Source organism: Schistocerca americana, chromosome 2 (genome assembly GCF_021461395.2).
Source record: "Schistocerca americana isolate TAMUIC-IGC-003095 chromosome 2, iqSchAmer2.1, whole genome shotgun sequence".
Taxonomy (NCBI): Eukaryota; Metazoa; Arthropoda; class Insecta; order Orthoptera; family Acrididae; genus Schistocerca; species Schistocerca americana.
Window position 1 is genome coordinate 839,117,727 of NC_060120.1, and position 144,179 is coordinate 839,261,905.

The 144,179-nt window shown below is 41.9% G+C and overlaps 1 protein-coding gene across 1 annotated transcript; it reads left to right on the forward strand.

The window, feature by feature from the left end:
• The first annotated feature begins 26,495 nt into the window (after nt 1–26,495).
• LOC124594471 (glutamate receptor 2-like) lies at nt 26,496–121,490 on the forward strand. Its single transcript, XM_047132847.1, has 8 exons — nt 26,496–26,621; nt 45,349–45,648; nt 48,990–49,051; nt 56,880–57,050; nt 60,116–60,339; nt 85,083–85,309; nt 102,889–103,142; nt 121,259–121,490. Exons 1-8 carry the CDS (start codon nt 26,496–26,498, stop codon nt 121,488–121,490), a joined length of 1,596 nt encoding a protein of 531 aa, XP_046988803.1.
• Nucleotides 121,491–144,179: the final 22,689 nt, after the last annotated feature.

The window sequence follows — 144,179 nt, forward strand, 5'->3', positions numbered from 1 at the left end:
AGTGGACTGGCCTGCACAAAGTCCTGACATGAATCCTATAGAACTACTTTGGAATGTTTTGGAACGCTGACTTCGTGCCAGGCCTCACCGACCGACATCGATACCTCTCTTCAGTGCAGCAGTCCGTGAAGAATGAGCTGCCATTCCCCAAGAAACCTTTCAGCACCTAATTGAATGTATGCCTGCGAGAGTGGAAGCTATTATCAAGGCTAAGAGTGGACTAACACCATATTGAATTCCAGCGTTTCCGATGGAGGGCGCCACGAACCTGTCATTTTCGGCCACCTGTCCGGATACTTTTGATCACATAGTGTAGGTCGTGAGGAGTCTGTCACTTGTGACGTGCTGGGCTGGGGCTCGTCAATAACCTCAACAGTCCTAACGCTATGAGTGGATCCCAGGGCACGTTGGTATTCGCGAAAGCGTGGCAGCCGATATAGCGCCCGAGGCAGTCTCTCTTCCTCGGCCCGCTGTTTACATGGTTCCCTTTGCTGATCTACAGAGCGTTATGTCGTCGTGTTTTTCTTTTATCGCACACGCATTGGCCTACACTTCCCGATAATAAATTACGGGACGTAAAACCTCTTGCCTGTGTCTGGACCTCTTCCTCCCGGCCTCGTCGTCGAGAGGAGGTAATTTCAACTAGACTCCGGATAAGGCACTGTCTTTTTAGCCCTTGACATCTTTTTAGTGCTGATCCTCCTCCGCTTTGTCCCCTTTGGACGGTCAGACACCTTTTACTTCAGTGCCTCTATTTTAATCCGCTACGTGCCCGTTTACAGTTGTCGCCTGATATATCTTACCTTTAAGCAGATGACACGCGCTCAGCCGGTCGCATCCTTGAGTCTAACAGTGTCAGTGAGATGTCTTCGGTCGTTTGAAGCTCTTTTTTGGGGGTACAACCTCCCCCCCCCCCCCCCCCCCCCTCACTTCAATAAAAGTTTTGTAAAATTTTCTTCCGTTTTTAGTTTGCCTCCTTCTTGAGTTTCACTCCCGTTGCTGCTGATTTAACATTCAGTTTTTTTACCCTTCCCTAAGCCACAGAATGGGAGCTAATGACCGTAGCAGTTTTGCGTTCTCAAACCATAACAAAAAAAAAAAAACAAAAAAAAAAAAAATAAATTGGTGCTGCATGTGCGGCGGCATCTCGTTTTGTGGCGGTATCCACTGTTGCTATTGGTTAGGAGGTGGCATTGGTATTACATCGACATTATTTACAAGATGATTTCTATACCGTAGTGGATTCGACTGCCAGTTTACTGGACCTACTCTTTGTCCGGGGTCATTCATTTCACGTATGTTTTTAGGTTGGAATTGGGCAGTATAACCATCTTCATTCGGTCTTCTTCTGTTAATATTACCATTTCCACTGCGAAACTGATTACTGTTCGATCGGTAGTTAAGATTGTTGTTATCGTTAGGGTGGTTTACATGTCCGTTTGGTTGATTACTGTTATTCTACATATAGTAATCACTACTTCTCTTTTGATCGTTCTTATGTGGATTGTTGTCATTCTGGTTTTTGCTTTCGGTGTAGTTGTTTTGACCACAGTTGACTGCTTCGCTCTGTTTCGCATCCTCTTGGATAAGATCGAGCGAGTCATCTGTGTCAGTAAACAATTTCAGGCCCGTTTCAGGTCTGCGGTAGCGATCGATAATCTACCTTTTAAAATTCTTAAGACGTCGCGCGAAAACATGGATTCATCCCAGTATTACGTTTTGTTCGAGTACGTTTCAAAGTACTTGCGCAGGTTTCTTGCGTTGGGTTGTACGGATCAGGGTTATAAACTCGTTTTCTTAAGCGTTATTGTGCAAACTTCGAACAGAACTGACCCAAGAATGCCTTCTCAAATTCGAAAAATGTTTGTCAGCGTTCAGCGATGTCCATCGCCCACTGCGCTTCGTCGTCGGTTATAAATTAGATCACGAACAGGATCTTTTGTCTTTCAGTCCATAACATAGGCAGTACATTCCGGAAACTCTTAATAAATATCACGGAACGCACAGTTCTCTTCTCTTCCGAGAAGGTTTGGAACTGGCGGTGTGTTATTAATGAGTCCTCATGTTTTATGTGCGCCAATGTTGGCAGCTCCAGTGCTCGTCACGACAACAATGAGTTTTCGCTAAACGGACTGTACCTAACATAGTGATTCAAATTCTCGCAACGCGTAGCCTTTGTTGGACTATTTCGATGCAGATAAATCGTATGTGGGGTCTCAGTACTTTGTCGATACCTATTGTCATTGTTCTCAAGCTCTGTCCCAGGCATAGGCTGCGGTACTTCATGCCCATTAGAGATGGGCAAACTGAAACACGTAACTGTTTCGAAACAAATGAAATAGTACTATGTAATGTTTCGATTCGCTGTTTCGAAACAGTGGAACAGTTTGTGTTTTGTAATCTAATAAACACATTTTATCATCTTGAATGCCTGCTGTATAAGTATGTCCATATAAACACAAATGAGGTGCGAGAGCGCTATTCATGTCGCAGAAAGTATGAAACTATCACTTAGGCGTCTTGGCAGTTTCGTATTTACTGCAGCAAATGCGCTGCTTTCGTGTCGTGTGACTTTCATACTTTTCAATTGGCTGAGGACAGCCATAGCTGAAGACAGAAGAACCACAACGAATGGAACTGGAGGTGGGAGCAAAGTGCAGAACCAACGGATATGGTACTGGGATTCCCACATTCCGTTAGTATGTGTAATATACCCGTCCTGCTAATTTCCATGCACACAAAGGGAATCATTGTGGATAACAGGCACAGTGACTGTAGAGTCACAAATAACGCCAACTAATTCGAATATATAACAAAATATAACAGAAAAAAATTTTGTCTTTCAAGGTGTTTCGAATCGTTACTATAAGTTCACCAAGCTTCCCAGCCCTTCCCGTTCACCGTTACACTATCAGTGATATGTCAAACAGATTGCTTGCAATTATACCTACATCAAATTTATGTATATGTCTAATAACGGTCACTCTACGCCTTTTTTTATTCAAAATGTTGTAGGCTTACTTGCGTTTCTTAATATGATTACTATACATGAACAGAGAAGCGTATGTTATTAAAAAAAGTGTAATTTAACTGAATGATTTTCACATATTTATTATTTTGAATGTGAATAGTATGCGTTGTTTTATTGTTTGGTTAGTGTTTATACAGCAGATGTTACGCCATTTCGAAATAGGACAGTCAGCTAGAAACGAAACTTTATTTTCGGATATCTTAAGCTTCATGCTATTGCTTGTCAAAAAGATTTCGACACTCTTGAAAGTGTTTCGTGAAGCGGTATGTTGTGTTTCAGTACCTGTGCCAAGTCCGAATCTCGTCCGACACAGAGCGGAATTAAACATCACTGTTTCGAGACAATTAGTCTGTTCCAAGCACACATGGACTGAAACAGCCTTATTTTGAAACAACGATACGGTTTCTGTGTCTGGCTCGAGATCGAATCTGGTCGGGTTATCCGAGACAGCGGCGGAATGAAACACCACTGTTTCGAAACAGTGAACCATAGCCGTTCCGAAACACTGAAACAGTTCCACGTATCGATACACTGTATCGAAACATAGAAACAGTGGCCAAGTGTAATGCCCATCCTGTGTCAACCGTGTACTATATTCATTTTCCTCTCAACTCGCTGCAGTATTCATACGCTACAGAGTCGCGGCCACTTCGGTTTCAGTTTTTTTAAATCTAAGTTGATAGACAAATTGCCTACAGCCGTTGTAATCTTTTTAACCTGTTCTTCAAGGGCTTGATGGGCTTTCACTTTGCTAGGCAAATATTAGTTTTGCGTAACAACTTCTTCGACCTGGGCGCACGTTTTATTGATTCATTTTTAATATGGTCAACGATTCGCTTATCTCGCGCATCGAGTTAATTTCAGTGAATTTACGTAGCTAACATAAAAGATAACCGTTATGCGGGAACCACAAGAATTTCATGAAAACTGCTATTAATCTTTGCATGTAAATTAAAATGACATTGAAGTTAAGTAATATAATTAAAATGTAAACCTCAAGTTACTTCCGCGTCTCTGTGCCGTTTAATATTGGCAATATTCAAATAAAACGTCGTGGCCGTGGAAGTGGCCGACAACGATCATAGCTCGCGCTGACTTGCGTGTTCTGATACTATAAAAAAATGAGTTATTAGTTTCCTAACATGTAGGGACGCTAGAGATACATAAATAAAGGTTTTAAGAGCAAATGAGCAAATAAACAAACACATATATTTAACCAAAATGCAGCATAAGTACACTTCCAATGTCTCTCACGTCTATTCTCATCCAAGAAGACGAGAGTAAGTAATTACATAAAATCATTCGACTGTTTCACAGTTATTAATATATTTAACATAGAACAAAGAATAATGTACATAATAAATCGACACTGTTTTTAAATGCAGTTACGTTGAATGATAAACGTTTTTCTGTACATTTTTACGTGAGCCTTTCAAGAATCATAAAAGTCTTAATTCATTTTACCTTTCGTGATTCCATACGAATAAATATTGTTCTCCCCAGGGCAACCTATTCATTTTCGCTTGTAGGACAAAACTTGCTCAAACAAGTCTCAACTTGCTTACTCGAAGTCATGATTAGGCCTTCTAATGTGTTTGCATATATATTTATGGAATTTCCGAACATATCATATTTGCCGAGTCAAGATGAAAGCACATGTGCAGTAGTGGCAATCACCATATTAACTGGCCATCGCCCCACCCTCCACTATATGCAGGGAATGGTGTTCAGTTATTCGTGGAAGAATCTGTGTGAATGAAATTTCAATCTATTCTGTTCCTCTCTGTCATTTCCCCACTTCATTGCCCCACACGATAGAATCAACCATGCATTTGGTGTAATAGTAGTCACCCAATACACATATAAATGGTCAGCCAGTGGTGCTACAATGCAGTTTTAAGAACCAGCTGCTGAAACCCCCAGAATGTGATACCCTGAGTGGGTGAGACTCCTGGTGGCCGACACACCCATTCTTTTCACCTCCAAGAGCTGTCACCCTAGTGGATTGCACCTACTGCGCATACACACTGTCAGCTTCTAGTGTTAAAATTCTGTTTTTTGTTCCAGTAATAGTCATCCACTGTCACGTTATGGCACAAAAATTGTCAGGTTATGGCACATACACTGCCAAGTTACGTCACATACATTGTCAGCTCCTGGTTTTACAATACTGTTTCACTTCTGAATGCCTATTTGATTGACTCAACTATCGCTGCCTGCTTAGCATTATATTTTCCACTACGTGACACCATAAATTAGCATTATCAGCAGATTACGACAAACGTTTTGTATTACAAGAGACAGTTAATACTACAGCACGAGATTTATCGTAATGTTGAGCATTATCAGCAGAAACTGACAAACATTTTGTACTGCAAGGTATAAAGGCAATGCCCCAGCTGTAATGTTTGACTGACTTTGTAAGTGGGTAATTAACAGCTTAGCAACCATTGTTTCTTACCTGTATTAATGTGTATTACTACTGTTCAGTTTGATATTCAGGAAAAAATGTTTCAAACGCTCTTGTTACTAGTATGATGTGTCAACAAAAGAACTTGCTGATGGTAGGCATTCAGATCATACTGCTATGCTAAATGCATTCCAAGCAAGAGAAGACATTTGTCCAAATGGTGAACTAGTTGAACTGCTTTATGTTAGCATAAGGTCTTGTCAGTAGTAGCATCGTGAGAACTACATTTTTTATGTTGGTGATTCTTATCAACAAGAGCACTTTAAGCTAGAAGTTGGATCAACAGTAATGGCGGAGTATGTTTTGCAATGTTACAGAACCAATTTTTATGTGTTTCGATCAATGAATCATTCAAATAGCAAACTATAATTTACGCCCATGGTCACAATCAGTGAGCCACGTGTATTTTGATTATACAGTCAATTCGTACATGGAAATATTTAATTTTAGGATCGATTGTGCTTGAAAAATATCGTATGAAAAGTTAACTTCGGCCGTCAGCAAGTGCTGCTTATCCCATAAGTTTTATCAGCAATGCCAGTACATAAAACATGTGTACTTTTTAAAAACTCTTATGGAATAATTAAATAATGGCAGTAGAGGCATGTGTGTTTTATGCTTGGAGAGTTACCCATTTTGACAAACAGTTTTACTTTCGTGAAAAGTTCGACTTTTCATTTACAATGAGAGGTCTGTGATTATACTTGCATATTATGATAAACAACTTGAGTGCGTGTGTTTCTGTCTTTGTACTCGAATTTGTTGCTTATTTCGATAAATAATGTAGTTATGGTGAAGAGATTGTGTTTTTGAGATATCGACCTATTATCCATACCTTCTCCTATAATTTTCTTTGGCTATGATTCATGTGTTTCGTCAGTTTGTTTGTCTTCAGCTATCTTGTGTGTTTTCACACGCATTTTCGAGCATTCCAATCAGGTTTTTTTTTAGTATGATTCAGTAACTGATTGCGTGTCTTACATGTCTGATATTAGCTTATGACTGTATGATGTTTTACTGTCCTTTTGCGTATACTGGATTTTGACTAGATAATTCTGTTGTTATTATTCTTTTCTCCATTACGGCCGGCATCTGCAAAAGAAATGGTATTCAGTTTTTCCATAAATAAGCACACACAAGATGTTGCTCGTTTGCGTGATTGCTTATTAATTTTTACGCTTAAACCGTTGGTGATGCGCAGGGTTTGCGGAGAGCCTTCATTTCCTACTATGCCCATTTAGATAATTACTGATAATTTACGTAATTTTAGTAATGGATTTGCAGTGAGGTTCAGTGGGAAAATATCACCTCAGTCAGTTCTTCTTCCAACTCATGAACTTGGATAGCGAGAACCTTAATTTACAAATCAGCGGCGGGAATGGCTACATTTGTCGCCGTGGTGCGGCTGCTGGCGACATTGGCGCTTTTCGAGAGCAGTGATAGCCTTTCACTTCGCAGTGACACAGTGGCTGAGACTGTGCTTTCGCTCCACGAGCGGCTCCACTTCAGCTGTGTCTATATTGTACGCTCTCAGCAGGAAACAGGTAACGCTATGTCATAATAGAAAAACAGCCGATATTTCCTTAAAACCAGAGTAATATCGTTTCATGTATATAGAACCTTCTATCCTTTAATTAATATACTACTGCCCATTACTATTTCTCAATGTACAGTTCGAGTTTCAAAACGCTGTACAAAGAGAACCACTGCTCAGAATGACTTCAAATTTGAACAGCATATTACTGACGCTGGCGGATACGTCACCGAACAAGAAAATTTAAGGAAAATTTGACGAAGAGATGGCACTATAAGCGTCAGAATATGCACACAAACAGACGAGCGGCGCACGTCTGTTGCTCAGGTTGCGTCCGAGACACGCCCAACATGAAGGGTCGCGCGCTCCTGGTAAAGCTGTTTCACAAGAACGGTGACTGTGCGCCAGTAGTCCTGCAGAAGTTCCAGACAGTCACGGGTATGAAAAAAGTCATTGCTCCGATGTCTGCTACGGGACTGGAGAGAATGAATACAAAATTCGAAAAGGCAGGTTCTTTTGAATTGCAGTGTGACAGAGGGAGGAAAGCAGTTGACCCGACGTCTGTCGAAGCTGTGGTCACAGCATTGCAGGAGTGGTCGAGCGGTGGTGTGCAATGGTGCAGTGCACGGGGAATTTCCTAATGTTGGACATGAGTGCGAGCACCCTGAAGAAAATCCTACGAAACATCGTGCATTGCTGCCAACACAAAATCACCTATATTCAGGAGTTGCTTACTGCTGACTTACCACCAATACAAACATTCGTTCTAGAATTTCTTTCTCGCGTGGAAATGGGCAATGAATGGCTATGGAACATTCTGTGGACAGGCGAAGCCCATTTCCATCTCCAAGGACGTGTCAGTACACAGACTTGCAGAATATAGGCAACGGGTAATCAGCACGCGCATCAGCCGGTACCTCTTTATTCTGCAAAGCTGACTTTGTGGTCCTGTTTGATGACATCGTTTATCGTAGTGTGGTAGTTTTTCGAGGAGCTGAGTCGTGTGCATCCTGTTACCTGTACCGTCACTGCTAAATGCAATGAGAGTCTTTTGCGCACCAGAGTCATTCCAATCCGTCAATAACGTGGACGTATGGGTAAGATTATTTTTATCCAAGATGGCGTTCTTCCGCACATTGCACAGCCAGTGAAGCGGATGCTGCAGAGGCGTTTCGGAAATGTTAGGGTTATCAGTCGTCATATCCTTACAGCCTGGCCATCCAGATCAAATGGTTCAAATCGCTCTGAGCAGTATGGGACCTAACTTCTGAGGTCATGAGTCCCCTAGAACTTAGAACTACTTAAACCTAACTAGCCTAAGGACATCACACATATCCTGTGACCGTAGCGGTCATGCGGTTCCAGACTGTAGCGCCTAGAACCGCTCGGCCATTCCGGCCGGCGCCGTCCAGATCACCTGATCCTAATCCGCGTGGCTTCTGGCTGTTGGATTATCTGCAGATGTGTTAAGTGTTCCAATTACGGATGTAGCTGAATGTAAAGCACACATTGCGCAACGCATTCTGAAAGTTATCCCCGAGACACTCCGACCTGTTGGGGAACATGCTCTTTTTCTATTTCAGCTTGTGGCAGAAAACGCTGGAGAGCACATTGAATACGTCTTGCACCAGTCTCACGGCAGTTAGAGACCTTTGTACACTACTGGCCATTAAAATTGCTACACTACGAAGATGATGTGCTACAGACGTGAAATTTAACCGTCAGTAAGAAGATGCTGTAATATGCAAATGATTAGCTTTTCAGAGCATTCACACAAGGCTGGCGCCGGTGGCGACACCTACAACGTGCTGACATGAGGAAAGTTTCCAACCGATTTCTCACACACAAACAGCAGTTGACCGGCGTTACCTGGAGAAACGTTGTTGTGATGCCTCGTGTACGGAGGAGAAATTCGTACCATCGCGTTTCCGACTTTGATAAAGGTCGGATTGTAGCCTATCGCGGTTGCGGTTCATCGTATCGCGACACTGCTGCTCGCGTTGGTCGAGATCCAATGACTGTTAGCAGAATATGGAATCGGTGGGTTCAGAAGGATAATACGGAACGCCGTGCTGGATCCCAACGGCCTCGTATCACTAGCAGTCGAGATGACAGGCATCTTATCCGCATGGTTGTAACGGATCGTGCAGCCACGTCTCGATCCCTGAGTCAAAAGAAGGGGGAAGTTTGCAAGACAACAACCATCTGCACGAACAATTCGACGACGGTTGAAGCAGCATGGAGTATCAGCTCGGAGACCATGGCTGCGATTACCCTTGATGCTGCATCACAGACAGGAGCGCCTGCGATGGTGTACTCAACGACGAACCTGGATGCACGAATGGCAAAACGTCATTTTTTCGGATGAATCCAGGTTCTGTATACAGCATCATGATGTTCGCATCCGTGTTTGGCGACATCGCGGTGAACGCACATTGGAAGCGTATATTCGTCATCGCCATACTGGCGTATCACCCGGCGTGATGGTATGGGGTGCCATTGGTTACACTTCTCGGTCACCTCTTGATCGCATTGACGGCACTTTGACCAGTGGACGTTACATTTAAGATGTGTTACGACCCGTGGCTCTACCCTTCATTCGATCCATGCGAAACCATACATTTCAGCAGGATAATGCACGAGCGCATGTTGCAGGTCCTGTACGGGCCTTTCTGGATACAGAAAATGTTCCACTGCTACCCTGGCCAGCACATTCTCCAGATCTCTCACCAATTGCAAACGTCTGGTCAATGGTGGTCGAGCAACTGGCTCGTCACAATATGCCAGTCACTACTCTTGATGAACAGTGGTATCATGTTGAAGCTGCATGGGCAGCTGTACCTGTACACGCCATCCAAGCTCTGTTTGACTCAATGCCCTGGCATATCAAGGCCGTTATTACTGCCAGAGTTGTTTGTTCTGGGTACTGATTTCTCATGATCTACGCACCCAAATTGCGTGAAAATGTAATCACATGTCAGTTGTAGTATAATATATTTGCCCAATGAATACCCGTTTATCATCTGCATTTCTTCCTGACGTAGCAATTTTAATGGCCAGTAGCGTATTTTAGCTTTTTTAGCTGTTTTTGGGCTCAGGACAGTTAAAAACAATTTTTCATATCCGATGTGGTACGACCGTCTGCGGTGAACAGATTCACCTAACTAACAGTACCACAACTGTTCACTGCCAAATATGTGCAGTCGTGCACCTGAATAGTTCAGATGGTGTAATGTGCAACTCAAACCACAGCCATCGTATTGAAACTCATCTGTAATTTGTAGTCGACCCCATTTACGTTAAGACGCAAAAGGCACCATCCATTGGTAAAATTTTCGTTAAAGTGTTTTCTTCCATGACGTTTCCCCCAAAGTCAATAATATACTGTTGAAATTTGACGTCATCCTGAGCAGCGGTTTTTTTCTACAGCTTTTTGAAACTGGAACTTTGATTATCGAAGCTCTGTATTTCATCTTCATTGAAATGTCCGGTTGAGATGATCATAACAGTTTTGTCATCAGAGATGGACTGCTCACTCGTTAATTGACATTGTTAGTCAGAAAATACGAAGTCATGTTATATCAGAGAGAGAAACTCAAAACATTTGTCTCTGAGCGGAAGGATATAGGGGAAACGTAGTTCGAATTTGGAAAAATATTTGATCATTCAATGGATAGATACACTGAAGTGCCAAAGAAAATAGTATGGACATGAGTATTCAAAAACAGATATATTTAAACAGGCAGAATACGGTGCTGCGGTCGGCAAGCCTGTATAAGACAACAAGTGTCTGGCGGAGTTGTTAGATCGGTTGCTACTGCTACAGTGGCAGGTTATCAAGATTTAAGTGAGATTGAACGTGGTGTTATAGTCGGCGCACGAGCGATGGGACACAGAATCTCCGATTTAGCGACGAAGTGGGGATTTACCCTTACTACCATTTCACGCGTGTAACATGAATATCAGGAATCCGTTAAAACATCAAATATCCGACATCGCTACGGCCGGAAAAAGATCCTCAAAGAACGGGACCAACGACAACTGAAGAGAATCGTTCAGCGTGACAGAAGTGCAACCCTTCCGCAAATTGCTGCAGATTTCAATGCTGGGTCATCAACAAGTGTCAGCGTGCGAATAATTCAACGAAACATCAACGATATGGTCTTTCAGAGCCGAAGGCCCACTCGTGTGCCCTTGGTGACCGCACGACACAGGCTTTACGCCTCGCTTGGGCCCGTCTACACCGACACTGTACTGTTGATAACTGGTAACATGTTGCCTGGTCGGACGAGTCTCGTTTCAAATTGTATCGAGCGGATGGACGCGTACGGGTATGGAGAGAACCTCATGAATCCATGGACCTTGCTTGCCAGCAAGGGACTATTCGAGCTGGTGGAGGCTCTCCAATGGTGTGGGGCGGGTGCACTTGGAGTGATATGGGACCCTCGACATGTCTAGATACGACTCTGACAGGTGACACTTATGTAAGCATCGTGTCTGATCACCTACATTCATTGATGTCCATTGCGTATTCCGACGGACATGGGCAATTCCAGCAGGACATTGCGACACCACACAGGTCCAGAATTGGCTCCGGGAACACTATTCTGAGTTTAAACGCCTCCGCTGCCCACCAAACTCCCCAGAATTGAACATTATTGATCATATCTGAGATGCCTCGCAACGTGGTGTTCAGAAGAGATCTCCACCCCCTGGTAATCTTACGGATTTATGGACAGCCCTGCAGGATTCATTGCGTCAGTTCCCTTCAGCACTACTTCAGACATTGATCGAGTCCATGTTACGTCATGTGTCACGGCTCGCGGGGGCCCTACACGATATTAGGCAGGTGTACCAGTTTGTTTTGCTCTTCAGTACCTGTACATAGTAGAACAGTTCTGCATTTACATATTTACCCTGCCACCACTGTGAAGAGCAAGGCAGAGGGTTCTTAGCGTGGTTCCACATCAGGGTTTGTTCCTGTTCCAAGTATGTATGGAGAGTGGGAAGAATGATTGCTGAAGTTCCTCTGTAAGTGCTGTAATAATTTTTGTTCTCAAGAATCTTCACTTACTATTGGCCCTTGAAACACTTTAAGTAGGTTTTTGCAGAACGATGTGTGCTTACCTTCAAAAGTCTGGCAGTCTTGGTTTTTCAACTTTTCCGTGAAGTGTCAGATAAAACTATGAAGATTTGTGTCGCCCTTCTTTGCATTATTTCAGTATCCCCTGTTAGTCATATGCGGTCTGGGTCCCAAATACTTGAGCAATATGCTTAACTTGGCCGCACAAGTGGTTTCTAAGACTGACTGGATTTTCGCAGTATCCTACTTATGAACCGAAATCTGCTACCTGGCTTATCTGCTGTTGAGCCTATCAGATCATTCCATTTCATAGCCCTACAAATCGTCATACCCAGATATTTCAAGACTGATTATAATTGTGAATTTTCAGCGGTTTTATCACAAGGGCACAACTTTACTTTTCTGTACCTTTAGAACAAATTTCTAAACATTGCACCACTTTGATATCTTTTAGGACCTGACTCGATATTGCGCGTCCTTTTTATTTTAGATAACGCCTCATCTGCAAAAAATCTGAGGTTTCTATTAATATTGTTTGCTAGGTCATTAACTGATACTGTCATAAAAAAGCTAACACCCTGAAGGACTGTTCAGTGGCATCAGGTATAATATTTGTATACAGATTGGGTGTAGTGTCAGTAATTCATACGTCACGGTCAACAGCGATCAGATGGCGTGTGGCAGGCCAGTCAGTGCACCCTCTGTTTTGACTCTGCAGGCAGTAAGTGTACTGAGTTTCCAACATTCATTCTAGGCTACAACCATCATCGACTGCATACATACAGCTTCAGCCATTCGAATAGGGTCACGTTGAGGGCCTGCAGGGAGCTGGGTGGACGTATCGATGGATTCCCTGAACATGTTGGGCACAATGCATCAGTGATGTGTCCTTGCTATCAACGGTGGTCTGTGGAACATTGCCACTCCTGCAGATCAGATTCTGAACTTTCACATAGTACAGACACACGTCAATATCGACGTAATGTGCGAGCAGCGGTAGCCGACCAAACAACAAAAATGGTTCAAATGGCTCTGAGCACTATGGGACTTAACTTCTGAGGTCCTCAGTCCCCTAGAACTTAGAATTACTACCGGTCGCGCGGTTCCAGACTGTAGCGCCTAGAACCTCTCGGCCAACACGGTCGGCGACCGAACATCATCCAGGGACGAAATCTGGGCATAAGCTGAGCCTTGTGTGTAATCAGTAGGCCCCGGATTTTAATTACCTAAAAACAGTGAAATATGCAAGCATTTATGACCTAAAACTTACATAAATATGATCTTAAAAAATAAAATACGACTTAAAAGAAGTTTGTTTATTTAATTTTTTATTCACGATAAAGTAATACAAAATTCACTTCTAAAAATATTGTAAGTATAGTTCTTTCTTTCTGTAGGGTTTGTGGCTATTTTGCACCTATTTTTTGAATGTCTGAATGGTTTATTTTCTAAACACAAAGTACAGTGAAAAGGTCATCTATCGAAACAGTAAAACAATGTTTTTATTACTACATAGTATTTAAAGCGTTTCACATTATTAAATACCACATGTCAATCTTCAGTATTTGCAAAGTTACACTGGATCACAAGGTGCACTTTCAGGTTTTCCATTGTCAAAGATCTACGGTTGTCGCTGAGGATAGTTTTATACCTGGAAAAACTGCTTTCCACTTCACAAGACGTCACTGGAGCGTATTTGAAGGCAGTCACTGCACAACAATATTTTATGTTCGCGAAACGACTGTTGTGGTACACCGATTTTCTGCTACAGTCTTGAGAAATAAAGCTGTGTACTAATTTATCTGCTTATCTTTCATAATAGCACGTTAAATATTGTCAAGTGAACAACATATTCATTTTCTTATTCGTGTGTCCCGTAAGATACGAGAAAAACAGTATATGCATTTTTGGCAAAAGTTGACGGAAATATGACCTATTATATTAAAAGTTAGCCGCAATATGACCTATTACTAAAATTTGTTGAAATACACTACTGGCCATTAAAGTTGCTACACCAAGAAGAAATGCAGATGACAAACGGGTATTCATTGGACAAGTATAATATACTACAACTGACATGTGATTACATTTTCACGCAATTTGCGTGAGTAGATCCTGAGAAATCAGTACCCAGAACAACCACCTCTAGCCAAATAACGGCCTTGATACGCCTGGGCATTGAGTCAAACAGAGCTTGGATGGCGTGTACATGCTTCAACACGATACCACAGTTCATCAAGAGTAATGACTAGCGTATTGTGACGAGCCATTGCTCGGCCACCATTGACCAGACGTTTGCAATTGGTGAGAGATCTGGAGAATGTGCAGGCCAGGGCAGCAGTCGAACATTTTCTGTATCCAGAAAGGCCCGTACAGGATCTGCAACATGCGGTCGTGCATTATCCTTCTGAAATGTAGGGTTTCGCATGGATCGAATGAAGGGTAGAGCCACGGGTCGTCACACATCTCAAATGTAACGTCCACTGTTCAAAGTGCCGTCAATGCGAACAAGATGTGACCGAGACGTGTAACCAATGGCACCCTATACCATCACGCCGGGTGATACGCCAGTATGGCAATGACGAATACACACTTCCAATGGGCGTTCACCGCGATGTCGCCAAACAAGGATGCGAACATCATGATGTTGTCAATAGAATCTGGATTCATCAGAAAAAATGACATTCATGCACCCAGGTTCGTCGTTGAGTACACCATCGCAGGCGCTCCTGTCTGTGATGCAGCGCCAAGGGTAACCGCAGACATGGTCTCCGAGCTGATAGTCCATGCTGCTGCAAACGGCGTCGAACTGTTCGTGCAGATGGTTGTTGTCTTGAAAACATCCCCAACTGTTGACTCAGTGATCGAGACGTGGCTGCACGATCCGTTACAGCCATGCGGATAAGATGCCTGTCATCTCGACTGCTAGCGATATGAGGCCGTTGGGATCCAGCACGGCGTTCCGTATTACCCTCCTGAACCCACAGTTTCCATATTCTGCTAACAGTCATTGGATCTCGACCAACGCGAGCAGCAGTGTCGCGATACGATAAACCGCAATCGCGATAGGCTACAATCCGACCTTTATCAAAGTCGGAAACGTGATGGTACGCATTTCTCCTCCTTACACGAGGCATCACAACAACGTTTCACCAGGCAACGCCGGTCAACTGCTGTTTGTGTATGAGAAATCGGTTGGAAACTTTCCTCATGTCAGCACGTTGTAGGTGCCGCCACCGGCGCCAACCTTGTGTGAATGCTCTGAAAAGCTAATCATTTATATATCACAGCATCTTCTTCCTGTCGGTTAAATTTCGCGTCTGTAGCACGTCAGCTTCGTGGTGTAGCAATTTTAATGGCCAGTAGTGTATGACTTTATATGCAAAATCAAAATACATTTTTCGACACTAAAATGCCTAGATTTGTGTGTAAATTGTTCTAAAATTCACCCTATAGTTCAGAAAAAAATATGACTTGTCATTAAAATCCGGGCCCTAGTCATCAGCGTTCGCTGAGAACCGTCTGCTTGGAGCACGATTAAGATAATCTTTTCCGCTGGCCAGGCTACCATCGACCTCATAAAACCACAAAACAGCTACTCTGATGTCATGAAAGAGTTGACTGGAGAATGGAATGGCGCCCCGTTGTTTTCAGTGATGAAAGTACACGTACACGTATATGGCGTAGATGTGGTGAGTTGCCTATTCAGAGTGTATTAGCCCAAGACACAAATTTAACGTTACTTCACAGTGTAAGGGGCCGCCAGTTACAGTTCGTAGTCGTATTTGTTTCTGCCCGCTACATTGCACAGGCTATAATCCCCGTCCTCTGCCGCTTCTTCGACAAGAAGCTGATTTACTTTTTTGTTGGACAATTCACGTACACATACTGCTGCTATAATGCAACGTGCTCTTTGAGGTGTACAACAACAACCTTCGCCAGGAAGATTACCAGGCCTCTCACCAGTTGAACATGAACGGGACAAGATGTAGCGGGAACTTACTCGTTCTCCAGCGGCTGCAAGAACCACTGCCGAATTGTAACAAATGGCTCAAGTATTGGGACAAGGGGGGCAGCATTCCATCTTGGCCGCCATCTTGGATGACGTAATCGCCGCCATCTTGGATAACGGTACTTTGGAATGGTGTCCCCCTTGTCCCAATACTGGCTCAATATGCTTGGCACAGTCTATCACAGGATGCCATTCGGCACCGTTATGATCGTTTGCATGGGAGAATACATACTGAGCACTGAAGCTACTGTTTGGGAACCCTTTACTTTGACATGTGTGTTTCATTCGGTCTGAATTTGTTATATACTCCTGTAATGATGGACTACATGTCAACCTCATTTGTCTTTAAAATGACCTTCTCATTGAGGCTGTTGCATTTTTTTCCCCGGTAGTGTACAGTATGAACAACATCTACATCTACATAGATGCCAAGCAAGCTGCCGTATGGTGCATGGCGGAGACTGCCCCGTACCACTACTTGTCATTTCCTTTCATGTTCCACTCGCAAACAGAGCGAGGGATAAACGACTGTCTATTTGCCTCCGTATGATCCCTAATTTCTCATATCTGATCTTCGTGTTCCTTGCGCGCAATGTATGTCGGTGGCAGTAGAATCGTTCGGCAGTCAGCTTCAAATGCCGGTCTCTAAATTTTCTCAATAGTGTTTCTCCAAAAGCAACATGGGTCCCAACACAGTGTCCTGAGGCAAACCAGAAGTTATTTCTATATCCATCCATGACTCCCGACACAAGACAACATGTTGCGTCCTCCCTATCAAGAAACTCTCAGTCAAGTCACAAAATTCGCTTGCTACCCCGTACTATGGTACTTTCTATAGAAAACGTATGCATGTTACTGAGTAAAACGCCTTTCGGACGTCAAGAAATGGTGTATATACCCGACTCCCTCGATTTATGGCTTTCAGCATGCCAAGTAAGAAAAGCGCTAGTTGCGTTTCACATTACTGATGTCTTCGGAATCCATGTTGGCTGATATGGAAGAGGTAATTTTGTTTAAGACACCTCATTATTTTTGGGCTTAGAATATGTTTTAAGACTCTACAACAGACAGAAATAAATGAGATTAGATGCTAGTTTTGTGGACCAACTCTGATATCCATCTTGTAGATGCTTTTTATTCGAGTCACCTGGGTACGATTTTTTGTTCAGGGTATCTACGACATATTGCGGTTAAAACAGGAGCTAACTCGGTTACAAATCCTGTGTAGAATCAGTCAGGTATCCCATCAGGTCCTGTAGCATTGTTTGCTTTCAGTGGTAAAAGTGTCCTCTTCTTCCTCTGCATCTTTTGGAAGCAGTGAAACCTTGCAGCCATATTTTCCTCCTCCTACTTTATTGTGTTTATTGTGCTGCTGGAGCAGCTAGCTATTCGTGGAACCCTCTCAAACACAGCTGTTAATGAGACTTTTGTTTCCTCGTTTTTAGTTTCTAATCAAAATTTAGTGACATTGCATACAATTCTACTTTCCTGATTATGAACTTCCCTGCATCTACGGTGCACAAAGACTGCAGTACCGTGCTATGTAGCAAACAGATAGCAGAGAGAACAGTCCAAGTGTACAGGTCAGTAGGCGGCGGTCAGCTGAGGCGGCCGCCGCTTTGGAACAGCAGGATGGACTCGCCCAACTCTCACGTCGAGAACGCGTTTCTGCACATGGGTCACCTTTATTTGCACAACTTCTACGAGACGTTGGCTGTACGACCCTGTACAGCTGAGTGAGCAATGCGTCTGTCCTCTAGTGTGTTACTAGTGTCATGGCATTGAAATCCTGCTTGGCATTGAGTATGAACTCCTAAACTGAGCTATTTTGTATCCTCATGGCGGTCATCTCTCTTCTTCTGTTTTAGTAAAATCATTTTTTATAAGAGCAGATATAATAAAACGTGATAATTAAATCGAGACCTTACGCTATCGATAGGCTTAGTGCCCCTGCTGACTACACCCATTACTCGCGGCAGACAATCTGACCGAGTCCCCGTAAGAGTTCGGACAATGCATGTGCATCTGCACGGAAGAAGAAGGTCATGGCCGGTTAGCCTGAACTATATATGGAGATGGTATCTGTTCTTTCGGACATGTCATGCGGTGATAAATATGGCAAGAAGGGGTGGTTATACAGTAATTAAAATAATCAAGTTTACTATAATAATTCATTCTGCTAGAGATCATTTTACAAAAGTACATAAGATAAGTCTTCCAACCCCAAAATACCTTTCATTTGCGAACAAATTGCTAAGAAAGAAGAATATTTTTTATTTTGAGGTCCATGTTCCTTCTCACGCTCTCATTTTGAATGCTGATGGTTCACATTACTTGCGCGTTATTGTCTGGTTTTTGCTTTGCGCTTTGCAAATGTTTTCTGTTAGAAGAACACCTCTCGCGTGTCAACAGACAGTGACCAAAACCATTTCCAGCGATGAAATCACTCTTTACCCTTTATTTGGTGTGGGGCGAGCGTTATCTACTTCGTCTCCTGTTTTAGCTTTTGGCTCGAAGTGATGGATGGATATGCATGTAATCCCCAGTAACAAATCGGCGTACAAGCTCATTTATAAGTGATCACTATAGCAAAATCTACTAATACCAGTATTGCTGACCCCTGTTTTGACCACAGCCGAGATAGATTCTTCCTACACGTCGGCCAGGGGCCTGAAAATGGCGTAGTAAAACGCTGAAACTGGTTGCCAAATAAAATTAGGTTGAAAACTTGACGGCTGAAAGGTTTTTAATTTGACATGCTGTATCGAACAGCAGAGAACCGCAACCATCTCTCAAAAGGTGGAGATATAAAGTCATTTGTAAACTTTTAAAAGGGTTCAAATATTGCTAATGAATTCGTTATCGCATGTTTTTTCGCAAAACGGAACAATCTTGCACAAAGCTTTTGATCATTAAATATTCAAGTAAAATGAACTGCACTGTTGTTCTGGCATGCCAATGGCACCAGCTATTTAATACACATTTAATCACTGGTCGTGAAAAACTGCGTTGTGTATTCTCTCCATGTTTTCGTCTCTGGTATTTCTGAGACGTTAGCCTCATGGAGGATCTTCGAGAGTAGTACCGTCGTGTTCAAATTCAGCTACCCATTCCGTAGCTGTTGAATGTGAAAAACTGTTCGTTCAAACTTTTTGAATTTTAGGTTGTGAGAAAGATGCTAAAGCACTGTATTTCATTTTATTCACGTAAACAGAGCTCGTAGTACAACAGCATGGTCAAAACCATTTCACAATACTATATACGTGACATGTGACAAAACAATAAAGAGTCAATGATACAGTACCGTGTGCGTGTGACAGCCCGAAATTTTCGATTTGTCCTCGTAACTGTATATTGATGAGAATTTTCTCTCCATAATGTGTCAATAACCACTATTCAGAGTGATTCGTTCGTGGAAATGTTTAATACGCTGGTTAGATAGAACATACGCTTCCCTATGACTGGAAATGCGATCCAGTAGCGATGATGAAGTTGCAGGAATCGTCACTAGGCAGTTTTATTCGCAGCTGAAACACTTCTGCAGCAAATGTGTGAAGTACACTGGGTCCACTCTACGATAACTCGCCCAATAGCGGGAATAATCATAAAAGAGGTTGGAAACTACAAGTATCTTAAACACTCCCGTTAACGCCTTTTTCTTGTATACTCAGTGCAGGATGAACCTCTTGTCTCAAGGGTTTCTTTTTCAGAACTGAATAATTTTGAGTTTTAAGTGGCTAGAAGATAGACAAAATGTTATACGATAGTGTCGTCGCCAGAACTTTAATTCCCTTACGAACAATTTTATATTACATACATCAATTTTTGCGTTGGTCATGTTAAAAAAAAGTGAGATGTTGTGGGGTATCAAGTGAAATTTATGACTGAATTGACGATTTCTTGGTAGGGAGACCCAAAATAACGTGTTGGATGGATAGTAATCGTTAATAGTAACATCCAATTTTTTGCAGCTGAATGTAGCTGTCTGTAACAATATACTATCTGAAACAGGCAGCGCAAATATTCATTCAGATCTGGATAACATTTGAAAGTGGAGAAGTTATTGATAACTACCTTTAAATGTCCCGAACTGTAATATTTCGCACCTCACAAAACGCAGAAACATATTATCTCAGAACTACTATATCGATGAGTCAGAACTGAAATGAGTCAACTTGCACAAACATTTGGGTATAACAATTTGTAGAGATAAGGCGTGGGATGACTACAAAGGCTCAACCAGAAGTAACTGAGGGATCTAGAATATACTACAGCTTCTTATGTATAGCTTCTGTAAGGACCGCGAACACAGAGTAAGATTGATTACATTGTTCAAAGGTTTCATTGACGTTAGCCGCATATGGGCATTGAAATGTGTACGTGGTAACAGGTGGAAATTTGTGTCAGACCTGGACTGTAACCCAGATTTCCCGCTTAACACAACCGGTTGCCTTAATCACTTCGGCTATCCGAAAACGTTCCCTCCCCCCTCTCCCCGCCACAAGTTCAAAATTCCCAGCCTTTTACACACTACTGCCGTACGTTAGATTTCCGAAAGAACACGCATCACATATAAGCGAGCTCGGATAATCGGCAAATCAGGGTTCCAGTCTCCACGTGTTACCATTGAGACACTTCAATGCCCAAACGCGGCTAACGTCAATGAAACCTTCGAACAGTGTGTTTATATTGCTGCTGGATCAAACAAGGTTTCTGCTCTTACGGACATGTCCGAAAGAACTGTCACCACATACACTGATCAGGCAAAACATTATGACCACTGCCCACCACGAGGCACGTAACGCAGTAAGGAAAGAATGTAAGCGGAAGAGAGACGGAATGTATCGCTACCGCCCAGGTCCAGACACCATCCGAAGTATACTTACGGTATCCTCAACGAATGTGACGAAAAGAGTGTAAGAACAACTTAACGCCTAACCTTATTGATATTTATGCACGGCAAGAGCGTGAATAGAGCACATATGTGGCAGAGCGGACACAAGAAAGAACGATGATACTGTGGGGGACGGACTCTACACTTTCGTAAAATAGTTCTCTGAGTTCTGATTATTTAACAGCACATGACTCACAGCCTTATTAATACAGGATTGCGTGAGACGCGTTTGTAATCTGTTAAAAGTGAAGTCTACGTGGAGCGCTCATAGAGACAAAAACGTAAACGTAATCTCAGGGATTATATTTCGTGTTATCACATTAAAATATTGCTGCAGGATATCTTTACCATAGGAAAATTTCATGAGAAGGAACCTTTGAATTAAAGAAATTTTTCCTTCGTTTAAACTGAATAATCTTTGTTTTGCCGAGAACGGCCGATGTCTGTACTGAAATGAATGTTCTTAGTTTTTACTCGTATATATCACTTCACAGTGTCTTGAAAGGAGGATATAAGATGAACGTCAACAAAAGCAAAACGAGGATAAAGGAATGTAGTCGAATTCAGTCGGGTGATGCTGAGGCAATTTGATTAGGAAATGAGACGCTTAAAGTAGTAAAGGAGTTTTGCTATTTGGGGAGCAAAATAACTGATGATGGTCGAAGTACAGAGGATATAAAATGTGGACTGGCAATGGCAAGGAAAGCGTTTCTGAAGAAGAGAAATTTGTTAACATCGAGTATAGATTTAAGTGTCAGGAAGTCGTTTCTGAAAGTATTTGTATGGAGTGTAGCCTTGTATGGAAGTTAAACATGGACGATAAATAGTTTATACAAGAAGAGAATAGAAGCTTTCGAAATGTGATGTTACAGAAGAATGCTGAAGATTAGATGGGTAGATCACATAACTAATGAGGAGGTATTGAATAGAATTGGAGAGAAGAGGAGTTTGCGGCACAACTTGACTAGAAGAAGGGGTCGGTTGGTAGGGCATATTCTGAGATATCAAGGGATCACCAATTTAGTATTGGAGGGCAGCGTGTAGGGTACAAATCGTAGAGGGAGAGCAAGAGATGAATACACTAAACAGATTCAGAAGGATGTAGGTTGCAGCAGGTACTGGGAGATGAAGAAGCTTTCACATGATAGAGTAGCATCAAACCAGTCTCTGGACTGAAGAGCACAACAACAACAACATATCACTTCACAATGGTTGGTAATTTACATTTATTTTGTTAGAAATAACATTTTCCTTTTTTACAAGGTTTCAAGTATTTCTACTGTGGGCATTGCTCTATCTTCCGCCCTTACACCGCTTGACGAGTGAGAACAGCTTGATAAGATTGAATCATCCCGGTAAACATTAGCTTTTTCCTTTATTTAGGTTACAGGTGACGGGAAAAAACCGGGTTAAAAAAACCTTCCCGGAGTCTTCAAACTGCTCACTCTCCCGCTACTCACAAGTATTGATTGAGAAATATGTTATCATTTGATTACCTTGATCTGACGATCATTTTTACAATAAATAGTTTTACAATTTTAAATCATTTTGCCGCCGGAGTGGCCGAGCGGCTCTAGGCACTACAGTCTGGAACCGCGCGACCGCTACGGTCGCAGGTTCGAATCCTGCCTCGGGCATGGATGTGTGTGATGTCCTTAGGTTAGTTAGGTTTAAGTAGTTCTAACTTCTAGGGGACTGATGACCTCAGAAGTTAAGTCCCATAGTGCTCAGAGCCATTTGAACCATTTTAAATCATTTTATCGAGCATACAATATGAAAATATGCAAATCATACTTAATTTGACTCAGTTCGTTCACTTTTCAAAGCGCTTCAACTATCAATATACGTCCACTTTACATATGTAACATAATTTTTAGGAGATACATATAGCACAAAAACTGTTTTTAGGAGATACATACAGCACAAAAATTTTTTCATTCATGTCTCTCGCAGTGAATACTGCAGAATATATCAATAATTTGTGGTTATGGATTTTAACGTATTTTATAACAAATTAGGCCATGTCCTTGCCGCAGTGGATACACCGGTTCCCGTGAGATCACCGCAGTTAAGGGCTGTCGGGCGTGGTCGGCACTTGGATGGGTGACCATCTAGGCCGCCATGCTATGTTGCCATTTTTCGGGGTGCATTCAGCCTCGTGATGCCAATTGAGGAGCTACTCGACGGAATAGTAGAGCCTTCGGTCAAGAATACCATCATAACGACCGGGATAGCGGTGTGGTGACCCCACGCCCCTCCTATCCGCATCCTCCACTGAAGATGACACGGCGGTCGGATGGTCCCGGTAGGCCACTCGTGGCCTGACGACGGAGTGCTTTTTTTAATGACGAATTATCACGACGCTCATCATCGGTTGACATTGTTGTTCGATGCCGCTGGAATGATGGGCAGACGATTGGGTACACTGAGTTCACTTCCGTGGGATCCGAGGTGGTAGTCGAAGGCATTATGACAGCAGTGGACTATGTGAACATTATTGCGGACCATCGGCATCTCTTCATGCTTCAAGCCTCCCCCTGCGGCGAGGAATTTTCAGCAGGATAACTGTCTGTGTTGGAAGGCCAGAATTGTGCTACAGTGGTTTGAGAGACATTATAGTGAACTCATATAGATGTTTTGGCCAAGAAGTGTGCCTGATCTGTACCTACCGGAACATGTATCCGGCGCCAGCTGCTTGCCTGTAAACCGTCATCCCGCAATTTTCGGGAGCTGCTTGACGCCTGTGTGTAGACACCTGATGTCATCTAGTTCTGGAATCCGTCAAGTACTTACAGAAGCCATTTCAAGCAGAATTTCTGTTGTACTGTGTTTGAAAAGTCGAATAACACGGTACTAAACAGTTGGTCATAATGGTTTGTCTCATCGGCCAATACAAAATGGAAGATTAATTGCGGTGTGCACAGAGTTAATTCAGCAGTAATTATTCCTACACTCCATACGTCATACACGGGAGGAATCTCTTATGTTCACTTTACAGTGGTTTACAGAATGTAGGTGTAGATGTAGATGGTGTCGTGGTACTAAATTGCGTCCAATTTCGTATAAAATCAAGTAATACAGGGAAGTTTCTTAAGAGTGGTAAAATGTACCTACCCGAAGACGTGTGATGGTAACATTGGAGAGAATTCGAGAGGAACTAGGAAATAGGTGTATTTTAGTTTTATAATGAAGCTTGGAAATAGAACGGAATGTCTAAGTTCCCGAATAGAGTAAAAGAAAGTACTCGTGAATACTGGATGGCATTCTTATTCAGCCATTATAATTTCATTCTAATTACTTCTTACACAATACGTTAGTTCGCCTCAAGGATTATTTAGCTGATCGAGTGACACAACTCCATCGTAAAATTCACACTTTCACGGACGACCGGCACTATTAAACATAGTAAAACATTCCAGGCTACTGTGTGGTTGTCCGACAGATTCTGTAGCCCTCCTGCCTCGATGCGGTAATGAAACCCTCGATCTTCAATTATCTGAATATGGTTGCAAACGACTCTCAGCATGATGTAACAAGTACTAAGTAGGAAATCGAAGAAGGTATCCATCCGATATTGCTTTTCGTAAAGAAGTAAATTTTTGGGGACCACAAACTGAAAACCTGTCAAATGCGCTTAACATGACACACGACATGTGTACCTCATGCTTCGACTCTCAAGTGTTGCAAGAGAGGAGATGAGTAATTCGTATTGCGCTTATCGATCATAACAGAAGAAAAACGATGACCATTACAATAGTGTGCGCTATTCGGAAGTTAACTGGCTGTCAACCCCCATGCTCATCAAAGTTACTTTAAATATGTGTAGTCACGTCTCCTTTAGCAAAGCCACAGTCGATTGCTCGCCCAGCATTGAGTCCTACTTGTTCACAGACACCACATGACAGCTGACAGGCTGCTGCACTCAGCCTCAGTAAAAGAAGCTACTAATCAAAATACATGTAGTCAACATGGCGATGTTAATTCTAAGTCAGAAAGCCATTCGTATCACTAAATTAAGTTTTTTCATGTTTCAAAATAATTTATGATATTCAGATTACTAGCACAGTGTTAGTTACCCCATTTGTTTTCTGACAATCACTTCGTGTGAATGTACTTGAATAGACAATTAAGATTTTTAATGCTCTCCAGAAATGCTACGGAAATCAAGAATTCTATCAAAATTCCTCAGACAAATGGCAACATATCATCAGACGGGAATTATGCAGAATACATTCCAAAAAGAATTTATTCACAACTGTCCAGGAGTGCCGCTACTCATTGTGCCAAACAAAGATTTGCTCTCCAAGGCCTCTAACCTGACGGTAAGTGAAAAATCTCAAAAAAATTCTTGACCGATTTACTACAAATTTTTAGCCGATACTCTAATTAACATTCCGACGGGTACAGATGATGTACCAGATGGTTGTAATTGAACTTTTCCTATTTAACACTTTATAACACGGAAACAAATTACCGTACGAGGACCAAACTTGGCAGCATTAATGTCAAGAACATGGAGAAGAGAAATAATGTAGAATCAACTCAAGTGAAACAATTTTAATTTGCTGCTACGGTACACCATACCATTACATACCGGTACTGCTACAATAGAGGCTCAATATGGCGTCCATCACTGTCCAGTAGAGCTTGAAAGCGAAGGATTGCATTCTGCACAGCAGAACGAAGCATGTCCGTAGATATACTGGCTGCCTCTCTTGATACGCTGCACTTCAGAGGAGCACATGTGTGAATGCGCTCCTAGTAAACTCTGTCCTTCAGGTAGCCCCACAACGTGAAATCACAGGGAGTGAGTCAGATGGTCGTGCCTGCCAAGCATTTGGAAACGATCGGCTGATATTTCGATCGTTTCCAAATGTGTTTCGGAGAAGCAAGTGAACTTCACGAGCGATGTGCGGTGAGGCCCCATATAGCATGAAAACTGTTCAGTTCAATGCGTCTCTCTCCTGTAGGGCGGGTATGACATGCTGGCGAAGCATATCGCAATAACGCTGGCCAGTCACATTGCACGTCTTTCGTCCTTGAGCGCCAACCTGTTCAAAAAAGAATGGGCCAGTCATGAAAGCAGCCGTGATGCCATATCATTGTGACACATTCACCATACAGAGGAACTTCATATACGGTGACTGGAGGTGAAGATCCCCACACTCGGAAATTCTTGTGTTCACCTCACCTGTCAGAGAAAAATGAGCTATGTCTGTTCATAGGATGGTCCAGGGCCAGCCCTCGTCAACTTCAATCCTTGCCAGTGCAAGCTGCTGTACGATATGGATCTTGTAAGGATACCATCTGAAAATGATTCGAAGCACCTTCCGTTCAGTGGACCACGGGATGGTCAACTGTCGTGACGCAGCATGCACACTGCCCGACGATCGAGAATTGTGACAGCGTTGTCTGCCATAGCAACAGCGATTTCATCAACCACCAGTGGTGCAACCTGGCTATGAATCACGATGACTGATCACGGCACATTGTGGCCACAGTTGGAACTGGACGGTGGCGGTGTGACGCATGGAAATCATGCACCCCTTACTCTGGATATTAATGATATTAATGCTACCAAGTTTGGTACTCGTACGGTAATCGAGAAATTTTAATTACAACCACCCGGTATTTCCTTGAACAGATTTTGTGTTGAAATCGACTGCGAGGAAGCAAATGTGCTGTGTTGTACTATGAAAATGTGTGATTTCGGTTTCTTCCTCTACAATATCTGGGCACTGATACCACTGGACAAATTGTTTCTCCCACAAGCATTCTTTCTTATTTACACTTTTAAATAAAAATTGTATACACAACACTGTGTCATTTTTTTCCTTCCTCGCTTTCGGTTTCTGCAGAAAGTAAGAAAGTTGTATTTATGGTTTACCGGTTTATGACTACAATGCTACTGCGGTATGTGAATTGTCTGAAACTTCGTAATCCTATTCGTTTGTAGATTAACTTGTATGAAGTTACTATCTTAACAGATCCACCAGCTTGAGAGATCTCTCTCATACCCTGTGTACCGATTTAACCATTCATTATAAATGACAACAGGGACAGAGAAAGGGGGGAGGGAGACAAGATGGACGGGGAGAAGGTAGAGAAGGAGATGGAGAGAGGTGTGTTGGGACGAGAGATAGGGAGGTAGGGTCGAGGAAGTGGATAGAGTGGGGGGGGGGAGGAGGGAGGAGGAGGAGATGGGTAAAGAGAGGGGAGGAAGAGAAGGTGTAAGAGACTAGAGGAAGAAGGAGATTAGCATGTATATCCAATTCTCATATATAATTAGCAACTGTGAATGATTACTGGGTTTGCTAATGTTTTTATATGTTCTTGCAAAGTTTTGATGGCAGAATGACGAGCAGATTAATGTATTCTCAAACTATTGGTGTGAAATGTCGTAACAATATCTGCTTCTATAAATATTTACACTTCGATAGTGATTTTCCTTTCCTTTCCGTCTGTTACGCTAACTGCGTAAGTTCGTATAACTTAACTAGCTAATTAGCTTTATTGATATTGGTTATGAAGAGAAACTTAATCTCTGTGTTGTGTAAACATAATCATTGTACAGATTAAACCTTCTTTTGTTGGTCCGTGTCTGCGTAAAATAATATGGGATATTAAATGTAATTATTTGCCACTCACAGAAGGACACAACTGAACAGGCAGAAGACATAGAAGTTGAGTACACTGATAATACAACAGACTACATCACATCTGGAAAAAGAAGCGAGTGGTACACACAAACACATACTAAGAAAGTAATACATAGAACTGGAAACACAATGAAGCAAGGGGTAAGAACAGCAGACAGTACCAAACAAGAACATGAAAAAGAATAATGACAGACAACAGAACTCCAGACAAACTCATTAGAACAAGTGCGTACCAACTCCCATGCACCTTCTGTCGGTTCCAATAAGCACACTTAATAAATGAAAACCGCCAGGCCACAAATATCGAAAGTGATCTACACATTGTAGGCCATCCACACTTTTTGGGTAATGATCTGAGTATCTGAAAATATGTCTTCAAAATAATATGTACCCCTCTCTACATAAACTTTTGACCCAGGAAGTAGTTTATATACAAGTAGCAATCTGGCTACAATTCATAAACGTATTCAAGAGTAGGGTATGCTTACTTTGCGAAACGGAAAGAATTAGAGCATAAATGAATACCTGAACACAATTCAAGAGTAGTGTTACTTCTAGCATTTTCCTGATCTGACTTGGAGAAATGGTTCAAATGGCTCTGAGCACTATGGGACTCCATTTCTGAGGTCATCAGTCCTCTAGAACTTAGAACTACTTAAACCTAACTAACCTAAGGACATCACATACATCCATACCCGAGGCAGGATTCGAACCTGCGACCGTAGCGGCCGCGCGGTTCCGAACTGCAGCGTGGAGGCTGGGGCAGGGAGAGGGAGGGATAGTAGGGTAGGGGTGGCAGACAGTGACGTGCTATTGGGGAGCATGCACGGACGAGATGGAAAGAGGGGAGGGCAGTTATGTGCAGTCAGGCGGTTACACGGAGGGCAGGAGAGAGATGGGGAGGAGGGGGTAGCGGAAAAGGAGAGAAGTAAGAAGACTGAGTGCGATGGAGGAATGAGGACTGTGTAGCACTGGAATGGGAACAGGGAAGGGGATGGATGACTGAGGACAAAGACTAATGAAGGTTGAGGCCAGGAGGTTTGCAGGAACGTAGGATATATTGCAGAGAATGTTACCACCTGCGCAATTCAGAAAAGCTGGTGTTGGTGGGAAGGATCCATATGGCACAGGCTGTGAAGCAGTCATTGGAATGAAGAATATCATGTTTGACAGCGTGCTCAGCAACAGGGTGGTCCACTTCTTTCTTGATCACAGTTTTTTGGTGGCCATTAATGTGGACAGAGAACCTGTTGGTTGTCATGCCCACATAGAATACAGCACAGTGGTTGCAGCTTAGCTTGTAGATAACATGGCTGGTTGCACAGGTAGCCCCCTGCCTTTGATGGGATAGATGATGTTTGTGAAAGGACTGGAGTAGATGGTGGTTGGGGGACGTATAGGAGAGGTCTTGCATTTAGGTCTATTACAGGCATATGAGCCATAAGGTAAGGTGTTGGGAGCAGGGTTCGTGTAGGGATCGACGAATATATTGCGTAGGTTCGGTGGACAATGGAATACCACTGTGGGAGTGGTGGGAAGGATAGTGGGCATGACGTTTCTCAATTCAGGACATGACGAGAGGTAGTCGAAACCTTGGTAGAGAGGGTAATTCAGCTGCTCCAGTCCTGGGTGGTACTGAGTTATGAGGGGAATGCTCCTCTGTGGCCGGATGGTGGGACTTTGTGAAGTGGTGGGAGACTGGAAAGACAAGGCACGGGATATTTGTTTTTGTGCAAGGACAGTTTCGGTTTCTGAAGGCATGTCTTTACTCGACTAGCCAAAGGCTGTGATACCTTATATGCTAGAGAATATCTTTGCGACAAGCTTACAGTTCTGAATTAGTGGAAGAATGAATACCGTTTGAGCCGTAATGGACCATAATTCCTTTTGTACAAAGCTCTGTTAATTAGTTGGAATTCTCCCTTTGTCCTTCTTCAAGGCTTCTATGGCTTTCAGAAGTGCTGGATCTTCTCTCTGCCCAGAATTTAATGTAGCTGAAGTTTCGCCCACGCTGCTGTGTTCCACTAAAGGATTCCTTGAAAGACAGTTGCCATCCTTGAGTTTGTGTCTGCTTTTGTGTACCTCTGTGATGTCATACTCCCGAGGCCTCAGTGCTCATCTCGCCAGTCGATTCAATGATTCCTTCAAATTAGTCAGCCAGCATACAGGTTGGTGTTTTGCCACAACGGTGAGAGGTTTCCCAAATAAGTATGGTTACAACTTGTTGCAGAATAGTTCATCTCGGATTTTGATACTATTCTAGGAGTGTAAGCTACACCTTTCCAATACCTTCCTAAATTTGCAGTAGGACTGCACCTATCTCATAACCACTAGGCTCAGCGTTTTGTTCTTTCTCAGCATTCTCGTCATACAATGCTAGGACTGGTGAAGATTTAGCAAAATTCGTGCCTTGGTAGGGTATTCCTTTATGAATCGCCAGTATTAAGAGCATATTCTTAGAACATGTCGTCCATCACGAATGTGCCGAGAAATTCGAAAATCTGCGACCATTTTTATTTTCTCTATATTGGGGCGGACTACATAACCCAATTTCTTGGGCAAAAAATGCAGCTTTTAGGATTCAGGCCTAAATGTTCTTCAAATGTCTTCGAAAAACGACAGTTTCATTTAGATAGCAAAACATGTCGTCCGTTTAAAGTATCGAAGCAAGTTGCCCTTCCTACGTCCAGAGGTCACTGGAACAGTACATATTCCACAAAGAATAATTTTAAACTCATAGACGTTAACAGGAGTTATGAAGGCAGACTTTTTCCTGTAAGCCACGTCCACCTCGATTTGCGAGTAGACTTTATGCATGTTCACAGCTGAGAAGCACTTTTCTTCTTTCGAGCACTCTAGGCGGTCATGAATGTGCAATAATGGGAAGACATCTTTCTTCGTGATTTTTTTCTGTCATCGCTGGGCGAGGCCATGTGCCATCCTTCTTCTTCACAAGAATTTTACAAGAGGACCAAGGACTCTTAGGCTAGTCAACGGCATGCCAGCTAGCCACGTTTGAGCGCCTCCACAACAGAATGTGGCAGAATGGGGACAGACGCACGGTGGTCAACCTGAGTGATAAGCAGCTCGACGAGACCACCTTAAAACTTCGCAGTGTCTCCCAGAAAGGTGCCTGTCGCACCCATCATCAGTGCAGTTGAACAAGCAGCCAGTACCCTACCTTCCAGTGTGGCTGAAGAGAGCCATAGACAGACCTGCAGGCCACTCACCAAGACCAAGCCACCCAAATCCAACACCTGAGGCGACGAAATGGTGGGGCTCAGGCAACTCCAGGAGGATGACACCATTGTGGTGATGCCAGCAGACAAGAAGAAAACGGAGTATGACAGAAAGATGCAACAGCTACTGGAGGATCCTGCATACAAAGGAATAGGAAGCGACCCAACAGACAAAATGGACTAGAAGATCAGGGCTTTGCTGAAGGAGATGGGCCTGCCTGAACAAGTCATCAAGAAGCTGTATCCCAAAACTCCAGTACCACTCAGACTGTATGGACTCCCCAAAGTTCATAAGAATGAGGTTCCTCTTCGACCTATTGTCAGCAGTATTGGCACAGCCTTATACCCTATTGCAAAATACCTGAAAAAGTTGCTGACATCACATGTGGACAGATGTTCACACCACATTCAGAACTCGGAGGACTTCCCACAACAACTGAGGAACTACACATAGTTTCGACGTGGGGTCTCTGTTCATATGAGTGCCATTGAACGACTAACTCGATCCTAGCGGAGATAAGTTTGATGGGGCTCTCCTCGACTTATTCAGGCATATACTAACCTCAATATGGATCCTATCTGGAGGTCAATTTACGATCAAGCGGAGGGGGTGACGATGGGCATCCCTCTATCACTGGTGGTGGCCAACCTATTTATGGAAAGATTTGAAGAGGAGGCACATCGGCCACATATCAAGCCAAGTGCCTTTTCAGGCATGAGGGTGGTACCTTTGTCATCTGGTCCTTTGGTAAGGAGAAGCTAGATGATTTTCTGGACCATCTGAATTCACGCCACCCGAAAATAAAATTCACGATGGTACTGGAGCAAAGAAGAACGGAATGCCCAACACTCTAGTCGACAGGGCGCATACTTCATCACGACCCGACAGTTTGGCGACGGAAATAGAACACTTATAAACGGTGTTCAGCAAAAATGGGTTTTCATCTAGAGACATCCAATAGGCACTTCGATCTGCCAGTCAGCCACAGGATCCAGAAGAAGAACCAGAAGAGGCGCAGAAGATAGCAACCATATGCTGGACCGATCTCTACTAATATCAGCAGAATTCTCATGAAACATGACATCAAGAGCATATTTTGCCCACCCAATAAAATTGGGACAACGCTGGAGAATGTAAAGGGTGACCTGGGGTAACGCAAGACAGGTATTTACAACATCCCGTGCCAGTGTGGGACGTCATACATCGGCCAGATCACCAGAAGCTTGAACATAAGGTGTAAAGACCACAGACTCAGACAGGTAACAAAATCAGCCATAGAGGGACACTGTATAGAACTTGGTCACTCGATGAACTACAATGACTTCAAGATTATCACACAGACCCCAAGGTACTGGGACAGTGTCATAAAAGACTCCATCGACATAAAGGTCACTGATAATCTCATCAACCGTGACAGTGGGTACCAGCTCAGTGCTGCCTGAGATCCGGCATTTGAGCTTCTGAAAACTCAACGTGGGACACTTTGAGATTTCAGAAATCCAGATCAAGAAAACAGCCATGAGACAGAGCACCAGACATTACATGTCGGATTTGAAACACCTCATATGATGACCGCAGCCCCAGAGGACGGCGAGCCTAGTGTGAAGTATGTTACAACAAGGGAATTCAAGAGTCAAAACTTCCAAAACGAAACGCAAGATTCATAACATGTGGTATCTGTGTAGAACAAATAGGAGGTGCGTACGTCCGGAGGTCTCGTACTTCGCTGTTGTAGACAGACGTTACACCTCGACTCGGACACAAATCTGAATACAGGAAACAGGCACGTAAATGACCGGACGGACAGCTCATAATTTTGTGAAAAAGAAATGGGGAGATTTGAACACGGGTGTCCGCCTTCGTAGTCCAACACCGTGACCTCACAACCACGACACCGTTGCTATTCAAATTCGCTCGACGTTGATCATCTTCAGCTTGGACCGGTCACTGTATCTGTTTTGCTTCTTCGAATGGTTCGAATGGCTCTGAGTACTAAGGGGCTTAACTTCTGAGGTCATCAGTCCCCTAGAACTTAGAACTACTTAAACCTAACTAACCTACGGACATCACACATCCATGCCCGAGGCTGGATTCAAACCTGCAACCGTAGCGGTCGTGCTGTTTTTGCTTCTTCTTTCACAGTGTAGTACACCTAAAAGCCTGAGCTGACCCATGATGTAATGCCTACCAAAAAACAACACTATGCATCACAACTTGGAAATAAATCCAATTCAGACAAAACTTGATTTAACATTTTACTCTTATTTTGATGTACTCGTTACACCTGCAAAGTGTGAACAGTTACTTTTTAATCACCCTGTATTCTATCTATACCTACATTTACATCTACATACGTACTCCGCGTGGAGTATGGTACCCCTTACCACAACTTGTCGTGTTCTTTTCTGTCCCACTCGCAGAGAGAGCGAGAGAAAAACGACTGTCTATACGCCTCCTTATGAGCCCTAATTTCTCGTATCGTATCTTCGTGGTCCCTATGCGATATGTATGTTGGCGGCAGTAGGATCGTTCTGCAGTCAGTTTCAAATGCCGGTTCTCTAAACTTCCTCAGTAGTGTTCTTCTAAATGAATGTCTTCTTCCCTCCAGGGTTTCCCACTTGAGTTCTTGAAGCATATCCGTAACACTTGCATGCTTATCCAACCTAACGGTAGCAAATGGAGCAGCTCGTCTCTGAATTGCTTCAGTGTCTTCTTTCAATCCGAGCTGGTGCGGATCCCAAACACTAGAGCAGTACTCAAGAACAGGTCGCATCAGCGTCCTATATGCGGTCTCCTGTACAGATGAACCCCACTGTCCCAAATTTCTCCCAATAAACCGAAGTCGACCGTTCATCTACCCTACCACAATCCTCACATGCTCGTTCCATTTCATATCGCTTTGCAACGTTAAGCCCAGATATTTAAAGGACGTGAATGTGTCAAACAGAGCACTACTAATGCTGTATATTTTTCTACATTAAGAGCCAGCTGCGTTCATCCCACCAACTAGAAATTTTGTCTAGGTCATCTTGTATCAACCTCCAGTCACTTATATTCGACATCTTCCTGTACAGTACAGCACCATCACCAAACAACGGCAGGCTGCTGCCCACCCTGTCTGCCATATCATTTATGTATACAGAAAATAGCAACGGTCCTACCACACTTCACTGGGGCACTATAATGTCACCCCCGTCTCCGATGAATATTCGCTGTCGAGGACAACATATGGGTTGTATTACTTAAGGAGTCTTCGAGCCACCCTCATATCTGGGTGCTTATTCCGTATGCACGTACCTTCGTTAATAGTCTGCAGTGGGGTACAGTGCCGAATGCTTTTCGCAAATCTAGAAATACGGAATCTACATGTTGCCCTTCATCCATAGTTCGCAGTATATCATGTGAGAAGAGAGCAAACTGGGTTCCGGAAGAGCGATGCTTTCTAAAGCCGTGCTGATTCGTAGACATGAGCTGTCAAGGAAATTTATTATATTCGAACTCAGAATATTCTCTAGAATTCTGCAGCAAACCGATATTAAGGATATTGGTCTGTAATTTTGCGGGTCCATTCTGTTACCCTTCTTATATACAGGAGTCATCTGCGCTTTTTTCCAGTCGCTTGGCACTTTGCGCTGGTAGAAGGATTCGCGATAAATGCAAACTCAGGGACCAATGACTCTTTGTAAAACCCAACTGGGATTCCTCTCGCAGAATGGGTGTTAAATCTTGCGTCCTCGCCTCGTGTTTCTCCTGCGTATTACATAGCTTTACAAACGCTGGTTTTATTCTAGCGGCGGTAGTCAAACTAATTATGACCCGCTCCTCTCGCGCCACACACCATCTTCAAACCGTCATTCGCCCGGAAATCCCTTATGCAGTGGCCATTCATTTTACCAACCACCCCTTTGACAGTTGCAGTATACTTCGTGGTTGGTACAACCCACTATTGATAGTGGCTCAGTTCTCGTCTGCACCAATCTGTCAGCTCCAACACGGCACCTCCTAGGGAACCATACCAGCCTCTCTATGGGCACACACCAGACCCCCTATCTGTCAAACCTGCGAGGGTTAACCGCGTCTATATACAAATAAAACCTGTTACGGGCTGACACTAAAATTAACTGTTCTTAATGAAAAAAAAAATACTTTTGCTATTTCGGTCCCCTAAGACCACAAACTTTTCCACAGATTACTCAATTTTTTGAATTATCTGGTCATCATCCTCTACTGAACGAACTACAGCTTCGACACATTCAGTCACATCAGTTGATACAAATGGCTGCAATAAGTGGTGTCACGTCCATGTCAGAACAATAGTGAATGTGCCGCTCATTGTGTCATGCAGTCCGTCAACTCGTCATCACCGTACATATGATGCCAACATCCTAAACAACATATTACTGTCTACACAGCAAGAAAAAAAAGTTCGGGTGGAAATATTTCACCGAATATATCTATTTGCGAAAGCGTTGAAATTAATATCATTTTTCATAGAGTGTTGTTCTGCTAGAAATATTGTAACGTACAAGAAGGTGTAGGTAGATGAATGAGGAGCACTAACTTCACTTAACGAAGGTTTATTCAGCACTTGCACATACAAGAGCGCCGAGCGAACTGCATCCGGCCAGAACACGTACGGTATACATACAGATACAGAACATTCTAGTACAATGATTCTTGCCATTTGTGGATACTTCTAGAATGTACTCGAACCTAATATAGAAATTCAAATTTTCCAGTTCAGGTGAGTTTTGAACTCACGACTCTCCATGCAACAAACTAGCATCATAACCACTACACTACGGCGGCTGTGTTACCCGGCTTCTTCTGTGACATTGCTCCCTCCTTAAGCGAACAGCGTCTCTGTGTTACGTCCTCGTGATCCGAGAACGAGTCATCGGTCCTGCATACTCCGACTTCCGATGGCTGATGTTCGCCCTGGCGGTGATCTTCTTAGAACTTCCCTTGCCACTACGTTCTTCGTCACCTTATAATGAATTCTACTCTGCTTTTGTAAATGATGAAAGTCTGTGTGAATGCAGCTTGCCGCTAACTTGGTGTAATGTTTTGTCTGTACAGAAGTGTATCTGTCGCCTTTATCGCTCTTTCCCTCTCACACATAAATCGGTACAATAAAGTCAGGGCTTCGTGTTTTCTAGTTAGGCTGATCCGTGAAAAGACAGAGAAACAATTATGCTAATGGAGGATTCTCTCTCTCTCTCTCTCTCTCTCTGTCATTTATCTGTGTACAGTTTAAATATATTATTTACGTGAAATCAGCCTAGTAGAATCTCTGGTGGAGCCTTTCGTCTTAATATTCAGCGGCTGGCTTGCTAGAAAAGATCTTTACATTTGTTATTATTATTAAGCGCTGCATTCAGTTGGGAAAATCGATCGTTTGAACAATTCGTTCAGTTTACGACAGATCTAAAATTTCAGATGTGGACGAAGCCTTTTTGGACGATTTCAAAAAACTCAGAGATTGCAGGCTCTCTTCATCACAGCTGAAACTTCCCAATTAATTACAGGGCCCAGACAATCATCAATGGTTCAGACAGAGAACTCATTCGTCATTCACTCTAGAATAAAATGGTCACAAACCTTATTTCTGAGGAAAATTGTATATTGAATCCATTTCCGTACATGTTCCGTTTTCTGTTGGTTCCAAGTCTCATGTAATTTTCTTTGACAGGTTTTTCTTTCTCTTTATCTATCACGCTAGCGGCACAAACTTTCCTAGCTCGCTTTAGCGCGAAGAAGAGTAAATAAATCTCCTTTAGCAATCCGACAATCTTCCAACCGATACTTCCGAAGCTGTTCCTCTCTCTCTCTATAATAACCATGGAGCATACATTTCTGTACCTCTGTTGTTCCAAAGAATAAACGTACTAGAAAAATACCTTGGCGTCGACGAGCTGTCAGCGCATATACTACTAGAAAATCTGATCAGATACTTTTCAAACGTAAATACATGTGGATGATTTGGTTGACCATTATTAATTATTGCGTGGTAGAGGGTAATTTTCCGTGGGGAGATTACAACCTTTCCGCCTGTTGCCTGCCGCTGGTGCTTCGAATTTACCCTGGGTTGCAGGATCCTTATAGGACTTCATTCGAAGGATGTGGACCGTATATCTGATCATTCGTCGTCGTGCGTCGGGGTCGAAATCTTCAACATCATAAGTAACATCAGACAACTGTCTTACAACATTATAAGGTCCAAAGTAGCGCCTGAGGAGCTTCTCAGAGAGACCAACCTTCTGAACAGGAGTGAAGATCCAGACGAGGTCATCGGGCTGGTAGACAACAGGGCGGTGGCTCGCTTCATACCTTCGGCGATCGTTTTCTTGAGTCTGCAGCGTGCGGAGTCGAGCTAACTGCCGAGCTTCCTCAGCTCTGGTCAACACCTGGACGATGTAGTCGTCGTCCATGTCATCAGGATGTAACGGAAACGCAGTGTCCATCGTCGTCGTCGTCGTCGGCTCACGTCCATGCATCAGGAAAAATGGCGTAAATCCTGTGGTGTCTTGTTTGGCGTTGTTGTAGGCAAAGGTCACGAAAGGTAGCACCTCATCCCAGTTGCTCGGACGAACATTGACAGCATGCCGGCCAAGGTCTTATTAAGGCGTTCAGTAAGCCCGTTAGTTTGCGGATGGTAGGCAGTGGTCATGTGATGAGTAATGTTGCACCGACGGCTTATCTCTGTCACAAGATTCGATTGAAAAACTTTCCCTCGAACCGTAATTAACGACCTTGGGGCACCGTGTTTTAATACAATGTCTTCTACGATGAATTTGACTACCTCGAATGCTTCGACTGTTTTCACGGCTTATGCAATGGCATAGCGTGTCAGATAAACAGTGCAAACAATAATCCATCTGTTGCCTCTGGCAGAAGTTGGAAATCGTCCGAGGAGGTCAATCCCAACACACTGAAAAGGCGTTTCGGCTGGTGGAATTGGTATGAGTCAGCCAGGTGGTTTCTGAAGAACTGCCTTTCTCCTCTGGCACTCTCGAAAGTGCCCAGAAAAATCTCTTGCGACCCTATCGTTTGTCTTAATAAATCCTAAATGCCCGGACTCAGGTGTGTCATGGAATTTCTGTAGAACATCTAAGCGCATGTGTTTAGGAATCACTGGTAGCCACCTCTTTCCAAACGGACCAAAGTTTTCCTTGCAAACAACCTTAAATTGTCCTTTCACATCCTCTGACCGATTTAAGGCAAGCATAATTTGAGATATCTTGGCGTCCTGCTTCTGCTCAGCAGAGAGATCCTGGAGTGCAGCGAGGCAGTCACTATTTTCATCAAAGTCTTGATGGTCTTGCAGAGGGTTTCTTGAGAGACAGTCGACATCTTGGTGTTTTCTGCCACTTTTGTACACTATGGTAATGTCATACTCTTGAAGACGTAGTGCCCACCTGGCTAGTCGTCCTGTTGGATCCTTAAGACCTGTCAACCAATAAAGTGAATGATGGTCCATTACAACTATGAATGACCTTCCATAGAGATACTGTCGAAATTTGCACATGGACCAGGTCACAGCAAGACATTCTCTTTCTCTAGTTGAGTAGTTTCTCTCGGCTTTTGCAAGTGTTCTAGAAGCATAGGCTATAACTTTCTCTTTTCCATCCAAAATCAGCACCAGAACAGCACCGATCCCATCCCCACTGGCATCTGTGTGTAGTTCTGTAGGTGCTCTCTCATCATACAGACCAAGTACAGGGTCAGTCGTCAGAGCTTTTCGCAGCACATCGAAAGAATCTTGTTGAGCACCACCCCAGATAAATTTAGCATCGGGTTTTAACAACTCTTGGAGTGGCCTGGCTTTGATACAAAAATCTTTGATAAAACCACGGTAATAAGAACATAATCCGTGGAAGCTTCTTACATCTCTAATAATTTTAGGAATGTGAAATTCCGTTATAGATCTCACCTTTTCTGGGTCTGGCCGCACACCTTCATTTGACACAAGGTGTTCAAGTATTTTGATTTCTTTTGCGCCAAAGAGGCACTTTCTTGGATTAAGTTTCAGTCCGGCTTGTTGGAGACACTTAAGAACGGCCCTCAGTCTTCTTATATATTCATCATCTAAATAACAAAGACACATCGTCCGCTTCAGGTGCCTTAAAAGATCATCCATCATCCATTTAAAAGTTGCTGGTGCATTACAGGAACCAAACGGCATTACCTTAAACTCATACAGGCCCTCAGGGGTGACGAATGCAGTTTTCTCACGATCAGCCCCATCTACTTCCGAGTACATGTCCATAGTTGAGAAAAGCTTGTCCTTCAGTCAATCTAGTGTGTCGTCAATTCGTGGAAGAGGGTAAACGTCCGTTTTAGTTATGTTACTAAGGTTCCTGTAATCAACACAAAAGCGCCAACTGCCATCCTTCTTCCTGACGAGAACCACTGGTGACGACAATGGGCTCTGCGAAGGCTGAATGATTTTTAATCGTTTTCTCTACCTCGTCGCGAATTATTCGACTTTCCGTTGCTGACACACGATATGCTCTCTGGCTTATTGGTTGATGGTTTCCAGTGCTAATCCGGTGCTTCACCGTCGATTTGTCTAATTTTCTCTTCACCTGTGGATTGAAGCATTCAGAGAACTTGAAACGTCCCCTTTGAACAATTATACATGACTGTGCTTAAACTGACGCAGAATATTTTTAGCGCAACGCAATCTGACTTTCAATAATCCCTACAAAAGAGTGGCCCTGACTAACATTAACCTATACCTTTCACAAATCACTTACCTCACAAAAATCTTCGTTACTCGAACTACTGCAATACAGCGAGCGCCACTACTGCCAGCTAAATAAAAGATTCAAACTACGGAAGGCACTAACTACTGATAGGCATAGTTAGCAAATGAAAGATTTTAATAGAGAACAAACAATGTATTTACCTTAATAGTGTTGAAAAATCATAATATACATAGCAGTTCATGACATCCAGTCTTACAAATTTCAAAACTCCGCCATTTCTCTCCCCACATCCACCACTGCTGGCGGCTCACCTCCAACTGCGCCACGCTACGCGCTGTTAACATCCAGCTGCCCAACACTACAATGGCAGACAACAATGCAAACTAGCCACAGACTGCACACAGCACAGCCAGTGATTTTCATACAGAGCGCTACGTGGCGTTACCAATAAAAAAAACCTAAACAGCCTACTTACATAGCCCCCATGCTCCCCACAAAAATTTCACAAATTGTTTTGGGCACTGGCCAATACAGATTCGAAAAATTTTTTTCATAATTGCAGTAAGAAAGATATCAAATGCACACACTTATTGATACAGTGTTGGTCAAAAGCTAAAATTTTCTCACAGCCCATAAAGACAGTCCTGATCATTCGTCACAGTAAAATTGCAGTTTTTCTCAAAGTCTGAGCAGTAAAAGAAAATGCACACTGAAGTAGTGGATTTCCATGCAGTCTTGAAGTAGTGTTGTCCTTCCAACAGGAAGACAGTGCTGACTCTTGACATGCAGACAGGTAATGGGCCATAACAGAGGAAACCCACAGCAGAGTCATTCGACGTTTTGAAGAATATTGGTAGGTAGGTCATCACAGAACAGACCAACTGTAGTCCTGGTAGAGATTACGGTATTGGTGGGCCACCAGAGGTGCAGACCCAGTGCAGTCCTTGTAGAAATAGTGGTATTGGTGGGCCATCAAAGATGCAGACCCACTGATTCCATGTAGAGACGGCCAGCAGCCATCTGTTGCGACTGTGCATGTGCACAACCACCATCGAAGAATCTTGCAGAGAATATAGCAAGTCCATAAACCACCACTTGTGTACTCACAAAACTTTTTGGAATATCCTTAGAATCAGCAATGCTGTTAACCAGTCCCTTGCTGAATTATCAACACACATGCAAACACTATCAGTCCCTACTTCTCACATATTGTCCATATACTATGACCAACAGAAATGTGTGCAGTGAAATGAATGCTTACAAGTTACTTAATTTGCTGAACTGGTGTCAATTACAATATTATAACACGAGAATACAATGACAAAGGTACAAAATATATCATTAAAGAACATAACAATACAGATAACATTTGTAGTAATATGGGCTTTACAAAAGAATCGAACTAACATATACATCAGTGTTATAGGAATTATAACATAAGTAAATACATAAAAGATCAGAATAACTTTTGAAACATCAACTTCACACATGAGCAACAAAACAGAACAGATAAATAATGTCTAAACATCTTTACAAAGTAAATAACATATTATTAATGCAAATTATATTTGAGGATAACAGTATTCTTCATCCTAGTGAATGTAGCTGAGTATTAGAAAAATTCTACAACATAAATCGTATCAGATAAACACATAAAGACAGGATGAACACAAATACAGAAGGGTACACAAACATAGCGGAATAATACAAAAGGAAAGGACAGGGTTTGTTTTACTGCAGTATTTTGCAAACAAAACTTTCTTTACTTCTTGGAGATCTCCCTTCATTCATCATTATTCCCAAAAAGTCCTATCTATACCTGCTTGCTGTATTCTATTCATATTTCTTTCAAAATAATTATTTCTCAGGGTACAATACTCCTTTTGGCCCAAATCTTTTTCATATAACTTCTCAATGCATTCTTTCCCTATTGTCCATAGTCAGTTTCTTATATAGTCTACCCCTCTTAAGCTTACTTAAATCTACTGAGCTCAGATACATAAACTAAGGGACGAGGCAATGCAGCAGCACAAAACAATTAATACAAACAGCAATTACAAAAAATGGAAATTGGCAAAGCAAGTAGTAGTAAATGTAATAACTTATATCTAAACATGACAAACCCACAAGCAGAAAAAATAGTACACTAAAGACAACAATGCAGATAAGGGAAATGTATAATCACATCTTAATGTCTATGTAATTAAAGTGGTGCACCACAAAAACTAATTCTACAAAAAATTACCAAGTACTTGAAAAGAAAATTATATATGCAGTTACTGTTATTAGTCCCTTCTTATTGTTCTTTCCATTCCAAGAGCTGGATCATAAAATAATTATTTAATAGATCTGTTTGACAGAAAGTGTTCACATTAGCAAATGCATTAAATTTTATTTTATAAAACCAATGCTGCAGCAAAGCTGGAAAACTGATATAAAATGAAATAACCAACTATATAAAGTAAAGCATAACAATATCATTCAATAGTCATGTGGCATTTCAAAAGTAGTAAAAAAATCTCTCATCTAGAAAGACAGTAGTCATAATCAGGTGTGTAAACATAAACTATTTCTCATCATTCCATTAGGCATTGCAGTGAATATCAGGAAGTACAATATATTTCCAAGTAATGAGCGTGTCATATTTGCGATGCTTTCCACAAAGGAATGCCAGTAGCGAGGTTAATGGTCTCCTATTTTCTCCACCTGTGCCTCTGAAAGGCACACACTAATGGCTTTTTTCCAGGCGACTGTCACGCAGCTGGGTGCTTATAGTGCATTACGTCAAAGTGACCTGGCTTTCTAACCGAAATATTTACGGCAGCAGTTTGCACTCTCAGTGACAGTCTCATATAAAAAATTTCGCAGGTCGAGAATTTGTGTTGCAAATCTCAATAGTGTTCAAAAGTCATAATATATATAGCAGTTCATGACATCCAGTCTTACAAATTTCAAAACTCCGCCATTTCTCTCCCCACATCCACCACTGCTGGCGGCTCACCTCCAACTGCGCCACGCTACGCGCTGTAAACATCCAGCTGCCCAACACTACAATGGCAGACAACAATGCAAACTAGCCACAGACTGCACACAGCACAGCCAGTGATTTTCATACAGAGCGCTATGTGGCGTTACCAATAAAAAAACCTAAACAGCCTACTTACAAACTCTTGAAGAATGGAAAGTAGCTTTTTCTGTTGTTCCTTAATGAGGTCTGGTAATAGTCAAGCTAGAAGATCTTGTCTCGTAGTGGTAGCGCCAATTTCGCCCACAGGCTCGGCATGGGAGGTTTCTATGACGCTCAGCTGTTCTGCAATTAACGGCTCGATGTTTGCTACACACATGCGTCTTGAAATGATCTGCGGTTCTCGGCGACAGTTCACTATCCACAATTCACCGAATGTGTTCTTAAACGAGACGACAGAGGCTGGGATGACCAAGTTATTCTTCAGTGGTATGCTTCTCTTACATTCCACTACAAGATCCGTGGGTTGGTGCATGGCTTGGGACATGACAGTTACCTTTCTAGCGATGACTGCAGGAATGATCACTTCATCCAGCACACATAGTCTCCACACACTCGGATGCACATCTTCCTGTCCACAGTATCTCATCCCGTCTAGCATAATCTTCGAGCGACCACAATCTATAATATCCTGAGAAGTTTTCAAAAAGTCCCATCCGAGAATGACGTCATGACTACACTCTTGTAAGATGATGAATTCTAAGGGCTGTGTATGGCCACTTCTACCCACATGAATGGCACATCCTCCTAGGTTTTACATATTTGCCAATAGCCACCTTCAGCAGAGATGTTTTGCTGTCGACGAATACGGTTTTCTGCAACTGGTGACAGTACTTATCCGAAATGACTGAATATAATGCTCCAGAGTCCACAAGAGCTTGGGCTGGTCGGCCATCCACGAGGATATCGACGTAGTTTCCTATTTTTTTGTCGTGATCGACGGCGGAGCATTTTTCTCTTCAGCCGCCTCACCTCCAAGGAAGGTTGCACCCTTTAGTTTTCCAGGTGCCGGCGCCTAGGTGATCGGCTGGAGCTTCTAAACGGCTAGGGAGACCTCGATCGACGTGTTGGGCAGCGTCCTCTCCAGCGGACAGCTTGCGGCGATGGTGACTTACGTCATCCTGCAACCACAACTTTTACTTCATATTCGTCGTACCGGAGTTGGCGTCGGCTAAGATCGGTGTGCTGTCTTCTGGCGCGGGCGTCATCAAATATCCTCCACCTTTCTCGATAATAGCGCACCACATGCCCCCTCGTCGTCTTCAGTGGAAACATACTGGTTGGTTATCCTGGGTCCTCCAGACGTCAGTCTTCCTTGCTGCCCAAACAGGCTCCTCGTGCCACATTGTAGGGCCGTAACTTCGCCTAGGTCTCGACTTTTTCACTGTTTGAAAGGGAAATGAAGGACGAGAGATTGGGTTCAATGTCTGTTCCACTTCCTCTCTTATGACGCTTGAAGCGTCTCGGTGTTTTGCTCGCCGTGCAATCAAAGTACCTTCTGAACTTCCTCTGTCACTATCTGACGAAGAACACTGTTGAAATCAGTTCCTTCCTCCATCAGAGACATTGATACGACGTTTGGAAGCCCTTCAGACTTCTTGCGTGTAATTCTTTTTTGATGCATTGTCTAGATATACTGGCACCATTTTATGAAGTCGTCTGCTGTCGAAACCTCATTCAGGAGTGGGGCTTGATACATGACTTCAGCAACACTCTTCATGAGATGTGCAACCCTATCTTTCTCCTTCATTCTATGGTCCACTATTTTACACAGCTTCAAGACGTCTTGAATGTAGGATGCTGTCGTTTCTCGTGGGCGCTGGCCCTGCACTTTAATTTATCTTCATCCTTGCAGTTCTGTCGTTGTGTGTCGCCGAAATACTTGCGCAGTTCCGCCTGGAATACTTCCCAGCTTGTGAACTTCTCCTCCTTGTTCTCATACCGTTGCTTGGCAGTGCCCTCCAAGTACAAAAATACGTTAGCCAAACACACGGTGTCATCCCTTTTGTTAAATTTGGCCTTACGCTCATATACCTTCAGCCACTTGTTTGTATCTTGACCATCTTCACCAGAGAACTCGGAAGGATGTCTCATGTGGTGGCACACAGTTGCTGTCATCGTAACGTGCTCTTCTTCTACTGTCTCCGATAGATTGCCATCTGTTGAATATGGCTCGAATCGGGTTTCTCGCCACGTAAACGGCGGCTCTGTCGTGGTATGATGGGAGCCACTGCGTCGTCGATAATGTGTGCTATTACAAGTTCCAGTACCCAGCGTCTCCACCAGAATAATGTCACGTAGAAGAAGGTGTTGGTAGATGAATGACGAACACAAACTCCACTTAACGAAGGTTTATTCTGCACTTGCACATACAAGAGCGCGGAGCGAAGTGCCTCCGGCCAGAACACATACGGTATATATACAGCTACAGAACATTTCAGTACAATGATTCTTGCCATATGTGGATATTTCTAGAATCTACTCGAGCCGAATATATAAATTAAAATTTTCCAGTTCAGTTAAGTTTTGAACTGACGACCTTGCACGCAACAGTCTTGTAGTATACTCACTACACTATGGCAGCTGTGCTACTTAGCGTCTTCTGCGACAATGTAACTAATTTCAAAAATATATCTAATTCAGAACGTAATTTCCTTTGATTAGTAATTTTATATTTTTGTCCCCTCAGGATCTGTTTGAGAAGCGGCAGTCAGAGTTCGTGTGGCTGTTGCTGCTGAATGACAGGAAGCCAGATTTGGTGTTGCACGATCTGCACATTGAGTTCAACTCGAATTTCTACATCGCGGTGCCATCAATTCGGGGCCGACTCAACTTACTGGAAGCTTACAGGGTAGGCAAGGGATATCCGCTCATTATGAAGAAGTACTGCACATGGCGTGCCAGTAAACAGTTTATCTGCGGAAACGAACCCATCATCATACGCCGAAAAGACCTGATGGGATACAACATGACGGTGGGGATAATTACGGTACGTCATCATTCACTTTACTCAAAAATATATGTCTGACCTTCAAGAATGGAAAAACGTTGAATTATGACGCATTTTATTGGGATAGTGTATCAACTAGAAGTAGGCAGTTGTAATAGGGGCTGTTCAAAGCTAAAGGAACCAGCAGTGCAGAATGAACAGCCGTCTCCGAAATCAAAAATGGCCAATGGAGTTAAGTGACACTTAATTGTTTTATATAATCGAAATGAAAGTTCCATTTACGGTGACATGCACCGCAATGATACTTACTGCTAGAAATTACGTATGTATGAAACAAAATGTAGGATGTAACAACGACTACACATAGTGTTGCGAAAATTAAGGTGACACTGTGCGAGTATGTTTACATTTTAATTTATTCGATTTTTTTCTAATATTGTGTACACATGAACAAGGCCCTGTGTAGCTAATCTGACATGAGAAATAGAGCCGGTGACTTCCACTGGCAGGTCCATGTGGCGTCCTCATCCGTCACAGCCCCGTCGTGCTGGTGGGGCAGCGAGATTCGCACCAATTCCATCACAGAAATGACCAGTACTTACTGTCGGCAACAGTGCGCTCGTTGTGCAATGCGCCATTACCAGTCACGTGTCCTAAAACACTACCGCCACTGAGAGTGTGGAGATATGCCTTCTTCCTTGCCACGCAAGTCCGCGAATTACTGTTGAGTTCACTGTTTCAGAAAAATAACCTGCCTTGCAGTATTGCACTGGCCTTGTTGAATTATCACAGTGACAGCATCCCACGTCCACCTGCTGTCAGTGCTGCTGCCATACACCGCTCAGGCTTTCGCTAATATGCCCATATACTGTTGTTTGTGCAATATTCTCTGTTCCTTAAGAACATTTTTGCGCTCCCGCTGAACAAGTTGGAAGGCAGCGTTATCACTGTGTCGGCGTGAAGATTAAGACGTGCTCTTACGAGCTCATCTGTTATAAGTTTCTTTTCGATTAGATCCGTCAATTAATTTGTAGTTCAGTGTAGGTGATCATTGCGTTATTTAAATTAAAACATGAAGAAAATAAATGATCTTTGTTGAAGTGTGAAGTGATAATTTTTCTAAGATCTTTTGCTTTTTTTCGAAGTATGAGTGTACTCTCACTTATAAAATTCTCATATTAATAATTAATCAGGGCTTTCGTAGCTGAACAGAACAAACAGCTGGTTAGATACCCAAAGTTTCGTGTACTAATTTTTAACATTTTTTCTATGATTTTCGCAGATCGAACTTAAAGTGACACACTACCCATAGTAGTACCATCCCGTTATTTGCTACGTAACTTCATCATTACGAATACTTGCAAGTCAGAGGAGATGTTGGTAGTTGACACTTGTCTGGATTATCAGAATCTTTACCAGCACGGTGAACTTAGTGTCTGGCTCCCCTTTGATACAACTGTAATGAAATTGCTTGTTGGTGTGCGAATTTATATGTACCTTCCCCCTGTAGCTTCTTGTTAATCGGTATCAATGATTGGATGTTCCGAATGTAAGAGCTAATTTCATTCTAAAATGAATCAACGAATTATCTCCTCTGGGGTACAGAACTCTTGCTGACAATGATATTTATTGGGATTCCACCTCATCTTAAGGAATCACATCAGTATGATTTTTTTCTTATTTAGCTACTTTATGAGCAATTTAAGAAAGCAAGGCTTACAAGCGAATAATGTTTATTTCGTGGACATAATTCGATTTTCATTTTCTCCCTTTGTGTACTTCTCCATGATTACTGACCGCCAGCATAAAAAAATAATTGCTGACTTTTTAATATAATCCATTGCCTGGACCGTCGTGTTGAAATCATTATATAAATTTCCGTCGCACGTTTGATGTAATTTATTGGGCCATATTCTTTTAAGGAGTTCACATGAAATTGTACGGAATGCAATCAGGATAAATCGAGATTTTCTATTCTCAACAACTAAAAAATAAGGGCAGGACACCTTTTAACTGGAAGAACACAATTGAGGGTTTAGAGTTCTTCCTCAATTTTCAAATTCTGTGTAGGTCAGTGCAGTGCACTCGATCGTCTTGTTCACTGTGTGAAGTGAAGACATTCAGTGCAGGAATCACATTCCGTCTCGATTGTTTTAACTCTAGTGGCGTCTGCCAATTATAATACATCAGACCGTTGGCGTTCATAAGGTAGGAAGACTACTCTAGTTATTCCTAGTACATGAAACAAGCAGTATATAACATTATATTCACTGGCTTATAGTCAGGCTGTCTAGCTGTCCTGCAAATGTGCACGTACATGAACTTTGGTAAGTAGTTAAACGTTTTTGTGGCTGATGTGTGATTTCTTACTTTATGTGTGGGTATTTGTGTAGTTTATTGTTGTACATGCGGGTATTTCAAATGTATTTTTTGTGCTTTCTTATTTTACATGTCGGTATTTGAAAATAAGCAGTTTAAGATGCTATCCAACTGTTATTCTTGGGAACCATATACCATACAGACATTTAAAAGGGTGGTCAGAAATAATCTGAAAAACTTGTAAGAATATTTCAGGGTAGGTTGTGCTGAGAAATAATTGTTAAGATAGAATTTCAATATGTTGCGCAATTTCGGAGTTAATTAGTATTGAAGTTAGACAATCAGGCGCTGTGTATGCAAATTCTGGCGACCCACCAGAGACAGTGTCTCGAGATGTGTTCTTCGATTGGTTCAAAAATCGCTCTAAGCACTGTGGGACTTAACATCTGAGGTCATGAGTCCCCTAGACTTAGAACTACTTAAACCTAACTAACCTATGGGCATCACACACATCCATGCGCGAGGCAGGATTCGAACCTGCGACCGTAGCAACAGCGCGGTTACGGACTGAAGCGCCTAGAAACCTCTCGTCCACACCGGCCGGCTCGTCGATTGGTTTCCTAAAACCGGACAAGTAAGCGATATAAAAATTGGACGTGGGGCATTAGTAAGGATCGAATCCGAGCCAACAGCTGATCAGTGTCGTGCGTTATCATCTACGCTGCCAGAACAGCCAACACTAACTACACCTGGCGGGCCGTTTAGCTTGGCGCATGCAAGACATGATTGGCTAACTTCAGTGTCAGTTAACTCGGAACCGGCGGAACGTATCGAATTTCTTTCTGAATAATTATTTCTCAGCACAACCTACCCTGCAACACCCTTATAAGCTTTTCAGACTGTTTATTACTACCCTGTATAAGGAAGATTTGTACAGTGAATGTGGCGGGTCTCATAATTTGTAATATACCCTTTGATACGCGTGACAATAATCCGATATATAGCTATTTACAATAATTGTATTATTTCTTGGCGTCTAATACAATTCTCGGTGGTTTCAGGACTGGCCAGAAGTGACTTTCTTCAACAAGACACACTGTGGAGGACTTATTTGTGAAGTCTGGCAAGTTATGTCGCATAGACTTAACGTCACGTGAGTAGATTTTTCCTCAGGTAGCATACAGTGTGTCCAAGGAAGAAAGGGCAATATTTCACAAAGTGAGAAAAGTGACAGAAAGGGCCTTACGAAGCAAAAGAATATGCGATAGCCATATCCCTTTATTAAACACATCCTAAGATGAATCTTAAATGGCAGGTAGCATGGATGTGTGAGAGGTGTGGTGCTAAACTCAACACAACCAGACGGAAAAGAAGATTATTTACATTTATTCGCCTCAGCAATATTCGAAGAATACCGACGAAAAAGAACAACTGAATTCCGAAGAAAGATGATATTTCTATGAATACAGAATTATTTTGCCTTCTTCGAAATCAAGCGTTATAAGAGCCGCCAACGAGCTGTTAATGAAAGGTTCAATCAGAATGATTCTTCAAGTTATTCTTTCAAACATTTGAAGGCGATTTTACAATTTTGCACACATGAATTTTACATCCCATAACAGTGAAAGAATAAATATTTACAGACTTTACAAGTTTCACAACAATTTTCCATTATTAAATAGATGAGTTAATAAAATGCCCAGTTCATACATAAACAATGGAAGGATTAACAGTATTAAATCATTACTGAAGGAGCTGAAAACATACATATCGTTAATAAATAGTCGTTGACAGAAAGTGGGCAGTTTAAGATTAGCCCAGACATCGCTGGGTTATTTCATTCAATTCAGATTAGGTAGTTCAAAACACACACACACAGTAAAACTTGAAACTACGTACTCACAAGGTGACATCAACAAAAATGAATTACTGATCGCACACTGAAACGAATCGTATGGCCCTTTCTGGTCTTAGCTGTGAATGATTTTAATGTTTAACATTTCGGTTCTGTAATCTTGGTTCAAAAAGGTGTGTGAAATCTTATGGGACTTAACTGCTAAGGTCATCAGACCCTAAGCTTACACACTAGTTAACCTAAATTATCCTAAGGACAAACACACACACCCATGCCCGAGGGAGGACTCGAACCTCCGCCGGGACCAGTCGCACAGTCCATGACTGCAGCGCCTGAGACCCCTCGGCTAATCCCGCGCGGCTGTATTCTTGAATTAAAAAAAAAAAATAATTGTGGCAATTTAACGCTTGAGTGTTTAAAAGAGTACAAGCAGTTCAAAAAGATTTATTTGTCATCACAATTTTAATACATGGACTTTTATAAAGGAAACACACCGTTGTAAAAGATGAAACCTTTTATTATACACAGCTGCGATTCCACCAAATAGTGAAAGCGTTTCCGTTTGGAAAGTATTCCTTTTTACACGTGGAATAATAGCTCGTGACTGTTCTACTAAATCGGAACACTGATCCACATTGGGGACAAAGACAAATATGACAGTGAGCAATCAAAGCTAGACAGCATTACACGGGAGAACCGAAATTAAATTTTATAACAAGTCCTCCCTCAAAGAACAGGAGAGTTCGCGAATCACAAATAGCACTTTAGTCACTGGTAATTCAGGTGCCCATCAGTTTCTTTCTGCACCCGTCCTTAGTTGAATGCTAAATAGTAACAGCTCGGCATTCACGAACCAAAGCAGCAGAAATGAGAATGCACTGACTCTGAGCACGCGAACCTACAACCACAAAGGCACTGAGAAGCACAAATTCGTCAGATGTCATAGGCACGCTTTTCACGACTAATGATCGCCATCCATAACTTGAGGAACCGGACCTCAGTTTTCGTTGAGAAATCATAGTTACCATGTAGAACAGTTAGCAAACATTCCCTCTCGATTGAGCACGCGTGCAGTTAAATCCATTCGGTGAAGAGCTACACTGCCTGCTGCGGGATACCGATGAATGCACCACTACGATGTGAAGCACAGAGGAGTTTAACGAGTGGATTAGTATTAACGCATCTCCCCCCCCCTCCCCTCCCTGTAGAGGTAACTTGGGGGACGGGCCGGAGGGGGAAGGGGTGCACATTTAATTAAGGTATAGTACGTCCTTCAGTAATCCGGTCAACAAGCTGAACCTTAAGCTGACTCTTTTCTTGGCTGCTCTGTCCCGGGCAAGAAAGTTGACTGAGGGTATAACCCTTAAGACATGATACGAACCGACAAAGCGGGGGAAGCCTCTTAGATGAAATCTTCTGACTACCATTACCATGTGTCCAAAAATTTTTCAAAAAGGCTGTGTCACTGGCTTATGACGACATAGAGTGCCTCCTCGTGTTATGCCTTGCAGCCTCCTTCTGGGGCGGGGGGGGGGGGGGGGGGGGGAGGTGGGGAAGCGAGCGAGATGGCGTAGTGGTTAGCACATTAGGTTCGCATTTGGGAGGATGGCAGTTCAAATCCGCGTCCAGCCATCCAGATTTCTTTTTTCCGTGATTTCCGTAATTCACTCCAGGCAAATACCGTGGTGATTCCTTTGAAAGGTCACGGTCGATTTCCTTCCCCATCCTTGTGACATTCCGAGGTTGCGCTGCGTCACTAGTGACCACGATGTCGACGGGTCGTTAAACCCTAACCTTCCTTCCTTCTGGAGCGTGAAGCGAACATTGTTCTTTTTAGCTTGCTTAATTTCCTTAACAACATTGTGATGAATATCTTCAAGCAGAAGGCCATTTATCGATCACAGTTTAATTATAGGAGAATTAATAGGATACGCAAACATCAACGTTTTCCTTTCACAAACTGCAGTATTAAAGGCAAAATTAAGCCATTTGATAGAATGGCCCTACTTTAACTGATATTCAGCGTAAAAAATAATAAGGGCCATGTTCAAAGTACTGATGACTTGCTCTACAAAGGTTGTCTGCTGCTAATATTATATAGCTGTTAAATGAGAAGCTGTAGTATTAAGGCGAAAAGGGCAAAAAGGTGGGAGCTTTGTTGCTTACCAGGTCGTTACAGCAGCGCAAACACGGAAAATATTTCTGCCAGATGACGGATGGTATTGCCGATTGTCATTATCTTTCTCGTGGCTAGCTAAATTAAACGAGTAAATGCATCAACCACAAGAAATATATACCTATTACCATTTTTTGTACGGGGAAGAGGCCCCAGATAATGGCGAAATTCTCTTCTAGCGTGTAATGTAATGAATCTTGACGGGTATTTGAATTAGGATTAGCCATCCTACAGTCACGACACTGACCGACTAATTTACTTATGTTGGAGCTCAAATTCCCCCAATTTAGATGCTCCCTCTTTTCATGATTGTTTTGTACGTTCCCAAATGGACTCCAAATCAGGGTTTATGAAGATAGTGACAGGGTCAGATCCTGGTGGAGACAAATCTTTAATTTACCTTCAGTGCCGGTTCGGTAAGACAAAGACATTCGTTAATGGAAAACCCTAAAATCTACTGGGCGTCATTAAGTTGCTGTTTCATCTTATTTAACTACGCACCTTGGATCTGTTTATCCTTCACGGTGTTTCTCTCGAGACTGTAGAAACACACAACGGTTTCTGGCTGACCTGCAATTCTTGGGTTATTTCCATCTCACGCTGAAACATACGACAAAGAACAGCAGCGATTTGGTTGTCAGTAGTCCTTTTATGTGTAGTTCGAAAACGGAAAGCAGAAATCCTAACAACCAAGCGGGTCCGTTTTATAGGGCTGGCCAGTACCCTAGTTCAAAACGAGGTAATCCGCTTCTAGCTGTAACTGCTAATGCTCTGGATTGAATTTAACTTTCTCTAGAGCGAACAGTACAGCCAAGTCTTTTTCTTACATAATACGAGATGCAAATATTTCAATGAAAGTCTCTTCTATTACTCTCTGCGCCCCTCACTTTGAGAACGACTGTATAACGGCCTGTTCGCGCAAACCAAGTTGAACATGGCGCTATGGCTGATGGCAGCGTCTGTATCACTCCCCCCCCCCCCCCCCCTCTCCTCCCGCCCGTTCCACCATGTGTGACTGAAGAGGTCAGTCTTACTTCAAGGTGCGTTTAAATAGCCTAGTACACGCTACTGATTACCGTTGTTCAAACCTCATGAAGTGTAATGCATGCCCTGTGCCCTCCAGGAAGTGACTCAAAGTGCAAAGTGGTGAGAAATTTATTCACAAACCAGCTACAGCTTTCAGAGATCTGTCGGATGTAAGCCTACTGTAGAAACGTCACCCTAACCAGACCCAGAATCCTAACTAGTCCATCAACAGCACAATTGGGCTATAATTCTAAACACAGTGTTTGTGTCAATCAGCACACTGCATTTTGCTATCTTTGATGCAGATGAAACGTTCAATGAAGGAAATGTTGCAACGTATGAGGTTCTGAAAAGACTGCTACAAACTGCTGGTCGTTTCACGTCAAAATAAGTGTTAAATTTAGATAAAGAAAGGATTAGGACAACAGAGGGAACTATTAGAGACTTTGAAACAAGAATAAGACATCGTAGAAAAGCAGAAAAAGGGAAACTGCAAGATAAGATGCAAGAGCATGCAGGCAATCCATCATATGGAGCTGGGATGTCGTGAAAACTTAAATGGTTCTTTCCTGTAAGCTGTAATTTTTAAGAATAAAGTGAACTTTTCCTCAGCTTCTACTACCAGAATTTGCTCAAAATTGCAGGTTATACTCATTTAAGTATTGTGCACATCTTAACAAAGGAATTTTCTTATTTTGTACATCTCAAAGAAATTAGAGTCTTAGATACATAGAAAAGTGTAGATACTTTTTAATTTTCATTTCCACCTTCTACAAAAATAATTATTATTTTAAAATTAATAAAAATTCTTAGAAATCCCTCAGCCAAAGTTGTTAGCAATGTGTGACCTATAAATCATAGTTATTCAAATTTTTATTCCCTGTGGTTTCTGAGAAAACGTACTTTTTATATGGATAAATTTTACGTTATTTAAAGTAGCGTTTTAAAATCAGTCTGCAGTCCCTCAATAACAACAAATAATGCCACTTAAATGCGATAAATATGTCAGGAATGAACTCACCTTTAGCATAGATTAAGAAACTTTAGATTTCGCTAATATTAATTGTAGGATGCCTATTTAGTGTTTTGGTTTGTGTAGGAAGAATATGTCACGATAAGGGCAGGGGTCCAAATTGTAAAGGAAGTATGATTGTAGGAATGTTTCTTTCGTATTCTGGTGTAACTATTTATGATATTTGTTATTTTTTCTTCCCCATTCACCTCTTCCAAAATTTTTGGTAGGAGATAAAGAGTGGTTCCAGGAGTCCAATTCAACTAACAGAACTTATTCAAAGAAAGAAAACAGGCACAAAACTTTGGAATGCACAGTGTAATGCAATAAAATGAGAACATCCGTGATTACTGTTGGTGTGTAATATATAGGTTGAACCCGAATTCCAGCGACAAAATGTCGGAGGCTGTTTAGGGGTATTTACTGAGTATCTCGGCATAACAGATAAGTGGTCTCCAAGGGCTCATTACAGAGTAGTGATGTAATTACGATTTATTACAGTTTTTTAGAGTTGCTAACCCAGTTACCTTTTAACATACAGTCCTCAGAAGGTACAACACAGAGCACAGCAATCCTAAAAGATACTGTGATGTGGTTACTATGCCTGTGGAAACAGCCCATTTTGTTATGACTGAACAGAAAAAGTTTATTTCCAAACAAGATACATGGAACATAACGTCGACATTTGCACTGTTGTGCAGATATTTTAAAAGTAATACAGATAGGTAAACGAGGGTAAAAGTTGAGACTAACGACAATTGTTATGTGACGAGCCACGGAGACAGTGGGTCCCTTACACCAGTATACTCATAAAATATTTGTGAACAACAGCCAAAACTTTGTCAGTATAGTCCAGGTTTCTCCCTGTATTTCTCTAGTATTCAATACAATCACATCGATTACTGTGATTTGTGCATTAAGTAAAATGAAGAACTATGCTAGAAAGTGTTTTTAATCACTCCTTTTAAATAAAAATGATGCATTATTGCCCATTAAGGCGTTCCTTAAAGTGTACCAAAAATTACATGCTAAGTGAAAGGGAAGAGACGCGAGTGATTAGGCACCCCAGAAAACACTCAGCAGTGCTGCACTCAGAGAGCGAGCTATCACGGCGCCGAGTGTTTGTAGGAAATCAGCACTCCATGCTTTCTGAGGGGCTGCTGCATTTTATGCCCTGCAGTGAGCAACACGGAAAGAAGGAACCGGTAATTAGAGGTGAAGAAATGGATGAACAGACGGACTTCCCTTCGAAAATAATTTTTATGAAAGGATGAATACACGTTTCGAAATCAGTTGAGAAACAGCAAAGATAATTATCGATTATTACTGGAGCCTGTGCGACAGATATTAATGAGACAGGACACTGATGAGGAAAGCAATTATTCTTCAAGCAAAGCTATCGGTTAATCTAAGAATCCATGCCAAGTGTGAATAATGTCTGTCAAAAAGACTTTACAGGGTGGTTATAATTATTCTTTCGCTTTTTTAGCCAGTGTAGAAGGAAAACTATTTATTATACGGTTACCCAACTTTATGGGAATGATACCCAGATTTTGCGCTGCAGGATTTGTGCTGTTAGCAATGCTAATGTCATTATTTGCCGTTAGGTGCTGGTACTGCTACCATGACGTAGAGTTGAAACACAAGTGTCATTGTGCATTACATTTGTAGACAGTCAGTATGAGTCTGGAAAAGGTGAACAGGCCTTTACTCTTAAAGCTGATTTATCAAAACAACAGCAATGGTGCTGCTGCTATCGTCTCATGAAAGGAATACTGAGAGGTTCTCTTTCTGCACCAGGGCCGAAGAACATGATTCGGAAGTTCGAATTAACTGGGATCTGGGAACTGCTCCTGGTAGAATACGTCAGCCATTAGTTGCAGAAATCACTGATGCCATGGCTGAGAATGCTTGACGTAATGTGCGGTCTTTAAGCAGTAATCGACTTCTGCCACGACTGCTGAACGTTCCATGGTACACCATTCGAAAAGTGCTGCAAAAAGTTGTGAAAAAGCATCTCTAGCACATTCAGAGCTGTCATGAAAGTAGATGCTCGTCACATTGAGCAACATTTAAACTTGGAAGGTAAACGTGGTACATAATTAACAAGTGCTGCCCTCTCGTGTGGAAATTAAAATGTGTTTTAAAGAAACAAATTTTAATGCTTCTTCCTCTTCCGCATGTCCTTACAAATATTTCGAAAAAATTTCATTGTTCTACGGTCACTCGTTTTACATGGAGGCCCTGTCGAGTAGCAAAAATTTTCCTACACTTTTCGTACGTAAACATCATCATTGTGTGCACCATTTCTCTTCGCGGCATCAGTGCAGTACTGTGAACGGAGAGTTCTAATTTTCTTTTTAATTTCCTTCTCTGTTACCTGCGGCCCACATTCTTTTTTATGTAGAACCTATATCGTTTCATGCTGTATCACGTTTTTGCTGTTGCGACGCTCTTTACTTCTCATATCAAAAAGACATTGCTTCAATTTATATTGTCAGTTAAAACACACACGTGTTTTTTGTGAAGAGTTGTTATATTATACCTTCTTTCTCGACTTACCCACTTTGTTAGGGAGCCGTGGGAACTACGAAATGCACATCTGCAAACGTCATCGCTTGAAGGCACATGTCTGAGCAAAAGCAGCAGCTTCTGTCGGAAGGATCAGTGCAACATTGTATGCGCTTTCACCCATAGATATAGAACTGCCTTTGGTTCCGTGCAACATGCATAAGCAAGGTGAGGGAGTATCTAGTTTAGGCATTCCGCTCAATTCGGTGTATCGGTGTGTTCATGTTGTGCACTAAGAGAACTTGTAAAGAGGTACTGAGAGCAACAGCATCGAGTGTCTACGGTTCATCGAGTTTGTCTGTTGCGGACAGGTACAGTTTCGAAGGCAACGAGCTCTTCGGCAACCGGCTTGTGAACGGCACTTGGGAAGGCCTCGTGGGGCAACTGGTAAAAGGCCATCTAGACGTCGGGTTGGCGCTCTTAATGGTAACGCCGGAGCGCCAGAGTGCTGTAGACTTCTCGCTGCCACTCACCTTCTCGAGGTAAGTCATCCCTGGCTAAACTGAGAAGCTTCCCTTCTCATACGGCAGTTATACATAAACGTTCATGAAAACTCCAACGCTTAAAACAAAAAGACCCAACCGAATGCAAACACTGGGGATGTCCAATATAGCCTTCTAACAATAAACGATTAATAGTACATAGTAATGACATGCTGCCTTTGTTCACTAGGAGGATCAGCATTAATAACGATCTCAATGAATGAAACTAAAACTAAAAGGAAATGTAAAGCCAAGTACTAGTATATTTCGTTTATGTGTACAGCTACAATATGAGATATTTGGACAGGTCATGGTGATCAGTCTCTAGGAAAAGCGTATGTGTGACTTTTAGATCGTACAGAGTATGCTCCTCAGACAGTCTGATTCATGTGTGGAACCACTAGATAGCAAATGTCCGTACTCAGCGTCGAGTGTTTTAGGGACCACAGGATGTGACCACAGCACAGAATAATGGATGCTACAAAGTTATCGTCAGTGTTTTGCAAGTTTCGATTCATTTCGAACGTGGTTTTTGGTAATACAATTTTCACAAGTGTATAAGACAGACTCGAAGTCCACACCAACCACAGTAGTACAAGTTTATATGCCAACTAGCTCCGCGGCGATTAACGGATTGAAAAAAAATGTATGATGAGATAAAAAAAAGTATTTAGGTAGTTAAGGGATATGAAAATTTAATTGTGATGGGGGACTAGAATTCCATAGTATCAAAAGAAAGAGAGGGAAAAATGGTAGGTGAATGTGAACTGGGGGAAAGGAATGAATGAGGAAACCGCCTGGCGGAATTTTGCACACAGAATAATTTAATCACCGCTAACACATGGTTTAAGAGTCATGAAAGAAGACATTGGAAGATTTCAGATTGATTATATAATGGTAAGACAGAGACTATGGAACCATATTTTAAATCGTAAGACACTTCCAGGGACGGATGTGGACTCTGACCACAGTTTATTGGTTATGAACTGTAGATTAAAAATGAAGAAATTTCAAAAAGACAGGAAATGAAGGAGATGGGACCTGGAAAGTTGTAAGAACCAAAGGTTCTTGAGAGTTTCAGAAGTATCATTAGGCAACGGTTGACTAGAACGGGGAAAGAAATACAGTAGAAGACGAATGGGAAGCTTTAAGACATCAAACAGTGAAGGAAGCACAGGATCAAATAGGTAAAAAGACAAAGCCTAGATGAAATCCTTGGATAACGCTGGAGATATTGAATTTAATCGATGAAATGAGAAAATATAAAAATTCAACCAAAAAATGAGATTGAGAAGAAGTGCAAAATGGCTAAGCAGGAATAGATAAACAAAAAATGTAAGGATTTAGAAGGATACTTCACTAGGAGAAAGACAAATACCGCCACAGGAAAATTAAAGGGACTTTTGGAGAAAAGAGAAGGAGCTGTGTGAATATCAGGAGCTTAGATGGAAAACCAGTCCTAAGCAAACATGGAAGGAGTATGTGCAGGGACTATATAAGGGAGATGAATTTGAAGGCAATGTTATAGAAATGCAAGAGGACATAGATGAAGATAAGGTGATAAATATGATACTGTGACAAGGATTTGACATAGCACTGAAAGAGCTAAGTCGAAAAAAGGCCGCAGGAGTAGATGACATTCCATCTGAAGTACTGATAGTACTGACAGCCTTGAGAGCGCCAGCCCTGAATAAACTCTTCCATCTGGCGAGAAAGACGTATGAGATGGGCGAAATACCCTAAGACTTCAAGAAGAATGTAATAATTCCAGTTCCACAGAAAGCAGGCGCTGACCGGTGTGAATGTTACCTAAGTATGAGTTTAATAAGTTTCGGTTGCAAATGAAGGAACACGCGAAGCAGTACTTATAGCATTTGTATACTTAGAGAAAGGTTTTGATAATGTTGACTGGAATACTCTCTTTCAAATTCTGAAGGTATCAGGGGTAAAATGTAGGGAGTGAAAGACTCTTAAGAACTTGTATAGAAACCAGACGGCAGTAATAAAAGCCAAGGGTCATGAAAGGGAAGCAGTGGTTGAGATGGCTGTGAGACAGGATTGTAGCCTATCTCCGACGTTATTCAATCTGTAAATTGAGCAAGCAGTAAAGGAAACCGAGAAAAATTAGAAGTAGGGATTAAAGTCCAGGGAGAAGAAATAAAAGCTTTGAAGTCTGGAGATGACATTATAAGTCTCTCGGTGACAGCAAAAAACTTGGGAGAGCAGTTGAACGGAGTGGACAGCGTCTTGAAAGGAGGACGTAAGATGAACATCAACAAAAGCAAAACAATGATAACGGAGTGTAGCAGAATTTCATCAGGTGATGCTGAGGGAATTAGGTTAGGAAATGAGACACTTAAAGTAGTAGATGAGTTTTGCTATTTGGGGACCAAATAACTGATGATAGCGGAAGCAGAGAGGGTATTAAGTTTAGACTTGCAATGGCAAGAAAAGTGTTCGTGAAGGAGAGAAATTTGTTAACATCTAATATGGACATAAGTGTTGAGAAGTCTTTTCTGAAGGTATTTGTCTGGAGTATAGCCATACATAGAAGTGAAACATAGACGATGAGCATTTAGATAAGAAGAGAATAGAAGCTTTTGAAATGTGGTGCTGCAAAATAATACTGAAGATTAAAAGGGTAGATCACGTAACTAATGAGGAGGTATTGACCAAAACCGGGGAGAAAAGAAAACTGTGACACAACCTGGCTAAAGAAGGGATCGGTTGATAAACACAAATTATGAGATACCTACAGATCAACAATTTAGTACTGGAGGGAAGCGTGCGCGGTAAAAATCGTAATGGGAGACCAAGAGATGAATACAGTAAGCAGTTCCACAAGGATGTAGTATGTAGTAGATTTTCAAAGATGTAGAAGCTAGCACAGGATACAACATAGAGAGCTCCATCTAACCAGTCTTCAGCCTGGAGACGATCACAACAACAACAACAACAAGATGAATAATCTGAAAGCAAATGAATTTCTCTTTTTATCTCAGAAATAAATTTTCATTCTGTAGTTTACAAGAACTGATATTATGATTCTTATGTTGTGGTTGTAGGCTGATCCTATTCCTTGAGGAGCCGAAGGAGGAGGAGTTAACATGGGATAACTTTTTACGGCCCTTTGACAGACGTCTCTGGCTGTGCACCATCACCGTCATAGCCATCATCTGGGCTGTCCTCAGAATTCAAAGAAGATACAACAGAGGTTTGGGATGTCATGGCGGCTACAACCAGACGTACAGTGATATCTTACACGTCGCAGGAATATTTCTCATGAGAGGTACAGGTCATCTCTTATGCATTTTCTTAAAAATTGTGCATGAAAGGAATCAGTTCTATTGGATTATGTGTGCATAGGAACAAATAAACAAAATAGTAGATAAGCAAAGAGATGAATTCACATTTATGTTAGATGACCCATGGATTGGCACCCACGGAGAGTGAAATGAGACGTCAGGGCGACAGTAGATTTGTTCACTTAACTTGTATATTCCGGCCCCTGGCTACAGTGCATCAGGAACAGCTTGGTGACGGTGTCCAGCTGCCTCTCTTGTGAAATCTTGCACGTCCGGCACTGCTGACAGCGAAAGAAGTGGAGCCAAGTGTGGCGTCACTCGAATACTGCTGTTAGCAGCCCCACTATCTCACACGCTGTTCCATTTGATAACAAACCACTCCCGTTTAATTCATGCCTGTTTGCTGGCGCTAGCTTCCCCTGCTCGAAACAACTAGCCACTACTACCGTCTTGTCAAAGGTAGAGTACAACCATTGTGCATCTACCTGCTGAAAGTACAATCCCAGCTCGATCACTTCTTTGTTGCGTTCTCTCATCTGCCTTCGTCCTATTAGCAATTTCACTACGCAGGAATCCTGCCCCTCTCTTATTACCATATTCGCACAGACAGTGATTTCCCCGCGGTGGAATTTTGAAACTTTGCTTCTTCCATTTCTACACATCTTTCCTCGTCTTTTTTAATTAATAATAGTCGTCGCGTTTTCACTCTTACAAGATTCTTCAATATCCCCCACTTGACAGGATGCGTATGAACTGTGTGGCACTCGTGACGTCCTTGTTTTCCTGCTACTGGTATAGAAAACGAAAGATAAGTTATTGTGCTCAGGTTTTAAAACCAACCCCCGCTCCGGCGGTAGTTCCCTCTGTACTTTCCTCAGACCTTCTAACTACTGCTCAGGCGACAATAGGTTTATCTCCAGTTGACCTCTTGCACCCTGCTGCATAGCCTCCTGTAATTCTGTTACTTCCCTCGTGCTTCCCAAACATTAACTTCTACGCACTGGAACCATTTTGTCATTACTACTTCCCTATCTAAGAGTTCTACTTCGGTTTGTAGTTCCCTGACATTCTGATTAACTGCCTCTTCTGCAGCTCTAGTGTACCACATTACTTCTCCAGCCAGTTGTCGTAGTAGTCGTGTGTTAGTCAATATGGCCTTCTCTAAACTTTTAATATGCGTACTTGCATAGTGTGCCAATCACTCACGGCTCTTTTCCCTTTTCTCTACTGATTAACCCCTCCTACGGTGTCGTTTACCGTTTGAATGTTTTCTTCATCAACAGTGGCAAGTATTGTTTTCATAAGGCGATCTCCAGCGTCGATCCAAGTCCTCTTTCTTTGCATGTGTGCAATAACCACCAGTATCTGGGTCATCTAACTCTTTAATTTCTCCTACGCACTATGTACTCTCTCACATACCCTGGCACTTCTTTTGAGTATCCAGTGCCTTTCCGTTCTCTGATTAAATTTGCCGAACGCTTCATCCAATCTTCTCACCTCGCTATGCATCTCCCATGCGTTGAATACTACCTGGTGATCACTACGTCTTCCTGCTCGGCGGACAACTCTTCGCCTTCGATGTGCTGGTTCCGTAACGCTTCCACCCCAACGAAGATCAGTAGTCCTGCTGTGAACCGCGTTCTATGCACCTCACCTACAGGCAGGAACGCCTATTTCCTTCCTCCCCATTAAAATCATTGCTGCTCCACAGCTGCTTTTACTAATTACACTACACCTAACCTAAAAAATATTAAATGACCCCTCCAGGGCCATAATCCATACGGGATTTACCGTTTCATTCACAACCTCTTGTTTATCTTTCAGATTGATTCACAACCACATGTTTATCTTCCGAGTCATTCACAACTTCTTGTTTATCTTCCTATATCTTTCTCCTCATTCTCCTTTTCTGAACCGCATCTCCTTTCCCAGGAAATCTTTCGGACTCCCTTGAAAAGGTTTCAACCGCCCTACATGTACAACTGTCGTTCTCATCGGCAACTGCAGCTTGACATTTGGTGGGTGACATAGTCTCTACCATTTGTTATGACCCCTGATACTTTGCAAAAAAACTTCTTTGTCGTTCCCTTCGGCGTAGTCAAAGTTGATAGCGTCACACACTGACCAAACTTATCCTGTGTCATTCTTGCCGTATGGCGCAATGCTTCTTCCTGTTTCTTCAGAGCTCGTGTATTTTCCCTCTGTACACTGTTCCAAATTTTCCTAATCACTCTGAAAATTCCTTAACAGACTCTTCAGTCTTCCCTTTCTTCGTTTTCAATATGTCGAACAGTGACGGCGTTTTACGACCATATACTACTCCATATGGCGATAGTCCTGTATTCCCATGCTGCCTTGAGTTGTAAGTGGAGAAGATGTACTTTATATAGGTATCCCAATTTGTGTGATGTGAGTCACCGTAGTATCCAAACGTATTCCCGATTGTCCTATACACCCTTTCAATTCTTCCGTTTGCTGTAGATGAAAAGGACTCGCCCTTAGCTTCTTCCCGGCTGGGTCAGGGATTTTCTCTGACTCGTGATGACTGTGTGATGTCCTTAGGTTAGTTAGGTTTAAGTAGTTCTAAGTTCTAGGGGACTGATGACCATAGATGTTAAGCCCATAGTGCTCAGAGCCAATTGAAGCATTTAACTTCTTCACATTCAATAACTTACAAAATTCCTTGAACAGAGCTGGCATGAAGTTCGTTCCCTGGTCTGTTCCTATTGTTTCAGGCAGTGCAAGGTTCAGTACCCAATTATTCACAAGTGCTTGTGCGACTGCTGCTGCCTGTTGGATTGGTATCGCGACGATTTCTAGGTATCTTTAAAAATGTTCTTTGTTTATGAGTACGTACTTATTTCCTGCAAGTGTTTTACTGAATGTACCTAAAACATCAGTTCCCAGAAATTCGAATGGTGCAAATGCTTCAGGTAACCTGTGCAGTGGAACTCTTGGTCGGCACAGATCCGCTCTCTGTGCGCACTCTATGCAGTTCTGAACGTACTGCCGTACGTCCGTCTGCCCATTCCTCCACCAATACCTTTTTGCTATTCTTCTGCTGGTAGGTCTGCAACCTCCATGACCCGCTAATATGTGATCCTCTATTCCTTGGCTTCAATGGTACCACTATCAACAGTCCCAACTTGGTTTCTCTGAATAGCAGCTCGTCCTACATAGACAACTGTGACTACTTAAAATACTGTTTACATTAGTCATCCTCTCCCTATGCCATTTCCCATTCCTTATGCTATCTGCATTACCGTGCTTCTTCCCAGGTTTTTGTGTGACTTCGAAATCAAATTCACTTAGTCTTAAGCCCACCGCGCCAAATTTAGAACCTTTTTTTTTAACAATTATGTCAAATGTCTGGCAATATTTGCAAACCCTTTTACTAACCGGTGGTAATAGTTCGCAATTCCTAAGAAAGATTGCAACTTTTTTACAGATTCTGGGACATGAATTTCACATACAGCTTTAATTAATCTTCGGTCTGTCTTAACCTCACCCTAACGTATGATATGGCCCAGGTGTACCACCTCTTCCACGACAAATTTAGAATTTTCTATACTCAGTGTTAACTTCGCTGCTTGTAACCATAGGAGTACCTCCCTCAATCGTTGCTTATGCTGTTCCATATTACTCCCATACATGACTGTGTCACCCAAATGCACTGAGCATTGCCGTGATTTTAAACCTTTGAGTACTCCATCCAACAATCTCTGAAACGTTGCAGTTGCATTTTTAAATCCGAATGGTCTCGGAAAACGCTCTTTTGTGTCGATAGTGTGATGCAACCTCTATCTGGTGATAACCAGTCTTCAAATCTATTGCTGAAAACATTTGGATTCCCTAAATGATCCAAGGTTCCTGTGATGTTTGACAGATGGTAGGTGTCCATTATTGTCTTCGCATTTAGATGTCTCCTCCCGGAAAGCTAGACTCAACATTGATCCAAAGTGATTTCCCAGTACCCTTAAGTACACAGTCGTGTGAATAAATTCTTCATGTGACCGTTTGCAGTTTAATTGACTCGTCTTTCGCAACAGACTCCCTACATCGCTACACATGCAATGGCTTCACCTAACATATTTTTTATCAAGTTTCACCCTATGTTGCCGAAAATCGATTAAGGCACAATGCTGACATAAGAAATCTGATACTAGTGGTGATGACATCGTTTCCGAGCCACCACAGGATGCCTCGCCTGTTGGGCCAGTGGCCGATTCTCCGGCAAGGTCCCGACAGTCACAGAGGGCGGGCCTATTAGTTATAGGGAGCTCCAACGTTAGGCGGGTTATGGAGCCCCTTAGGAAAATAGCGGGTAGGTCGGGGAAGAATGCCAGTGTGCACTCGGTGTGCTTGCCGGGGGGTCTCGTCCGTAATGTGGAGGAGGCCCTTCCGGCAGCTATTGAACGCACTGGGTGTGACCGGCTGCAGATAGTAGCACATGTCGGAACGAATGACGCCTGCCGCTTGGGTTCTGAGGCCATCCTTGGTTCCTTCCGGCGGCTGGCTGATTTGGTGAAGACAACCAGCATCGCACGCGGAGTGCAAGCTGAGCTTAATATCTGCAGCATAGTGCCCAGAGTCGATCGCGGTCCTCTGGTTTGGAGCCGTGTGGAGGGTCTAAACCAGAGGCTCAGACGACTCTGCGACTATAATGGTTGCAAATTCATCGACCTCCGTTATTGGGTGGAGAACTGTAGGGCCCCCCTAGACAGGTCAGGCGTGCACTACACACCGGAAGCAGCTACTAGGGTAGCAGAGTACGTGTGGCGTGCACACGGGGGTTTTTTAGGTTAGAGGGACCCCCCCTTGGGCGAAACGATAAAATACCTGACGGCTTACCAGAGAGGACATTATCATCGTTGATAAAGAACGTCCGTCCTCAGAGACCAAAAACAGGAAAAGTTAACGTAATATTGGTAAACTGCAGGAGTATCCAGGGCAAGGTTCCTGAATTAGTATCTCTTATTGAAGGAAATAGTGCGCATATAGTATTAGGAACGGAAAGTTGGTTAAAACCGGAAGTGAACAGTAACGAAATCCTAGACACAGAATGGAATATATACCGCAAGGATAGGATAAACGCCAATGGTGGAGGAGTATTTATAGCAGTAAAGAATTCAATAATATCCAGTGAAGTTATTAGCGAATGCGAATGTGAAATAATCTGGGTTAAGTTAAGTATCAAAGGTGGGTCAGATATGATAGTCGGATGCTTCTATAGACCACCTGCATCAGCAACCGTAGTAGTTAAGCGCCTCAGAGAGAACCTGCAGAACGTCGTGAAGAAGTTTCGTGATCATACTATTGTAATAGGGGGAGACTTCAATCTACCAGGTATAGAATGGGATAGTCACACAATCAGAACTGGAGCCAGGGACAGAGACTCTTGTGATATTATCCTGACTGCCTTGTCCGAGAATTACTTCGAGCAGATAGTTAGAGAACCAACTCGTGAAGCTAACGTTTTAGACCTCATAGCAACAAATAGACCGGAACTTTTCGACTCCGTGAATGTAGAAGAGGGTATCAGTGATCATACGTCAGTGGTTGCATCAATGACTACAAGTGTAATAAGAAATGCCAAGAAAGGAAGGAAAATATATTTGCTTAACAAGAGTGATAGGGAACAAATCGCAGAATATCTGAGTGACCACCATCAAACGTTCATTTCTGAGGAAGAGGATGTGGAACAAAAATGGAAAAAATTCAGGAACATCGTCCAGTACGCCTTAGATAAGTTCGTACCGACTAAGGTCCAAAGCGAGGGGAAAGATCCACCGTGGTATAACAATCATGTACGAAAGGTACTACGGAAACAAAGAAAGCTTCATCATAGGTTTAAGAGTAGTCGAATCATAGCTGATAAGGAAAAGCTGAACGAAGCGAAAAAGAGCGTAAAGAGAGCAATGAGAGAAGCATTCAACGAATTCGAACATAAAACATTGGCAAACAATCTAAACAAGAACCCTAAAAAGTTTTGGTCATATGTAAAATCGGTAAGCGGATCTAAATCCCCTATTCAGTCACTCGTTGACCACGATGGCACCGAAACAGAGGACGACCGAAGAAAGGCAGAAATACTGAATTCAGTGTTCCGAAACTGTTTCACTGCGGAAAATCGTAACACGGTCCCTGACTTCAGCCGTCGCACGGACGCCAACATGGAAAATATTGAAATAAACGATATCGGAATTGAAAAACAACTGCTATCACTTAGTAGCGGAAAAGCATCCGGACCAGACGAGATACCCTTAAGATTCTACAGTGATTATGCTAAAGAACTTGCCCCCTTTCTATCAGCAATTTATCGTAGATCGCTGGAAGAACGTAAAGTACCTAGCGACTGGAAGAAAGCGCAGGTCGTTCCCATTTTCAAGAAGGGTCATAAATCAGATGCGAATAATTATAGGCCTATTTCGCTTACGTCAATCTGTTGTAGAATAATGGAACATGTTTTGTGTTCTCGTATTATGACGTTCTTAGATAATACAAATCTCCTTCATCATAACCAACATGGATTCCGCAAACAGAGATCATGTGAAACTCAGCTCGCCCTATTTGCCCAAGAAATTCACAGTGCCGTAGACACTGGCGAGCAGATTGATGCCGTATTCCTGGACTTCAGGAAGGCATTTGATACGGTTCCGCACTTACGTTTAGTGAAAAAAATACGAGCTTACGGAATATCGGACCAGGTTTGTGATTGGATTCAGGATTTCCTAGAAGAAAGAACACAACATGTCATTCTTAACGGTTCAAAATCTGCAGATGTAGAGGTAATTTCGGGAGTACCGCAGGGAAGCGTGATAGGACCTTTATTGTTTACAATATACATAAATGACTTAGTTGACAACATCGGTAGCTCCGTGAGGCTATTTGCAGATGACACGGTTGTCTACAAGAAAGTAGCAACATCAGAAGACTCGTACGTACTCCAGGAGGACCTGCAGAGGATTAATGCATGGTGCGACAGCTGGCAGCTTTCCCTAAACGTAGATAAATGTAATATAATGCGCATACATAGGGGCAGAAATCCATTCCAGTACGATTATGCCATAGGTGGTAAATCATTGGAAGCGGTAACGACCGTAAAATACTTAGGAGTTACTATCCGGAGCGATCTGAAGTGGAATGATCACATAAAACAAATAGTGGGAAAAGCAGGCGCCAGGTTGAGATTCATAGGAAGAATTCTAAGAAAATGTGACTCATCGACGAAAGAAGTAGCTTACAAAACGCTTGTTCGTCCGATTCTTGAGTATTGCTCATCAGTATGGGACCCTTACCAGGTTGGATTAATAGAAGAGATAGACATGATCCAGCGAAAAGCAGCGCGATTCGTCATGGGGACATTTAGTCAGCGCGAGAGCGTTACGGAGATGCTGAACAAGCTCCAGTGGCGGACACTTCAAGAAAGGCGTTACGCAATACGGAGAGGTTTATTATCGAAATTACGAGAGAGCACATTCCGGGAAGAGATGGGCAACATATTACTACCGCCCACATATATCTCGCGTAATGATCACAACGAAAAGATCCGAGAAATTAGAGCAAATACGGAGACTTACAAGCAGTCGTTCTTCCCACGCACAATTCGTGAATGGAACAGGGAAGGGGGGATCAGATAGTGGTACAATAAGTACCCTCCGCCACACACCGTAAGGTGGCTCGCGGAGTATAGATGTAGATGTAGTAGATGTAGATGTAGATTCATGTCGTGACCCTCACTCACGTGTGACACAATCTCTTCAGGCAAAAGTCTATGTCCACCGATCCTAAAGGTGTGACGTCTTGCCCACCTGCTCCATTACACTCTGTACCATTGCTTGCATTTCACCAGTTCACTACTGGCAACAAACACATGCACCCCTGTGTGCAATAACATCCGGCATCCCTTTTTTGCTACTATTCCTCTTATAGCACAGTCCACCTCTACATAAGTTTTTGTAGCATCCAATCTTACTGGGAATCACTAGAAGAGGGTCTGGGGTCCCATTGGCGTTTAATACCTTATTCTTCCCAGTCCTCTACTTCTAAAACTGTTACTTCCTCTTACTTTATTGACATCGCCCTGAGGCTCGAGACACTACCTCCTTACATGTACCATTCATCCACACCTGAAAATTTTTATATTACCTACGGAAACTGCTGGACTTGCATTCCAGTCATCAAATATATCTCCTCGCACTCTATAACTAACTACACTGCTGTGCGCAGGTCCTTCGGACCTCCTGTCTGTACACGCCTTGACGTTTCCACATGGAACCCTCTTAAAAAGCATCAACCCGAGTGCTCTGTACGCAGCATTGACCGTAGCATTCTGTCCTAAGTCATATGCACTTCCATTAATTTTCCTTATCCTATCGTGTGGCTGCAACAGCTACTACCCCTAACTGTTCCCTATAGTGTCTGGCAGTATATAGTGTATCTGTGCATTAACCAACAGCTACTACCCCTAACTGTTGCCTATAGTGTCTGGCAATATATAGTGTATCTGTGCATTAACAATTCTTTAAATTCTTCGAATATTGTGGCTCCCTTAAGACCTTCTATATACAGTAGATAAGTTTTACTTTCCACACTTAGTCTCAGTTTTTCAGCACTCAATAAGTCCTTATCAGACCAACCTCCCATTTCAGCCAGATTTCCAAGGACTCTCGCAAAGGACTCATTGCCTTACCAGTAAAGGAGCAATTAAACTTGCGACTGACAAATTTACACCCCAAAGTGATAATTGTGGTTCTACCAACCCACACAGTTCTGTATTATCCACTGTTTGTTGTGCTACCTTTTCTAACAACATTCTTAGTGCTTCCGGCTCTGACATACCTGCATCTCTGTTTCTGTCGAAGCTTTGCCCCTGACAACATTCATTTTGAGAACTAACATTCACAAGACAAGGAAACAAAATATATTAATTTAATTCTAACGTTCATTAACAGGAATCTCCTTAAAACCGCCTTTCTATATCTGTTATTTTCATCCTCGTCACTACCACTACTACTACTATTATCTTTTTCGTAACCACTATTGCCATTTTCTATCTTTCTTTTCGCTCCCTGCTCCGATACCTCCAGCTTGTCTTTCACCTTTACCCCACAGACGCTTGAGTCAGTCACGACCTTGGACACACCTGTAAATATGTCTTCCCCCGCGAAATCCAGCTTTTGTCCCTCTTCCGGCCAGCAGGTAAACGGAGCGCGCTCGGTCCTACAGGCGGCCACAATGGGACGGACCGGTTCCGGCGGCGGGCTCTTTGTGGCCCACGCGAACGCTAATGGCTCACTTCGACGAATTCTGTGACCTGTTCTGCCAATCGCTGTCCCATATTATCCTCGTCTCTGAAACTTGGTTGAAACCAAACATTTCTTCCGACGCTATCCGAATCACTGGTTACTCTCTCCTAAGGGCAGATCGTGAAACACGACGCGGGGGTGGTGTGGGTGCCTATGTTCGCTCTGATCTGACACCTACTATACTATGCACATCAGACGCAAAGGGAGAAGGAGAAGCAGAGTTCTTGTTTTTCGAAATAAATACAGCAAATCAGAAACTGCTAATTGGAGTAATCTATAAACCTCCAAACGTCGGTGCTATGTCCTCCTTTCAGTCTGCCCTGTCCTCGCTCGTAACACTGTATGAACACATAATCATTATGGGCGACACAAACATCGACTTACAGTTAAAATCTCCCTCTGCAGAAAAACTAAGGAGACTGTTCCACTCCAATGATATGAGTTTAACACCGCTGGACCCAACTCATCACACGCCACACAGCCATACACTCATAGATATAATAGTAACAAAGCGACCAGATAAAATAATTCGGGCCAATCAGACATCTGCTCCGGGACTCTCTGCTCATGGCGTGATATTCTTAAATTACTCAGTGTATACTACCAAAGAAAAATCTCACCTGGTAACCTACAGAAACCTAAAAAATGTTAACCATGACGCTCTTCAAAAGGATTGCTCAGACATCCCTTGGCATGATATAAGCAATGAACCGACTTTAGACGGAAAAATTCGGGAATTATGTCGCAAAATTATTGCACTGTATGATAAACATGCTCCTCAACGCACTGTCAAGGTAAAGAGAGCTCCCGCTCCGTCGCTCACCACTGCATTACGCCAATTAATGAATAAATGTGATGCTGCACATAGGGCCTTCAAACGTAACCCAACTCCCGAGGCGTACGAAGCTTATAGGAAACTCCGGAATAGAACCAAGCAAAGCGTGAGGAATGCCAAAATCAGACATGCCCGCTCTGTCGTATGCGGCATATCAAAACCTGCTGCACTGTGGAAAAAGCTGCGCAGTTTCGGCATAGGGAAGCGACGAGCTGACGCTGTTTATCAAGCGTCTGCAGAAGAATTAAACGATTTCTTCTCAACAGCTGCAAACTGCCACGAAGCGACAAATTACCAGCCCCAAGACATCAATCTCTCGAGAGACAAGTTTTTCCTAAAACATGTCACTACCGGCACAGTACACAAGGCAATTATGAGAATCTCTTCCGAGGCAGTAGGAAATGATTGAGTGAGCATTGGCATGATTAAAAACGTCGTAGACACTATTACTCCAGTTATCACAGACATCTTCAACCTGTCTCTTGTCAGTAGGACATATCCCACTGAGTGGAAGGAAAGTTTAATTCAAACTATACCCAAGACTGACAACCCTAAGTCGCCTGGTGACTACAGGCCGATCAGCATACTTCCTGCAATATCTAAAGCCCTGGAATACATCGTCCATGAACAGCTGACGGATTACCTCAAAACTCATAACATCCACGACAAATATCAGTCAGGCTTTCGAAAGCACCATAGTACAGCAACTGCATTAATCAAAGTAACTGATGACATTAAGCATGCTATGGACAGACGTGAAGCTACCATCCTAACACTGCTTGACTTTAGCAAGGCTTTTGATACAGTTGACTTTGATGTATTACTGATTAAAATGAAGCAGCTGAATTTCTCAAACAGCGCAATACACTGGTTCGACAGCTACCTCACAAACAGAAGTCAACAAGTCATTTGTGGGTCGGAAAAGTCATCATGGAAACCGTGCGCTCTGGAGTTCCCCAAGGCTCCGTCCTTGGTCCATTACTCGTCTCACTGTACATTAATGATATTTCTTCAGTGATTCACTCCTGCAACTACCATCTATACGCCGACGACATCCAACTGTACATAAGTGCAAGCCCCAAGAACATTGCTGACGCAGTAGCGCGTATGAACGCAGATCTTTGCTCTGTTTCTCGATGGGCACAGAACCTAGGTCTGAAACTAAACCCCAAGAAATCCCAGGTCATACTTATATCTCATCCAAAGTTAAACAGTCGGTACTTTCGCGAAACAGTCCCTCAAATACTCCTCAATGGTACCCAACTACCATACCAAAAAACAGTACAAGACCTTGGAATAATCTTGGATGAACACCTAAACTGGGAAGAACAAACAGTCACAGCTTGCCAGAAATCGCTCTCCTCCCTACATGCAATTCAAAAATTTAGAAAAGTATTTCCAACCCATGTTAAACAAAAATTAGTCCAAACACTAGTCTTGCCTAATCTTTACTACTGTGATGTAGTTCAACACGGCACAAATAGTGAAAATTCGAGATGCCTCGAGCTAGTGATGAATGCTTGCGTTAGATACGTATGCAATATACGGTTGTATGATCATATTAGTCCTTCATACTCCCAGCTAGGTTGGATACGCCCACATAAGGCATGCGATCTGCACACGATGTGCCTACTTCATCGATTTCTTAGCCACTGGTGCCCCCAATACTTATCTTCTCACATTAAATACCTATCATCATTCCACAACCGCAATACCAGATCGGATACGTCTAGCATCTTGGCTGTACCTTTACATAACACAAAATCTTTCTCCGTGTCATTCTCCATCTCAGCCATAAGACTATGGAACGCGCTCCCCTGTGATCTGCGTCTTATCCAGAACCACTCAACATTCAAGAGGGAACTCAAGACTTACATATTAGGGACGGTATAGCCACCATTGTTGTGCCCCTCTCATCTCTTTCTTTCTCCTCTCCATCATAGCTTCGAATTTTACCACTCTATTTCTCTTCCTCTAACCTATCTACCTCTTCTATATCTCTTTCACCCCATTCTATCGTCTTACGACTCTGCTTGATGAGAACAACTCACAAGCTGCAAGAATATAACGAGAAAATTCCCAACTAGCAATAGGACTGACATTCAAAAAAGAAAAATATGTTTACTTTCGTATACATAGTCACTATTATTATTATTATTATTATTCTTGATTGTTATAATTATTTTTTGATTGTTATAATTATCATTGTACTACATTTATAATCTCTAATTTTTTCTTTAACATAAATACTGTATAACATGTTATATGTCCTTAATGTTCTGTAGAAACTGAAATTTGTTGAATCTGAGTATGCCTGGTTAGGTGTAAGAGAAGGCCTGAAAGCCCTAATCTTGCCAGGTAAAATAAATGCATAGAGCCATCTCGAGTCCTGGCTTTGACTAGCCTTATGCCCTCAACAATTTCATGTACAACATTTTACTGGAGCTGATTCTGTACATTGCGCTGTGTGGCCATCAAGGTTACACTGTGCATATCTAACAGGCACTAACCAATTGTGACTTCCATTACATCTATAAATGGACAAATTCACTGGTTCTCTATTTGAAACAAAATCTAGTTTGCAAAATACACCACCATCAAATCTTTTCTCCGTGACCAAAATACAATGAAAAATTTTTGGTCTCTGTCTACCTTAGGTTGAAGGTTTAGAAGTCACACTAAGGTGGTGACATCAATGATCTGACACCAGTGTTAGATGAACCATGGACTCCCACACATGAAGAGTGAAATGAGATCTCAGGACAACAGTAGATTTTCTTGATCAACTATTTATTCCAGCCCTTGGCCATAGTTCATCAGGAACAGTTTGATGGAGGTGTCCAGTTGACTCTCATGTGAAACAATAGATGTCCGGCATTGCTGATAGTACAAAGAGCAGGAGTGAGCTTGGAATGACTCGAATGCCTCTGTCAGCAATATCTCCAACTGTGACCATGACGACAGCACAACTGCGCAGCTGACAAATCTGTGGCTGTGACCTCCCTCCAATTAGCAGGCAGCTTTATGCTGCTTTCGTAACTTGAGGCAGGCTGCCTTATGCCATGGTCGAACAGCGGACCCAATACTCCGTTTCAGGATGCCGCTCCAGAATTTAAGAACTCATGGTGTAGACTATGATACAGACACGAGAATATTTTTATACATGAATGGCTGAGTACTTATATGATCCAGTCTATGTTCGTTTAGGATTTAAGGCATATACTCTAAACACTTCTATGGTGGCAAATGAGGAAAGGCTTCCATCCTTCTGCTAGCATATTGCAGCGTTAGCTGTTGCTATAATGCACCGAGTTGGCTCTACGTGACAATGTTGTCAGCCACATTTTGCTTCGCAACACATAACACTCTTGCCTGTTTGCAGCTGGCTCTTTTACAACTCACTTCCACTCTGGCATACTTTTGACCAAAATCGATATGCTACATTTAGAACACTTTTTGAGATATGTGTGTGTGTAACATTGAGATGTTATGAGAATTAAGAATTACTTGTAATCAATCATTATTCCTTACAGTCATATGGAATTATGTTCTGAACTTTTTAATCAATAAAGTTAAAAATAGTAAGAAACATAAATTGTTTGATAAATCTTTAAAAGGTTGCACTACAGAGCCATATCTTCTCTCCAGACATAAATAATGTAATTGACTAATTTCCTATTTTTGTACAACATTTATATTTATATTTGGTGGCTGAGCTTTTGAATAGGAACATTTGGAACAATACCTTCACATAAATAAATGGACCATTTTTCAGTCTCTGTCGTTAAAGTTGTAAGTAGTAATGAATACTAAACATTTTATTTGCAGGTTATTGATACAAAATGTGAAAGGAATTTAAATTATCTATCAGGTGGATATCATAACATTAGATATTTAGATATTTGACAAAGATATTCTAAAAAAAGTAAGTGGAAAATATTTTTATGAGATGTAAAGTTATAAAAACGAAAAATTTACATAATATGCATATACGGAGGAAGTGAGACATATTGATATGTACCATATTAAATGGTCTTGAGAAAATTAACTGAAGGAAATTGTGTGAAAAACTTTTACAAGAATGTCTGAACACATAGGGGTTTAAGGAAATGAAAAATGGAAATCGTAAACATGAAATGGAATTTTGTTCTAGTTGGTTAACTTTCTTTAAACATAGTCTAGTAAGAAGAATTTTACACGAAAATCAGCTATTAATAAGCAGCTGTCATCATATTTCTCTATGAAAATATTTTTTCTTAAAAAATAATATTGAAGTGCAAAATTTTTCGTTTATGGTGTGTCATACGTTATCTTGACTACTTTTTAGCAAGACAGACCTTATACTTGTATAAGAATATTATCATTCCCATTTGATACACGAAGAGATAAACTGTTCTCATGTTGTGTTAATACAGTGATGTCTACTTAAAATTTAGTGCTCCAGTACCAAGCATAGACATTTCTGGACAACATCTAAAACACATTACATGAAGTGTACAAACGTACAGGAATCAGTTGTTGATGCTTGTATACATTAACTTCACTTATCTTGTCACAATGAAATTTCAAACACTATATCAAGAATATGAATGTAACTAAAGCCGAGAAGAATGTAATATAATAAAACTATGCTATGAGATGATAAACTCTGGCCACGTATAGCGGACAACAGGGTATACATTTATCTCTACATGCTGTACTGTAAAACCAGAATACCAAATAAAAACTTGAAAAAGTGGAAAATAAATAAAAACTACGAAGAAATGAATAATTATATTCAACTGCTGGAGAAGCCAAGAGCTGTACAGAAAAAAATTACATCGCAAAGTCGCAGGGCATATAGGCTTCAAGTACAGACAACACTTAAAAAGCTTGCTAGGTGACACAGAAAAATAAGAGAAAAATCTTAAAGTTATAATCATCACATCACATCGAAACCTACCGTGTATTACGGTAGTGAGAAATTGGCATGTGATACGCTAGTCAGTTACCAGCATTAGACTGTTAAGACAATCAGTGCAGGCTGCAGTTGTCAGTTGATTGGTATTTGCCTCATTAACAGCTACTCTCAATGGTAATTCCCCTTTTTTAACTTATGAGATACATTCAAGTTATAACCCTCCGATTCTTCTTCTCTCAAACTAAAACACGAAAACTGTGAAACTTGCGTCACTTCTTGACTTAACTTTCCTGCAACCCAACAAAACGTCAACCCAAGATTTCATGCCCACAGCGAACGCTTCTTTAGGGGTCTGGTTTGACCATTGGAAAATCACTGATGCTTTAGTGGCACGACTAGTGTTTGTACGAGCATCTTTCGTCCTTGGAAACATCCAAAAGTCGCTAGGAGCCAGGTCAGACGAAATAGAGAGCGTGAGAAATAATTCCAAAGTTGTTGCTACGAAGAAACTGCATCTTCGCGTTCGCCAGATGCACTGGTGCCTTGCCTTGCAGAAAGAGCACACGTGTCGTCTTTTCTGGCCATTTTCTTGCAAAGCTGGAAGGCTCCTATTCTTCAAAACGTCTTTGTAAGATGCACATATCACCCAGTGCTCTTTGGAATGCGCTGAGTAAGGATTACGCCATCGTTGACCGAGAACGCGACCACGATAATTTTTTTAGTACTGTTGCTTACCCGAATGTTTTTGTTGCCAGAGAATGTGAGCACTTCCATTGAGCTGACTGGCGTTTCGTTTCGGTATTGGAAAACGGCGTTGTTGGAATTGTGTGAACAATATATTTCGTGTGTGCCGGCGCAAAGTGCACTGTGTAAAATAGACCTCTTTGGCATTGTCTAACACTCTTTGTGTGCGCTAATTATTCTGTTATGTTCGCTGTAAATTTTTTTGTTCTTGAATGTGCAAATATAGTTATCAGTAAAATGTCCTTTTTTTCTCCTTAATACTTATTCAGCTGCGCAAATTCCAATAGGCATCCATATCTCAATGAATGAAAAGAAAGTCCCATTCACTCCATTATGTCGCGTCAATATTGTCTGGAAACAGGCCACACACGCACTCTTGTGGTCATCCATCACCATTCATAGCAGCCACCAGGAGGACACTTCGCAAGTTCTTCATGGTTGTTTGCCCAGATCCACATAAATACCAACTTGTGAAGTGATGTGTTCCATACTCCCTCGATGGTCCTTCAAAGAAATTTTCTTCACTCTCTTAATCACATTATCAGACTAGTTGGTTATCACATGAAGTTCTGCATTATCCAAACTGCCCCATCCACCAACGCACACTAAAGACTCTAGTGGCTAGTGTTGCTGTTACTGGATCAAGAAGCCCCAGGTTCGATTCCTGGCCGGATTGGGGATTTTCTCTGCCTGGGGACTGGATGTTTGTGATTTGCTCGTCATTTCATCATCATCATCATTGTTGTTGCTAGATTGGATTGAGTTAAAAATTGGACTGCGTAAAAATTGGGTCTTTGTACGGGCCCTGAAGAACACGCAGTTGAGCGCCTCCCAAACTAATCATCTTCATCGTCATCACACTAAAGACAGTCAGGATAACATCAATCCATGTGTGGCTCAACTGGTGATGAATTTCAATCGGTGTCACTTCATGCAAATGGCAAAACCGAAAGATTTCACGCTGTACTCGTAATGAAAACGTTCCCATTTTAAGTGTCAAAACAGTTCTCACTCACCGCTGCCACTAGAGTTCCATGTGCTGTACAGTGCTGCCAACTATGCCACGCTTCACAATAAACCCCATGTTTTTATTTGTTTTCCAGTCTTGAGAAAAAAAAATACCAGGAGTAATTATAACTTGAATGCACCTCATAGTTGGATGTCCTCGTCCAGTACTGCCACAGGCTGAATAACTTATTCACATTATTTATGTTCTAGCATTCAGCCAAGATTCCACTAACTTAAGGGAAAGCTAATGATTATCATCTCAGCTCAGAAATTTTATAATGAAGACTTCGCGAGTGTTGGCTGCTTTTCAAGAATGCAGATCTGCTCAGATTAAGAAAGTCTACCAATTAATTCCCCGCATGAACCATGGACCTTGCCATTGGTGGGGAAGCTTGCGGGCCTTAGCGATGCAGATAGCCATAGTAGGTGCAACCACAACGGAGGGGTATCTGTTGAGAGGCCAGACAAATGTGTGGTTCCTGAAGAGGGGCAGCAGCCTTTTCAGTAGTTGCAGGGGCAACAGTCTGGATGATTGACTGATTTGGTCTTGTAACACTAACCAAAACGGCCTTGCTGTGCTGGTACCGCGAACGGCTGAAACCAAGGGGCAACTACAGCCGTAATTTTTCCCGAGAGCATGAAGCTTTACTGTATGGTTAAAGGATGATGGCGTCATTGTGGGTAAAATATTCCGGAGGTAAAATAGTCCCCCATTCGGATCTCTGGGCGGTGACTACTCAGGAGGACGTTGTTATCAGGAGAAAGGAAACTGGCGTTCTACAGATCGGAGTGTGGAATGTGAGATCCCTTAATTGGGCAGGTAGGTTAGAAAACTTAAAAAGGGAAATGGATAAGTTAAAGTTCGATATAGTGGGAATTAGTGAAGTTCGGTGGCAGGAGGAACAAGACCTCTGGTCAGGTGAATACAGGGTTATAAATACAAAATCAAATATCGGTAATGCAGGAGTAGGTTTAATAACACTGGTCAACACTCATTTTCTTGCCAAGGATATTTGAGTGGCTTTAGGATGGGTTAGTGGTGCTGAGGACGAATATAGCAACCATTTATGCAGTTTGGCTCTAGTTTTTGAGATAATGCATGATTTATTCAAAAAATTAGAAAAAATTGCTAATACTGAACTCGAGCGCTACAAACTACAATGAAAAAAGAAAATAATCTTTATAAATAGCTTCTATGAAAACCTGATAGGCATTTGTCCACGTATAAAACATAATTGAAAAGTTTCTCTATAAGTATATCATTTTCCGTCCATGACGAACCGCTTCCTGCACGCTTTCCTTTTATAGGTCTCTTCAGAACAGTCACGTTGCAGATTCCAGCAATAATCTGCCATCATATGCCTGTCCCATCTTCATTTATATCTTTCCTCTATTCCTTTCATATCTTGATGGAACCGCTCTCCTTGTTCCTCACTGAAATCACCTAGATTACGAGGAAATCGATCCAAGTGGCTGTGAAGGAAGTGCAATTTTATGCTCATGTTAGCTCCTAAGTTTTGAAAGTTAGTGAGCATGTTTTTGACCAGTTCCTCGTAATTGGGAGCTTTATGATTGCCCAAAAAACATTTTACAACAGCGACAAAACTGTTCGAGGCCGATGCTTCAGTGACAGTCATGACACTTGTAAAATTGGTATCGTTGATGAGCCTGCGAATTTGAGGACCATCAAATATTCCTGCCTTAAGTTTTTCACTACTGAGTCCAGGGAACGTATTGCAGATGTATGTGAAGCAATTACCATTTCTGTCTAAAGCTTTGGTGAATTGCTTCATTAGTCCTAACTTAATATGTAATGGTGGAAGAACAATCTTGTCCCTACTAACAAGAGGTTCATTAATGATGTTTGCTTCACCAACAGCCATATGTTCCCTTGAAGGCCATGTTTTCTGCTTCCAATGTTCGTGCTTTGCCCTACTATCCCACATGCAGATAAAACATGGGTGCTTTGTGTATCCACTTTGTTGTCCAAGCAAGAAGTTCACCATTTTCAAATCAACACAAATCAACCACTGGTGCTGCATATACTGAATTTTCTGCAGAACCATCTTGATGTTAGCATATGCTTCACAAAGTTTTGTTGAGTGGGCAATTGGAATAGATGCGTAACGATTGCCATTGTGTAGGAGAACACATTTTAAACTTCTAGTGGAACTGTCTATGAAGAGACGCCAGTCCTCTGGTCTATATTCCGGCAGCCCCAATTCAAGTAAAAGTCCAGGTATATTGCTGCAATACACTATAACCTCTTCTTGGTTGAAGTATGGAAGAAGGTTTTCTTCTCTCGTACGGTAAGCTGTTATTTTAACACTTGGATGAAGACAGTTCTTTTCCTTAAGCCTGGATGCTAAGAGTTCTGATGCTTGCTTTGAAAGATTGAGTTCTCGTATCAAGTCACTGAGCTCCTTCTGGTCGAACTGCTGGGGTTGTGTCTCACGTCCTTCGTATTCCGAACCACTACTTGTACATTCCTCGCCGTGCACATCGTCATCTGATGATGTTAGCGTGGGTAATGTTGTGAAGGTTGGTACAGGAACATCGTTGCTTTGCACCACCGGTCTTCTTGCTGACTCCAAATCGGGATATTCCCACTTTCGTTTTTTGAGCCTATTAAAACCTTTCACATTAACAATGCAAAAATAGCAGTCATCTGTATGGTTCTTCTGCTCTCGCCATACCATAGGCACTCCGAAGTTTAAGCTTTTCCTTTTTCGTTTTGTCCACTGCCGTAAGCACTCCACACAGCATTTACAAACTTTATGGGGTGCCCACGCCTTGTCTTGATCTCCAAGTTTAATTCCGAAATATGCCAGATACGCTTCCTTCACAAAAGGAGTGATATTCTTCCTGTTCTTTTGAAGAACGTATTCACCACAAATGTAGCAGAACTCATCTGGATGGTTCACGCAAAGACGGCGTGAAGAACTCATGTTTTCCTAAAACAAAATTGCACAAATACTACATATTATGCAGAACTTTCTTGTATTTTCATGTCAATCACATCCAACAAACATCATTAATTGTTTTGTGTGAAATGAATACTCACCTCTTATTTGATACGTCACGATGAAAAGGTTCTATCTCCTTGAAGCTGCACTGCACATGTGTGTGACTTTCGACCATCTCCATTTTTCTTGTTTACACTGAATGCTACCTATCGGCTGTTGCGGGGATTACCTCGGCCAACAAATGAATGTCGAGTACCACCGAATTCAAATCTGCACAACCCTCAATATCTTCAACACACGCACTGCACAACAGGACTGAACACATGCTGACAGTGTGATGTTTGCATGATGTAATCCTCAACCACACAGATGCACTCCCTGAGCACAATTGTTTAATGAAGATAGTACAATATCACTAATTAAAAAACAGGTAGCAAATACATTACACCATATATGGACCCTGCAGTCGATATTATCCACATGAAACTCTCATTTCCACAAATAACCTATATCTCAAAAACCAGAGCCAATTTGGAAAAAGTACAAATATACTCGGAATGAGTATCATAACAATATCCCATTTTCGTTCAAACTTCCCTGGCAACGAAAAAAAAATTATTTTGTAGAGCTGTGTAATGAATAGGAAAATAGGAGTGCGGGGAAGCTACCACAAACAACATAGTGAACGCATTATTGTGGCCAAGATAGATACGAAGCCCACACCTACCACAGTAATACAAATTTATATGCCAACTAGCTCCGCAGATGACGAAGAGATTGATGAAATGTATGATGAGATAAAAGAAATTATTCAGATAGTGAAGGGAGGCGAAAATCTGATAGTCATGGGTGACTGGAATTCGATAGTAGGAAAAGGGAGAGAAGGAAACGTAGTAGGTGAATATGGATTGGGGGGAAGAAATGAAAGATGAAGCTGCCTGGAAGAATTTTGCACAGAGCATAACTTAATCACAGCTAACACTTGGTTCAAGAATCATGAAAGGCGGTAGTATAAATGGAAGAAGCCTAGAGGTACTAGAAGGTATCAGATAGATTATGTAATTTTAAGACAGAGATTCAGGAACCAGATTTTAAATTGTAAGACATTCCCAGGGGTGGATGCGGTCTCTGACCACAATCTATTGGTTATGAGCTGTGGATTAAAACTGAAGAAACTGCAAAAAGGTGGGAATTTGAGGAGATTGGACCTGGATAAACTGACTAAACCAGATGTAGAGAGCTTCAGGGAAAGCATTTGGGAACGACTGACAAGAATGGGGTAAAGAAATGCAGTAGAAGGAGAATGGGTAGCTTTGAGAGACGAAATAGTGAAGGCAGCAGAGGATCAAGTAGGTAAAAAGACAAGGGCTAATAGAAATCATTGGGTAACAGAAGAGATATTGAATTTAATTGAGGAAAGGAGAAAATATAAAAATGCAGTAAATGAAGCAGGCAAAAAGGATTACAAGCGTCTCAAAAATGAGATCGACAGGAAGTGTAAAATGGCTAAGCAGGGATGGCTACAGGACAAATGTAAGGATGTAGAGACTTATCTCACCAGGGGTAAGATAGATACTGCCTACAGGAAAATTAAAGAGACCTTTGGAGCAAAGAGAACCACTTGCATGATTATCAAGAGCTCACGTGGAAACCCAGTTCTAACCAAGGAAGGGAAAGCAGAAAAGTGGAAGGAGTATACAGGGTGAGTCACTTAACATTACCGCTGGATATATTTCGTAAACCACATCAAATACTGACGAATCGATTCCACAGACCGAACGTGAGGAGAGGGGATAGTGTAGTTGGTTAATACAAACCATAAAGAAATCCACGGAAGTATGTTTTTTAACACAAACCTACGTTTTTTAAATGGAACCCCGTTAGTTTTGTTAGCACATCTGATCGTATAAACAAATAAGTAATCAGTGCCGTTTGTTGCATTGTAAAATGTTAATTACATCCGGAGATATTGTAACCTAAAGTTGACGCTTGAGTACCACTCCTCCGCTGTTCGATCGTGTGTATCGGAGAGCACCGAATTACGTAGGGATCCAAATGGAACGGTGATGGACCTTAGGTACAGAAGACACTGGAACAGCACATTACGTCCACATGCTAACACTTTTATTGGTTTTTTTCACTGACGCACATATACATTACCATGAGGGGTGAGGTACACGTACACACGTAGTTTCCGTTTTCAATTACGGAGTGGAATAGAGTGTGTCCCGACATGTCAGGCCAATAGATGTTCAATGTGATGGCCATCATTTGCTGCACACAATTGCAATCTCTGGCGTAGTGAATGTCGTACACGCCGCAGTACATCTGGTGTAATGTCGCCGCAGGCTGCCACAATACGTTGTTTCATATCCTCTGGGGTTGTAGGCACATCACGGTACACATTCTCCTTTAACGTACCCCACAGAAAGAAGTCCAGAGGTGTAAGATCAGGAGAACGGGCTGGCCAATTTATGCGTCCTCCACGTCCTATGAAACGCCCGTCGAACATCCTGTCAAGGGTCAACCTAGTGTTAATTGCGGAATGTGCAGGTGCACCATCATGCTGATACCACATACGTCGGCGCGTTTCCAGTGGGACATTTTCGAGCAACGTTGGCAGATCATTCTGTAGAAACGCGATGTATGTTGCAGCTGTTTGGGCCCCTGCAATGAAGTGTTTGTTACAACACGCAACTGAACGTCGGAGGTTTCAAGCGTCAACTTTAGGTTACAATATCTCCGGATGTAATTAACATTTTACAATGCAACAAACGGCACTGATTACGTATTGGTTTATATGTTCAGATGTGCTAACAAAACTAACGTGGTTCCATTTAAAAAACGTAGGTTTGTGTTAAAAAACATACTTCCGTGCATTTTTGTATGGTTTGTATTAAACAATTACACTAGCCCCTCTCCTCACGTTCGGTCTGTGGAATCGGTTCGTCAGTATTTGATGTGGTTTACGAAATATATCCAGCGGTAACGTTAGGTGACTCACCCTGTATAGAGGGTCTATACATGGACGATATACTTGAGGAGAATATTATGGAAATGGAAGAGGATGTAGATGAAGATGAAAGGGGAGATATGATACTGCGTGAAGAGTTAGACAGAGCACTGAAAGACCTGAGTCGAAACAAGGCCCCGGGAGTAGACAATATTCCATTAGAACTTCTGACAGCCTTGGGAGAGCCATGCCTAACAAAACTCTACGATCTGATGAGCAAGATGTATGAGACAGGCGAAAAGCCTCAGACTTCAAGAAGAATATAATAATTCCAATCCCAAAGAAAACAGGTGTTGACAGATGTGAAAATTACCGAACTATCAGTTTAATAAGTCATGGCTACAAAATACTAACACGAATTCTTAACAGACGATTGGATAAAATGGTAGAAGCCGACCTCGGGGAAGATCAGTTTAGATTCCGTAGGAATGTTGGAACACGTCAGGCAATACTGACCCCACGACTTATATCAGAAAATCGATTAAGGAAAATCAAATCCACGTTTCTAGCACTTGTAGATTTAGGGAAAGCTTTTAACAATGTTGACTGGAATAATCTCTTTCAAATTCTGAAGGTGGCAGGGGTAAAATACAGGGAGCGAAAGTCTATTTACAGTTTGTACAGAAACCAGATGGCAGTTATAAGAGTCGAGGGGCATGAGAGGGAAATAGTGGTTGGGATGGGAGTGTTATTCAATCTGTATATTGAGCAAGCAGTAAAGGGAACAGAAGAAGAATTCGGAATAGGAATTGAAATACATGGAGAAGAAATAAAAACTTTGAGGTTCGCCGATGACATTATAATTCTGTCAGTGACAGCAAAGGACCTTGAAGAGCAGCTGAACGGATTGGACAGTGTCTTGAAAGTAGGATATAAGATGAACATAAAAAAAAGCAAAATGAGAATAATGGAATGTAGTCGAATTAAATCGGGTGATGCTGCGGGAATTGGATTAGGAAATGAGACGCTTAAAGTAGTAAAGGAGTTTTCTATTTGGGGAGCAAAATAACTGATTATGTCGAAGTAGAGAGGATATAAAATGTAGACTGGCAATGGCAAGGAAAGCGTTTTTGAGGAAGAGAAATTTGTTAACATCCGGTATAGATTTAAGTGTCACGAAGTCGTTTCTTAAAGTAATTGTATGGACTGTAGCCATATATGGAAGTGAAACACAGACGATAAATAGTTTAGACAAGAAGAGAATAGAAGCTTTCGAAATGTGGTGCTACATAAGACTGCTGAAGATTAGTTGGGTAGATCACATAACTAATGAGGAGGTATTGAATAGAATTGGAGAGAAGAGAAATTTGTGGCACAACTTAACTAGAAGAAGGGATCGGTTGGTAGGGCATATTCTGAGGCATCAAGGGATCACCAATTTAGTATTGGAGGACAGCGTGGAGGGTAAGAATCGTAGAGCGAGACCAAGAGATGAATGCACTAAGCAGATTCAGAAGGATGTAGGTTGCAGTAGGTACTGGAAGATGAAGAAGCTTGCAGAGGATAGAGTAGCATGGAGAGCTGCATCAAACCAGTCTCAGTAATAAAGACAACAACAACAACAACAACAACCAGTTAATTACGTGAATTCCGACAAAACGTTTCTCCACAATGAATCACACACCAGTAGGGTACAGAAATGCCTGCCACAGTCTAATTGACGAGAGAATTGCGCAATGACTGCTTCGATCTCTCAGTTCATCTTTAGTATACAGAATGGACCAAGAAGGAGCTATATTTTTGGGAGTCTCACATGAAACACGAATTGCTTCCCATGCATGAACCTATCATACCCATTTGATCTTAGCTATCATAATTTTGTCCTAAATTAACACAGTAATATGACTACTCGTAAACTATAACAATGAACAGGAAGCCTCACGTCCTAGCATATCTTCTTAAAACATTTCATGCTTGCCTTCACACTGCTTATGATTGTCAATGGGGTGACAGGTTGTGGCGGGGGTAGTGACACGAAGTGGCGTGACAGCGTGCGGACTTCTCTGTTGGTGGCGTCGATGTCTGCGATGGTGGTTTACACTGCCTATTGCGGCACCCTCACCGCCTCCCTGGCCACCCACCGGCTGAAGATGCCCTTCACAGACCTGCAGGGCCTACTGAGGGATGGATCCTACAAACTGCTGCTGACATACGCCTCTGGAGAGATGGCCCTTTTCGCTGTCAGTATGGTCCCAATATATATGCTTGTCATTCATTTTTGTGTGGGCTATGATACACTAATTTGTCAGAACTGGAGCACCAATAAGAAAAAATTTGCCTGGAAAGAACTTTGTAGCACGAATCATATACATGGCAATAAACATATAATTATAATTACATAAATGAAAATGACTGGAATACTCTCTTAGAAATTCTGAAGGTAACAGGAATAAATATAGCTAGCAATGAGATTCCTAAAATTTATGCAGCAGTTTGAATGCAGTTATAAGAGTCTAATGAGATGAAAGGGGAAAAGGAGAAGGTGTAGCGGAGAAGGGAGTAAGACAAGGCTGTTGCCAATCTGCCATGTTAGTCAACCTGAACGCTGAACAAGCGCTGAAGGAAACCAAGGAAGGACATGGAAAGGGCATTAGCGTTTAGGGATAAGAAATAAGTCATTGTTGTTTATCGATGATATTGTAAAGTACTTGGAAGATCAGTTGAGAAGAGAGATTGGTATCATACAAAGGGGTTATAAGATGAACATTAACAAAAGTAATACTATGGTAATTGAATGTAGTCGAATGAAATTAGGTGATGATAACGAATTTGATTAGTAAATGAGAGTCTTAAAGTAGTAGATGAATTTGGTTATTTATACAACAAAAAAACTGATGATAGCCAATGCACTGGGATCACATAGTACAGACTGTTAATATGAAGAAAAGTGTTTCTGAAAAAGAGAAATTTACTATCACGGAACATAAATATTAGATATTTGGAAGTCTATTTAGAAATTATTTGAGTAGAATGCGAATTTGGAGGACAGGAGTGATCGTTTATGGTAAATTGTGTTGTGGTGAGTTACCGATATATTACAGGATGAAATATGAAACATGAATTTCATGTTAAAGGTAAAAGCATCACAACTGTATAACGCAATCCCTCTAACGGATTTAAGGCAAAAGCTAGACAAACAATAAAAAAATTTAATGCAATATTGATAGATTGAGAAAATAATTATTATGAATTCCCAAACCCCACCCCTACACACAAATTCACAGAGAATTACAATCTATTCAATAATCTATTACACTGACAGCCCTACTTGTTTTCTCAGTAACAAACTGAATATGCTGCTGATCAAATTATATTTACATTTTAGAAAACTGTAGGACATTAGTTCACACTATGAAAGACATAAAAATTCCCCAGGAAGAAAAGTTTGTTTGATATAAGCAACCTATACACAAACATACCAGTAGCAGAAACAACAGAAATTATAAAGAGGAGCCTGATACACTATGGGAAGGTACCTACCATTGAGTCACACTAAATAATAAACTTATTAGAAATGATTCCACTAGAAAATTGTTTTAAATGCGAAAATAAAATTTACAAGTAAACTTATGCAGTAGCAGTGGACAACTGAATTGCCAGCGCAACTGTAGATATATGTATTAATACACTAGAAAAGAAACTATTCAGTTCGAATTTGCACCTTTTAAACACAGTTATTTACTGTCATAGATATGTAGATGGTAGAAGGTGATGACAATGACATCAACAATTAAACAGCTGGCATCCTCAAATTAAATTTACAATGGAATTAGAACAAAAAAGGTCAATGAAGTTTCCTAATATAACGATAAGTTGTAATAACAACTACCACAGCTGTGAAAGATATAGGAAACTCATCACAACAGACATTGTCATAAATGAACACTCCTGTCATCCAAATTCTCATGAATAATAAGCATTGCTGGAGAAAACTGTCAAACAAATATAAGTGCTATATAAATGCTATTATAAACGTGGCTGATAGCATGAGAAGGTAATCAAAAAGATATTCAAGGATGCAATATGTAATATTTGTTACTTCAAAACCCTGAGACGCAAAACAAGTAAGCATAAATATATATGTAAGCCATAAATTCTATATTGTATTACAGATGTAAGCAACATACTTTTATCGGACATTTTTACGAAAGAAATTGTATCATCATTGCAGGATTACTTGAAAATGCCGAAACGAACTCGTCATGATAGACATATAGCGAAGTAATAAAGTGCCAATTAAAGAAACAGCACAAAATTGGAACAATTTATGTAATATGTCGTTCTTCCGATAGTCAAATGCAACACAAAACCTAAAAAAATTGCTGTGTCTATCTCTTCTTCTCCTATTACAAAGCAGTTTCCTCATGCAACGTCTGAGCTGCGAGAGTTGTCTCCTACTCTCTTACATTTATCTATTAAAACTATAAGCCAACTTCATCCCAGGTATCGAATGCAAGTTGTTAAGATACTAATAAATCGGATGAACAAACTACGGAAATTTTTGGGCGCTATCTGTCTATTCTAGAGAAAAATTCAAAATCAGCAGTGCTCTTGCGGACAAACCTTGAAACACTCATTATTCACATGATAGTTGGACTCGGAAGTTGGCGGCAAAAAAGCCGTTCTACGCATGCGAATGATCACTCCATAGATATTCCTACTCTATGTTTATTTCACAGAATGCAGCATAGCAGATGCTGCCTCTTTCTGGAATATTGAAAGTGCTGTTCTACGATCTTTGAAACGATGACCAGTACAGCAAGCTTAGAGCAGAAAAGTTTTTATGATCTAAGGACGACTCTCTGAGTGCACCATTGCTTGACTAATCTTCAAAATTTACTCTTTCATTCGAGCTACCTCATGGCGTTTTAGAATTTAGCAATCTCAGATAAGAAACTACGTCAGTGGATTCTTTTCAGAAGGAACTATTCAACTGCACAAATTGTAAAATTTTGCGGTTTTAGCAACCATGGACACAATTTCCTTCCTGTAATTCTAATTGAGAACTTTACACAGCTTTCACTCATATTTGTAGTTACTTAAGCCAGTTTGAATACTTGATTTTTCTTCTGAACAATCTCAAAATTATACCATTCTTTTTGTCAATAATTACGTGTCAATTTTCTTTAAGTGGATCTCGACGTCATGTGGGCGCAAGAAATGGATTTTTTTTATTTAATAAAATTTTGTGATTCTTTCTGGTTCTAAAAATGTATAGTTTATATATAATATCCAATCATTTTCGTGTTTAAGTGCCTTTCTAAATCAGATACGGCACGTGAATGACAAGTTGTCGCACTAATGTCAGACACGAAACATTGCCTACAATGTTTAGTTATTCACTTTTGGCGCCGCTGTTTCCATAGCAACTCGTTTGTTTAATATCCTTAAAGAACATGTCGATTGTACTATGAACAGTGATTTTATTAGATATTGACTCTCATTAGTCCTCTGTGAGATTATAAAGTTGACCTTTTAATCAAATACACAATACATCACATTCCCAGGAACACACATTTTTAGGGACCCTTTATTCAGCGATGTACATAACGAAGATCAAGGAGAAAACAAACTATCATACATATATCACATCAAAGAGTAAAATATGAATGTTCCCAACACCCCTACAAGTTCTCGAAATGTCAATTCGTGAACTCTGAAAGTCCCACAGCTTGACAGCACCACTGATGTTTACCTTTAGGCAGTGCCTTTGTCAAAAAATCAGCTTGCTGCTTGTCGGTATTTACAGGTTTCACACTGAATTTTCCTGTTTTAATTAATTCACGAATATAGTGGTGCCTCACGTCAATGTGTTTTGTTCGAGCGTGATGCAAACCACTGTGAATCAGTGCAATGGCACCTCTATTGTCACAGCATGCACTTACTGGTTTTTCACTATGCGTAAAACACAATTCACGAGTCAATCCTTGAAGATATACCGCTTCTAGCGCTGCTGCCGATTGAGCCATATACTGAGCTTCTGTAGTTGATAGAGCGACGGTTTTTTGTCGGTTTGAAGTCCAGGAAACTGCTGTCCCAGCTAACTTGAAGATATAGCCGGCCGTTGATAGCCGCTGATGAAGGTCTGATGCATAATCGGCACCACAGAAACCTTCAATTTCAGTCGTTCCACTTTTTCGGAAAGTTAGTCCTACATTGACTGTGCCTTTAATGTATCGCATAATTCGTTTGACCGCTTCCCAGTGGATTTTCCTATAATTAGAATTGAATCTGCTTAGAACCCCCACAGCATATGCAATGTCCGGTCTTGTGCTTTGAGCTAAATACAGTAGTGATGCTACGGCTTGCTGTCAATTTATTTTCACATTTTTGCAGCTTTGAACCTGGTTCAAATGGATATGCAACCGGACTACAATCTACCATACCAAATTTCCTGTATATTTTTGCTGCATATTTGCTTTGATCAATACTAATCGTCCCTTGTTTCCTGTTTCGTTTTATTCTCGTGCCAAGACACCAACTAAATTCACCAAGCTCTCTCATCTTAAATTGATTCATTAATCCTTTCTTCAATTCTTTCTTCCACCTATTATTTCTATTAGAGAAAATGATCAAGTCGTCTACATAAACGGCTATAATGAGTTTGTTTTGTTTCTCAATTCTTAAGTAAATGCAAGAATCATATTCTGACTTCTTTAGGTTCATTTTATGTAATGTCACATCTAATTTCGTATTCCAGTCGCGTGACATCTGTTTTAGACCATAAATTGCCTTCTTCAGCTTACAAACCTCCATCTCCTCCCCCTTCTTCACGTAGCCTTCACGTTGACGAATGTAAACTCCTTCATCGAGATCACCATATAGGAATGCAGTTTGAACATCCATGTGTTCAATGTCAATATCAAATTCAGCTGATAAAGCTAACAGGATGCGAGGTGAAGAATGACGAACAACAGGCGAGAACGTTTCATCAAAGTCTATTCCTGGTATTTGGGAATAACCTTTCGCTACAAAACGAGCCTTATAACGTTCAATTTCACCATTTGACGTTTCTTTCACCTTGAACACCCATTTCTAATTAATTACCTTCGCCCTGGTGGTAAATCAGCCAAAATCCATGTTTCATTTTCAAGTAAAGATTTATATTCAATATCTAAGGCTTCCTTCCATTTTTCACAGTCATCTCAATTCATTGTTTCTTCATACGAATTTTCTTCAGAAATGCAAGCAAGACAAGCAAAATCACCATTAAAATATTTAGGAGGAGGAGGAGGAGGTTAGTGTTTAACGTCTCGTCGACAACGAGGTCATTAGAGACGGAGCGCAAGCTCGGGTTAGGGAAGGATGGGAAAGGAAATCTGCCGTGCCTTTCAAAATATTTAGTATTTGGTTTTCTTTCACGTGATGATTTTCTTAATTCTGGTTGCATTTCTGGCTGCGCAACTTCCGTATGACTATGTACGTTGCTATTTACTGTTTTCTCGGCGTCACTTTGTGCTAATTCAAGATAAACTGCATTTCTGTCAACTTCAGCAGGTTGTGTCAGTTCAGTTGCCTCTTCAATGATGTTAGGTGCTGGCGCTAGTTGACGACTGTCCATACGATTACTGTTTGGAATACTGTTTCTACAAGTGCACTTTGAGTTTTCGATGAATTGCACATCACGGGCTTTCACAATCGTCTTTGGTGAATTTGCATCAATCAGACGATATACTTTAGAATCATCGCAATATCCAACAAAGATAAGTTCCTTAGATTTGTCTTGTAATTTGGTCCTTTTTTCTTTTGGTATATGTACAAATACCACTCCGCAATTCCTCAGGAGTGACATTCTTAACAGCTTTTGTTGAAGATCGACTCTTCAAATAAATTGCTGTGTTTACAGCTTCAGCCAAAATGTTCTACTTAGACCTGCATCTGTTAACATTGATCTTGCTTTTTCAGTGATTGTCCGATTTAAGCGTTCTGCAACACCATTCTATTCTGGCGAGTAAGGAGTTGTTGTTTCATGTTGAATTCTATTAGTCTTTAAAAATAACTTCATGCGCCGATTGACGAACTCTTTTCCACTGTCTGTTCGAAGTATTTTGATTTTTCGACCAGTTTCATTTTCTACTCGTGCTTTGAATTCGATGAATGTGTCACAGACTTCTGTTGTTGATTTTAGCATATAACCAAAATATTTTCTTGACAGATCATCCGTAAAAGTGAGAAGATATCGTGAGCCTGCTCACGAAGCCAAGCTCATTGGTACACTAACATCAGAACGCACAATGTCAAGTAGAACTTTTGCTCTTCTACTTGATGTTTTAGGAAAAGGTTGTCGAGACTGTTTACATTTTATGCAGGGAATACACGGATCTAAAGTGAAGTTCGTCCAGTTCAGTCCATCAGCAATTTTTTCTTTTAATAAATGCATGCTTACACGATTCAAATGTCCCAATCTTCGATGCCAAAATTCATAACTGTCAATTTCTACAACATTTGCGTAATGATGCACTTCATGTAATCGATACATACCATTTATTTGAGTTGCAGTTGCTACTGGTGTTCCAGAAACAATTACATCACTTTTATTGCATACACCGCACGGTACATTGTCAAACAATATACACAATCCACGTCTTGTCATCTGACTAACCGACAGTAGGTTGTAAGCAAGGCTTGGAACATACGCACCATCATTAGCAGTTATCTATTTATTCTTGGCGTCACAAGTAACTCGAAGATGAACATCGCCTTCTCCAGTAGCCTGAAAATTAAGAAACTTTCTAGCGGATTAAAACTGTGTGCTGGACCGAGACTCGAACTCGGGACCTTTGCCTTTCGCGGGCAAGTGCTCTACCGACTGAGCTACCCAAGCAGGACTCACACCCCGTCCTCACAGCTTTACTTCTGCCTGTATCTCGTCTCCTACCTTCCAAACTTTACAGAAGCTCTCCTGCACACAGTTTTAATCTGCCAGGAAGATTCATATCAGCGCACACTCCGCTGCAGAGTGAAAATCTCATTCTGGAAACATCCCCCAGGCTGTGGCTAAGCCACGTCTCCGCAATATCCTTTCTTTCAGGAGTGCTAGTTCTGCATGATCGCAGGAGAGCTTCTGTAAAGTTTGGAAGGTAGGAGACGAGATACTGCCAGAAGTAAAGCTGTGAGGACGGGGCGTCAGTCGTGCTTGGGTAGCTCAGTAGGTAGAGCACTTGCCTGCTTAAGGCAAAGGTCCCGAGTTCGAGTCTCGGTCCGTCATACAGTTTTAATCTGCCAGGAAGTTTCATATCAGCGCACACTCCTCTGCAGAGTGAAAATCTCATTCTGGAAGCCTGAAGATTGCTATTATCTGCTAGTGTCACTTTAGCAACTGTGGTCGATTGGAAAGTGTTGAACGAGTCTCTTTGATTCATCATATGTCGTGAACACCCGAAATCCACATATCAGCCATCACTATGATGCGAAGATGCAGTTAGAACCAATAACACAGTTTCGTTTTCAGTTATCACTGCAACCGCAGAATTTGAACATTTATTTGGTTTCTTCTTTGTTCTACACTCATTCGCCTTGTGACCAGGTTTCTGACATTTATAACACTTAAAAGGCTTAATATTTCGCACATCACGTTGGATATTCGTCTTCTGGTGTTGGTGTCCTGCTTACTAGCTGCCAGCGCCGAATCTATGGTCTCATTTGTGGATGCAAACTGACGTTTCGTCGATTCTTGAATTAATCGCTGACTTATTAAATCACTAGTAATCTTGACACCCGAATTCTCAATTTCCATAATTAAGGGATAGAAATCTGCTGGAAGTCCACTTAGCATAATTGCAGCTACGAAATCATCGTCCATTTTCTTAGCAATGCTTCGAATTTGTTGAGCAAGTGACATAATTTTCGACAAATACGCCTCCATATTTTTCTCAGAAGCCAATCGTACATACATTAAGCGTTGTAACAGGCCAATATAACTAGATAAACTCTTATCTTCAAATGCAGATTGTAAATTTTGCCATGCTTTTTTAGCAGTCTTTGCTCCACAAAGTTTTGGATACACAGATGAATTTACAGATAAACTTAATTTCGATCATGCTTTCTGTACATTCTTCTCATCTTCGTCAGTGCTAGCAATTGTGTCCCATTGTCCCTCATGTTTCAGGTACATTTCCATCGTGAATTTCCAGTTGCTGTAGTTTGCCATACCGGTCAACTTTTCAAAATTAAACAGTGACTGTCAACTCAAAGCAATCTTGAATACGTTCAGATAGTTAAACAAATAAATCTTGAAAGTTTCTCTGTACAAAAAATAAAAAAAATATAAAAATAAAAATAAAAGAAATACGATATCAACACGTTGAACACACGCGAAAATTATGTAACCTTGATTTATCAGATTATTTCTTCGGTATGGAAAGTTCACTAATCTCTCCTATTAGATATTGACTCTAATTAGTCCTCTGTGAGATTATAAAGTTGACCTTTTAATCAAATACCCAATACACCATATTGCCAGGAACACACATTTTTTGAGACCATTTATTCAGCGATGTACATAACGAAGATCAAGGAGAAAACATAAACTATCATACATATAACACATCAAAGAGTAAAATGTGAATGTTCCAAACAGATTTATTGTAATCGATCTTTCTGTCGACTCAAGTAGATTACTTGGGTTTCAACTTTTTGTGACTGCGTATTTCAACCATTTTTCATCGTTAGGTTCCAAAACGAAGAAATCTAATTGTAGTCGTACATTTTATGGTAATTTAGTAATAGCAAGCTTGAGAGGCACCCACATGCCTTGCTCATACTGTGGCATCAAGCAGTCAGGCCTGCAAGATGAGTGGTCTGCCAAGCGAGTGGATTCATTCTTATTTATCGAGTAACATGTCTCCCCCCATGAACCATGGACCTTGCCGTTGGTGGGGAGGCTTGCGTGCCTCAACGATACAGATGGCCGTACCGTAGGTGCAACCACAATGGAGGGGTATCTGTTGAGAGGCCAGACAAACATGTGGTTCCTGAAGAGGGGCAGCAGCCTTTTCAGTAGTTGCAGGGGCAACAGTCTGGATGATTGACTGATCTGGCCTTGTAACATTAACCAAAACGGCCTTACTGTGCTGGTACTGCGAACGGCTGAAAGCAAGGGGAAACTACAGCCGTAATTTTTCCCGAGGACATGCAGCTTTACTGTATGATTAAATGATGATGGCGTCCTCTTGGGTAAAATATTCCGGAGGTAAAATAGTCCCCCATTCGGATCTCCGGGTGGGGACTACTCAAGAGGACGTCGTTATCAGGAGAAAGAAAACTGGCGTTCTACGGATCGGAGCGTGGAATGTCAGATCCCTTAATCGGGCAGGTAGGTTAGAAAATTTAAAAAGGGAAATGGATAGGTTAAAGTTAGATATAGTGGGAATTAGTGAAGTTCGGTGGCAGGAGGAACAAGACTTTTGGTCAGGTGATTACAGGGTTATAAATACAAAATCAAATAGGGGTAATGCAGGAGTAGATTTAATAATGAATAAAAAAATAGGAGTGCGGGTTAGCTACTACAAACAGCATAGTGAACGCATTATTGTGGCCAAGATAGACACAAAGCCCATGCCTACTATAGTAGTACAAGTTTATATGCCAAGTAGCTCTGCAGATGATGAAAAAATTGATGAAATGTATGATGACATAAAAGAAATTACTCAGGTAGTGAAGGTAGACGAAAATTTAATAGTCATGGGTGACTGGAATTCGAGTGTAGGAAAAGGGAGAGAAGGAAACATAGTAGGTGAATATGGATTGGGGGACAGAAATGAAAGAGGAAGCCGCCTGGTAGAATTTTGTGCAGAGCATAACTTAATAATAGCTAACACTTGCTTCAAGAATCATGAAAGAAGATTGTATACATGGAAGAACCCTGGATATACTAACAGGTATCAGATACATTATATAATGGTCAGACAGAGATTTAGGAACCAGGTTTTAAATTGTAAGACATTTCCAGGGGCAGATGTGGACTCTGACCACAATCTATTGGTTATGACCTGTAGATTAAAACTGAAGAAACTGCAAAAAGGTGGGAATTTAAGGAGATGGGACCTGGATAAACTGAAAGAACCAGAGATTGTACAGAGTTTCAGGGAGAGCATAAGGGAACAATTGACAGGAATGGGGGAAAGAAATACAGTAGAAGAAGAATGGGTAGCTTTGAGGGATGAAGTAGTGAAGGCAGCAGAGGATCAAGTAGGTAAAAAGGAGAGGGCTAATAGACATCCTTGGGTAACAGAAGAAATATTGAATTTAATTGATGAAAGGAGAAAATATAAAAATGCAGTAAATGAAGCAGGCAAAAAGGAATACAAACGTCTCAAAAATGAGATCGACAGGAAGTGCAAAATGGCTAAGCAGGGATGGCTAGAGGACAAATGTAAGGATGTAGAGGCTTGTCTCACTAGGGGTAAGGTAGATACTGCCTACAGGAAAATTAAAGAGACCTTTGGAGAGAAGAGAACCACTTGTATGAATATCAAGAGCTCAGATGGAAACCCAGTTCTAAGCAAAGAAGGGAAGGCAGAAAGGTGGAAGGAGTATATAGAGGGTTTATACAAGGGCGATGTACTTGAGGACAATATTATGGAAATGGAAGAGGATGTAGATGAAGACGAAATGGGAGATAAGATACTGCGTGAAGAGTTTGACAGAGCACTGAAAGACCTGAGTCGAAACAAGGCCCCGGGTGTAGACAACATACCATTAGAACTACTGACGGCCTTGGGAGAGCCAGTCATGACAAAACTCTACCATCTGGTGAGCAAGATGTATGAGACAGGTGAAATACCCTCAGACTTCAAGAAGAATATAATAATTCCAATCCCAAAGAAAGCAGGTGTTGACAGATGTGAAAATTACCGAACTATCAGTTTAATAAGTCACAGCTGCAAAATACTAACGCGAATTCTTTACAGACGAATGGAAAAACTGGTAGAAACGGACCTCGGGGAAGATCAGTTTGGATTCCGTAGAAATGTTGGAACACGTGAGGCAATACTAACCTTACGACTTATCTTAGAAAAAAGATTAAGAAAAGGCAAACCTACGTTTCTAGCATTTGTAGACTTAGAGAGAGCTTTTGACAATGTTAACTGGAATACTCTCTTTCAAATTCTGAAGGTGGCAGGTATAAAATACAGGGAGCGAAAGGCTATTTACAGTTTGTACAGAAATCAGATGGCAGTTATAAGAGTCGAGGGGCATGAAAGGGAAGCAGTGGTTGGGAAAGAAGTGAGACAGGGTTGTAGCCTCTCCCCGATGTTATTCAATCAGTATATTGAGCAAGCAGTAAAGGAAACAAAAGAAAAATTTGGAGTAGGTATTAAAATCCATGGAGAAGAAATAAAAACTTTGAGGTTCGCCGATGACATTGTAATTCTGTCAGAGACAGCAAAGGACTTGGAAGAGCAGTTGAACGGAATGGACAGTGTCTTGAAAGGAGGATATAAGATGAACATCAACAAAAGCAAAACGAGGATAATGGAATGTAGTCAAATTAAATCGGGTGATGCTGAGGGAATTAGATTAGGAAATGAGACACTTAAAGTAGTAAAGGAGTTTTGCTATTTGGGGAGTAAAATAACTGATGATGGTCGAAGTAGAGAGGATATAAAATGTAGACTGGCAATGGCAAGGAAATCGTTTCTGAAGAAGAGAAATTTGTTAACATCGAATATAGATTTAAGTGTCAGGAAGTCGTTTCTGAAAGTATTTGTATGGAGTGTAGCCATGTATGGAAGTGAAACATGGACGATAACTAGTTTGGACAAGAAGAGAATAGAAGCTTTCGAAATGTGGTGCTACAGAAGAATGCTGAAGATAAGGTGGGTGGATCACGTAACTAATGAGGAGGTATTGAATAGGATTGGGGAGAAGAGAAGTTTGTGGCACAGTTTGACTAGAAGAAGGGATCGGTTGGTAGGACATGTTTTGAGGCATCAAGGTCTCACAAATTTAGCATTGGAGGGCAGCATGGAGGGTAAAAATCGTAGAGGGAGACCAAGAGATGAATACACTAAGCAGATTCAGAAGGACGTAGGTTGCAGTAGGTACTGGGAGATGAAAAAGCTTGCACAGGATAGAGTAGCATGGAGAGCTTCATCAAACCAGTCTCAGGACTGAAGACCACAACAACAACAACATGAACTCTAGTACTCACAATTAAGTTACAAGTTATCCTCCTATATGAATAATACGCAACGGAAACATGCATCTGACTATCAGTAATTTACAGAACTCTGACTGTTCACTACGCACTGGCAATACCACATTTTCTTTCTTTTTTATTTAACGGCTTTTGTCAACACGTGGCCATCGCACTGAATATGAGTGGCGCACACCTTATAAATTCTGGATATCATGACAACATACAATTCGAAGGAAAAGGCCACCAATCTTTTTCTTTTCACTATCTTATTTATTCCGATAAATTCTATGACCTAAACACATAAATTCTATAACCTACAACAATAACACATGAGAAATTCCGCCCAGTGGGCATGGCTTTACATTGGTGATTCTCTACCTTATGGTCTCGTAATTATTTAACGCTACAGTGCACTTTCTGGATAGGATGGTGGATCTTTTATTATATCTCACACTTCGACTCTCACAATCATCATCACGAAACTTTCTTCCAGACCGAGCGGTACAAAAGGAACATGCATAACCCACTACCTCTGCAACTACCTAGCTACTCTCCCATGCAAACCACACATACCCAAATTACATGACATACACCACACTACAACATGGAATACAACACAGGGATTAGTCACAACATTATCACTTTCAGCTTTCCCACTTCAATTAATATTTATCCCAGTTTCACACGACACTGCCCCACTACGTAATTCTACTTTCCTACTATGAACTCTGGAGATATATGCACGTCTTTCTGTGCAATGCAAGCCAAGTGACGTTGCTGGATAGACGGCTGACTCACCTTGTTTCTCTCTCAGAGTATTATAGTTTGAATCAAACGTCACACGGAGACATATCTCGCAAAGTAATATTAAGAACATATTCATCACACACATGAGTCCTCAACTGATACCATGGACGAGTGCTTCTCTTTATCCTTTGTCTCATACACAGATTGAGACTCACACAGTACTCACCACGTGGAAGTACTCGTCTCTAATTTCTAGTCCAGCACACGCCATTTCTTAAATATTTCAACTTATGGTACACACGCTATTTCTTAAATATTTCAACTTATTGTACACACGCTAGTAATTCAGCTTAACTTAAGCACACAGAAGTATTTCAACTTATTGCTACACGTGGTTTCATTGTGACCATTGGTCACTTCCGAAGATTACTATGATCCCATTAATATTACCTGCCTGACATTTAATTCTCCCCACAAAAGTTCCTGAAATAGAGAAATTATTATTTCAAACTACTCTTAAATATTCCACATGCATACCATGTCTCCACTCTTTTGTCTTTACGGAGCACACCTAAGACAGGTCTTAACAACACAAGATCCAGCGGCAGAGTGCTGAAACATGGCCGTTCTTCAGGTCCTCTCGCACCTCTGCTGAAGTGGGGGAGCACCTTGCTACCGTATTGGTTAGCCACATTTCAGGCACTCAAAGCTCAGGTAAATTTCATCTCTTTGGTCCCACCAAAGGTGGCCAAAGGATCGTCTCAAAGATGATCATATATTCACATTCACTATCTGCGGTTAGCAAACGACCATACATTCATTCATATCACAGATCTCACCAAACTGGATGTAGGGATTTATTTGATGGGAGTGCACATGTGATCAATTAAATAAATAAATTGTCATTCTTTCCCACACTGGTATCCGGCTTCACTGTATTAATTGAAATTGAGTTATTTTACAAAAAAATGTGTTGTTCTGACAAAAATAATGAAGTATGTCGTACCTATTTTCAATGTCGGGCGGTACTGTACCCTTTCAAGCTATCAGAATTGATTTCATCTGTTGCTAAATGTAAATACTGTAACAGTGAAAAAGCCTTGAGATTCAGTGAAGACGTAGGTTAAGTAAGAGAAAAGGCCTATCCAGTAAAAATGTCGTGGAATGTCAAGTGTGTGAAGTAGCGAAATGTACAATGACATCTCCTAAAACACGCACAATATGTAATGAAGTGAATATTCGCCTAGCTTATGCCATGAGGTGTATTGGGAATGGAAGGAAAGCAGTCCAGGTATTCTGCGCTATGATGAATCTCCCACTGTCAACTGCTTAATGTGGGAGGTATTATAAAAGTTTGCATAACGCCATAACAGAACTCAGTGAAGCATCTGTGCAAATAATAGCGAAAGAAACTATAGACATTTGTCAGTCTGCTGATATTGTTGCTGCATTGCACTGTTCCTGGCAGAAGCGAAGCCACACGTAACTGAAAGGAGTCATCACAGCTATCTCCGTAAATACAGGTAAGATGCTGGACCATGAATGTTCGACAAAAAATGGCAAAAGTTGTGCCAATAAGGTAAATGAACACAAACGTGACAAAAACTTTGAAGATTTCAGTGGTGGTAAGAAATTCAGGGTTGCAGCCTTATTTTTAGTAGTTCAGTTGCTATAAGTGATGTGTGATACATTCACTATCTTGGTGATGGTGATACTAAAGACTTTAATAGAGTTGTTGCTAAACTGTATGGTGAAACTGAAATTAAGGAAATGGAATGTATAGGACACATGAAGAAGAGAATGGGGACAAGTCTTAGGAAACTCTGTAAGGACATGACAGGAAAAATCTCTCTGATGGCGAAGCAGTTGGTGGACAAGGCAGATTCGCTAAATCAGAAATAGGAAACCTCACAAAATATTATGATCTAGCCATCAGGAGAAACAGCGAAAACGTCAGTAAGATGAGAAAAGGAATTTTGGGTTACTATGTTGGTGTGCATCCACAGCAAGGCCCCCACCCATATGAATCTGTTCACGGTGCATGTATAATAGATGTGAAGAAAATGGACATAATATTATAGCTCTTGCTTGCACAGCGAATCATGTTATTAAACAATGTATTAATTATTTTAAGCTGGAGCATGTCACATGTTTTTCAGTTATTAAATGAAAAACATTTTTTGAAAAATGCATAGAACAACAGATTGCTCAATATTCATGGTTTACTGTTTCAGCAAGTTAATAATTAAAAGAACAAAATTTATTTTGCCTTTTGTTAGAAATAGCCTGGAAGTACAGTGTACATAAAATAAAAATTACGTGTAACTTAACGCATAAGATAAAAACGAATATTCAGTGCAATATGTATTCTACAGTATTTAAATTTTCTTCACATGGAGGTACAATATACTAATTATTTGGTTTCATTCCAGTATCTATTATAGTTTTTGAGTTATTACATTTCAAAATACTAGTAAAAACTACAGGTCATGATGTCCAGGTCCCTAAAACACGTCCCCAAAATGAGGTTATCTTCTGCAGCAGGGTCTAAATTTTTTTATCTTTCATCACACGATATCTTTCTAATCCACATTGTTTTCTGTCTCATACACTCATTCAATGCTAACAGCAAACATGTTGGGCATTACTGCTTACATTAAAGTAAGCCTTTAAAACCAAGTACCAAATTAGAATAAACCTTTAAATTTGGATAATATAAGCCGAAAAGAAAATATTATTAGGTTTTACACAAACTCAATTACAATGTGTGAGCTATTCGATCACCTGTCAGACGTTAAATATATTGGTACTTGTTCGAGCAATCCGCTTCTTCTCCTGAGGTGCCATATGCTAATATCACTCCCAATGCTTACTCCCCACAACAGACAGCCCTTATACCTGACCTCCTCTCCAGCAGACTGAATATTGCATATCATCTCTTCATTTTCTGCTTTAATGTCCACTGATTTTCTAAAATCTGAATGCTTTTACCCTCGCTAGGGGAGTGGAGGGGAAAACATAGATTAAAATCATACAGAATGTGCTATCTAAGTTACTTTCTGTAGATAAAATACAGATAAGAAGAGATTAGCACAAGTTCTAAAGACATGGTATATGGTATTAAACCAGTCAAAAGACTTAAACTGGAATTAAGTTACCCTTTACAGTGATATGTGTATCTCCCTTGTTATAGTCAGTGGTATACGTACAACTAAGTGTGTTATTTGTTGTAGAATGAAAGATGTGCACAAACGAAAAGAAGGTTACAGTTATATGTAAAAACTGTTAATAAGAGTGTTATAACTACAGTTCATGTGAAATAATTCAGCTATAAGTAATTGTCATTGACACTGATACACCGATCTCACAGCGTAGGAAGAGAGTAGATGGCTTTAGTGTAGAAACTCCTGGGTTGCTGACAGATCCAGTTTTCATTGGTGTCATGCACTTCCTGGTCACAGGTGGACCTCTGACGTCACAGAGATCGTTTAATGGTGCTGAAAATTTGTGAGTCAAACAGGGATATTTGGGGGCTGTAAGGAGGATGTTCCAAGACCACCCATCGAAATTTCTGAAGGAGCTCGAGGTCATTCTTGGTCACAAGTGGTCTATTGTGCTGCATTCGAGAGTTTTCCCTGCGCTTATTCGTGATGTCCTATCTTCATGATATCCTATTTCAGCCTCGACAATGTGTTTCAGTGATCGGCATTACCTTTTGCACCCCTTATTCGTCGAAAAAGAAACTGAACTTTATTTTCCCAGCCTTTGGAGCAGAGTGGCCATTTCTTGTACAAAAGGAGGCGGGATGTGGCACCCCATGTAGATCCATTTGGAGGTAGAGTTGAAGTGGCGACATAGTATTTTATGACATGCCACAATCTGAGTAATGAAATCCATCCCTGGCTCCGCGTATCTCAGCACATGGGTCAGTCAAACACCCATTCTCGCCGTCTTCTGATTTTCCGAAAGATTCTTGGTTTCCCACTGTGCACTACCTTTGTGATAATGAAGCATCTCGTGGTTTATGTGATACAGAGATCCTTTGCTTATGGACAGTTAACAGCTATACCACGTGTGGTAATCTAGCGATTCGTCCGTATGAATTCCTCCACAACTGAAATCATGGCACTGGTGGTGACAGCCTGTGCCAGCGCAAGGCATGGCATACCCTTGATGTTTAAACGTCCCGCCTTGTTCTCAGTACACCTCTTCCATTTTTTTCAAGATTTGTGGAGCATGTTGGATTCTGCAAAGAAATTAGATGATCGTCCTTTGTGGTCATGGCGGAGGGCGGGGGGGGGGGGGGGGGGGTGGCAAGGGTCAGGGGGAAATCCATCATGCAAGGAACTGCCGAAACAATTCTCCGGCCGGAAATGAACATATTTCTTTGAAGTTGTTAACGCTGCTTGTGCACCTCCAATACCATACACGCAGTGTGTCGACACATTCATTGACTGGGATTACACAGAATGCCACTACAGCGGAGGACTTCTTTTCGACTGGGCATGCCTTTTATTATTGCTATCTTTGTCAGACCTATGAAAGACCAATTTGTTGGTATAGAGATCAGTGGCCGGCCGCGGTGTCCGAGCGGTTCTAGGCGCTTCAGTCCGGAGTCACGCGGCTCCTACGGTCGCGGGTTCGAATCCCGCCTCAGGCATGGATATGTGTGATGTCCTTAGGTTAATTAGTTTTAAGTAGTTCTAAGTCTAGGGGACTGATGGCCTCAGATGTTAAGTCCTATAGTGCTTAGAGCCATATGAACCATTTGAGAGAGACCAATAGTGACACCAATATTTTCTGAAACTATGAGTTAAATTTTTGAGTTCTACTTCCGATGATAACATTCTTTAATTTATTTCAATACAGAATGCTAGTGACGCAGTTCTCTCGTCGGTATACGAGAAGCACGTCGAGAAAGAAAAGATTCCAGTACGCAACAAGGAATTGTTTGATAGACTATGCAGCTCGCATAAAAATGCAGCAATGATAACAGAAGTTATCTACAGAGGATACAAGAGGCTTGCAAAATGTCCTACAGTAAGCACTCAGGAGCACATAAATATTCAGACGGCTATCGCCCTCAGGAAAAGAAGCCCTTATCGGGAACTGATTAATTACCAGTAAGTATTTTTTTAACATGTTACAATCTATAAGTCACTTCATTTTCACACCATATTCAAATTTGGGTAACCATAGGCAGTGTGGGGAAGGTGTTACGTAAACAGTTGTATATTCGTTTAGTACTTTCTTTCCTCATTTTTGGATGTGATAATTTATGGTACAAGCTGTTGCTAGCCTTATGAATTTCTCAATCATTTTATATGTTCTTTGCGTCTGTGCTATTAGATGATCAGGGGCTGATTGGGGGGGCTATTACTTTTTAATGCTCTAAGGTACACTGTATACCTGGTTCTAAAATTCCTACGTGTTTGTCCCACATACACAAACTGATAGACATGAAAAATTACGATACTGCATGCATGCCATTCTATCATACTTTTTACAAACACAGGCACTGCAATACAGTATTTATCCGCCGATACCAGGCTAACGACTTTCCATTGAATGCCTCCCCTGTACGAGAATTACAGTAAGTGTTCGAGTGCAGGTTAATGACACATATACAATGAAATTTGAGCCTGGCCGTGAAGCGTGCATGGATAGCCGGAATGGTTAAGGCGACCGCTCGCGACAAGCGGGAAAATCTGGTGTCGAATCCCGCTCCAGAATAAATTTTCGGTGTCATCGTTACATTCTACAGTTGGAGGATTCCCGCATCCGCAGCTATGAATCGATTTCCTGCAATTACAAATTAATTTGCAGATACCATGCTGGCCATGTTTATTATTGTAAGTGGTTTGTCTACCAAGTCTGATCTGTATCACAGTATTAGTTCGGTATGGTACAGTATGTTGCACCCTTGTCTCTTCATTATGTTGTCCACCCTAGTTGTGACTGGTGCTGTGTGTCATTATGTGCCATTTTTTGATTACGGTCTACTGGATTATTGTGTGTTGTGTTGTATCTGTCTGTGTGCATGTTTCCTGGTTGTGTGTCGTCTGTTTCTGTATTTTGCTGTTTATTTTATCTTCTGTCTTTGCATGACCACATAGGAACACTAAACAGAATAAAGCAAATTCCACAGCATAATTTTTCGGAATGCGTACCTCACTTCTGAGATAGTTGTGCCCATAAATGCCATGGTTACAAGATACTGTTATTAAGAACGCCATCAAATGTTGCTTCCTCCACGCAGATGTGTGGAATTTAATGTGCTATACGCTTATAGTTCTTTTACCACAATGTGGGTAACAAACGCACAAGTGACGAAGATAGCTAATACCTAAGTCATGAAACAAAGTTATCATTTCAAAAATAAAAACTGCCTGAGCATGAAAATCACTTTCCTCAAGAAATTCACAGCGGCTGTGGATCAATTTGTATACAGAAAAGACTGTTGTTGTTGAAGTCATTGACTGCTAGTGATGCCCGCAAGAAGTTCCATCCAAGAATAACATTATGAGTAAGTTCTGTTAAAACGACAAATCCGAAAGGCTGTGTTCTGTCGTTGATAGTCATCCTTGCAATACACATACCTGTCTGTTGAAAGTATTTCCTATTTGGGACCTTGAGCACTATCGCTTTCATATAACGGAAAATAGTCTTCTTTAGTTGGTGAAGATAAGCATTCCTTTATACGACCTGCCAGGGTAGCCGAGAATGCTGACGTGCTGCTTCCTGGACTAGGGTAGACGCTCTGGCCTCGGATCGAATCCGCCCGGCGGATTAACGACGAGGGCCAGTGTGCCGGCCAGCCTGGATGTGGTTTTTAGGCGGTTTTCCACATCCTGCTAGGTGAATACCGGGCTGGTCCCCACGTTCCGCCTCAGTTATACAGCTCGCAGACATCTGAACACATTCACACTATTCCATGGATTACACTAGATGCAGACAGTTGGGTACACTAATTCCTTCCCAGGGCGTATGGGGTGGCGACAGGAAGGACATCCGGCCACGCCTTAGCATTAACATGCCACATCCAATTAACCAGCAGACCCCGCTAGTCGGGAGAGAGAGAGTGAGTGAGAGAGAGAGAGAGAGAGAGAGAGAGAGAGAGAGAGAGAAGCATCCCTTTATACAGGAAAGGAAGCCCCTGAATTGGCTAGCATCTGGACGGATTAGCTGTCAATGATCACATCGATGAAATTTTTTGACTCCTTTGTAACTGTCGTCCATGGATTATTTCAGCTGAAGCGGCCTCACATCTATAGATGGTCACAGTGGCTAGTTATCCTCAAACAGGAAACCAGGCGAAAGGCTGGTTGTGGTACCACATATTGGTACCACACTATGGGTGTCAAAGCTGGCAATGCAAGTTTCTGTCAGACACTGGTAGCAGTCGTATGGGATCTAGGGGACCCAGTGGAACGTGCCCGCTGAACCACACCTCCACTGGCTCACACGACAAACGGTCTCTCTGCATCTGCAATATAGAATGGCCGTCGGCAGACACACACCCCCATTTGTGACCAGAGCGACTTCCCTACGTGATGCTATACAGACGCCGCCTGTTTGCGGTTCTGACACCATCGTTCGTGCTTTAGTTGAGAGAATCTCATCCTTGTTGCTATTGCATCAGACGGACTCTGTTTCTTACTGCATTATTTGTAATGAGAAATACAAGTTAAGTAAATCTTCTGTTTACTATTATAACTTGTTCACTAATCAGTTCTGCTCCTGTCCAACTTTTCTATGAAGACAGTTGCCACATCACGCTGTAGCCCACCTCTGCTTACCGTTGAGTACGAAGTCGTGCACGACACTGGTACCCCTGCAAGGCAATGGGATCTGACTACAGCGTGTTGAGGAACAGCTTAGTCATGGGTACGGCGAAGGGCTTCGTCAACAGGTCGACTACAGTTGTCTGCAGTTGGCCGGCGGAATAGGACTCTAGTGATGCGTGACTTTTGCGCCATAATAATCGTCGAAAAGTTACTTTCTTTCTTTTCAGCAGTGCACATGTTCAGGATGTCCACAGTGGTAACATACCGATGGGTTGTTCTCCGTCCCACAAATGTTGTTCTTCTGCATGGATTTATACAGGGCAGAGGAACTGGTTGCTTCCAAGAAATTGAGTTGTCGTTCGACAGCTCTGGTATAAGCCTGAGTTGGCGGCCTCCATCACCGAGCGAGGTGGCGCTGTGGATAGCACACTGGACTCGTATTCTGGACGACGACGGTTCAATCCCGTGTCCGGCCATCCTGATTTAGGTTTTCCATGATTTCCCTATATCGCTCCAGGCAAATGCCGGGATGTTTCCTCTGAAAGGGCACGGCCGACTTCCTTCCCCATCCTTCCCTAATCCGATGAGACCGATGACCTCGCAGTTTGGTCTCTTCCCCAAAAGAACCCAACCTCCAGCCGCGGCGTCCGTCATTCATGGGGCATTGGACTGGTGGCGGAGATTGGCGCCAAAGACTAATGCATCTCTTACTCAACATTCTCTGTTACCTCTTGACGTACTGAGTCGACAGTCGTGACTGCTATCACTCGTGCAGTCGGTCCTACACTTCTGGTTGCCATAAACTACTGTTTCTCTTCTCTTACGACGTGGTACATGCTCTCTTCCACAACTGCCACAGGAGCCACATTCTGGAGCAGTCACACGTCTTTCATCCCACTCTTTTTTTGTTTTGGTTCCTCGATGCGCCGACATCACTCGTTGAATTCCTCTGTTGTTTCGACATTATTTATCAGAAGAGCCAGTTACGTGTCTTTTGCGATTCCTTTCATCAAGTATGAGATATTTATTGGCTTCTGTGTTATTTGTACTCACAGGGAAATAATGCTACTATTTTTAGATGTTTTGGTACAATGAAAGTCAGATGGGCGTCTCGGTCACCCTCTGTGCCTTAAGCCGACCTACACTGACTTATGTCAGTTGTAATTTAAGTGCAGCTGCTCATAGAAGTGCAATGTGGGATGCAATTGTTGTATAGCACTGAGTCTTGGTAGATATGCTTATCCGTTGATGTGGAACCAATTTAGGCGGGAAAAAATGAGTCTCTATTTCGGCCACCAGGAGCAAATCTGGCCACTGTGAGTCCAATAAGGACGTACAGCAGTTTCCCATATGTAATGGATAAGGGATGGAATGCGAGCAGCAAAGATCAAACAAGGGAGAAAGGCATAACAGTGATTTTATTATTAACCGCCGCTTACACAATATGTTGAATATTAGCATCAGAGACGTCGACGAGATGCTGTAAATCGCCAGATTTGCGCCTAGTGACCAAAATTTGAACTAATTTTTTCCCAGCTTAAATCGGTGCCACGTTAACGCTTTAGCATATTACTAACTTACGCTGCAATACAATACTTCAGCCTATACTGAACCTCCTTGAGCAGCTGCACTTTAATTATAACCAGCGTGGAGAACTTCCACCATCCAGAGGAGAAGAAAGTAGATTTAAATGCAGTGATGTGCAGGGCTGAAACTGTTTCTGACGAGGACCATCTTAATTCTGAAATTAATCATCTGTAGCACGTGTTCCGAAAGACTGCCAGAGTTCACGTGGTACAAAAAGTCAGCGCTCTCCAAGAAACGTAAACGTGAAAAAGACAGAAAATCATGTGATGATCCACCGATGGTGGTTCTTCCGTTCGCGGGGTTACATCTAGCACAACAAGCATAGTCCTGGGAAGACTAGGAATAAGACGTATTTTCTGACCACCGAAGAATATGAAGGAGACGATGGACCTGGTTAGTGACAGTCTCTGCCTCACATGGCTGGGATTTTTAATATTCCCTGTGAGTGCGGAGTAGCTAAAACAGTCAGTTCATTAATATCGTTTCCTATTGCTGTGCAGAACAACACCACATCATTAAAAATCGAGAACTTGAGAAAATTGCAACTACTTAACACAGCCTCACAAGCAGACAAAAAGTGTCTCACTCAGTAGGCATACTGACTTGTTACAATCAACTGCCTTTGTATGTACAACATTATTGTAACGGATCCAAAACCGCTACCAGGTTCGAAGCAAACACAGGGAGTTTGCACACCTACGGCAACTCGCTGGCGGACAATGCGACCTATTGTTCTTCGAGGAGGGACGAAACGCGGCCTGTCCTTAGCATCAAGTAGCATGTTCGCCAGTGACGTCAGGAGGTGATAAAGTCGACTTGCAAACTCTTTGATACAGTTCCAAATGCACCGTTAGCACCATTCGACGGAGCACACTTCTCTCAGCTTCCTGTGCTGGCGCGATTTTGTTATCCGAGCCACTAAGATGTCCCATTCCGCCATCCATATTATTCCAAGAGGACTCGTAATAATTTCGTTTCATTTACAAATTTGTTGTAAGGGTAGCAAATCGGTGGAAAAATTTTCTCGTCAGTATAACTGTATTTATATTTTTGTCAAACGTAAATAAAGTTTAGATTTAATGCTAACATTGTGGCGCTTGGGAAACTGACTAGCATACTGCGTTTTTTTGCATTACTACGGCTGTAATGTTGATGTTTACTATATGTATGAATGTTATTTCTAAGAACCTTGAGTATAGATGTTGTGTTTCAAGGTAACTGAGTGTTTTGGTTCTTGATACCGCAATTTTCTAAGCGTTGTTGTATCCGATACATTCTGGACAGTGAGAAGTGGCTCATCACATAGTTTCTAGGTTGTGGAGTACGACTGAAAATGAATAGCATACATAATGTACAAGGTACAGAATTTTCTCATTTTTTCGATTAGTTTTAGCTTGCTTTAGACTAGAACGACGCATAACAATTTTCACTATTGTGCAAAACAAACGACAGTTTAAGAGGGCATTCCCACAATGTCAATCGAAGCAGAAGGGTCAGAGAAGTGCTTTTCAACTATGAAACTTGTTGTGACTTGGCAAGACAGCCAAGCCACTAGGAGGTGAAGCCGAAAGACACGCGTTTAAGCTCACGCAGGCTGGTGTGAGGTCTGGAACAGGACAAGGTAATGAATATAGCCAATAACGTACGTAGCTGCTGGAATACTTAACTTTAATCCATAATTGGTGAACATCGGTCTGTCGGTACATGCATCACAAGATAAATAGCAAATGATAATGGCGCCTTGCTAGGTCGTAGCAAATGACGTAGCTAAAGGCTATGCTAACTATCGTCTCGGCAAATGAGAGCGTAATTTGTCAGTGAACCATCGCTAGCAAAGTCGGCTGTACAACTGGGTCGAGTGCTAGGAAGTCTCTCTAGACCTGCCGTGTGACAGTGGCGACACGCGGGTCCGACGTATACTAACGGACCGCGGCCGATTTAAAGGCTACCACCTAGCAAGTGTGTTGTCTTTCGGTGACACCACAAACTAAAGCAACAAACCGCTATTTTCCCGTCCTCTGTCTAATTCACGATGTAATCATGCAAACAGTCAACAGATGTCGTTACCATCGTGTTCTGTACGGAAGATGGCATTCCGATCAACGGGAATCACGCCAGCAACGACGTCAGGGCTCTTATCAAGCGGGCTAGTCTTTGCAGGGTAGTCGCACATCCACAGTCGCTGTGTACACCGTCACAGACGGTGCAGAGCAGGCGGCTACAGGCTGTTTGCTGTAGGGGGCCGTAGCAAGAATGGAAGCGGAACAGTCGATAACTGATGTGTCCTGATGGCTTAATGTGAATCGTTCTGTTGCTTCTCGGATGAGGCGACAGTTTGTAGAGGCCGAAACTCTATACCGGAGTCCAGGACAGGGCCGCCCACCTGTGACATCAGAAAGAGTTGACCGTTATTTGGCTGTAAGAGTACTGCACTGCAACTGGCATCTGATCTCGCAGCATACCTTGGACGTGTTTTATCGTGAGAACGCTGTACAGAAGGGTTCAGCAGAGTGGCCTTTAATGGTGGAGACCTGCTGTCTGTTTACCTCTGGCGTGTCTTCACAGAAGGGAACGTCTAGAGTGGAGCCGTCACATTCCATCTGGATGGTCGAACGGTGGGCCAATGTTTTTTTCACAGATGAGTTGCGATTTGGGAATGATTCTCGACGGATTCGTATCTGGAGGGCACACGGAACACGATTATGGCACCCAAACATTGTGGAAAGAGACCGATATTGAGGAGGATCCCCAATGCTGTGGGCAAGGATTATGTTGACCTTTCAAACACCTCTTCATGAAATTGTACCAATGAATCAGGTACCGTGAGGAGATCTTGGGATCTCATGTGCAGTTTTTTCGAGACGCTGTGGGCCCCGATGTCATATTTATGGACGATTATTCTCGACGTCACAAGAGCACGGGTGGTTGATGTTTTTTTGGAAACAGAAGATTCTGCTCGAATGGCGTGGACTGCTCGCTCTCCCGATTTGAATTCCATAGAGCACGTCTGGGATGCACTAGGGAGGCGGGTTGCATTACGTCAGCATCCACCAACCACTGTCCGAGACTTGTGAGCAGCTCTGCAGGAAGACGGGTCTTTATTGATTGAACACATCGTTCACAGCAAGTCCCGTCGTTTTCACACCTGTATTGGTGCCAGAGGTGATCACGTTCTATACTGAGCACCTTAACCAGTTGTCAGAATGTGTGCAAATCCGTTACGTTGGAAAAAAAGAAGAACATTTTTGTCTGTCGTTATGCACGTTGCAATTGTTTACGTTCTGTATTTCTAGTTCACTGTCACCTGTTTATAATGTTTTGTGGCACAATAAACGCAACCTTGCAAAATTTCCGTTTGTTCCTTTAATTTTGAAGAAAAGTGTATGTTTTCTCTTATTTCAAGTGTTTTAAACGACGGATGTATTTCGGTTCTACTATGAATGTAGCTCATTATGTAAAGATAGTAGTTTCCCTAGTTAATGGGTAAATCGTCGCACGCTCTTTGTCACAGATACTTTCTGTCATTGACGTCTCTCATAAGTTCTCGCAGGATCGTGAACCGGATTTTAAAAAAACTGAATTTTATGAGATTCATACACCATGAATTCTAGGGATGTTTGCATGTAACGAATGTCCAGTCGCCAGACGCCGAAATAAAGAATTTTCTCCTTTGTAAGAATTTCACGTAAAAGGCAACATTGAAACCCTGGTGCAACACTCAACTTCAGATACTACAGGCCGCCAGTTGTGACAACAGTGTGAGTGTTGCACGACGTAACTGCCGAGCAGACAGAAGCTGTCCGTGGACTATACAAGACCACCACAGCAGGGGCCGAGACAGTCAGTTCTTCCTGACAATGAGGATGGTGGTTATCGTCAAAAGCTCGAAGCTTTAGCCTGAATGACTTGGCAGCAAATCCGAGTATATTTTATACAAGAACGCCGTCGCGAAAAACTCCCTTCTTATTTGGTGTATAAGAGAGTGTGTTGTCCCATGACGCTGGGCCTTGTTCTTCAATAATTACTCCACTAAGCAGACTTGCTGCTGATAGTAACCAAATGTCTTCTTTAGTTCAGCCCGGAATTTGTGTCAGCTGTCGAGCTCCAGCTGGCCGGAGTGGCCGTGCGGTTATAGGCGCTACAGTCTGGAACCGCGTGACCGCTACGGTCGCAGGTTCGAATCCTGCCTCGGGCATGGATGTGTGTGATGTCCTTAGGTTAGTTAGTTTTAAGTAGTTCTAAGTTCTAGGGGACTGATGACCACAGTAGTTAAGTCCCATAGTGCTCAGAGCCATTTGAACCATTTTTTTTTTGTCGAGCTCCTCTTCGTCGTACATGAACCATTGTTGGGCTGTGCCATCCAAGTGAAAGTACCATTTTAACGACGAAAGCCCGGTTCTGCAGATAGCTCGCCAGAAACAGAACATACGACCTCTCGATGGCAAGGTCTATTTGCACAAGAGCCCCCTGTGCCATACACTGTCAAATGCCATGGTAACCTCCAGAAATATGTCCCCGCATTACTCTGGCTGCAGAGTGGCTGGGTGACGAGCTAAATACTCTTCTGGAGGAAGTACACCGATTTTGCGCTCCAGAGCCAGCTGACTTCTAGAAGCGAGAAGCTGCCCTTGTCTGCAGCGATGCTTACGCTTCTGGCGGCGAGGCTGATGCCACACGATACCGTGGCGGCTGCCATAGATTAGACTGAAAACAACTTGGTGTGTTTGTGTTGACGTGGGATTGTTTTCGTTCGATCTTCAGAGGTTGTGTCGAAATGGTTCAAATGGTTCTGGGACTTAACATCTGAGGTCATTAGTCTCCTAGAACTTAGAACTACTTGAACCTAACTAACCTAAGGACATCACACACATCCATGCCCGAGGCAGGATTCGAACCTGCGACCGTAGCGGTCGCGCGGTTCCAGACTGAAGCTCCTGGAACCGCTCGGCCACATCTGCCGGAGAGGTAGTGTCGTTAGCAGGCCAGAGTTTTGGCAACCCACGGTATGCGTCTGAATGTTTGGTGGCTGCGGCTCAGGCGGTAACCTGGGGACGCAGAAAATACTAACAGAAAAATTTGCTCTTGATCTGATTTGAACTGTAATTATGATGTGTGTTCAGGCACCTCCTCCATTGAGGACGATATGCAAGACTATAGATTCGGTTTCTTTCGGATTCAAAATTTGTAGAGCAATTCCATTTCCATCCTCGGTTCGAAGCAGATGTAGAACCCATCACCAAGGCGCCAGAATCAACTATAAGGACGTACTATCCGCTCATCTGCTCGCTATTGATTCCCTGCCATGTTTTCTTCTCAAGTTAACAATACCGACGCGAACTTTCTGAGGAAACGGTTTAAACGGTGTACGGTGCACGGTGCAAGTATCCAGCTGCAAGCTACCAATTGTTGCATTCTCTTTTTATTGTTTTTATTTTTAGAGCGCAACGTTAACACAAACATCACTGTGGCTAAGCTTCTGTGAATTTAGTAGGCAAGTGTCAGCTCGACAAAGCAATATATCACTACCACTATAATATTTCACGGATACGTTCTAGAAACAAGTCAGGAGAACTAATTGCTGGTCACCACTATTAAAGATTGCTATCTAGATTTTCTTTCATCAGTGGTGTGTATATAGCACTTAATTATACGCGTATTAAACTGACAGTGACAATATTGCGTTGACTGGTAACAATATTTCAAATAGTGTTATTCTTGTCCTTATTAAATACCACAGCATAGATCCTAATCTGACTTTACTTATCTGTTCGTAACTGATTTTTAAAACTAAATCAACTCTGATAAAAAAACTGCAACTGACTAATCTTTTCGTAGCAGTTATTACCGACATTTAAATGAAACTATTCTGCTGAAAGAACGTGAAATATTTCAGAAGATTCTTTTCCAGAGATTAAATTTTTATGAAACGTTGTGTTGCAGTTCATTATTAAACAATTATTCTGCATACAAAAAACGACTACTTAGGTATTTAAGTTTATCTTTTTACTCTTCTGTTTCCTTTTCACTAAGTTTGGCACCGTGCGACCGCTACGGTCGCAGGTTCGAATCCTTCCTCGGACATGGATGTGTGTGATGTCTTTAGGTTAGTTAGGTTTAAGTAGTTCTAAGTTCTAGGGGACTGAAGTGAAATGTCGTGTGGCTAGGGCCTTCCCGTCGGGTAGACCGTTCGCCTGGTGCAGGTCTTTCGATTTGACGCCACTTCGACGACCTGCGCGTCGATGGGGATGAAATGATTATGATTAGGACAACACAACACCCTGTCCCTGAGCGGAGAAAATCTCCGCCCCAGCCGGGAATCGAGCCCGGGACCTTAGGATTGATATTCTGTCACGCTGACTACTCAGCTACCGGGGCAGATGACGTCAGAATTTAAGTCTCATAGTGCTCAGAGCCGTTTGTACCATTTTTTTCCTTTTCAACTGAACCAGATTATAGTGGGCAAATTTAATTCTATTCTTAAATATTTTTTCCTCGTAATGATAATAATGTTAAACACTTCCTTATTTTATTTTAAATCAAATTATCAGAATTAGCCTGAAATATAACATAGCCCACATTACTTAGGAATTCACTGACAAAATATTCAGGGTTGCTGTCTGCTTATTAAAAATTCATCTTTTCTACTTTAAACAAAAAACACATTCGTTACTTGTTTCACTTACACTCGTGGTGTTACATTATGAGAAAAACAGAAATTCTGTTTATGCTTCTGTCCATCGCATTTACCTCGTACCTGCCCTACAAAATAATATAAAATAAATTATTTCTAATAAAAGGTGCCACTTTAACCTATCAAACAAGTTTAGCTTTTCCACTTCAGGCGCGATTTGTCTACCCTGACTCATCCAGTATTAAACTAGAGAAATTACTCTACTCAGCTGCTACTCACTCCAGCTCGGTGTAGATTAAGTGTTGATTTTTGCTGTAGGTTATAGCAACAATGCTGCAGAAATGCGACTCTCGCTGGATCCACATCTTCTCCAGAAATCAGATGATAGACAACCACTAACTTCTAACTAGGCCTAACTGCACAGCGCTTTGACCCTCTTACAACAGTACATTCCATTATAGAACCACTCAAATGAAGTGCTAATCCGTGGCCAAGTTCATGGATGAAGTATACGAGCGTTATTCGGATAGAAAGGCTCTATCGGTCGCGAAATGGAAACCACTGTGAAAATAAGAAACGTTTTATTTGCAATAGTTACTTACACCTTTCAGCTACTTCTCTACATAGTCGCCGCTCCGTTTGAGACATCTGCCGTAGCAGTGTACGAAATTATCGATATCCTCGTCGTAGAAGACAGTTGCCTGTACTTTCTATCAGTTTTCCACACTGGTCTGCAGCTCGTTTTTCTGTGCCAGAATGTTGTCTTCACAGCCAGCGGTTCGAGTGAGCGGAGATGAAACGCAGAGGGAGCCAGCTCGGGCTGTGTAGCAGGTGAGCAAAAACTTCCCATCGAAAACATTGCAAGAGTGTCCTCATTGCACGTGCCATGTGTAGCCGAGAATTGTCATGAAGAAGGAATTGCACGACAGTTGCTTGAAATCAGGTGAAATCTCTCACCAGCAAGCCGTACTTGGCGGGAGACACTATTTTCTAGCCATTTTTAAGTCCTGACTGTGCACTCAGAAGTGAAAAGAGTGACGTGATGCGATCGACAGGCATACTAGGGACTCTTACGAACACATCGGCGTTAAGCTTCATCAGATTGTCACTGTGGTTTCCATTTCGCGACGGGTGGACCTTACTTTCCGAATAACTCTCGAATGATATTCGGGTTCAGGTCCTGCTTTGGTTCTCTCACTTGTTATGGCGACAGGTTTCTTTATTACCTGCCAGACACCGTGACCTCAGTAGCTGGCCGGATTGTGGTTCCTGTCACTGCCACAAAGAGCCTGTCAATACATCAGTAAACAGATTACAATGTCTGTAACGAAGATTCATTATGCCTATTAAAAATATTAACACTTTGTGTGCATATACCTCGTTATGTACTATTCCTGGCGTAATAGCTTCAGTAGAGCATCTCCTCCTAAAGGTTTAACACAGTAAGACAAATATGAGTCACAATCTATGCATATGGCTTGACGCGACGCAAAGTACGGTGGGAAAATTATCCGGATTTTATTCAACCAGTATTTGAAAATGAGTGCACGTATTGATTCCCAAGAACATTAGACGTAACTTCATACCTTTTCGTAACTTTTTCTCGCTAACATTTCCATGAAATAATGAAAGGAGCAATGTTTACTTTTATTATATTTTCGCTGTCCATACAGTAAGACTTCGGTATGAAGTTTTGGTTTATTACTTCTTTACCACTAACTGTATCCGCAACACGTTTTTGAGACCGTATCTACATATATCATTGAATGTATCTGTAACATTATATCACTCTACGACACATAGTTTGGGAGATATGACGTTTGATACGTGGAAGTTCAATTCTGTAAAGACTCTACAGTACACTGGATGTGGGCTACTGATCATATTCGAAGCCTCTCTCCTATTTAACACTTCTCACAAATTATTTACATGAGAAATGAAATTTAGTTTTGTTATTACTATAATGCAATCAAACTGTTCTGTACTCATTAACTAAATAAATATCAAGTCGGGCAAAATTACTCACTTTTGTTATACACTGAAGAGCCAAAGAAACTGGTACACCTGCCTACTGTCGTGTAGGGTCCCAGCGAGCACGCAGAAGTGCCGCAACACGACTTGGCATGGACTAATGTCTCAGGTAGTCCTGGAGTAAATTGACACCATGAATCCTGCAGGGCTGTCCATAATGTCATAAGAATACGAGGGGGTCGAGAACTCTTCTAAACAACACACTGCAAGGCATCCAAGATATGCTCAATAATGTTCATGTCTGGGCAGTTTGGTAGCCAGCGAAAATGTTTAAGCTCGGAAGTGTGTTCCTGGAGCCACTCTGTAACAATTCTGGACTGTGATGTCTCGCGTTGTCCTGTTGGAATTGCCCAAGTTCGTCGGAATGCAAAACGGACATGAATGGATACAGGTGATCAGGCAGAATCCTTATGTACGTGTCGCCTGTCAGAGTTGTATCTAGAGGTATCATGAGTCCCATACCATTCCAACTGTGCACACCCCACACCATTATACAGCCTCCACCAGCTTGAACAGTCGCCTGTCGCCTGTTGACATGCACGGTCCAAGGATTCATGATCTTGTCTTCATACCCGTACACAACCATCTGCTCGATACAATCTGAAACGAGACTCATCCGATCAGGCAACATGTTTCCAGTCATCAACAGCTCAATGTCGGTGTTGACGGGCCCAGATGAGGCGTAAATCTTTGTGTCGTACAGTCATGAAAGGTGCACAAGTGGGATTTCAGCCTTGAAAGCGCATACGATGATGTTTTGTTGAACGGTGCGCACGCTGATATTTGTTGATCTCCAGCATTGAAATCTGCAGCAATTTGCGGAAGTGTTGCACTTCTGCCACGTTGAACGATTCACTTTAGTTGCTGTTGATCCCGTTCTTGCAGGATCTTTTTCCGGTCGCAGCGATGACGGAAATTTGATGTTTTACCGGATTCATGATATTCACGGTACACTCGTGAAATGGTCGTGCAGGAAAATCCCCACTTCATCGCTACCTGGGAGATGTTGCGTCCCATCGTTCGTGCGCTGATTACAACATCACGTTGAAACTCAATTAAATCTTGATAAACTGCCATTGTAGCAGCAGTAACCGATCTAATAACTGCGCCAGCCACTTTTTGTCTTACATAGGCATTGCAGGCCGCAGCGCCGTATTGTGCCTGTTTACATATCTCTATATTTGAATACGCGTGCCTATACCAGATTCTTTGGCGCTTCAGTGTAGGTGGTAGGTTATTTTGCAATGTGAATGTGGACCATATAGATAACGCTTCGACATATAACACAATAGTTGAAAAAAAAAGTCAAATATCGGAAACGATTTTTGCTGTTGTCTTTACATTTTAGCGTTGATTTCATTTCACTGGCCTGATCAAATGTCAGTTTCCGATTGTAGCTGCTTTGCATGAATGGTACCTGTAATTCAATTGTTCCAATTCCATTAGCACTTTATAAAAAGGGAAACAGGGCTAATGTTGATAATTATAGACCTATTTCTATGCCATCGGTGTTTGCTAAAGTTATCGAGAGGGTTGTATATACAAGGTTACTGCAGCATTTAAATTCACATAATTTGCTGTCAAATGTACAGTTTGGTTTTAGAAATGGCTTAACAACTGAAAATGCTATAGTCTCTTTTCTCTGTGAGGTTTTGGATGGATTAAATAAAAGGTTGCGAACGTTAGGTGTTTTCTTTGATTTAACGAAGGCTTTTGACTGTGTTGACCACAAAATATTACTGCAGAAGTTGGAACATTATGGAGTAAGGGGAGTAGCTTACAATTGGTTCGCCTCTTACTTTAAGAACAGAAAGCAGAAGTAATTCTCCGCAATATTGAGAGTGGTAATGATGTTCAGTTCCAATGGGGCACTGTTAAATGGGGTGTTCCCCAAGGATCGGTGCTGGGGCCACTGCTGTTTCTTATTTATGTAAATGATATGCCATCTAATATTACAGGTGATTCAAAAATATTTCTGTTTGCTGATGACACCAGCTTGGTAGTGAAGGATCTTGTGTGTAATATCGAAACATTATCAAATAATGTAGTTCATGAAATAAGTTCGTGGCTTGTGGAAAATAATTTGATGCTAAATCACAGTAAGACTCAGTTTTTACAGTTTCTAACTCACAATTCAACAAGAACTGATATTTTAATCAGACAGAATGGGCATGTTATAAGCGAGACGGAACAGTTCAAGTTCCTAGGCGTACGGATAGATAGTAAGCTGTTGTGGAAAGCCCATGTTCAGGATCTTGTTCAGAAACTAAATGCCGCTTTATTTACCATTAGAACAGTATCTGAAATAAGTGACATTTCAACACGAAAAGCAGTCTACTTCGCATATTTTCATACGCTTATGTCATACGGTATTATTTTTTGGGGTAATTCTTCTGATTCAAAAAGGGTATTTTTGGCTCAAAAACGGGCTGTTCGAGCTATGTGTGGTGCAAGTTCGAGAACCTCTTGTCGACCCCTATTCAATAGTCTGGGAATTCTGACATTGCCCTCACAGTATATATTTTCTTTAATGTCGTTTGCTGTTAGCAATATTAGCTTATTCCCAAGAGTTAGCAGCTTTCACTCAGTTAATACTAGGCAGAAATCAAATCTGCATGTGGAATGCACTTCCTTGACTCTTGTGCAGAAAGGAGTGCAGTATTCTGCTGCATCCATTTTCAATAAGCTACCACAAGAACTCAAAAATCTTAGCAGTAGCCCAAACGCTTTTAAGTCTAAACTGAAGAGTTTCCTCATGGCTCACTCCTTCTATTCTGTCGAGGAGCTCCTGGAAGAGCTAAAAAATTAAGCAAATTCCAGTGTTACATTCTTGATTTTCTTTATTTAAACTAATGACGTGTCGCCTGAATATGTTTCTTATATTTCATTTTATCTGTTTCTACAAACGTGTTATAATTTCATGTATTGACTCGTTCCATGACCATGGAGACTTCTCCATAATTTGGTCCCACGGAACAATAAATAAATAAATAAATAAATAGTAGTGGTACATTCATGTCGTATATCTTCTTTCTATAAATATATATAAATTAAAATACCCACGTGGCCTAATCTCAGGTTTTTGTTTTGTAAATATATTGTGCTAATTTGGTGAACTATGATGAAGTAAAGTCCCCTCCGCTGTAAAAATGAAGTCATTGTCGTCTATTAATGAGTGGCAAAATTCCTTGGAATCGCAGGAGCTCGAACAGTCCGGAAATGCTGCGAGGCAGGTTGCCAACTTTATGTGACAGAGGGTGCTTTGTACCGATGTTTCATGACAGAGGATCCTTCCGACCAACGTCACACAGGGGGATATTGCAAAGATATCGCGTAGTAGGGGGTACTTCGTGTCAATGTTGCATAACAGAGGGTGCACCCTACTGACGTTGCATGGCACAGGGTTGTTTGTACCAATGTTACGTGGCAGAGAGTGTTTTATAACGCATGTTACATGGCAAAGGGTGTTTTATAACGTATGTTACGTGGCAGATGGTGTTTCTTATCAATGCTGTGTGACAGAGGGTGCATGCTATTGATTTTGAGTGACAGAGGGTGCTTCGTACGAATGTTGCGTGGTACAGGGTGCTCCATAGCAAAGTTACTGTGCAGAGGGTGCTTCATACAAGTATTGTGTGGCAGAGAGTGCTTCGCACCAATGTTGCGAGGCAGAAGGTGCATTCTACAAAAGTTATGTGATAAAGGGTACTTTGTACTGATGCTACGTGTTAGAGGATGTTTCTTACCAATGTTACGTGGCAGAGTGTGTATTCTACCGATGTTGTGTGGAAGAGGTCGTTTCTTACTGACGTTACATTGGGAAATGCGGGAAAAGGTCACACAGAAAATGTAGCTGGCTCCATAATGGCGCAGGCGCCAGGCGGTCGGTATGTGGCCATAACTCATGCTGGACCTTTAATCACAACTCTACCCAGTGGCCTATAAATAAAATTACCGCTACCCTAGATAAGTCGTCAGGCTGTAGATACTTAGTTTCATCCTTCAAAGCTGGGGCAGATCGCTAGTTTCCAATAGAGAGAGAGAGAGAGAGAGAGAGAGAGAGAGAGAGAGAGAGAGAGCGTAGTTTCACTACAGTAAGGAGAAGGAAATAGTTCATGATTTTTTTTTAAATTTATCCATGCCGTTTAAAATGTGTGACAAACTTTTATTGCACCCATGTAGATATTGTGTGGAAAAAATACGAAGTGAACACTGATGGAATGTACTCCATCATAGTTGGAGACAAAGAATGTCTAGAAAACTTCCAGATTATTGTACTCCACTGTTATCGGAGACTCAGAAAGCGCAGAAAACTTCCAAATGAGAGACATAAATCATTATTCCCCCGACCAGTATTAGTGAAAACTTATCACTGGCTATTGGGTATGCACGAAAGCCTTGGCTTTTACAGATGGTTTCTGCAGTTAACAAATTTGATAAACCGGCCGCTGTGGCCGAGCGGTTCTAGGTGCTTCAGCCAGGAATCGCACCGATGCTACGGTCTCATGTTCGAATCCTGACTCAGACATGGATGTGTGTGATGTCCTTAGGTTAGTTAGGTTTAAGTAGTTCTAAGTCTAGTGGACTGATGACCTCAGGTGTTAAGTCCCATAGTGCTTAGAGCCATTTGAACCAAATTTGACAACTGTGTAGAATATAGGGTTATTGCCAGTGATTTACATTTTGGAAACTGAGTAAATGTATCATCATTCACGTACCTTTTTTCATCTAATAAAGCTGTGAATAAGTTCAATGTCATTAAAGTACTATTTTTTCCATTACTTCACACAATATCACTCTATCCTCATGAAACGAAATGTTGAAAAGCAAGTATTTTATCTGGTGACCCAGTCACGACTAAGATGAGTTAAGGCGTTCAGATGGGGCGAGTATTAATTGAGTAAGTTGAATCCTGAAGACAAAATCCACATTTCTAATGTCGATCTTTGGAATGCTTACATTACCAACCAGACCCGATAGTGCAAAACAGTTTATGGAAAACCGAACTTGGGATTCCATGAAAACGTACTGTCAGGTCTCATAACTATTCTGTAAGATACATGAAATATATGAGAACATGGTCAATTTTTGTATACAGATTGTGTCGTTTCGTTTGAAGTATTTGAAGGTATCGGACTGCGTCTTTCAGAGGCGGTTGTTGTGCTGTTTTTCATGTGAAGTAATGCCGTATTATGGTTCACAGCCTGCTGCAGATGCGGAGTGAAGGGCTGATTCATCGCATCTACTGGAAATACTGGCTACTGAGCGATGGTCAGGAGATGCGGGAGTCTCTCAGGCCGGTGACCATCCAGAGAGTGGTTCCTGCTCTCGCCGTCTTGGTAGCCATGGCGCTGCTGTCACTGTGCTTGCTGTTGCTCGAGAGGAAATTCTGCAAAAGGCCCGTTCTGAGCGACGCCGCCACGAGCACTGACTAGAATAGCGCATGTGAAGTGCTGCCCATTGCAGCTGTTGCTGCAGTCTAACATATGCAGTAATGTCAGTCATTGCTGTGATATTTCTTACCATCTGACAATTTGAGAGACTAGTGCTTCAAACAGCGAAAAAGTCAAATGTCTCTTAAACCTTTTGTAGCTGAGAGGACACATATGTCCCACCTAAGTAATACACAGTTTTTAGCTTTGGGATGTCTATATCCCATATCTGTCTTATCCCATTATGTAGCGAGATGCTTTCAGAAATTGGAGGTAAGTAAGATGCATCGTGGGGTGAATGTATAGAAGGCCTTGAGTGATCATATGGGGCGATGCGTGTTTATAGTTGAGACAGTGCATCTGTTTCACAAAAATCGGGTCAAATCACCGTTTCCTCTCTCCAGGAATATCTCAAGCAACTGACTGTTTTTCCTTATAAATCACAGACAGTTCTGAAACATAATTGACAGCACTTCTCAGTAACTAATCTGGCTTGTACGTAACTTATGTTTAGTTAGACTTACACGCGCCAGAAAACTTCATAGAATGTAGGAACTTTTCGTATGTGATATTTTGAAGTTGCATGTCTAGAATTTCTGTGCGACATCTCATGTTTTTCACTGTCATGAGAACAAATATATCTTGGTACTGATTTGTTATACTTTTACCCATATTTGTCATCTGTTAGAATCACTCTATAAACAGAAATTTAACTTCAGAAATAATAAGCTCACATGGAAACGTGCACCTAATTAAGGTCGTAGGACACATGTGTTCCATCTCTTCGATTTTCAAAATAGGTTAACTTTAATATTTTTATCACTGAAAATGTATTACTAGCTTCAATCGAAGATTTTCGCCTTATTCTTGTCAAATATATGTAAAGCAGTTTTTAACTATGCACTTTGTGATTAATGTGTGTTTTTAGTTCTTTTCTACGATAAAGTTATCACTGCCCGCGAAAACTGAAGCACTGTAGTCTCATAAACTTGACTTAAATAAAACACTTCATATTATAATAATAAAGAATTGTAAAATAAAGAATATGAAATAGGAGGAAAATGGATAAACGCAATACATTCATTCAAATTTAAAACAATTTTATTTGAACTGTGTTGCCAGCACTTTCTGTACGACAACCCAAATGTTCTGCGAGCTTGAGAATACTTGTGTCTTGCTTAACTGCTCTCTCACATTGGCTTGGACCATAAAGAGGGATGGCTCTTAAATTCTATTTGTCACGTAAAAAGAATTTAAACACAAAAACTGAATGATTAACAATGTGTGATCTATGACTTCCTACAAATAAGTTACCAAGAAAGATGCAGTTACCTTGTAAAATTTTTAATCTGATATAACGTCACAATATATGAAAGACTTTGTGCTCAAGCCAGTAGTTGCAGCACAATTTACACATGTTAATGGTTTATTGAGCCCAATCACGGGAACAGTCAAATTTCGAATCCTGTTCCTTTGAACACCCAGACCCGAAAAATGACTACCGGAAGAGGGAAAAATTCGCATCACCTCAGACAAAGACTAGGTGACACAATCGCATTAGCGATTTAATATTATCTTTACAATGATAATAATACCCACTTTTATCAGCGATTAGTTAAGTCAAAATTATACAAATACATTTCGCAATACTTGATGGATACTACTCTGCTCGTAATGATGACAGGACTCGTCTGAAGGACTACAAATGGAGTCATTACATAGTTTGTCACTATTTAAATCGCCAAACCAGTTTCTATTTGTTTACATCAGAACCGACAAGAATTGTAAACGAACGTCTCTGTGATTTTACTGTCTTGCAGTTACCTGATTATTTAAGAAAAAGAGAGGAAATACGATAAACTAAAATTCACTCTTCGTAACTGTCTTCATATTGTGTCAGTTATCCTAGAGGAAATTTTGTGGCTTTACACAAATAATAAAAACTATGTGCCAAGCCTTTATAGGTACAACGTACCAGGATGAATAGATAACTGAAAGGATATTAGTTTTCATCCATATAATCACTATACACTTGTAACGTACATATAAATATAACAGAAACTTTTATGCAATACAGCTCTTTCGTATAATAGGCTTATTCAATGATGCGGTATGTGTGCTGCAGTACCATTACGTCATTCAGGGATTTGAGCCTAATTTTTACCATTCTGTTTCTGCGTCTATAGGCAACCTTCATATTGACATTCAAGGTTTTTCTATGTCGCTGTTCTCCGATTGTTAGCCTTGTATACATGCTGTGTTCGCACATGTCCTGACATCTGGACTTGGTCCACAGGAAGCCAGCAAAAACTGTGAATCGGACGCTCGAATCCGGTGTCTCATTTTTCCGTTGTTCTTATATATGTTTGCAGACGGTGGGAGACAAGTCGCACGAGACTGCTCAGCCTTTGGCTTGACGTTCCACGTCCAGTTTTTGTATCACTCTCTTGTACGGTTTTAGGAAACCAAATGAAGAACAGGTTTGGCAATATCATCACTGATGATCCGCTTGAATGGTCTGCTTGATCAACTGCAGTGCCAATTAGCTTGGAAATGGAGCAACGTATGGCGTTTTGTTAACAATCATTTCTCAGCACAACATACACTGCAATACCATTACAAACTTTTCAGACTGTTGCGGACTAAGCTGTATACAATACTCGTTATTTCTTATCGTGTTTATTTGGCAATGATGTACTGGGATAACGAATATGAGTAATTTTCACCCAGCTGATATGTATGCGCAGTTCCTACCTTACTGCCAAAATTTTGCTTATGTTGCTTTACTTCATCAGTAAGTATAATAACAGCTTACCAAATTTTTCCTCCACTGCTGATTCATTATGTGGAAGCTTAAGAATAAGTGAACATCACTCATTGTCGCCAGGTTGGTCCAAAAGTTTGTGGAAGTATGAGATACGTTATTCATCATTTGTTCAAACTGACTGAAATGATGGTACCAGGGACTGTACTTGATGAACCCGTTTAGCTCTCAAAATACATTTGTTGCAAGGTTGTCCCCGACGTGATAGTTCTATGTTAATATTTGCCTAATACAACATTCTTGCAGGAGTTCTTGCATTTGTTACTAACGAAAGTACGCCGGCCGAAGTGGCCGTGCGGTTAAAGGCGCTGCAGTCTGGAACCGCAAGACCGCTACGGTCGCAGGTTCGAATCCTGCCTCGGGCATGGATGTTTGTGATGTCCTTAGGTTAGTTCGGTTTAACTAGTTCTAAGTTCTAGGGGACTAATGACCTCAGCAGTTGAGTCCCATAGTGCTCAGAGCCATTTGAACTAACGAAAGTACTGTTATTTTCTGAAAGAACATCTTCAGGCTTACCAAAAATAGGCATACAATCATTTTGAATTTTTCAATTGATGGGTCTGCTTGTAGCAGTATGAGTCGTATATAGCCTACACACTTCGGAAAAATATCGTACAAATATACCACAAACATCACTCCTCTTTCACTTCTAGGCAGTGCTCCACAAGTGTCAGTAACCACTATCTGTAACGGTTTTGCATGTAATATAGGAAGCTGTTCACCCTTCCCACATATATTTTAAGATTTTGCCTTCTGGCAAATCAATTGTCATCCTGCTACATGAATTAATTTATACAATGAGTGGAGCTTTTCTTTAACGGTCCAAGTCGACATATTATGTGCTCCTTTTGCACTTCCTCGTAAATATGGCTCCATATTACAAAACTCATATCCTTTCTCACGTTCTTCCCTTGATGTGCAACCAGGTGTATGTGATGCATATTATCCTGTTGAGGCTGGTAATTGGTATCTAGAGCCGGAGTCATCTACATTTCATCTGCTCTAGTATTCTTCTCACCACACAGCACACTTTAGCCATGTCCCTTCTGAGGCATACAACAAACTGCACTCATGTGAAGACTACTACAGACTAAATTTTCAATAAAAATTATTATCACAGAGCAGTGGTCAGTCTTCCACTGTATGCTTATAACTCATGCGTTACGAATAGAACTGCAGATTGTTCACTTCTAACTCCATACAAAAATGATAACAGATTGCCTCCTCAGATCACGACAGACAGATTGGTACTCACCTTCTGCTCTGGCACAGTCTCTAAATTGCTGGGCCCTTAGATGACATCGGTATTTCCCTCTTTCATAGATCCTAATCAGAATGCAATTATACAAAAGTTTTACAATACTAAGTCCTTTGAGGTATATCTGCACAGTTCTACTTCAAGAAATTTAAGTAAAAGAACACTTTACAATACAACTTTACAATATTTATATGAGGCGAAACTTACCTGAAACAGACTTAGCAAAATATTTTATGAAAATACAGGGTGTAGATAAAGTCCGGGAACACTTTCAATTATTTATTGCGCAAGAACGAAACATTGTACATATATCATACATATGTCATTTTGAAGAGAAACCCTGATTTTTTTTTCATGTCTACCGCCACAGCGTAGTTTGGTAATTTGCCGATAGTCACTGCTAGTCGCAAACATGGGGAGTTCAAGAGCGGAGTCAGCTTTCTGTTTGTTGTAGTTCATGGAATGGTCTCCCCGATCACCAGATCTCACTCCGTGTGACTTTTTTCTGTGGAGACGCATTAAAGATCTGGTGTATATACCGCCTCTATCACGCATTGTAGCAGAGCTCCGAGAGAGAATACGGGAAGCGACTGCCACAGTCGACGATGCCATGCTGGGACGGGTATGGCAAGAATTCAATTACCATATTGACATCTGCCGGGTCACTCACGGTTCACATACTACCGTTTGTTAAAAAAAAAACTTTGAGAGTTTCTCTTCAAAATGATGTATGACGTCTGTACAACGTTTAGTTCTTGTGGAATAAATAACTGAAAGTGTTCCCGGAACTTATATACACCCTGTACGTAAGACAGAATAAGTACAATTAGCTTTTATGTTTGTGTGTGTTTAGTGTGGATACGTTACACACAGTCCGCATTTCTTTTAAGAATTCTGTAAAGGATAGCTTCAAAGAAATGTTTCTGCATGCAAAAGATTGCGATGAAGTGTTAATTAACAAATTCTTTGTGTATCTGTTACACTTATAATTCATATGTAACCTTTTTTCAGTTCAGAATCATAAGTCACATTAATAAAATTAATCATTTTTACAAAATATTAAATTGCCCAATATTTAGCCTACAATTCAATGAATGTAACTGTCACATAGACTTTAAGAATTATATGGTGTAAATAGTTACTATGAATATGTACACTATTTACACTTCTATGTGCGTGTTTGCGAATTCCTCCAGGACCAAAGCGTTGAGGTCATTGGTCGCTTGACTAACACTACTTAAACTAACTTACGCTAAGAACAACTCACACACCCATGCCCGAGGGAGGACTCGAACCTCCGGCGGGAGGGGCCGCGAAATCCGTGACATGGCGCCTCAAACCGCGCGACCACTCCGCGCGGCTACATTTCTATAACAGAAAACAGATAAAGCTTTGATGACTGATTACCTTCAGGTGGCACTCCCCATGTTGATCCAGCCAGTCGACGTATAACAGTGTGTCTTGGACATATTTTTCCCTTACTCTCAGTGCAATGTTTTATTTCAAAAGACAGTTAATGGTCTATGCTCACTACCACGTGTTCTGAGGTGGTGCAGTGGTCTAATCTAACCTGTCTCCATTCTATTTCCAACTGTTTTGTGGCTTCTCTATTACGCATGCTGCAATTACTTGAGTTTTTCGTTTATTAGGCCACAGGTGGTTTTTTCATAGCATTTCCCCAAGGGGCACTGTCAGTTTTCTTTCAACCTCTTGAAATGCTCTTCCTTCGGCAGTAATAGCAGTGCCATCTCCATAGACAGATCTTTTTAGTTCCGAATGGTGTGACTGGACATTTGTGTATACATTGTACAGAATAGCAGGAGAACACTAACTTGGGGTATTCGATTCTTCGGTTTCTGCGTCTGTTTTTCTTCCCTTGGATGATTACGCAGAATCTCTGGTCACAGGTGTAAGTACTGGTGGTAGTCGCAGTGGCCAGGTGTCTGGTCTGGCCATAATAATCACATTTCTGCATCGTAACCAGAGCCAAGTCGAAATCCGAAAGTAGGTTCTTCAATGAAGCACATCATTTAGTACTGAAAGCACGCTATTATGAACAACAACGTATATCCTGAACGGAACTGAGCTGCTGGCGGAGAGTGCACCTAACTATACAATAACCAAAGAATTTAACAATGTTTGTATTTTTAGAAACATCAAATATTACAGAACATATAAAAATTCTAAACATAAGGTTTTTCCATGGACCTTCCAGAAAAGAGAAATACTAAATAACTGCTGGTGGTCGGGTTTGAACAGGTGACCGGCAGCATGCCAACCAGCGACCCTAGCCACTACACCACAATGCAAGCACCACAGCTCATGGCATTGTTTCCTCTTCTCCAGAAACAGCTACCCTCTGTTTAGAAATTCTCACTGGAGCCTACTACAGTACCTCTTCGTATAGATAAATCATCAGCAATGGCAGCCAAAAGCTTTCGGCATAAGAAGTCACCCTCATTGAGTCAGCAGCTTTGTCAAGGAGGGCGGGGAGCGGACAGAGTTTCAGGGCACTCTTTTGCCGCTGGGATGGGAAACTGCCACTAAAGGTGGAAGAATCAGCAATGACTGACAGAATGAGGATGCAGAAGGCAATGAAACCACTGAATTAAAGACACATGATATGTATCCACAGGACACGTCGTCTGTAATTGAAAAAAGCGTGATGACGAGCTCTCCATTGGCAAAAGGTTCTGGACTAGTCCTCCATTAGGTGCCTAAGCTATAAAATCTGAAAAGGGTATTGCTAAGGCTCAATCTAGATGTAGTGGGGGTCATTGAAGTGAAATGGAAAGAAGACAAACATTTCTGGTCAGATGAGTGTAGCGAAATATCAACAGCAGCAGAAAATGGAGTAACAGGAGGAGGATTCGTTATGAATAGGAACGCAGGGCAGAGAGTGAGTTACTGTGAACATTCCAGTGGGATGGTTGTTCTCATCAGAATCGATGACAAACCAACACGGACAACGATAGTACACATATACATCCCGACATCGCAAGCCGAAGGTGAAGAGACAGAAAAAGGATATGAGGATATTGAACAGATAATTCAGTACTTAAAGGAAGATGAAAATCTAATATGCATTATGGATTGGAATGCGGCTGTAGGGGGAGGAGTAGAAAAATAGGTTACAGGAGAATATGGGCTTGATTCTAGAATTGACAGAGGAGAAAGTATAATTGAGATCTGGAATAAATTCAAGTTAGTAACAGTGAATACTATGTTCAAGAATCAAGAGAGGAGAAGGTTTACTTGGAAAAGGCTGGGAGATACAGGAATATTTCATTTGGATTACATCATGGTCAGGCAGAGATTCCGAAATCATATAATGAATTGTAAGGCGTGCCCAAGAGCAGATATAAACTCATGTCACAACTTAGTAGTGATCAAGAGTAGGCTCAAATTTAAGAGATTAGTCCGGAAGAATCGGTGCACAAAGAAGAGGCATACAAAAGTGCTAAGAGATGTACCAGAAGTTCTATAAGTCTATAGATATTTCTACATGAATAGCTCAGCAAGGAGTTCAGCTGAAGAGGACTGGACAACTCTAAAAAAAATCGTAGAAGTTGGAAAGGAAAACATATGTACAAAAGAAAGTAACTGCGAAGAAACCATGGGTAACAGCAGAAATAATTCAGTTGTCGATGAAAGATGGAAGTACAAAAATGTTCAGGGAAATTCATGACTACGGAAATAGAAGTCACTTAGGAATGAAATAAATATTAAGTGCGGGGAAGCTAAGACAAAAAGGATGAATGAAAAATGTGAAGAAATCGGAAAAGAAATGATTGTCGAAAGAACTGACTCAGCTTATAGGAAAGACAAAACAGCCTTCTGTGAAATTAAAAGCAAAAATGGTAACATTGAGAGTGCAATGGGAATTTCACTGTTAAATGCAGAGGAGAGGGTGGATCGGTGGAAAGAGTACAGTGAAGGACTCTGTAATCGGGAAGCCTTGCCTGATGAAGTGATAGAAGAAGAAAGAGGAGTCGATATAGAAGAGACAGGGGATTCAGTATTTTTGAAAGAGCTTTGGATGATTTAAAAGCAAAGAAGACAGAAGGGATAGATACACTATGTGATAAAAAGTATCCAGACACCCCCAAAAACATACGTTTTTAATATTAGGTGCATTGTGCTGCCACCTACTGCCAGGTACTCCATATCAGCGACCTCAGTAGTCATTAGACATCGTGAGAGAGCAGAATGGGGCGCGCCACAGAACTCACGGACTTAGTCAGGTGATTGGGTGTCACTTGGGTCATACGTCTGTACGCGAGATTTCCACACTCCTAAACATCCCTAGGTCCACTTTTTCCGATGTGATAGTGAAGTGGAAACGTGAAGGGACACGTACAGCACAAAAGCGTACAGGCTGACCTCGTCTGTTGGCTGACAGAGACCACCGACAGTTGAAGAGGGTCGTAATGTGTAATAGGCAGACATCTCTCTAGAGCATCACAAATGAATTCCAAACTGCATCAGGATCCACTGCAAGTATTATTATAGTGAGGCTGGAGGTGAGAAAACTTGGATTTCATGGTCGAGAGGCTGCTCATAAGCCACAAATCACGCTGGTAAATGCCAAACGACGCCTCGCTTGGTGTAAAGAGCATACATAACCAGTGGACGTTTGAACAGTGGAGTGACGAATAACGATACACAATGTGGCGATCCGATGGCAGGGTGTGGGTATGGTGAACGTCATCTGCCAGAGTGTGTAGTGACAACAGTAAAATTCAGAGGCGGTGGCGTTATGGTGTGGTCCTGTTTTTCTTGGAGGGGGCTTGCACCCCTTGTTGTTTTGCGTGGCACTATCACCGCACAGGCCTACATTGATGTCTTAACACCTACTTGCTTCCCACTGTTGAAGAGCAATTCGGGGATGGCGATTACATCTTTCAACACAATCGAGCACCTGATCATAATGCACGGCTTGTGGCGGAATGGTTACACGACAATAACATCCCAGTAATGGACTGGCCTGCACAGAACAGTGTTGGGATGGTTTGTAACGCTAGGCCTCACCGACCGACATCGATACCCCTCCTCAGTGCAGCACTCTGCCAGTCCCCAAGAAACCTTCCAGCACCAGATTGAACATATGCCTGCGAGAGTGGAAGCTGTCATCAAGGCTAAGGGTCGGCCAACACCATATTGAATTCCAGCATTACCATTGAAGGGCGCCACTAACTGGTAAGTCATTTTCAGCCAGGTGTCCGGATACGTCTGATCACAAAGCGTAACATTCCATGAGAATTTCTAAAATTATTGGGGGAAGTGGCAACCAAACTTGCAGGTGTGTAGAATGTATGAGTCTGGTGATATACCAACTGAGTTTCGTAATAACATCATCCACATCTGCAGATTGCAAGAGCCGACAAGTGCGAGAATTATCGCACAAGCAGCTTAACAGCTCATGGATCCAAGTTACTGACAAGAATAGTATACGGAAGATAGGAAGGGAAAATTGATGTAAAGGCACCAGAGAGGCAGTTCTGACGTTACGATTGATAATGGAAGAAAAACTACAGAAAACATTCGTCGACCTGGAAAAAATACTCGACAATGTAAAATAGTGCGAGATGTCCGAAATTCTAAGAGAAAAAGGGGTAAGCTATAGGGAAAGACGGGTGATATACAATGTGTACATGAGCTTAGAGCGAACAGTAAGAGCGGAAGATCAAGAACGAAGTGCTCGAATTAAGAAGGGCGCTAGACAGGGATGTAGACTTTCTTCCCTACTGTTCAATCTATATATTGAAGAAGCAATGACTGAAATAAAAGAAGTTTGAAGAGTGGAATTAAAATTCACGGTGAACGGATATCATCATAAAATTCGCTGATGACATTGGTACCCTTAGTAAAAGTGAAGAAGAATTCCAGTATGTTCTAGATGGAATGGAAATTATAATGAGTAGAGAATACGGATTTAGAGTAAACTGAAGAAAGATGAAAGTAATGAAGAGTAGCCAAGATCAGTGAGAAACTTAACATCAGGAATGGTGATCACGAAGTAGATGAAGTTAAGGAATTCTGCTATCTAAGCTGCAAAATAACCCAAGACGGCCGGAGCAAGAAGGGAATAAAACGGCATAAAATACAGACTAGAACTGGCAAAATGGGCATTCCTGGCCAGCAAAAGTCTATTAGTGTCAAATATAGACTTTACTTTGTGGAATAAATTTCTGAGAACATACATTTGGAGCACAGCGTTGTACGGTAGTGAAACACGGACTGTGGATAAACCGGATCGGAAGAGAATCGAAGCATTTGAGATGTGGTGCTACAGAAGAATGTTGAAAATTTGGTGGGCTGATAAGGTAAGGAATGACGAGGTTCTGCACAGAATCTGAGAGGAAAGGAAGATATGGGAAACACTGACAAGAAGAAGGAAAAGGGCATCTGTTAAAACATCAGGTTCAAATGGTTCAAATGGCTCTGAGCACTATGGGACTCAACTGCTGAGGTCATTAGTCCCCTAGAACTTAGAACTAGTTAAACCTAACTAACCTAAGGACATCACAAACATCCACGCCCGAGGCAGGATTCGAACCTGCGACCGTAGCGGTCTTGCGGTTCCAGACTGCAGCGCCTTTAACCGCACGGCCACTTCGGCCGGCTAAGACATCAGGGAATAATTTCCTGGTGACTAGAGGGAGCTGTGGAGGGCAAAAACTGTAGAGGGAGACAGAGACTGCAATACATCCAGCAAACAATTGAGGACGTAGATTGCAAGTGCTACTCTAAAATGAAGAGGTTGGCCCAGGAGAGAAATTCGTGGCGGGCCACATCCAACCAGTCAGGGAACACGAAAGTGTTGCCAGTGCAGGGTTTTGTGCACAAATTGACCTCTCGATTATGTCCGATAAATGTTCGATGATACTGATGACAGGCGACCTGGGTGGCCAAATTATTCGCCCAAATTGGCCAAAACGTTCTTCAAACCATTCACAGATAATTGTGATCCAGTGAAGTGGCGAGTGTTAGCCATACAATTTCCATCGTTGTTTGGGAACATTAAGTGTGCATGAATTCCTAAGGAACCAAACTGCTGAGGTCATCGGTCCCTAGACACTACTTAAACTAACTTATGCTAAGAACAACACACACACCCAAGGCCGTGGGAGGACTCGAACCTCCGGCGGGAGGGGCCGCACAATCTGTGAAGGGGCCGATGATCAGGTAGTTTGGCCCCTTTAAACTTCAAAGAAACCAACCAACCAATCTGAGACATGGCACCTAAACTGCGCGACCTCTCCGCACGGAACATTAAGTCCATGAGTGACAGCAAATGGTCTCCAAGTAGCGCAGCATAACCATTTCCAGTCAGTGATCGGTTCAGCTGGACGAGAGGACTAAGTCGATTCCATGAAAACACGGCTCATATCATTATTAAGACACCACCAGCTTGCACAGTGCCTTGTTGATAACTTGGGACCATGGCTTGATGGGGTCTGAGCCACACTCGAACTCTACCATCAGCTCTTACCAACTGAACTGGGGACCCATCTAACCAAGCCAAGGCTTTTCCAGTCGTCCAGTTTCCAACCGATATGGTCACGATTCTAGGAGAGGGGCTGCAGGCGATGTCCTGCTGCTAGCAAAGGCACTCGCATTGGCTGTCTGCTGACGTAGCCCATTAACGACTTATTTCGGCGCACTGTCCTAACGAATACGTTCGTCGTATGTCTCTCATTGATTTCTGCGGCTATTTCCACATTGTTGCTTGTCTGTTAGCACTGATAACGCTAGACGTATACCGCTGCTCTCGGTTGTTAAGTGAAGGCCGTTAGCTGTTGCGTTGTCCGTGGTGAGAGGTAATGCCCGAAATTTGTCATTCTTGACACACCAGTAAGACTGTGGATCTCGGGGTACTGAATTTCCTAACGATTACCGAAATGGAATGTCCCATGTGTCTAGTTCCAACTACCATTTGGCGTTCAACGTCTGTTGATTCCGGTCGTGCGGCGATAATCAAGTCGGAAATTTTTTCACATGAGTCCCCTCAGTACAAATGATAGCTCCGCGTATGAACTGATCTTTTATACCGCATGTACGTGATACTACCGCCTCCTGAAAGTGTGAATATTGATATCCTTGACTTTGTCACCTCAATGGATAATCAATGGTCCTTTGTATGGTGTCCCTGGCAGATCGTGCCATTCTGCTCGTGGTGTTGTACCTCTTCACAATGATGAGCGTAGAAGACGACCCCTCACGTTCGATCGTTGAGTGGGTCTTCAGTTTCCTTGAATCCCCATCACTAATCTGCGCCTCTGGACTGTAGTAGGTCTTCATATAGATTACATGGGCAACGTCTCTTCCCTTTTGTCTCCTTGATGGAGAATCGCCGTTTTCAATTCCATGTGTGACGTGCGACAAGCTACAAAGGATGCAATTAGGCCCAAAGTTGTCCTTCAGTAACTTTTCTAATAGTTCCATGTTCCTCACAGCCATGAAAATCTGTGGTGGCCGCACCTCCATACACAGAGGCGAGTTGTGAATATACATTGTGTATGTTCACAAGTTTTTAGATTCAGATAACTCTGAGATTGTGAAATTAATATCATCTGATGCATAACAGTAACGCTTATCAACAAGTTTATAAAACTACAGCCGCTGCCAGTAATAACAATAACAATAATAATAATTATTATTATTTGCATGACTTGGGTGACAAAAGAAGGAATTGGTTTTGTCGAATTTTGTTGTTTTATACACGATTAAGTACAGTTTATGGCAGGAACGAACTAACATGTAAACTTTCGCTACGCTGCATTTCGAATTTTTGTGTAAGTGAGAGTTTTCGTGATTTTTTTTGTATTTTTTGGCCAAATATACAAGATCCATAACACATGTATTAGTCCATGAATTAATGGAAATCATATATCCTTATGTTGCACCTACAAACAACTGACGCTATTGTACACTCCTTTGCCAGCCGTGGTGGCCGACCGGTTCTAGGCGCTACAGTCTGGAACCGCGCGACCGCTGCGGATGGATGTGTGTGATGTCCTTAGGTTAGTTAGGTTTAAGTAGTTCTAAGTTCTAGGCGACTGATGACCTCAAAAGTTAAGTCCCATAGTGCTCAGAGCCATTAGAACCATTTTTTTGTACACTCCTTTGTTAAAAGTACGATTGTTCAGACGCTTAATTGATTTCGTCACTTCCTCAACCAACAGAACTGGACTGGGAAGCCCTAATTCCTTTGCGGCTAACTTTCTCTGCTAATTTTCTCTTTGTTAGCACTTACAAACAGATTCAATAGAATTAACGTTGACACTGCATATGAAAGCCGATTCCTGCACAGTAAACAACCGCACACCGTCGTCAATCCCACATTTAAGTGAATATAAGGGAAACCAGGGAGACAGCTTTTCGCGAATGTTCATATATACACTGTGAGTCTGCAGCACAGATAAAAGTGACTCACCACAAGATCAAAAAATTCAGAAGCATGAATAAATACTACACTTTCTCAATCGACGCTGATGTGGTGTAGGCCCTTATGGTTCTCACCGCCTCCAATGAATTACTGTATGATACAATCCAAAACTTAATGTACTGTAACTCATTCACAAACCCACAAACTAGGTTTTTCTATCAGTATAACTATAACATATACTGACGTCCGATCTAATTTTATTAAATAGTGAGTGAATTGGCATATATGAGGAATATGCTACCTTCTAGCGTGATTTAAGCAAAGCAAACGAGGATAAAAGTCCGCTGCAGCGTGCTACCATCTGGTGGCACCGACGTAAACTTGTAGCTGCTTGGTGGGAGATAGTTGTGCACGCGGAGAACTGTGCACATACTTTATCAAAGCCGTATGTTTTTGACCCATAGGCAATGACGTCACGCCATTTGCTAATGCGCAAAATCTCCTTAAAATTTGCACAACTGAATATGTGCTTGCGACGCTGCTGCCAAGTTTCACGCAGTCTACAGGAGCAGCAATACATAGCGCAGTAGATTTAGTGCCGTGTATTTCAGATTACCGCGTCTGTGTTAGTTTAACAGCATTCAAAGAAAAATAACAAATAAATCCGCAAGATGTCAAAAGTGAGAGTGTTCACGTGCCCTTACAAAGCAGCCGTCACTGTCCACAGAATGTCGCCTCGGTTAGTTTTCCTGAATCTGTCAGCTAGGGGAGCTACTTGTACCTCTGTGCGGTGGCGGAAATTGGCCGCGTCAGACTGGACCGTTTGTTGCTTTCATAGAAATATCTCAGCCTGAAAATCGGCACATGAACTCAGGCGTTTCTAAAAGAGATCCATTAAATTTCGATTACATGAAAAATCATACAAATTTAAACGCTGGCATTTCAGATGAATGCCTATGGATTGCAATTACGAATAACTTAAACTGAATCGAACACGTAGAAAATGTTGTAGGTAAAGTGAACCAAAGACTGCGTTTTATTGGCAGAATACTAAGAAAAACAACAGATCTACTAGAAAGGTTGTGTGCACTACGCTGTCCACTCTCTTCTGAAGTGTAGCTGTGCAGTATGGGATCCTTACCAGATATGTTTGATGAAAGACATCGAAGAAGTGCAAGCAAGGGCAGCTCGTTTTGTATTATCGCGAAATCAGAGAGTTTGTGTCATGGATGCAATATGTGAGTTGGGCCAAGATCTTTTTTCGTTGCGCCACGAAAATTCATTCACCAACTATCTATTCCGAATGCAAAAGTATTTTTGACACCCATCTACCGGGTGATCAAAAAGTCAGTATAAATTTGAAAACTTAATAAACCAAGGAATAATGTAGATAGAGAGGTAAAAATTGACACACATACTTGGAATGACATGGGGTTTTATTAGAACAAAAAAAAAAAAAAAAACAAAGTTCACAAAATGTCCTACAAATGGCGCTGGACAGCAAAACGTCAGTAACTGCTACTGTGGCGTGTGAGAGGTACGCCGATATGTTACAGAAACGCATCATCCCAAGCCTGGCTGATAAACACCTGCTGGAACGTACGATGTTTATGCAGGATGGCGCTCCACCCCATATTGCTAGACGCGTGAAAAATCTCTTGCGTGCGTCGTTTAGTGATGATCGTGTGCTCAGCTGCCACTTCGTCATGCTTGGCCTCCCAGGTCCCCAGACCTGTCCGTGTGATTTTTGGCTTTGAGGTTATCTGAAGTCGCAAATGTATCGTGACCGACCGACATTTCTAGGGATGCTGAAAGACGACATACGACGCCAATGCCTCACCATAACTCCGGACATGCAGTGCTGTTCACAACATTATTCCTCGACTACATCTATTGTTGAGGAATGATGGTGGACATATTGAGCATTTCCTGTAAAGAACGTCATCTTTGCTTTGTCTTACTTTGTTATGCTAATTATTGCTATTCTGATCAGATGAAGCTGTCGGGCATTTTTGAACTTCTGTATTTTTTTGGTTCTAATAAAACCCCATGCCATTCCAAGCATGTGTGTCAATTTGTACCTCTCTATCTATATTATTCCGTGATTTTCAAATTTATACTGACTTTTTGATCACCTGGTACATAGGAAGAAACCATTATCGTAATAAAACAAGAAAATCAGAGCTCGCATTGAATGATTTAGGTGTTAGTCTCTCCTGTCTGCTGTTCGGGACTGGACCGGTAGAGAAATAGCCTTGAGGTGGCTCTCGATAAACCCTTCGCAAGGGACTAAGTGTGAACTGCAGAGTAGTGATGTGGCCGTGGATGGAGGTGTGATGGATGACGTCTTGCAGTAGTTGTCGAAAACTCATCTCCTTTTCCTGCAATGGGTTACATGTCGAGGGCGTACTTCATCTTTATGTTTTTCTGCAGGGCGAAGTGCTTTGCGGAGGAATTGCTTGTACCTGCGATGGTCGGGCGAGCAGCATATGTCCTAGATGGCCTAGCCTGTTCTTCCTGAAACGTTCGGCAGGTGGCGGAGACTGATACTAAAGCACAGTACACCACTTCTGCAACAGTCCATGTTATCTTTTGACTTTTGGGATCGACATTCACTGGCTCCTTTCTCTTTCTACTCGGACCTACAGACCTGGCTGTCACCGAGCGAGGTGGCGCAGTGGTTAGCACACTGGACTCGCATTCGGGAGGACGACGGTTCAATCCCGTCTCCGGCCATCCTGATTTAGGTTTTCCGTGATTTCCCTAAATCGCTTCAAGCAAATGCCGGGATGGTTCCTTTGAAAGGGCACGGCCGATTTCCTTCCCCATCCTTCCCTCACCCGAGCTTGCGCTCCGTCTCTAATGACCTAGTTGTCGACGGGACGTTAAACACTAATCTCCTCCTCCTCCTCCTCCTCCTGGCTGTCGTAAAATGCTGTGTGTGCTCTCTTACTACCTGGCGTATGGGAGAGACGAAGTCGTGGCGCTCTTCCACAGCTGACATGGGGACTACATTGGGGAGATGGTAACAATGTCGTCCGTTTCTTCTGTTAAATTTCCTCGATGTGCTGGCATCACCTGACAAATTACTCGCTTGTCGCGATATCCTTTACCAGAAAGCTCGTTACACGTCTTTTGCAACTTCTTTCATCAAATGTGAGATTTTGTCGGCTTGTTCCATATTCGGATTCACAATGTTGCAAAGGGCCAGAACATTGTGCATGTGGGTCTGCGTCGTTTTCCAGTGACTTTGAGCACTGTTTCTCAATAGTTCTTCCACTGAGCAGACTTGTTACTGACTATAACGAAAAGCTTTCTTCAGTTAGGCCTACAGTCTGTCTTAACTAACGAAATTCTCTTCTTTGTTTTCGAATCGCTGCTGAGTTATGACGTCGAAGTAAAATTAGCATTTGCCAAATACAGCGTCGTGCCATTTGTTGTATTTGGCGACTCAGCCGAATATTTTCGTCCGTTTCGCTGCGTACTGACCAGCGTCTCAGGAAAACGGTGTTGGGTGGCTGATGTGCAGCTGACTTACTGCTGGTGTGGACTCCACTGATCTGAATATGTGTATCTTGCGAACGATGCGCTCCTGTGTGCAGGTGACGGCTCTTACGTTGCGTAATTGAAGCCACAGTGATGTAAATGTTTTGAAGTACCTGTCGTCTCCAACAATCAATCTCACGTCGAAGCCATAATAAAGCACAAATCCGAAAGCAGGGTCTTCATTGACGTACAGCAATTCGCTCTTGAAGCACACCAGAATATAGAAACATTACAAACATAATAAACTTCAAGAACCTCCTAATAGCGATAAATTATAAATACGAAATAACTTCTGGTGGTCGGGATGGAAGCGGCGACCCTTAGTACCCGAACCAATGTCGCTCACCCATACGTAACATAGCACGCAGCATGGCGCTGGCAGTACTGACTGATTACCACACGACGTTTTCCCACACTTTTGCAAATGTTGGATTGTACCCACAGAATTCTCTTTTTATTTATGTTTTGCTCTGTTATGGGCAGCACTGTTTTCTAAAGAAATCGCAGTGAGTTTTTCTTTAACTAGGCACACGCAGTATGTTTATCGTTTTTCTGTCCACAGTGATGAATAGCTCTCGAAGAACTCCTTACATTTCTACCATTTCTGTTTAGATGATTACTGATAATTCTTTTCAATCCAGTAATGGTTTTCACGGTGAAGCCCTGTGGTAATAAATTCACTGCGTTCACCTTTTCTACCGACTCATGTATTTGAATAGCGAGAACTTCAAGTTATAAATCAATGGCGGGAACGCCTGCATCTGTCGCCATCGTGCGCCTGCTGGCGACATCAGCGCTTTTGGGAAGCAGTGCCTGCCTCTTGCTGCGCAGCGACGCGGTGGTCGAGATTGTGCTTTCGCTTCAGGAGCGCCTGCACTTCAACTGTGTCTATATTGTACTGTCTCACCAGGAAACAGGTAAAAGTATGCCATAATAGGAAACAAATATCTAGGATTCCTTAAGACTAGAATAGTATTGTGTCGTGTATGCAGTGCCTACATCTACATACATACTCCGCAATCCACCATACGGTGCGTGGCGGAGGGTACCTCGTACCACAACTAGCATCTTCTCTCCCTGTTCCCTTCCCAAACAGAACGAGGGAAAAATGACTGCCTATATGCCTCTGTACGAGCCCTAATGTCTCTTATCTTATCTTTGTGGTCTTTCCGCGAAATGTAAGTCGGCGGCAGTAAAATTGTACTGCAGTCAGCCTCAAATGCTGATTCTCTAAATTTCCTCAGTAGCGATACACGAAAAGAACGCCTCCTTTCCTCTAGAGACTCCCACCCGAGTTCCTGAAGCATTTCCGTAACACTCGCGTGATGATCAAACCTACCAGTAACAAATCTAGCAGCCCGCCTCTGAATTGCTTCTGTGTCCTCCCTGAATCCGACCTGACAGGGATCTCAAACGCTCGAGCAGTACTCAAGAATAGGTCGTATTAGTGTTTCATAAGCGGTCTCCTTTACAGATGAACCACATCTTCCCAAAACTCTACCAATGAATCGAAGACGACTATCCGCCTTCCCCGCAACTGCCATTACATGCTTATCCCACTTCATATCGCTGTACAATATTACGCCCAAATATTTAATCGACGTGACTGTGTCAAGCGCTACACTACTAATGGAGTATTCAAACATTACATGATTCTTTTTCCTAGTCATCTGCATTAATTTACATTTATCTATATTTAGAGGTAGCTGCCATCCTTTAGACCAATCACAAATCCTGTCCAAGTCATCTTGTATCCTCCTACAGTCACTCAACGACGACACCTTCCCGTACACCACAGCATCATCAGCAAACAGCCGCACATTGATATTCACCCTATCCAAAAGATCATTTATGTAGATAGAGAACAACAGCGGACCTACCACACTTCCCTGGGGCACTCCAGATGATACCCTCACCTCCGATGAACACTCACCTCCTACCTTTGTCCCAATATACACTCTAAGGAAAAAACAAGAACGACACACCACGAAGAAATTAGACGAGTAGGACGGAAATCATTAGATGCGATTTCCATGTACAGACAAACAAATTATTACAATTTCCGAAAAATTGGATGATTTATTCAAGAGACAGAGATTCACGCACTTAGGAAGTAAATAACACGGTGGTCCACCTATAGCCCTTACGCAAGTAGTTATTCGGCTTTGCATTGATTGATAGAGTTGTTGGTAATCCTGAGAGGGATATCGTTCCAAATTTTGTCCGACTGGCACGTTGGATCGTCAACATCCCAAAACCCTTGGAACGCCCTGCCCACAACGCTCCAAACGTTCTCAGTTGGGGAGAGATCCAGTGCTCTTGCTGCTTAAGGCTTGGTTTGGCAAACACGAAGGCGTGTAGTAGAAACTCTCATCATGTGCGGGCGGCAATGTGGGAATGTAAGCCCAGAATGGCTTACCATGAAGGGAAACAAAACGTACGTAGAATATCGTCGACGTACCGCTGTCTTCAAGGGTGCCCCTGATGGCAATCAAAGGGGTCCCGCTATGAACAGAAGTGGCTCCCCAGATCATCACTCCTGGTTGTCGGGCCATATGGCGGGCGACAGTCAGGTTGGTATCCCATTGCTGGTCGGAGTGTCTCCAGACACGTCTTCGCCGGTTATCGGGGTTCACTTCGAAGCTTGACTCATCATGGAGGCAATTCTACTCCTGTCCTTAATGGTCTTTGTGGTCGAATCGGTGATAATGATGAGTCAAGGGCTATGAGTGCTTTTCTGGCGATTGCTCAGTTCTGAAGTTCTGTCGTCTCTCTTGGTCGACTGCTTACTTCTTGATGGTGTGTTCAGCCATGGTTCACCAATTCCTGCCATGTCGTCGAATAGTGCCATCGCTCCTACTCAAATGACGAGCAATTCGCTGATTACTCCAATCGGCTTCTCTGGGCCCAGCTACACGTCCTCTCTCAAATGCTGACATCTGCATATATTGTTCATGTGTCTGTCTTTTGGGTTTAGTTACTGCCCAACTGATTACGCGTATGCCCTGGTATCGACATGTCCCCTTTTACTATGGTGGCCAGCTACGGGCAAAACTGTGCTGCAGCGTCACACGTTCATCCATCGGCCGCCAATGTTTACATTGCTGCATTCCGTCAATACCTATTTGAGTACAAGTTTGAGGCCAATTTGCATAATTCCTTAGAGTGTATTTACCCAGTGGATCAGTCTTACATGTAAATCTTCACCGAGAAACATACACCGCGACCCATGTCAGTGCTTGGCATAGTACTACATATTGGTGTTTATTCCCGTTCCAATCGCGTATGGAGCGCAGGAGGAATGACTGCTTAAATTACTTCTTTGCGTGCATGTCTCGGGAGCATAAGCATGCAAAAAGACAGTGGAAATCAGTAAATTAAAGATACACAATGTGTATCCTAAGGATGTGTTGCGTGTAATCGAAAAAGTGTCGTGATGATCTTTCTATTGGTAAAAGAATCCGGATCAGTCTCACACTCCGATCTTCGGGAGGAGACTGCCAAGAGAAGGTGACTACGAGAAAAAGACAGAATTGCCAACGGAAGGATAACCTACTACAGCTGGGAGCATGGAATAACAGGAGTCTGGACGTAGTCGGGAAGCTAGAAAAGTTGAAAAGGGAAATGCAAAGCTTCAGTCTAGATATAATGGGGGTCAGTGAACTGAAATGGAAAAAAGACAAGACTTTATGGTCAGATGAATACAGGGGAATAACAGCAGCGGAGAATGGTATTATAGTTGTACGACTCTTTATGAATAGGAACGTAGCGAAGACAGTGAGTTGTGAATCAAGAGTTCTGGGATAGGATTATTCCGGTCAGAGTAGACAGGAAACCAATTCCAACAATACTGTGTAGAGATGTGAAGTAGAATGATCACACAGGCTCAGCTATAGGTAAGTATGTGGCAGGCTTGGGTTTATTGGCGGCATACTGGGAAAACGAAATGAGTCTACAAAGGAGACTGCTTGCAAATGACTTGTGCCGCCCACTTTGGAATACTGGTCAAGAGCGTGGGACACATTGTTGCTGGTGCAGGTGTAAATGCCGACGTCACAAGCAGAAGATGAAGAAACAGGAAAAGTATACGAAGATATTGAACGGATACTTCAGTACGTAAAGGTAGATGGGAATCTAATAATGACGTGAGATTGGAGCACGGTAGTAGGGGAAGCAGTAGAACACAGTATTACTGCAGAATATGGGCTTGGTGGAAGAAAAGAGGGAGGAGAAACTCTAATCGAGTTATGCAACACAAAGTGCAGCTATTAATAAGGAATGCATTATTAAAAAAGAACAAGAAGAGGAGGTATACTTGGGAAAGGCCAGGAGACAGGATAGATTCCAAATGGATTACTTTATGGACAGACAAACATTCTGCCATCAGATATTGGATTACAACGCGTTTCCAGTAGTAGATATCAAATCATAATTTAGCAATGATGAAGAGTGGACTGAAATTTAAGCGTAAGAATCAACGTGCAAAGGAATGGAATACTGAATAAATAAGGAACGATAAGACGTGTTTATAGTTCTCTGAGACCATAGGTACAGAGATATGAACATTACAGTAGGTAGTTCAGTTGAAGAGGAATAGATATCTCTAAAAATTACAGAAATTAGACAAACGAACATAGGTACCAGGAAGGCAACAGCGAAGAAAACTTGGGTAACAGAATAAATGCTTCAGCTGATCGACGACAGAAGGAAGTACAAAAACGGTCAGTGAAGCTCAGGAATACAAAAATATATTACTTAGGAATGAAATTATAAAGGAAGTGCAGAAAAGCTTATGCGTAATGGCTATAGAAAAAATAAGAAGAAATCGAAAAGGAAATGGACTTTTGAAAGAATGATTCAGCATATGGAATAGTCAAGACAGGCTTCGATGAAATTAAAAGCAAGGGCGGCAACATTAAGACTCAATGAGAATTCCACTGCTAAACGCAGGGGAGAGACAGGTTAGGTGGAAAGATCACAGTGAAGATGTCTATGGTGGGGAAGGACTTGTATGATGACATCATTGAGGAAGAAATGGGATTCGAAGTGGAAGACTTGTGGGATTCAGTATTCGAATTATTGTGCAACAGACCTTTGGGAGACGTGTGATAAAATAAGGTAGAATGGATAAAAAAACATTCCTTCAGAATTTCTAAAATGAGTGGGCGAAATAGCAACCAAAAGACTTTTCAAGCAGGTATGTAAAATCTATAAGGTGGGAGAAATACCATGAGACTTTCGGAAAAATATCAACTACACACTCCCGAAGATAGCAAGGGCAGATAGGTCCACAGTTATCGTCGCACAATTATCTTAATGGCTCGCGCATCCAAGTTGCTGACAGGAATAATATACAGAAAAATGGGGAAAAAATGAGGATCCGTTAGATGACGAACTGTTTGACTTTCGGAAAGGTAAGGGCACCAGAGAGGCGGTCCTGACGTTGCGACTAATAATGGAAGCACAATTAAGAAAAATCAGTACATGGTCAAGAGTGTGTTTAAAATTCAGAGCGAAAGCATATCAATGATAAGAATCGCTGGCGACATTGCTATTCTCACTGAAAATAAAAAATTACAGGGCATATAGAATGGAATGAACAATTTAATGAGTACAGAATATGGACTGGGAGAAAAACCGATGAAATCGAAAGCAGTGAGGAGTAGCAGAAAT

What these genes read in the sequence shown, in the direction of transcription:
- LOC124594471 (XM_047132847.1), top strand. Translation starts at nt 26,496, where the DNA reads ATGACTGATCACGGCACATTGTGGCCACAGTTGGAACTGGACGGTGGC. An exon ending in GGACTTATTTGTGAAGTCTG is followed by an intron (nt 49,052 to 56,879) that starts GCAAGTTATGTC and finishes TGTTGCGGACAG; the next exon opens with GTACAGTTTCGAAGGCAACG. An exon ending in GAGAGATGGCCCTTTTCGCT is followed by an intron (nt 85,310 to 102,888) that starts GTCAGTATGGTC and finishes ATTTCAATACAG; the next exon opens with AATGCTAGTGACGCAGTTCT.